The 141,655-nt window shown below is 44.7% G+C and overlaps 7 protein-coding genes, 2 non-coding genes and 1 pseudogene across 14 annotated transcripts in view; 3 read left to right on the forward strand and 7 right to left on the reverse strand.

Annotated features, from left to right (window-relative positions):
- Nucleotides 1-4,640: 4,640 nt before the first annotated feature.
- Nucleotides 4,641-5,606, reverse strand: Tas2r60 (taste 2 receptor member 60). Its single transcript, XM_021165863.3, has one exon. It carries the CDS (start codon nt 5,604-5,606, stop codon nt 4,641-4,643), a length of 966 nt encoding a protein of 321 aa, XP_021021522.2.
- A 4,031-nt stretch (nt 5,607-9,637) lies between these two features.
- On the reverse strand, nt 9,638-10,925 carry LOC110297113 (taste receptor type 2 member 143). Its single transcript, XM_021165897.2, has one exon. It carries the CDS (start codon nt 10,676-10,678, stop codon nt 9,797-9,799), a length of 882 nt encoding a protein of 293 aa, XP_021021556.1. The 5' UTR covers nt 10,679-10,925; the 3' UTR covers nt 9,638-9,796.
- A 14,922-nt stretch (nt 10,926-25,847) lies between these two features.
- On the reverse strand, nt 25,848-37,319 carry LOC110296590 (large ribosomal subunit protein uL22m pseudogene; annotated as a pseudogene). The gene is made up of 7 exons (XR_015047650.1): nt 37,115-37,319; nt 32,304-32,405; nt 32,038-32,164; nt 30,978-31,321; nt 29,603-29,797; nt 28,289-28,461; nt 25,848-27,485 (listed from the first exon to the last, which is right to left on the reverse strand). The product of XR_015047650.1 is annotated as a large ribosomal subunit protein uL22m pseudogene (transcript).
- A 694-nt stretch (nt 37,320-38,013) lies between these two features.
- On the forward strand, nt 38,014-52,923 carry Epha1 (EPH receptor A1). Its single transcript, XM_021165857.3, has 18 exons — nt 38,014-38,158; nt 39,042-39,109; nt 43,500-43,781; nt 45,167-45,569; nt 45,768-45,923; nt 46,222-46,566; nt 46,678-46,805; nt 47,032-47,182; nt 47,442-47,538; nt 47,735-47,793; nt 48,541-48,666; nt 49,436-49,621; nt 49,747-49,808; nt 49,910-50,116; nt 50,248-50,397; nt 50,664-50,857; nt 52,304-52,459; nt 52,554-52,923. Exons 1-18 carry the CDS (start codon nt 38,074-38,076, stop codon nt 52,630-52,632), a joined length of 2,934 nt encoding a protein of 977 aa, XP_021021516.1. The 5' UTR covers nt 38,014-38,073; the 3' UTR covers nt 52,633-52,923.
- An 80-nt stretch (nt 52,924-53,003) lies between these two features.
- Zyx (zyxin) lies at nt 53,004-61,838 on the reverse strand. Of its 3 annotated transcripts, none has more exons than XM_029478505.2 (10): nt 61,777-61,838; nt 61,007-61,226; nt 60,337-60,539; nt 60,123-60,215; nt 59,516-60,010; nt 55,341-55,461; nt 55,047-55,216; nt 54,768-54,946; nt 53,940-54,060; nt 53,004-53,548 (listed from the first exon to the last, which is right to left on the reverse strand). In XM_029478505.2, the coding sequence occupies exons 2-10, from the start codon at nt 61,212-61,214 to the stop codon at nt 53,444-53,446; spliced, it is 1,695 nt and encodes a 564-aa protein (XP_029334365.1). In that variant the 5' UTR covers nt 61,215-61,226; nt 61,777-61,838; the 3' UTR covers nt 53,004-53,443. The 3 variants fall into 3 exon arrangements, with proteins under 3 accessions (XP_029334365.1, XP_021021517.1, XP_021021518.1); XM_021165858.2 differs by lacking the exon at nt 61,777-61,838 and adding an exon at nt 61,364-61,448; XM_021165859.2 differs by lacking the exons at nt 60,123-60,215; nt 61,777-61,838 and adding an exon at nt 61,364-61,472.
- Nucleotides 61,839-72,604: 10,766 nt separating this feature from the next.
- On the forward strand, nt 72,605-72,711 carry LOC115031469 (U6 spliceosomal RNA). The gene has a single exon (XR_003837089.2). It is a non-coding gene; the product is annotated as a U6 spliceosomal RNA (small nuclear RNA).
- A 13,620-nt stretch (nt 72,712-86,331) lies between these two features.
- Nucleotides 86,332-95,449, forward strand: Fam131b (family with sequence similarity 131 member B). Of its 2 annotated transcripts, XM_021164713.3 has the most exons (7): nt 86,333-86,519; nt 88,999-89,108; nt 89,388-89,423; nt 89,671-89,764; nt 90,031-90,228; nt 92,398-92,541; nt 92,761-95,449. In XM_021164713.3, exons 1-7 carry the CDS (start codon nt 86,492-86,494, stop codon nt 93,231-93,233), a joined length of 1,083 nt encoding a protein of 360 aa, XP_021020372.1. In that variant the 5' UTR covers nt 86,333-86,491; the 3' UTR covers nt 93,234-95,449. The 2 variants fall into 2 exon arrangements, with proteins under 2 accessions (XP_021020373.1, XP_021020372.1); XM_021164714.3 differs by lacking the exon at nt 89,388-89,423 and having other exon boundaries at nt 86,332-86,519.
- A 1,663-nt stretch (nt 95,450-97,112) lies between these two features.
- On the reverse strand, nt 97,113-124,749 carry Clcn1 (chloride voltage-gated channel 1). Its single transcript, XM_021164712.3, has 23 exons — nt 124,485-124,749; nt 121,202-121,322; nt 120,673-120,804; nt 119,946-120,074; nt 119,645-119,778; nt 118,411-118,488; nt 117,265-117,343; nt 112,525-112,650; nt 112,145-112,229; nt 111,845-111,946; nt 111,446-111,530; nt 111,057-111,206; nt 106,301-106,370; nt 106,034-106,144; nt 104,317-104,530; nt 103,952-104,085; nt 101,293-101,525; nt 100,730-100,877; nt 100,393-100,472; nt 100,145-100,183; nt 98,225-98,329; nt 98,059-98,145; nt 97,113-97,563 (listed from the first exon to the last, which is right to left on the reverse strand). The coding sequence occupies exons 1-23, from the start codon at nt 124,662-124,664 to the stop codon at nt 97,192-97,194; spliced, it is 2,994 nt and encodes a 997-aa protein (XP_021020371.1). The 5' UTR covers nt 124,665-124,749; the 3' UTR covers nt 97,113-97,191.
- A 4,197-nt stretch (nt 124,750-128,946) lies between these two features.
- The window catches only part of Casp2 (caspase 2), a 17,888-nt gene continuing 5,179 nt past the window's right edge, over nt 128,947-141,655 (reverse strand). Inside the window, exons 7-11 of one of the 2 annotated variants that reach the window (XM_021164657.3) lie at nt 137,594-137,722; nt 134,654-134,744; nt 131,521-131,670; nt 131,254-131,363; nt 128,947-131,097 (exon numbers count right to left, since the gene is read on the reverse strand). In XM_021164657.3, coding sequence (XP_021020316.1) covers nt 130,966-131,097; nt 131,254-131,363; nt 131,521-131,670; nt 134,654-134,744; nt 137,594-137,722 — 612 coding nt within the window. In that variant the 3' untranslated portion in view covers nt 128,947-130,965. Of the gene's footprint in view, nt 131,098-131,253; nt 131,364-131,520; nt 131,671-134,504; nt 134,570-134,653; nt 134,745-137,593; nt 137,723-141,655 lie in introns of those variants that run through there. The other variant, XM_029478822.2, reaches the window with a different exon arrangement.
- On the reverse strand, nt 135,908-135,995 carry LOC115031439 (small nucleolar RNA SNORD88). The gene has a single exon (XR_003837064.1). It is a non-coding gene; the product is annotated as a small nucleolar RNA SNORD88 (small nucleolar RNA).

A 141,655-nucleotide genomic window follows, 5' to 3' on the forward strand; every position in this document is an offset into this window, starting at 1 on the left:
CTAAAGGAACTTGTCTCTGTGGGGAGGTCATTTGGATTCCGGAATTCTCTTAGCTAATGATGTGAAAACTAAAAGGATCAAAGAAAGGTTTTTTTTAGGCCCTTTGCAGAAGTCTGGGTCAGTAACAAAGGCAAGAACTGGCTTCTCATGTAGATGTGATATGAAGTACCTAATACCCCTATAGTGCACCGTTGCTTAGCAACACACTAATGTATAATAAAGAAGGATGGAATGACATCAGAAAATGGTACATTCACTCTCACCTCTACATTTATTATTCCTCATAGTACATATTTCAAATAGAAAATTAAACAAAGGTTTAGAAAGCAAGCCAGTGACTTAGTAAAAGGGTTATAGTTTAAACCTAGGCATTGAGTCACAGACAGCCCACATATAAATGTGCAAGCAAATGTATGTGTGTCATACCTAGTTTTCAGGTGCGGTGGTCCATCTATTTAAGGCAACAAGTGCTTATAAGCACTGCAGAGGACACATGCAAAAGCATGAATCACCCATTCCTTCAAGAAGTTAATATCTCCTAGAGAGAATACAGCAAACAAGTAACAGAAATAGATAGAATTCAGGTCACAACTGGAGAATACCAACTTAGGTATCCTCAAAAGTGAGAAAGATCAAACCGTGGGGAGCATCCAAAAAGGCTTCAGTTGAGGCAGAAGCATGTGGGCCACCGTTTAAAAGTCAAAAAAAAAAAAAAAGGCAAAATGTTGAATACAATTCTGACAGGCACATGTGATAGTGAACACATGCCAGCATCAGAGAGGAAACTTCAGGTTCAATCGTCGTAATGACAATCCAAATTCATTGAAACATAGGGTTCTCCTGGAAGCTGCTATCAGACTGTTGAGGTACTTGAATGTCAAATTCAAAGGTCTGTGTTTTGTCTGATAGGTACAAAGATATGGTTAGGTATTCTTGAAATAGACCAGAGCTATGCCTTCCAGAGATTGGTTTGGCAATGGTAGTCATCTTAGTTCAATTAGTGTTGCAATAATAGAATGCCTGAGGCTAGATTGTTTTCTTTCATAATTGATAATTTATTGGTCATATTGAGAAATATTTCAATTCAAACATAATTATCAACACAGATACTGGAAACAATCTAAGAAGCCATTATTGTATTATTTCTTTTTAATCAATGTTTCTTAACAATTTCCAGTTTCCAATATAAAAACAATTCAGCATTTGGAAGTAAAGACAAGAGGTAACCTTCAGCCCCATAATAGGTCTGCCTGGCTGAGCTACATGAGACCGTACCTCAAAAAAGCATATAGGATTCTGGAGCGATGGCTCAATGGTTTAGATCCCTTGCTGCTCTTGAAGAGGACCCATATTTGGTTCCCAGAACCTACATGGCAACTCACAATTGTTGGCAACTCCAGTTCTCTAAGGGTCTCATGCCATCTTTTGGCTCCTGCAGGCACTGCACACACATGGTACACACATACATGAAGTAAAACACTCCAACACATAAATAAACATAAATAAATCTTTTTAAAGTGTGTGTGTGAAGAAATTTTTAATATAATTAATATCTTAAATACTGATGATCTATTTAAGACCACCAAGTAGAAATTTAATAATAATAATATATATATGTATATATATATATTGCTATGGAGCTAGTAGGAAAACAACAAATGAGTGTGTGTGTGTGTGTGTGTGTGTGTGTGTGTGTGTGTGTGTGTGTGTGTGTTTTCACATGTGTATGAGTTCACAGAAGATGGAGGGGGTGTCAGGTGTTCCACTCTATCACTCTCCACCTTACTCTCTTGAAACAATGTCTCTCAGTGAACCTTGGCTTAAGATGGCTGCCAGCAAGCCCTTTTCTAGCCCTACAGGATACTGGGGCCATAGGCACAGAGGTGGCCACACCCAAATTCTTATGTAGATGCTGAGGATTTGAACTCAGCTCTTCATGCCCTTGAAGCAAGTACTCTTTTCTGGTGAGCCATCTCCCCAACTGGTCCTTTTCCCTTTTGCTTGCATTTTTGTTTTTAAGGCTTAATCATTTCCCACTTCAGGAATTGGTTTCACTGATCACCTCATCAGTTTCACCTTGGGCTCATTTTCCATTACTCCATTCTTTAATGAATGGTTTTACCTTTTTTCTTTTGAAATCTTCACACATGAGTGTCTTACTTAGAGTTGCTATTGCTGTTATGGAATACCATGACCTAAAGCAACTAGAGGAAGAAAGAGTTTATCTTGCTTACAGTTGCATATCTCTGATTTGGCATGAAGGAAGTCAGGACAGGAATTCAAGCAGGGGTGGAACCTGGAGGCAGGAGCTGATGGAAGAAGAGTGCTGCTTACTGGCTTGCTCCTCATGGCTTACTCAGCCTGCTTTCTTATTGAACCTAGGACCACAAACCCAGGACTGGAACCATTCACAATAGGTTGGGCCCTTTCACTAATTAAGAAAATGCCCTATAGACCTGGTTACAACCAGATATTATGGAGGTATTTTCTCAATTGAGGTTCCCTCCTCTCAGATGACTCTAGTTTCTCTCAAACCAACATAAAACTAAACAGGGCTATGAATAATGCAATTACTTTACTCCTGTCCCTTCATCTTCTACCTCCAATTCTACCCTTGTCCCCAATCCCAAATTCCTGATCTTTTCACACCACATATTTATATATTAAACTTACAGTCCATGCAGTTTTGTTCATATGCATACATGTCCGGGGCTGACATCTTGGGATTACACAACCTTTATGGAGTTCATCCCTGGAGACAACTGAGTGTCCCTCTCTCAGTACTAATTAACCACTTGTAGTTCTTCACCTAGGAATGGAACAATGTGTAATTTCCCCTGTCCACACCAGCATGTCAACAATGCTGTCCTTATGCTGGTTTTATGCATATAGCAAATGGGGAATGAAAAGTCAGAAGCCTGACTTTCCCCATTAATTAATGTGGTAGCATAATAAAGGCACCAGGATAATGGAGAGAGCTAGCAGTGAAACAAGAAAAGGACATAGAAGAGAGGAGGAAGAAAGAAAGGTAGCTTTCTTATGTATGAAGTGCTTGTGAAGTGTCAGGCGATAATGTACAGCAAGTGGGAGAAAATACAGGTTTGGACTTTGGTAATTCCCTGCCTGGGGCAAACATGATGTTGTGTGAGTGGTGACAGCTGGAAGGAGAGGGATTGGATTGGATTTCAGAAGATAAAGGGCCTGGATAATAACAAGTTAACCATATTTACAATCTTTTTTTAACCCTTTACAAAGACTACTTAGAACTTTTGTTTAAAAAAAAAAAGTCAAATTTCTTAAGAAACCATTTGCTATCAAAAGAGTCATATACCAAAAACTACAGGAGAGTGAAGGCTGAGATAATATAAAATGAATAGGCAAACTGTGTCCTTACAGAAACACACTTCAAAGTGAGTATCAGAGGCACTCCATGAAAGACCACAGAGGATGCACAGCAAGTGGCTGATTGGCAGATGGCCAGTCATGGGGAAGTTATGGGAAGGGATGGTTTTGTTTTTCAGAAAGGAAATGTTAGAAGGAAGAGTTTTTGTTGAAGAGAAGTGTAATAAGGAAGAACTGGCTGAAACTTTGTGTGTTGTCTTAGTTGAAGGACTGGAAAGGGGAAATGTGGCTAGGTGCACAAATGTCAGTCTGAAAAACCCAAAAGCAGGGGTTTATCTTCTAATGCAGAGGAGCTGAGAGGAGCAGTCACAAACAGAAAGTAATGCTGTGTGAGCGATGTTAACGAGACCTGAAATTGAGAGATGTCTGTTTGAACTGCTCAAAGGATAACTGAGCAGGATAGCGAAGACTTGAAAGGAATTAAAAGCAAAGATGCAATGTGCAGTTCCTCATCAAACCAAGAGCCATTCTGCTCTTAAACATATGTTTCAGAACAATATAGGAGATCTTTCCCATATCAAAAGCTTCAGTACATTTCTGTATCAACAAAAAGGAAGGTAAATATGACCCACAACCTTGACATTTACAGAAAAGACTCACAAACCAGGCCGTTGTAGAGAATTTCAACAATAAACAGATCCAAGTGCCTGGACTTTCAGATGGGTCTCAGAAAGTCATTTGAGAATATAAGCATTCAGGATTGCACATACTGCTGTACCCAAATACAAACTACACCGAGGTCTGTCTATTGAATTCAAATCAGGGAGTGTCTTAGCTTTGTCTCTGAAGACAGAAATAAACCTCCATGGCAAATGGCTAAAGTTCTGTAAAGTAGTAAAAAGGAAAGGGTGGTCTACAGGATGCATCCAGAGGCAAAAGGAAGTTCCAAGCATCTTCTCCAGTCTCACTCAGCACAGGAAATATCCTGTGGTGTGCCGGGGTCTCTTCACCCAGTTCCCAGCCAATATTTTTAATATCCAAGAGATACATATATTACAGGGAATGCCATAGCTTTCAGGACCTTTGGTGACATCAAGTCTCACAGATAACATGGTGACACTAGCTCATTTTCAGAATCTTGGAGCCCACCTTGAATCCTATGCACTAACATTATTCATATATCATGTAATAAAGTGGGAATAGATATCAAATGTAACAACAAAAGAAAAAAAGAAAGAAATTGTGTCCTTTGCTCTCATGCCTTCTGTTCCACTGCCATTCAGGTTGCCCCATATGCTTCAGCAGCAGCCCCTCTTTATCACCACTCTCAAAACAGGATTGCTGAAGAGTATAACAATGGGATGTATCACTGTGCACAGATGAATCACCACCTGCCACATCCAGTACCTGAATTCCTGATACGGTGTGTTGCTCGCAGAACTGAGTACCAGTGTCAGAAAACAGGAGATGAAAAGGACGATGAAGGAGAGAAGAGGAAGAAGAGCCTTGAAGTGGGCCTGTGCCCAGACATCCCGAAGTTCTGAAAGGGCCAAGAAAGTCTTCTTCATGTGTCTTACCAAAGATACGAGGAGCAAACTCATGAAGATGCTGAAGACAACAGTGGGAATTGTCCACATAATTATCTTTATAGAAAAGAAGTAGAATTTCTCAAGTGAGTGTCTTAAGCTATTCCCAGTGACATTCCAAGCTTGATGGCCACTCCTTGCATGGTTCTGATATATCATATAATTGCCTATGAAACATAGGATACTAGTTAAGCTCGACATCCCCACAGCACTGAGCAGCATCCAGGGTACCCACCCAGGCAACCTGTACTTTAGCCAGACAAAGACAGGATGGGTTAAGGTTGCAATTTTCACACAATAGAAGAAACCTAGCAAAGAACAGAGCCAGATGGTTGCAGCAGTCAAGAAGTCCCACATTAAATTTAGGAGCTGTATTACAGGGTTGTATGGGAAGCTTGTTGGATTCAGGAAAACATAAATATTCTTACTTATCACCACACATTGGAGACAGAAGCGAGAGGCTGCTAGACTGATCAGTAACTTATTATGAGCTGACAGTGTTCTCCGGAGCAACCATTTCATGCCCAGTGCTATAATGATAAATCCATTGCCTACCACTGCCACCAGGCACAAAAGGACTAAAATGATAAATAAAGTGACGACTGTCTTATCAGTAGTCTGACATCCGAGAACTGTATGGCCTGTGCTCATTTCTCCTGTGGACATGATGGGTCCCATGAAGGGTGGTTTGTTGCTCTAAGAAGTCTCTCCAATGTGTTTGTCTCTCCACAAGCTCTAAGTAGAGAAGTAAAGCCAGAGTGAGAATGCAGGCTCTCTAAGAAGGACAAAAAGGTTTCTTCTCTTCAGAACAGATGCAAATATTGCCAAGGCTAAGTTTCCAAAGTCTCCCCCTTCGTGCCTGTGAATTTGCCTGCTCTCTTTCCTATCCCCTACCCATTGTCAACATCCATGTGAATAATGTATCAGGCCCTTGCATATGGTGTCTCTTACATAGGCAGTTATGCTTCTCTAAACTGATACTTAAGACCACACACCTGGGGCTGCTTGGTAATAAAATCTACAGGGCATGCATCCTACTGAATATTGGAGCTCATGTCCATGATGGGGGTAAGAGGTGATTGTTAGGTTCTAGACATTGTTCTAGATATCCTCAAACTATTTAGTTCTTACAGCAACCCTATGAAAGAGGTACAATAAGAACATCCCTTTGACAGCGAGACAGACTCAGACCCAAACCCCTCCTGGGAAAGTTTAGCTCAATGTTTAGTCAGTTGAGGATTCGGCATAACAGAATAGAGCAGAAGAGGCAATTACAGAGAATGAAGCAGGGAATTTCTAACAAAAATATCGACGATATTTGGTTAGCAGTGAGTTTCGTAATGGCATCTCACCAAGATAGCTAGAAACCAATGGGATAAGCAGTGAGAGCCCTGGCCAAGAGTCAGGCTTTAACCCAATCCCCACTCCTTGCTGTAAGAATTTGAGCATGCCAGGGAGCTCATCCGTTTCTTTATGCCCACCTCTATAATATGAAAAGGATTTGTTCTAATGCACAGACTTTCCTTGAAGTCTGGATTTGGCTGCATGAAGAAATCAGATGAATTGAATAGATAAAAGAAACAAGTTTTCTTTTATCTCAAGTTACAGATTAAGACCCATATCTAAATCACACCTAAGTCACAGCAGCAAAGCAAGAGCTGCACTAGTGCCAAGACCAACCTCTCTCACCAAGTTAGCAACGTAATTTACACTTCTATCTGCTTCAACCTTAGCAACTATGGATCCCAGCTAGATCGCTCTTTCTTTAAAGTCATGGGGCTCGTTAAATGGCACAGTGGCTCAAAGTACCTGCCAACAAGTCTGAAGACCTGAGTTCCTTCCCTGGAAACCACACAAAGGTGGAAGAAAAGAACCAACTCCACAGTTGCCCTCGGGCTTCTACATGAACATGATTTTCAGAGCATGCATACACACACACACATACACACACACAAGGAAATTATTAAAATTTTAAAAGCAATTACTATGATTCGAAAAATGGCTCAGTAAGTGCTTGCCACACAAGTATGAGAGTCTTAGTTTATCTCCCAACAATCATGGAAAAATCCAAGCATGACTGACAATCTGTAACCTCAGTGCTGACCACCAGCCTGGGTGTGGGGGGCGGGGTGGTATCAGATAAGCTTCAAGTTCCTTCGTTGTGTCCTAGTTTCTTTGGCTAGGTTTCGACCATTTTCTATTCAAACTTAGAGAAATGAGGCAAATTGGGTCTTTGAACTCTGGAATTTGGGGAGTCACAAACCTCACAGTATGGAAAACTTCTATCCCTTCCTTCTACCTCCTAGACCATCGATGCCTCATAAGATTAAGGATGTATAATTAACCTCAATTGATTTAACAACTCTTTGAAAGCCTCCTTTTAGATAATGCTATGAAAAGCACTGGGCTAGAACAGGGAATTAGTTGCTGTCAAAGTGCTTTCACACAGAAACCATAAACCACAAACATTTACTGTGCATATATTATGTGTAAATTAAATTCATTAAAAAAGATGAGTAATCACCTTTATTTAAATACATAATTGTTTTATGGTGTGTTTTTAATATTTACTTTTTTTCACATATAGGAGTGTTTTGCATAAATGTGCATATATGTGCCATGTGCATGTCTGCTGCCCAGAAAGGTCAGAAGAGAGCATCAGATCCCTTGGAAGTGGAGTTTCAGATGGTTGTGAGCTACTGTGTGGGTGCTAGGAACCGAACCTGGGTCCTCTACAAGAGCAGTATGTGTCCTCTTCTGCCTCAAAATCTCTGGTGATTTTCATCACTGCTTGGATTTGTGGCACTTTGCTTTCTCCTATTTAAATTTAGCTTTCAGGTTGATACAAAACTGATAGTTTCATTTTTTCATAGTTTTTATAAGTGTAAATATAAAAATAGTTTGATAAGAATCTAGAATAGCTGTTCTGGCTAGAAATGATCAACTCTGCACTGAACAGATTAAAAGAGAAAACAGTGTCCTGCTTGCTGTTTTTTAAATGATATGTAATGTCCTGTTCATCCCAAGAATGCTTAAACAGCTCCAGAGGGGTTAGTGACACAATTTAGTAAAGAAAGGTACTTGCTGTCAAGCCTAACGACCTGAGTCCCATCTCCAAGACCCATATGGAGGAAGAGAAAATCTTTCTGAAAGCTGTCTTCTGAAATCCTGCTGTGTCATGTGGCATCTCTCCCAACACACGTAGTTCAGCAATATTAGCACGAATAAAGTACAGTGTTATGTATTATAAGAGTAAGGCAATAGCAAGGGAAGTAAAAACACAATTATCTATATCAGAAAGATGGATTTGCGGTTGAAGAGAGCTTAGTGCTTGCTATTCTTTCAGGGAACCTGAGTTTGGTTCCTAGCACCCCCCGTGAGTGTGTGCATGCGCACACATGCGAGCGTGTGTACGCGCACGCGCACACACACACACACATACACACAGTAATTTTAAAAGAAATGCACTTACAGTAGGTATGGCCAGATATCTCTGCTATTATTTGTGTACAGATAAATGCTTGCAACCAGAAAGAAGGCAATCACCAGAGCCCAACCATGCTGGCACCACACATTCTATCCTTGAGAAATAATCACATAGTCTATGATATTCTGATACAGAGCCTAAACCAATGAAGACACAGACAGCCATATGCATATTTATTAAATATATTCATGCCCTGCTTCATCATTGTGTTATGTACATAGTAAAACACACAAAAATAGTAATTTAAGATAAAAATTAATGGACATTAAAATTGCCACATTTTTCTTTGCACTCCCAGTATGTCACTTTTCACAAGTTCCAGTCTGAAGAAGGCAAACCTGAGCAACAGCATCCAGGAAATACCCCTAAGCAAGCACAAACAGGAGGACTGAGATTCTCAAAGTTAACAGTTGCCATGTACTTTAGCTCTTGCTTATAATCAATGTTCTCAGAAGGCTGAGGCAGGAAGATTCTGACCAGCTTGAGCTTCAAAGGAAGTCACTTCAAATACCCGAGATACAGTTCCATCTTAAAGTCCTCATCTAGCAAGGGAAATACCCTGGGCTGGATGGCCAGCACAAGCACAAAACAAAACAAGATCTAAGAATTTCCTTTGCTTTCCATCTGTCTTCATTGACCAAAACCTAAAAATCTTTTCACATCATGTAATGCAACTCCATCGGACATGAAGTTGTGGAGGGGACCTACAGTAGCACAAGCTCTTCCTGCCCTCAGGCTCCTAGATCAGTCTGAAGTGGGCCTTGTGGTGGAATCAGCTTTAGTCAGGGTACACATTATAAAGGTGGTGAAGATGGGTTAAAAGAAAGAAAGAAAGAAAGAAAGAAAGAAAGAAAGAAAGAAAGAAAGAAAGAAAGAAAGGAAGGAAGGAAGGAAGGAAGGAAGGAAGGAAGGAAGGAAGAAAGAAAGAAAAGGGAGGAAAAGGAGAAAGGTAGAAGAAAGCTACTGAAAAGAGTCAGGACTTAGCTGAGGGGGACAGCTGGGGTCACAAGGTCTGCAGGAATCCTTGCCCCGAAAACAACTGATAATGGTCACGTGTCTTCAAAAGTGGAGTACAGACACAAATGAGCCTTGAAGAATATGATTTGGGTTGCCTTCATAGAGAGTCACTGGAGCCTCCAAGGAACAAAGGCCTTTGGCTAAGAAATGCCTTGGTGATTTGGAACTCAAACCAGGAACTAACATAAATGAAGGGGACAACAGGAACACAGAAAGTTAGAAGAAGAACATGTGGTACATGGAAGAGATTAAAGAGGAGTAAGAAAATGAGCTGATCTGTGGCAGCACTGATACTGATCACTTGCAAGCAGAGACACCTTTGGTCCAAGGCCTTCGAAGCTCATGATCAGGCAGCCTACATATCCTAAAACCTCATCTTCAGGGCCTTTCTCAGCTTGGGGTTGCTAAACACCAGGATGATGGAGTTCAAAAAGATGCCTGTGTAGATGAGGACCTCTCTGGCCCAATAGTAACTCTGCAGACTTTTCCTTTTTGTGCTAGAAATTACCAGGGCCAAGAAAAAAAAGATATAGAAGATGAAGAAGAAGGTAAGGGATTTCAGAGCCATGGTATGTGCCTGAGTATGGAGATCCCAAGACCCAGGCCTGTCGCCCCTCATCTTCTCCACATGCTGGTACAGTGAGAACATGAGCACGATAACAGACACTAGAAACAGGAAGAAAGGAGTGAACCACATGAGCACTGAGTGAGACAGGTAATAGTACCGATAGAAGTCCAGTGACATGTGACCAAAAGTGCAGTTTCCATGGAAACCCTGGGAGATGGTCATCTGATTGGCCATGATGTTCCCGGTGGCTGAAATGACAGCTGACAGGCCACCTATGATGAGAGATACCACCAGCAGCCTGGGAACTAACTGGGAAATCCTCCACTTGAGCCAAAAGAGGACAGGGTGGGAGAAAGAGGAGATCTTCACACAGTAGAAGATGGCAAGCCAGGCAGTAAGCCAAAAAATGAGAGTGTTAGTGAAATCCCAGAGGGTGCCAATAAGGTTCGCTTGGTAACAAAAATCAAAGGAGGCCAAGAGGTTGGCCAGGATGGCTATCCCATGCAAGCAGAACCGGGAGGAAGCAAGAGAGGCCACAATCATGTCAGCTGCCGGCAGTGTCCGGTTCCTCATCCACTCTCTGCCCAGCACAATCATCATGAAGCCATTCTGCAACATAGAGGCCAATGACACCAGGTAAAAGATGATAATGAAGATCAATGTGGGTGTGGAGGGCATCTTGTTGAGGGTGGATCTGTTCAGACAGGCTCCAGAGCGCTGAGACACTTGCTACAGGGGAAAACAGAATCTCCAGCCAAACCACTCTTGGGATCAAAAACAGTGAAACTCTCACCCGGCATTCATGCATAAGCCCACCTAGCAGCAAAACTCCAGTACCTGAGATGTGAATGATCATAATTAGTCCCTCTAGACATGTAAATCACTCCCAGTTCAATGACTCCTGTCCCAATTTGCATAACCTGTATTTGCCTACTCTTCCACAGCCAGGTGCAGGCAAATGCTGGCAGGAGACACTATGGAGTGCTTGGAGAGACCCCTAATTTGAAGAGTGTTTCTCCTTCTCTCTCCCTCTCTTTCTTTACAATATTTTCATTTATTCTTTAGTACACACACACATACATGTATGTATGTATGTATGTATGTATGTATGTATGTGTGTGTATGTATGTATAACCGTAAATCCCCCTTCCACTCCTTCAGCACCCACATATACATCCTCCCCTCTTCATAGCTCCTGGTTTTAGTAGCCTGTTGCATCCAATTGGCATTGCCTGAATATACCTGGATGTAGGACCATCCAACCAAGTACAGGCTATCTATACACATACACACACACACACACACACACACACACACACACACACATACATACTTATACACATTCACACACACACATACACACATTAAGAACAATGATTCCGCCGGGCGTGGTGGCGCACGCCTTTAATCCCAGCACTCGGGAGGCAGAGGCAGGCGGATTTCTGAGTTCGAGGCCAGTCTGGTCTACAAAGTGAGTTCCAGGACAGCCAGAGCTACACAGAGAAACCCTGTCTGGAAAAAAAAAAAAAAAGAACAATGATTCTTCATCCCCCAACATCTTTCAGATAAAAACAGCCCCTCAGTAAAGAGTGGGGTTTCAGAACCACCACCCCCAATCCATGTTGAAATGTTGAATGGCTTTTTATTTTGAGAACTTCATGCATGGGTTCAATGTGTTTTGATCATATTATGATATGGCTCCTGATAACCAGGGAAAAGAAAAGAAGAAAATAGCCACAAGAGCCAAGCAATATCCTTGAATACACATAAGTTTGACCACATCTCTCCTGCAACCCAATCCTTGCTTAATAAGCCTTCCCAGAGACCTTGATGGAAGGACAGAGATACAGCCATGTGATTTAGACTCTGGCAGGATACTCATGTGAGACCTTGCTACATCTCCCAAGTGCCCCTCCCTTCCTCCACATCCAGGCTATTGTTAGAACCCTACCAAAAGGTTATAAAATAACCAATGGAGTTACGTTACCAACTTAATGGAGGCAAGTAAAAAATCATTGTATTCATCAATCAGTTTTGTTACAAACAAGACTTCATCTGAGCCTGCATATTAAAGCTGTTTTCCTGAAGAGCCCTTAGTATCCTGCCTCTTCACTCAAAAACCTGGACAATATCCACTCCCTTCCTACAACTCCCTCAGAACACTCTCAACATGTCTCCATGCATACACACAGCTTCATATCTTCAGACTTTTTAGTTTGCTTGCTTGCCTGCCTGCCTGCTTGCTTGCTTGCTATAGCTAAATTCAATTAGCACTTCTCATATGGACATGGAGATATGGGTATGGGGCCTTCCACTACTACAACAACAACCTACCAATGGTCACATCTCTGAAGAAAAATGACTCTCCAATTAGCTTCTCAGCTAAGGGTGGGGTTTTATGACCCCCGTTTAGCCGTGCTGAAATTTTGAGTACCTTGAAGGTTTTGTGCATGGGTAACCACAGCTGCAATGACTTCATCCGTGCAATGGCCCATCCATCATGTGTGTCTCACAGTAGCCCTCTACACCCAGCCCTTATATTCTTTCTATCACTTCCTCCATGAGGGTCTCTCTGAGCTGTGGGTCCTGGAGGCGGATGTAAATGCCCAGTTTAGAGCAAGCCTCACACAATCACTTATTCTCAGCCCTTTAGCGTTATGGTTTCTGCATTAATTATAACCACTTCAAAAAGAAACTTCTTTGACCAATGTCAAGAGCAGCACAAATTTCTGAGTATAAAAGCACAAATATTTAGAAAGCAATCTGGTATTCCCTGATAGAGTCTATTTCTTCCCCAGCCATGGACTTTTGGCCAGGTTTACAGAAGCAGGCAAGAAATCCCTACTGCATAACAAGTCTCAAATCCAGTCAGAAAACAGTTGGTTAGTCCTATAAGAGGCATATCTCTAATACGCTAGTAGCCACATCTTGACTGGCAAACACATTGCTTCAGTATGTTATTTCCTTCTAAAGTATTTCCTTTTTTTTTGATTTTTAATATTTTTATTACATATTTTCCTCAATTACATTTCCAATGTTATCCCAAAAGTCCCCCATAGCGCCCCCCACTTCCCTACCCACCCATTCCCATTCTTTTGGCCCTGGCATTCCCCTATATTGGGGCATATAAAGTTTGCAAGTCCAATGGGCCTCTCTTTCCATTGATGGCCGACTAGGCCATCTTTCGATACATATGCAGCTAGAGACAAGAGCTCCGGGGTTCTGGTTAGTACATCATGTTGTTCCAACAATAGGGTTGCAGATCCCTTTAGCTCCTTGGGTACTTTCTCTAGCTTCTCCATTGGGAGCCCTGTGATACATCCAATAGCTGACTGTGAACATCCACTCCTGTGTTTGCTAGGCCCCGGCATCGTCTCACAAGAGACAGCTATATTTGGGTCCTTTCAGCAAAATCTTGCTAGTGTATGCAATGGTGTCAGCGTTTAGAAGCTGATTAAGTATTTCCTTTTTTAAAGATTTATTTATTTTATTTATATGAATACAGTGTAGCTGTCTTCAAACACACCAGAAGAGGGTTGTGAGCCACCATATGGTGGATGGGAATTGAACTCAGGACCTCTGCAAGAGTAGTCAGGGCTCTTAACCACTGAGACATCCCTCCAGCCCCATCTAAAAGATCTTTAAAGATGTGCTATTCATATTTCCTTCTGTAAAACAGAACCTACCCTGGGACCTTCATATTCTGAGTAAATATTTCATTAAATGCCACTTAGATACTATATTAAGACTTAACCCCAGTAGCATAGGGGGTATGAGCAAAGCTTAGACCATCTCCCTACCTACTGGCCTTTCAAGCTTCATCAGACTCAACAGCAGTTTCTAGCTAAAATATGAACTTCCCCCATGTACTATGTTCAGATATGCTATCTATTCACACCTTAGCTTTGACGTTTTGAAAAATAAAATATATTTGTTCCTGAAATGGCTCTGAGGAAATGAGAGAACAGATAAGCAGCAAGGGGGAAGAACAGGTGACAGAAAAGGAGAAGTGACCCCAGAGTGTACCTTACAGTAGGAACTGAGAAACCAAACTCCATCAGGACGAGCTCAAGACAAATCTCGGCCCAAAAGAAGCTTCCTTACATGAAGGGAGCTCCGCTGTACAACAATGCCTAAGATCATAATAACTAGCCTGCCAGAAGGCTGGACATTCACAGGTGATTTATGTCACACACATCACATCTTGCCTTCACCACTAACCACACAAAGTAAGTCTGTCCAGATCAGCCAGCCCAGCTCAGGGAGTAGCGAAAGGATCTGACCAAATGAAAATGGAAAGAACCTATGCACATGAACAGTGGGAGAAACACCATGGAAAAGGGGGAAGAGGAATGAAGATGAAGCATAAGGTGGAAATGCTGGGACAAAGTTAAAATTCCCTCTAGAGATGCCCGTAATCCTAAACTCAGGCTCACAGAAAATGACCTCGCTGCTGACTTTATAGGATACTCCTCCCCACTTCAGTCAAGATGTCACAGGCAAGAGATCTACATATGAAATATTAAAGAGAGATGAAAACAGGTATAAGCATTTACAGATTTAGAGTGGAAACTATAGGGAAAAGACACACTGAAGAACAGCAGTCGATTGGAGAATTGCTTTGTCTTTTAGTAAATTTGCAAATGGTTATTGAAGAAACAATAAGCCAAATGGATTGCCTCTGCAGGCAGTTCAGAGTCTAGGCCGAGCGAACGCCTTGCAGGCTTTCCTCTGCTTCTCCTTGAAGAAAGCAGCAGTGAGCAGTCTGTGAGCATTTCACAATGTTTTGGCTCTTCTCAAAATTCCTGGGCCAGAGGCCAACTTCCTGATGTCATCATCAAGCAAGTTGAGGCCATGACACACACACGCCCTGTTGTAACCATGTGTAACCAAGTGTACATTGTGTGCTCACAGGCATCTCCCAGCTACTTATTCTACCACCAAAGCGCATCCCTAGCCAGAAGCAGTCCCTTCTCCCCGACTTTACCTTCTCTTCGGTTGACAACTACACAATTTCATGTCTCAATTCCCTTCCACAAGAGAACTGAATTCAGATCCAGGATGTAGCTCAGTTGGTAGAATGCTTGCTGTACATGCTGAAGTCAGTCCTTAGCAGCTGCACAAGGTGGTACAGGCCTGCAATCCCAACACGTGGGAACTGGAGGCAAGAGGATCAATGTATGTAATGAATTTGAGGCCAGCCTGGGCTACAGAGTTAGTCTCAGAAAAACAAAGAGGAAGAAGAGGAGAAAGAGGATTAAGAGGATTCCCCAAACATCTGTTCTGTGTCACAGTGGTTCGTCTGACATGTCTCAGAGATCCAACACATTCACAGTCTACCAGCAAATGGCAGTATAAGCAGACCCATCAGCTTAGCTGTTTTCTCAACAGTTCTTCAAATATAGAATAGTAATCAAAACAGCAAATCTTCTCATAAAACTTTAGGTGCCATTTCTCCTAAAGGTGTTTGGTGCCTCCAGATGAGCTAATAGCTTCTTTTCTGTGATACAACTGGTTATGTTGTTTTTCAGGATGATGCCTGGGTCCTCTATGAGAGGGCTAGTGTCAAATAAGTCCCAATAGCATCTCGGGTTCCAGATGGAAAATTTTGCAAGGAACTGCTCATATTTCCTTCATTTCAATTCTCTACACTAATACATGGTTTCTGTTGGTTCGTTTCTGTTCATTAATTCTTCAGTTTGTTTTGCTTTTTTCATATCACTTGTAAACCACTGTGTCACCTTTGAGACAAAAATGTGCTACATCTGACAAGCTCTCTTTGTAGTGAGTGAATAAACACTTCCATATTCTTACATGATTTCTGCAGGTAGCTGTACCTGAAGAAGGTGGACAGAGAAAGAAATAGTCTTTTAATATCTAAGCCACATATATATTTTAGGCCAAACCACACATAAAGTTAAGAATTGTTTTCCTTAAAAAATGTTCTGAATATCTTTGACTGGTCCTGCAAACTTCTCATCACTCTCTTTAGGTAAATAATGTAAGGCTGTAATGTTGATTATGATAAAAATGACACTATAAAATAGAATTTTAGCTCTCTGAGAATGAACTTGAAAAATTCCCATAAGCTCACTCACCAAAATACACATCTGAGTGTGGGCCTTCGGGTTCTAATCCCACCTCTCAAGAGGAAGGAGGATTTCAAGTGCAAAGCCCGCTTATCCTATTTATATAAGATTCTCTCTCAAAAAAAGAATGGGGTCAGAGAAATGACTCAGAGGTTAAAGTGGTTAGTGCGCTTGCAGAGGAACAGAAGTCGATCCCCTGCATGTTAGTAGCTCTCAACTGCCCAGAAGTCCAGCTCCAGGGAATCTGACATTCTCTCTCCTGGCCTCTGAGAGCACCAACACATATGTTGATATCAAAATACAAGGACACACACATAAAAATAAATCGTTAGAAAAGCAAAAGAAAGCAGGTTTTATATATCAAAAGTCCTAACATACCACACACAAAAACAAAATATCTAGAGATGGTTAATATTGCTAATGTTCAAATTAATCTCTACACTTTCCTTTCCGCTGAAAAACAGGACTTTCCGGTTCATTTTACAATGATTAGATTATCTTGTAAGGAGATTCTTCATACACTTTTATTTTAATCATTAAAATGGTGCCTTCGCACTTTCTTTTTAATGTTTTTTAGTGTTTTTAACTCAGTATACATTGAAGGTGAGTGTTTGCACACTAAGTAGATCAAAGGTATTTGAAACTGAAATCACAGTCAGTTGTAAGCTGCCCAACATGGGTAATGGGAAGCAAACTCGGGTCCTCTGCAAGGCAAGGGCAGTATAGAATCTTAACCAATGCCGGGCAGTGGTGGCGCACGCCTTTAATCCCAGCGCGTGGGAGGCAGAGGCAGGATTTCTGAGTTCAAGGCCAGCCTGGATTACAAAGTGAGTTCCAGAACAGCCAGGTCTACACAGAGAAACCCTGTCTCAAATAAACATAAAACAAAACAAACAAACAAAAAAGAATCTTAACCAATGAGCCATTTCCCTAGCCCTCTTTCTCACTTTCTTACGCCATTTGAATAACCAGGAACAATACCATAAAGCCTTACAGGAATAACTCAATGCTCCTTTCTTAATGTCATAAAATTCATTAGCATGTTATGTATATGGGAGCAATGGTCAGAGCCTCTGACTCAGTGGTTTGCAGACTATATTTCTAGGATGTTCTTATTGGCCACAACTAAGAAGAAATAGAGAAAGAAAAACTTGGAGTTCTCATCCAACAGAGCTGATCTCTTGATAATTATTTTATATCCTGAGTTTCCACAGGAGATTGTAAAATCAGGACTTCACTCCACTGCAGAGAACAAAGCCAAAATGATTATCCTTGACCAAAACTCAACCCATTGGACAAAGACAGATAGAACCTGAGAGCTTTGGTGTTCATTCATTCATTTCTCAAAACTCTTCTAAAATAGCAGCACAGAGGTTGTTATAAGTTATTTAAAAGCACCAATTCATAATAACAAAGAGACTGGAAAACAAAATGCATGGAGAGCTGAAAGGTAGATGGACAAGCAGTCAAAGACATGGCCTCTTTGTGAGATCTGAAGTCTTCATGAGCAGCAGAAAGGGTCAGGAGTGAACCTGAACTTGGAGAAAATACACTGGCTGCCACTGGAGGAAAGTGTAGAGTCAGCGTAGGATGAGAATTGCACCAGCTGGGTTCAGAAGCAAAGCATTGGCCTGGCATGCAGAAGGCCCAAGGTTCGACCCTCAAGGTGGCAGGAAAGGAAGAAGGGAAAGAGTGCAGAGGAAAGAACTCTAATTCCCAGATCATTTCCCCCATTTTACATAACTGGGGCTACCACCCGTCCCTCACCCTAGGAAAAGATTTAAGTGTGTTCTCTGCAGAGGGTAAAGAGGTTCTCTGAGAGGCACTGTCATAGTAAAAACAAGAGAACATACTTAAAACAGTGCAGTTAGATGAACAAATCTGTTTCCCTCACTGAAGGAAAATTGGTGCTAACCTTGCTTAGTGCAAGGGTAAATTATTCCTGACTTACAAGGTTAAACCCACTATTTTTCTGACATCACATCTATGTAAAAGCTATGCAAATTTGGTTAAAATCCCACTTTGGATTTTGTGTGTTAAGCTTTTCCCAGGCTAGTGATATGCAGTTAAAATCCTGGGCAGTTCCTAGACAACAATTCAGTCTCCAGGGGATCATCCAATCCTCTGCAGTTTGCTGGGCTGTCAACTGTGCTACTCCTGGGGTTAGATGTTTTAATCAAACTTTTTCACTAACAGTTTTCAGCTGACAATGACTTTCCTGGGATGTGGCCAAATGTAGGTCAAGGAGCAACCTTACAGACAAATTCTCAAAGAAAGAAGTTCATACAAGGTAAATACACCAGATGCAATCAGTCAGCTGTGCTGATAAATGAAATCAGTGTGGTTGCTAGAAAATGGATGCAAGTGAAAATCATTTCCGAGAAATAGCCTCAGAATGATAAATACTGCATGATTTCTCTCATACAAAGATTCTAGACTCGTGTGGTGTGTGTGTGTGTGTGTGTGTGTGTGTGTGTGTGTGTGTGTGTGCACATACAGATCCAAATAAAAGTAGCAAAAAAAAAAAAAAAAAAAAGGAAAGATCTTGAAGAGATCTTGAGGGAGAATAGAGGAGAGGATGGGGAAGAAACAGAGAGCTGAAGTACAAGAGACATGAAGGCAGAAAGGGAACAACTGGGAAGGAAAGGGAAAATGGAGAAGGACAGAAGGGAAAGAAAAAGGTCAAAAATACATAATATACTGACATGCAAATTATATATATACACATATATGTGTGTGTGTGTGTGTGTGTATTTTCATATATGTATGAAAATACTCTGACAAAATCCATTGTGCTTTATGGTAAGGTAAAAATTAAAATCAAGGAAAAGTTTATTCTGCATCCACTTTTCCTGAGAGCCACTAGAGAACACGTTCTCCAATGTTAGAGGATCTCCTGAGGCAAAGGAAAACATGGGTAAGCAACACATGTTCTAAGATGGAGAAGGGACAAGGAACACCATGGGGATGAGAAAGAAGGAAAGGTTAACTAGGAAGGAGGGAGGGAAGGAGGGAGGGAGGGAGGGAGGGAGGGAGGGAGGGAGGGAGGGAGGGAGGGAGGGAGGGAGGCGGCTGTTGAGCATGACAAGTCCAAGCTGGAGCAGACCAAGAGGTTCTGGGAGGATGATCCCAGGAAAATAAAATTCTCTTGTTGCTGCTTATTCTAGTTTTGTTTTGTTTTGTTTTGTTTTCCTGTTGCTGTGATGAAACACTCTGACCAAAAGTAACTTAAGGAAGGAAAGGGTTTATTTCAGTGCACATTTTGAGTTCCTTGCCAAGGGACATCAGAGCAGGAACTCAAGCTGAAACCATGAATAAGCACTCCTGACTGGCTTGTTCTCCTCTCCTCACACTCAGCCCTTCTCCTTATAAAACCCAGAACCACCATCCCACAGGTAGCAATGCTCACAACGGGAAAGGCCCTCCCATATCACTAGATAGCCAAGCAATTCCCTGCAGACATGGCCACAGGCCACTCTGATCTGAGAAATAGCTCAGTTGAGACTTTCTTCCCCTTGTCTCTTATTCTGTCAAGTTGACAATAAAAACTAACCAGAACACTAGTGCATACAAAATTGTTGAGAAAGATTTACACCAGTGACACGGGTTTAAGGGTGAAATACAAACAAGCAACTGTTAAGCTGGAAGAAAACTGTGTACAGAAAGGGAGAAGCAGTCTTAGTTTAAACCATAATCAATATAGAGAGCATTTCCACTGTCAGAGCTAAATGTTGCATACATATTTTAAAAACATTAGAACTATAGTAAATAGTGGGATTTAGGAAGAGTGGACCAGGACTGGAGGTGAGAAAAAAAACCTAGAGTTTCATTTTCAACAGTGGAAAGCATGCTCATAACTGAAAAATCGAAAATAGCACGAGTGTATAATTTGCATACACAAAAATGCACACCCGCACATGTACATACATACACACATACACACACACATACACACACATGCATGTTCACAAGCATGTATGTGCACACACAGGTTAAAAGACGTCAAAATGGCTTCCTCTTAAAAGGGGAAAGGGGAAGATGATGAGAGCAAGAATCAAGGTTCTCAGAGGGTCTTTTGTTTTGTTTTTTCTTTCTTTTCTTTTCTTTTCTTTCTTTTTTTTTTTTTGTTTGTTTGTTTGTTTTGTTTTGTTTTCAAAATAGATCTGGTACAAATATCTGACTCCTTAGAACAGATGCAAATGTAGTTTTGACAAAATCTCAGGGAGAAAATAAAAAAAGGCAGCAACTGGAGTGAGGGCTACACATACACACACACACACACACACACACACACACAAGCCAAATTATGTTCTTATGATGCTTACCAATGGTGACACCTCCTAAAAGTAAAAATTCATTATCTTTTTTCAATTAACTTTTGGACTTTGTCCTCCACGAACAAGAATCAAACTCACCTAACTCTCCTAATTTCATTAAAATCTTCCAAGTATATGTGTTTCTTAGTCATTTGGAGGAAGAAAGGGGTAGAAATCAATATGAGTCACATCTGCTGGAATTACTCACTCTTCTTGCTTATGTTGAAAATCATAATCCAAAATTTCCATCTCCCCATTGTAATTCTCCTCTGACTTTTGTTTTCTGCCCTCTGTGCTCTGCCTTGCCCCTCCTCCCATCCTGAACAGCCATCATCTCTCTTCCTGCAGGTACAGGTCTGTCTGAGGGGAGTGTTGGTGGTAGCAGGTGAAGAAATGTCTTCTTGGGGTGGGGCCAAACATGATGGCCTACATACCAGTCTGAGGCAGTGCTGGCAACTGGAGGGAAAAAAAAGCAAGTTATGAAGCACCCACTATTTCCCCCAAACAATGTGGAAACTCCCACAATTTCCCTTGAACACAGTGGAGGGGGGAAAAAAAGACCCGCAAGTGCAGCTTCCCCTGACAATCTTTACAGAAAATCCCAGTCTCTGTGTTCATCTGCATGAGCTAAAAAGAGAGAATCCAGTGTGGCTAACAGGACAACTTAGAGAGAGACGGCCACTGGCTGCACAGACACCAGGTACGTTCTGTCTGAGCCAACAGTAGACAAGCTTTGTGTGCTGAGGGAGGTGGGCTGGAAGGTAAGATCAGTTCCTCCCACCATACCAGACAAACAAAAATAAGGGTAGAACAAAATAAAAAAAAATTAATCACAAGGTATTTAAGTAGGCCTAGAAAAGAAATGTGATCTCAAATTGACTAACCTGTTTTGAAAGCCTATCTGGCTGGCACTATGTTTAGATCATTTGCAATCATCTTTTCTTTGTGTAATCATATTTAAAAGTGCCATATGTGGTCCCACTGTTGCTTTTTATTATTAGATACATAGTCTGTGGTTCTACTTTGTCCTTAGAAAAATATAGGGAAGGTTCTGCAACTCCACCTTTGCCCTGAATTGAGCATCCTAAAAGCACAGGGCTTCCTGTATTCCCTGCTGTCTATCCTGGCCAAAGCAAACAGGCTTTATCGTGTTGCCATGTTTTAGTGACTAACTCCATTTTGCTTTTCTGAACTGAGACTGCCATTCTGAGTCACTAACAACTGTTTTCTCACCTTCTCTCTTCTCCTGTTCCTCATAATATTTCTTATTTACCACCAGGTGGCAATGAATAAATACGCCCAGGCAGGCAAACATTAGAAGCAGTCTAAGAAAATAACATACCATTCCAAAGAAAGGTGCAAAATAAAAATGCTCATCTTGACAGTCTCAGAATAAACTTAACTTAGAGATGGTTTGGAGTGAAGGAGCATGGAGCTCAGATTCTGATCTGCCTTCAGTTTGGTATCCGTTGCTTTCTCAGGCTAATCAGAGAGGCCTCTTCCTCAGACCACTGCAATAGGAACATGAGACAAGGTCATGAGCATGCAGGAACATATCGGAGGCAGTTTTCAGCTATAACACAGTTGGTAGCAGGCTTCCCATGGCTTGCATGGTGCTCTAAACTCTATCTCCAACACTAAATAATCTGGATGACAGTGTGCACCTATGAGCCAAGCACAGGGAAGGTGGAAAGAAGAAAATCAGAAGTTCAAGGTCAGCCTCCGCTATATAGAAAACTGTAGATGTGCCTGTGATAGGTGAACCCCTGTCTTAAATACTCCAAGTATATAAACAAAGGGCTGTGCTTTGTGTATCACTAAGCTCTGTACAACCACTGGCAAGACAGACCACACACACACACACACACAGGTTGTGGATCCAAAACAAGAATCAGAAAGCAAGCTGAGAATGCTCTCTATGGTTTTATGGTTTTCCTTTTTCTGAAGGGAAATTCTCCCACCGCATTCCTATACCAGTGTACTTTTAAAACTTTCTTGTTAGTTTTAAATTTTATTTTGTCTGTATATGTATGGGATGGCAGGATACTATGACACATGGATGGACGTCAGAGACAACTTGTCAGTTCTTTCCTCCCACCACATGGGTCCCAGGGATTGAACTCGGGTCATTAGGTTTGGCAGCAAGCACCTGTATCCAGCGAGTTATCTCACTGCTTTCCTGGGTTAAAGAAGAAAGGATTGCTATGTTTTAATATATAATAAATGTCCAGTCTTTTAACCACATCTCTTCAATCCTGCTTCTCCCTTCCAGAACACTCAGAGGTTCCACTTTCATCTCTGGTACCCTAAAAGGCTCCCCCTTCACAGCATCACATTCAAAGCCCAAGACCAAACCTCAAAGCTTCCTGCTAGCTGTAACTCCAGGATTCTGACTCTGTCTTTTCTCATTACTGTCTAGGAACCTTGATTTTTTTCCTTTTCATCAGCCTTTCTGGGAAGAAAAAAAATATCCGCCTATCATTCTCCCTTTGCTCTGCTGTAGCAGAAGGTCTGAGACAAAGTAATTTGCAAAGTACTGAAATGTTTTTTCTAACAGTGCTGGAGGCTAGGATGCAGGAAAAGGGTGCTGCCACCTGAAAGAGCTTTTCCTACCCTATCATCCTACGGCAGAAGGTAGATGGGCAAGAGTGGACAAACGGGCATAGCCCACCATTACAGCAAGTGCACTATTACAGAAACGCCAATAATATGTTGACGAAGGCTGAGCCTTTATGACCTAATCACTTTTCAAAAGTCCTGTCTTCCAGTGCTAATGCACTACAGAGTAGGGCTCCCATACATGGACTTTGGGCACACATCCAAAGTAGTATTGTCTCTCCAAGAAATGCCTCCAGCCATCTGCAATCTTCAATATGCACAATCAAGTTACCTTACTCATCAAAGGCAGCCTAAAAACATTAGCTTCTGCCTATCTCGTTCCCATTCTGAACTTAACATTTATCCAAGTCATCATGTACCCTCCAAAGGGGTGTCCCACGTGGATTAAACCTCTCTATAAGAATTCATGTACTAAATTATAGAAGATGAGTTGGAATACCTGAGGGGATCATTCTTACTAGAGTAGGGCGAGCTCTTTGAACATATTATTGTGTCTCCATACGGAGAAGAGCAGACTCAAAAAAGCTGAAGCTAGGGTTCTGGATTTTTCCAGGTAAAACGAGATTTTGGAGTCACACAGAGGAGAAAGGGAAGTGTAACAAAGGAACCTTACTCTGAAGACATTAGATCCCATGCTCTAATTTAAGTGTGAGTCCCTTGGTTAAAATGGCATACACCACACCTTTCCTGAGGACTCTCCTGCCATATACTCCTTGATGCTTCCTTTCAAACCAAAGTTTAAGGGCAAGGAAAACAATAAATGTCATTATTAAAGCACTTCTGCTAAATGAGGACAGTACTACCTCCTTAGAAATTCATAGGAAATGTGTCTAGGTGTTTCTAGGTCATCAACTGGGGAAGGGATTGCTACTGACAGATATTCACTCATTGGTTGGGGCCATGATGTGACTGTCCCACACAACAATAAAATCCCCCACACCCAGCAATGACATTGAGTTTCCCCACCAGACATCTGTGTGGGCGAAAAATATCTGAGCTAAGAATTTAACTACACTAAATATAAATACAAAGTAATTTTTGCAGTGCTCTAAGATGTAATAATTTTTCCAGGAATAGAACAACCAAATAAATTCACAAGTTTTAAAAATTTGTTTGCTTCGAATCTTTCCCATGAGTTCTTGATCATCTGAGCAAAGTCAAGAATTGGTGACAACTTATACACAGTGTTTAAATTTAGCAACATACAACCTAAACCTGCCTATATTTGGATCCAAACCCTGCATATAGGGGCAAGCAACTGTGTGTTCCATTATGCCACCTTTATGCACTCATGACAAGTGATCAAAACGTTTACTATAAACACATTTTCTTTATATTTTTATGTTGCAATGGAAACTTTTTTTTGTTTTTAATCATACTTTTAAAATACCGTATTGTTTGTTAATTAAATTCCATATTGTATAGTAGCCATACCCTAAGATTTTCCTTGGAAAAAGGTGGTGTGACAAGTAAGGTCATATATTTGATTTAAAAAAAAAAAAAAGCTTAATTTAGCTCACAGTTTGGAGTTCCAAAGCCCAACATCAGAAGGCCTGGCTGTTCCAACCTCATGAGAGTAGCAACTAGGGGCAGAAATACCTAGACAGGCTCTAGGAGAAAAGGTCAAGACAGGAAAGGACTGACTCATTGGGTCCTAGAATCCCTTTTCAAGATACAACTGCAGTGACTTTAAAACTTTCTGCCGGAGCCCAGCTCCCAAAGTTTCCAAACCTTCTAGCATGCACTACCCAGGGGACCAGTCCTTACCACATGGGCCTTTGGAGAGCCATGCCATGTTCACACCCGAGGAGAGGCACTGGTTAGTGGAGACGATTACTTGGCCTCTGTTGATTTCAAAATCTTCATCTATCAAATGAGCAGCCAATGAGGGGTTGGAGAGATGGCTCAGTTGTTAAGAGCACTGGATGCTCTTCCAGAGGACCTGGGACTCTCAGCACCCACATGGCAGCTTATACCATCCATAACTCCAGTACCAGGGGATTTGATGCCCTCTTCCGAACTTCCTGGGCACTGCATACATATGGTACACATATATACATGCAGGTTACACACACACACACACACACACACACACACACACACACACACTGTATCTCCTGAGGAAAGAAGAGTGACTCAGAGGTTAAGAGTGCTTACTGCACTTGCAAAGGACCCAGGTTCAGTTCTCAGCACCCCCCATCAGGTGACTGACAAACACCCTGTCTCTTCAGTTTCAGAAGACCCCTTGCCCTTTGACTTCTGCAGGCACTACATGCATATAAACCTCATACAGGCACAGACATAAAAAAAAAAAAACATATTCATAAAACTAAATGGGAAAATCTTCAAAAGAAATTAAAATTTGTCTTCTGTGGGAAAACTGGTCTCAGTGGTCATTTAAAGAATCAGTTTTCCAAAGGTGATGAAGAAAGAGAACATCTTTCTAGTAGATGGCTCTTCTCCTTCCTGTGAGCAGCAGGAGGTTGGTGATGAGGGAAAGTCTAGGGCAGGAAGCAGCAGCTGAGATCAGCAACAGCTGTGGGAGAGGCTTGGGCAGCTGTGTGGGGGCCTGCAAGCCCATAAGGGAAGGGCTGGGCCTGGAGACCCACACAACAAGCTGATATGGTGCACAAAGTCTAGTGCCATTGTTATCTCTCATCTGTCCCCCAGGCTGCACACAATTTGATCTTTTAAGTATAAGACATCTTCCTTCACACTGGGCAATGTAAGTGGATTACCTGCCTTGCCCAGGGGGGAGCCCTTGCTTTTCTGGTGTCTGTAACATTGGCAACAGGCCCTTGAGCTTCTGATGGAGATGCTGTTCTTCTGCTCCATCTTCTCAAGACTACTGATTCAGACACCTACATTTGTGTGTCAATCGTTTCTACCTTAATAAACAAGGATATGTGTGAATTTTTCTTTTCTTTCTTTTAAAATCACTTGTTTTTACTTTTTAAAATAAACATAAGCTATATACACCGTGGAGCCAGGATGACCGGCACAAATCTCATAGAGTATGGATGATGGTCCGGCTGCGAAGCTGCTGAATATAGTCCTTGGCGTGGTCAACTGCTGTCTTGGGTGCTTCAGGTGGGGGTGGGGGTCCTTCCACCAGCTTTACAAAATAGTGGCAATAGACCTCCATGATGCCAAAGCGACCTCGGCCATGGTAACGGATGCGCTTCAGGCACTGGCCTTGGCCTGAAGGAGACTCAGCTATGTGTAAGTTGGATCTGAATTCCACATCATGGTCTCTCACTGCCATGTCTTGTGCTTCTAAGAGAACCTCTTTAATGATCTGAGCCCCCTTTTTTATCATTGAACTCTAGCTGCGCCAAAGCCTGATCAATGGACATGCCTCGTATCATCTTTGCCAGGTACCACATCTTGTCCTTGCTGTATTTTATTTGTCTCCGAGGTTCGCCAGGCAGTTGAGGTGGGTAAACAATCTTATTCTTCTTCTCCCATTTTCGAGAAATGTCAAGAGAAGCACTCGTGTGGATGCATGGCGGGGGTAAAACCTGCAGTGTCTACATTGCCCAGATCCTCAGGTTAGGTACCCGCAGTGCACCCAACTCTCGCAGTAGTCGAATTTTTCTGAAATAACTTTATTCATTCTACTACTGGTCTTACAGCTTTTCCCATATTAGTATATTAGTTAGTCTTCGCTAGCTCTTTAATAGTGGCACAGAATGCCTTGTAACTATTTGGGGACTCTGAGATGACCATGGAGAGTTCTTGCTGGGCTCATCTGACTCAGAATTCTCCTGAAAACTATATGCACATTGCAGTTTGAACCCATAGCAACTGTAGGAACTCATGTGGTTCTCTCATTTATTCACTCTTTCACATTTATTTTGCGTGTATGAATGTTTCGTGTGTGTGTGTGTGTGTGTGTGTGTGTGTGTGTGTGTGTGTGTGTGTGTGAGGTCCAGGGAGTTGAGAAGAAGGTGTCAAATGCCCTGGAGCTGGATATGTGTATTGTGAGTGACCATGTGGGTCCTTGGAACAGAACCTAACTGCAGTAGCCAACAGGTACTATTAAGGTGCTGAGAGCCAGCCACCTCTCCGGACCCAGAGGACACGTTCAATGGACATCAATCACACCCTGCCACAGCTTCGATGGGAAGACCGGCCCATGTGACTTAGCTACCTTCATTTTCTCCAGACCTGAATGCTCATTCCCTGACATCCAATGTTCTTCACTATTCTCTTATGTTGTGAATACTCTGAATCCATGGATTCCCAAGGAACCTGGTCACCGCTACCAAGATACTCACAAAAATCATATCCCTATTGTCCACACAGACAAGCAAGAGCCAAACCAAGCAACTGATATTCCAAGTTCTCATTTCAGAAGGTCCCTTTGTTTTGACCAGATGCAGAACCTTGAGCCAGTTACATGGCCTTTGCTGAATATTCATCATCCATCAGATGAGCAAATGAGGGAATCATGACTTCCTGTAAGATGAAACTGCAATGAATGAAGTGAACCAGAATGATTATGGTTCAGATGTGTTTGGCTAAAGAGCTGTATCAGTGCTGTGTCAGGACCTCCTAGCAGTATGCAGCTGTAGCTCCTTTTCTAACTCCCACACAGTGGCATGTACTTTAGAAGCTAGCTCAGTAGCTCACCTTCTGTCCCGTTGCCTTGTCTCAGAAATCTTCCATGGGAAAATGAGATTATTCTGAAATTGTGATGGATCACCAGTTGGGTCTGAGAGCCAACCAGATAGCATTCTCTAGTGATCTTAATGTTAGCGAGCCTTTAGAGCAGAACATGAAATCCTGCCCCAGAATTCCGGTTAGATCTTCTATCCGAAGCTAAGAGAACTCAAAAGATTTGCCCACAGACTCGCAGCTAGTAATGGATGAGATCAAAGGCCAAAATTAGTAGGGAACATTTGTTTGCTTTGAATGCATGTGAATGTCCTTGGATCTCAGTATTATAATCTCAACTCTTCAAGGACCAAAAGAACCCGGACACACACACGACACAAGACCTATGCTTATATTTTGCTCTGCGACAACTGGGTGGTTTGTAAAGAATTGTGACAAAAAGTTAAAATAGTTATGATAATAACAAGGTGTGCCATTTTTCCACAAGGGATTTTGTCATTGTTTTGAGTTGTTTTCAGTTCTCAAACTTGCACAACGACAGCATGGGAAGAATTTCAAGCTGCAAAGTTAATAAGAGAAGGCAAAATCAATTATCTTAAGAAGATGAAAGGCAAGTAAAGAACGGGTAGACTTACGTGCCTCACCTGCACAAATGGAACCTTTGGGTGGAGGCCTAGATCCACAGCAAAGCCAGCAGCAAGGCTCACACCGAGGGAACAAACCAGAAAGATGCAAGGAATCACAGAGAGTACCCTTCACTTCCATTCCAGCTGGTGCTGGAAAATTCAAAGCTCAAATCACAGAGCAGAAGCACAGGCTGCAGTCCCGAGACACAGTCAAAGAACAAAAGGAAAGGGAAAAATGTCAGAGTTTGGCTGAAATTTCTCCTTGCTCAGTCCTGCTACCAGGTAACAAGCGGTAGGGAAAACCTCAGGTCACACTGCTCTTTCTTTTTCTTTTCTTTTTTCTTTTTTCTCTTTTTTTTTTAAGATTTAATTATTTCAAAAAAAAAGCACATGGTGGTGCACGCCTTTAATCCCAGCACTTGGGAGGCAGAGGCAGGTGGAGTTCTGAGTTCCAGGCCAGCCTGGTCTACAAAGTGGGTTCCAGGACAGCCAGGGCTACACAGAGAAACCCTGTCTCGAAGAAAAAAAAAAAGATTTAATTATTTATTATAGGAGTATACTGTAGGTGTCTTCAGACACTCAAGAAGTGGGAGTCAGATCTCATTACAGCTTTCTTACTTTCACATTCAGATGCATTTTAAAAATAAAGCACCGCAACTGTTAGTATGATGCTAGGAAATTGTTAACATCCCTCACCTCCACTTCTAGCCAGCCAACATGTCCTATGACACACTTCCCCAACAACCGAAATATGAGCCATTGTTATTTCTTTCCTGAACTATTTACTCTGGCCAGCCTCTGCTCGCTACCTCCTCTTCCTTGACTCAGACACTAAGACTAAGAACGTACATCTAAACAAATGGCTTCTGCGTACAGAATTATTGATGATTCTGATTTACAGAGTACGATGTTCTGACTGCACAAGTCAGTCCCGAGGCCAGCTCTAGCCCACTCTGTTGAATTTCTCTCCCCTTCTCCTTACTGACCTCAGCCTAGCCCACCACACCACACTGCACAACAGTTCTTGGGCAGATGTCTCTCTCCTGGCGTGTGCTTATCAAGCTTTGCCTGCCCAGGCCTGAAGTAGCGTCTGCATCCAACTGACTTGTCTCCAGTCCCAGCATGCCCCACTGACAACCTGCTTCAAGGATTCTCCTTTCCAGTTCTGCTCAGGCCACAGATCTCCTCGTGTGCCGCAGCCTCCTGCCTAGCCCTTGGCAAGGCAACTGTCCCTCCTGATAGCAGATAGAGCCCACTCTTGGACACTCTGGTCAAAACCCACTCTAGTCTACATCATAGACAACTCCTCAAATAATACATTTTTTCTCTTACCTGTTCTATCTCCTAGTATTTCTTTCCAGATGAAAACTGTGTCCTGCTACTTACTAAGGTGCTACCTATCTTCTTCTTCTCCTCCTGACAAGTAGCAGTGAAGCCAGATGTGCAGGGCTTTCTATTTTCCTGTTAGCCGCTGTGTCTCCAACACTTAGAGCAAGGTCCAGTCTACCAGAGGAGTTCAGTGCGTTTCTGTTGAATGAATAGTTACAATGCCAGGGTGAACATAAAAATCACCTTTTCCATACATATCCTGCCAACACACTTCCCACACTCCCTCTGCCCCTTTTTTCTGTCTCTAACAAGTGGCCTTTCGTATGAGTGCAGCGATTGACCACAGACGTAGCAGGATCATAGAAATGTATGGAACCCATCTGAAAAAGGCTCTCAGACTCCGGGAGGTTAGTTCAGGGTCTCCCACCCTTTCCACCAAACCCGGTAGCTTTAAAAGTAAACAACAAAAACTAAGTACTTCAAGCACCTAGGACTTCAGGGTTTAGACCTTCCTTTTACTTTATTATACTGGAATTCCAAACAAGGAGGGAAGAGAGGGAATGACAAAAGAAAAAGGAAGGAGGAACGGAAATCAGTAAGAAAGAAAAGGAAGTGGGGGCATGTGGAGGAAGAAAAGGAACACTACATTTTTGTAAGTCGATGCCTGGCTCAGAGGTTAGTTAGCATGAGAATACTGCAACCTTGTAAACCACTCTCTCCTGAGGAAAATGGAGCACAAACAGCCTACTGTGTTGGCCCTTTTATCTCAGCAGGCACTTCCTCAACCACTAGCTCTCTGCTTTTGTATTTGAAGCCACCAGTTCAACAGTTAAGCCACTTCGCAAAAAACTCCTTTCCTTCCTGGCCTGGTTGGAAGGCCTTTCTTACTGAGATGAGGAAATCAAGAAATCTTTCTGCCTCACAGCCTACCCATCTTTTAAATCATATGTGAAATAATATGTGAAAGTCCTACCACTAACGCAGTCCATTGAAAAGAAGTGTTTACCTGGTATTATCTGATTTTTGTAAACAAATTTCAATGGCTGGAATACCTGGAGTGCTAAAGAGCAGCTGCAGTTACCAACCTTGATCACTAGGTGGCTCTCAGACTGTATGGCCTGGTTTGGGGAGGAAGGGATAGATTTAGAAAGTTGTACATTGGTTTCTTACCAGCAGTTGTTATTGTCTTTATTTGCTAATATGTATGCATGAGTGTGTCTATAGAATAGTAACTTTGAAACTGTATGTAGAATATATGTAATTTATAGTATGTATAGTAGTAACTTTATAATAGCATTTGGAATATATAATGTAAAATGCATCTGTATAAAATGTGTTTATAATATATAGTATATATAACAGTAATTTATAACAATACCTTTCTAAGGGAATTAGAAGAAATGTGTGACCATTTGAATGAGATGTCCCTCATAAGTCTCAGACATTTGAATAGATGCTCCTCAGTGGGTGGCTATGTGGGACGGATTATCCGTGCAGCCTAGGAAGGACTTCACCAGAGCAAACTTGAGACTTCAAAGGATTCGCACCAGTTCAAGTTCACTCTCTGCTTCCCGTCTGCTATCCAAGATGGGAGCTCTCAGCTGCTACCCCAGCTAGCCGTGATCTGCCATGGCGGACTCCAAGCTTCCGGAACTTTAACTCCAAAATAAAATCGCTTCTTCTGTAAGTTGCCTTACTCACACCACAGCAAAAGAAAGGTAACTAAGATAAAATTTTAAGTTATCTGTTAGAATTATTTGATTAAAAACTTCTTCTGATCAAAAATTGAAAGACATTCAATCTATGCTCAAATGAAAGGTCTCATACTTCTAAGTCCTTTTCAATTTGGGGGTTAGGGGACTGGTTTTTGTTTTTCAGACAGAGTCTCCCTGTTTAGCCTTTGCTGTCCTGGAAATCACTGTGTAGGCAAGGCTGGCCCAGAACTCAGGGTGGCTTATGCCAATTTTCTTCCTGGCTCTCTGTAGAAGTAAATTCCCTAGAGATTCCAGCCTAGACTGGCAACACATTCTAGAAGTAAACTCTGCTAGCCTGAAAGACATAGTTGGCAGCTTATTTTAGCCCTCTCCCCTCCCATGCTTGATAAACTAAAAATCAACTTTAAACAAGAATCAGTTTGCCATTCTCCTTTCCTCTCCCAAGATCTAACTAGTAAACTTTTGACAATGACCAAGATCTCACTGTGTTCCTAGGGGGTTGTGTTCAGCACTTGCCTCGGCCTGCCCTTATTAAATTTTTAACATGCCTGGGTTCACTAAGACATCTGCTCTCTTCCTTTTCCTCCCACCCACTACCTGCTTGGGTGTTACTAAAAACCACACGTTAATTCTTCAGGTTGGCATTGCTGCCTTCTCAGGCTGTCATGCAAACAAGACAGGGTAGGAAAGCAGGGTTTCTCACAAAGCGTCCACAAGTATTACCACAAGGAATCTGGATCATGGCTTCTTCACAGTACTGACTTGCCCACTCTCACACTCCGATGAGGCAGAAATGAATTGAAATACTAAAGTGGTTGTGCAGCGATGTTTTTTAACTTTGTTGTGAGATCTGATAAGAATGGGGATAAGAAGGTATTTAGCTAAAGGCTCCTCTCTAAATACACACTTGGATGTGAGGCGGAACTCCAAGCTAATTCCCACAGAGTGCCTGCCCACCCCCCCTTCCAGCAGCCCCAGAATCAGCTCACCTCCCTTTTGTAGCTTCTTATACTCATTTTCCAACCTCTTTCATATAACGTGCACGCTAAGCAAGCAACACCAGCTCACAGCTTCTCCACTCCCTTTTGCTCCTAGGATAAACAGAATGCTTTAGAGAATTTTAATACTTCAGAGATATACAGGGAGCCGACAGTGTAACTAAACTCAGAGAGAAATACAGTATACCCTCGAAGCATCAACATGGTAGGTACTATTTCCCGAATGCTTTCTTAATGTAGGTGGATTGAATGGTTTCTCTTCGTTTCTCTTTTATTTTTAGCATTGTCTGTTCTCATCTTGAGCTGAGCTTCAGCCCAATATCCTGTTTAACCTAGAGACTAATTTTAATTTGTTTTGGCAGATTTCAGCATTGATCATTTCAAACCTTCTTTACAAATATCCCTGGTCATACATATGAAGTGCCTGTATCTTTAAGTCACATACTGATTACAGGAGCTTCCGTTCCCATATTTCATCATATTTTCTTTGCCTTATCTATGACCAATATTATTGCCACCTTTCTTCGCTTCTTTTTCTTTTCCTCCTTCTCCTCCTCCTCTCCCCTCTCCTTTTTTCTCTTACTGTAACAAAATACCCAAGGTTGTGTGATTTGTGAAGAAGAGGAGGTGATTTAGGTTCTGAAGCTGGAGAAGTCAAAAGCATAGAGTGAGTATTTTAGCAAAAGACATCTGCTAGGGGCCTTTTGATTGCATCACAACACGACAAGACAGAGCCGGGGTAAAAACTTGAGTGTCTTCTTCATTGTGTAAAGCCTTCTTAAGACTACCTAGGTGCAGCCGGGCGTGGTGGCGCACGCCTTTAATCCCAGCACTCAGGAGGCAGAGGCAGGTGGATTTCTGAATTTGAGGCCAGCCTGGTCTACAGAGTGAGTTCCAGGACAGCCAAGGCTATACAGAGAAACCCTGCCTCGAAAAAACAAAACAAACAAAAAAAGACCTACCCTGGTGATGGCATCTAATCCAAGTTGCTTCCCAAAGGCCTGATCCCCAAGTATATGAACCGGGGATTAAATTCTCAATTCATAAAGCTTGGGGGGGGGCGGCACGAACACATTCATATCATAGCATCACCACCCCCCTCATTTTGTACAGGTGCAAAGCTGAGGCTAAGGAAACATGTGGTTTGCATAATATCAAACAAGTGATTAGGTAAACCTCCTAAGACACCTCAGAGAAACTTCTTCAAACTGTCACTCTCTCAGAACAGACCAGGTTCTGATATGACGACTCAGGTACCTGAACAATCTGAGTGTCTCCTTCCTAGCAAAATGGTGCGGATCGAGAGAAAAACATCTGGGGTGAAGAGAATGGCCACAGGCTGCCTCGGTATATGCTAATCAATCAGTGACTTGTAAAGTTAGCCAAACCTTAATGGAAGTTCCTCTCAGTGGGATTAAACCTGCTTAGAAGGCACACGGACAAGCAGGATAAACAATGGGAGTCACCCAGTGTGGCAATTCAAGGGTAGAACACTTAACCACCGTAGAACAAGAGTCCTTTAAAAATAAGACGTTCTTCATACAATGAATAAGAGTGAATCATACACTTGTAGAAGAAATCAACATGGAACCACGTGACTAAATCTCACACCTGCAATATGAACCAAAGACCTCAAATGCCAAGAAGTTCATTCCAGGTGACTCCATTTTATAAAACGCAAAATTAGGAAAACATATTTGATTAGACTTTACATTATGATACAGTTTCTTTGACTGCATAGGGATGGAGGAATGAGCCAAAGGGGTGACCCTGACATCTTTGCTTCTGAAAACCCTGAGTTAGGGACCCTAGCCAAAGGGTCCTACAGAACTGAGTTCAATCCTGGTTCTACAACTGAGTGACTTTAACAAGTGACTTCCCCTGTCAATGTCTGGATTTTTCCATCTATAAAATGGACTAATAACACACTGCTCAAAGGGTTGGTGTGAGAAGAGACATAATATATGTAAAGTGCCCAGGAGCATGCGTAGGTGCTGTAATAAACGGTAGCTATTATTATCCCCGCCCCTGTGCCTGATAGTAAACCAGGATCAGAGGGGAGATAGGTAAGCACACAGCTGAGAAGGGAAGGGGAAGACCAGACCAGGCTATGATCAAAGATGTACAGAATCCACTCCAACGCTGCACAGCTATGAGCTAGGTTTCCTTCCCACAGCCCACACAATCTCCTAAATCTTGCTTCTGCGAGTGTGGGCCCGCCCCTTGTAACTAGCAAAGCTGTTCTGGTCCCATCTACATGAGCCCTTGTTAGGAGACCTGACACTGATCTGATAAGTTAATTTGTACTAATGCTCTCAGTGTGGTTACTAGCCACCTTATGGGCCACCCTTCTAGGGATCTAAGTTGGGTTTTAACCAGAGCTTTTTGGATGTACAAGGCCTTGACCTAAGTTGGGTGTAACTTAACCTTATTCTGGGAAAGGAACTAGTCAGGGAAAAGAGGAGACACTATAACCAAAGCAGTGTGAAGTCCAGGGTTACAGGAATAAGCAAGAGTTCAGGGGAAGCCCCAGCTGCAGAGACTACAGCTCTCCTTCCTGACTGCTGAGTTAAGAAGGAACCAGACAACTTCAACTAGGGAGGAGCAGAGTCCGAGTGGGAGGACCTCAGATCAGAGGCCTTGGCTGCTAGGGAAGCAGAGTGGAGAAGAAGTTTTCAGTTGTCACTTAGAATTGTTAAGTAATGTCTTAGGACATCCACACAGAGGATGATGCTTAGCAACCAGGGCCAACATTTGACACATGTGTAGTGGAGAGGCATCGTGGTAACATCCTGCTAAAAAGGAAAAGCCAGACCCCAGAGACTAATGAAATTCTGGAAAAGGACACGCTTATCTATGCTGACAGATGCCTGGGGCCAGAAGTTCGATTGTTTAAAGCGGCACAGGGAAAGATTTCTAAGTAATAGGAGCAGTTTGTATCTGGATTGAAGTGGCTGGAATGAGGGCATATGCATTTGTCAGAGCCCACTGAACGGTTTACTCAGAATGGGTGCAGTTTATCCCTTGTCCATCCTCAATAAAGTTAATTTTTAAAGGGAAAAAAAAGAATGATATGTTAGTCACAAAGGTTGTTGAGTTCAGGAGTAAGGTAAGAGGCCCCAAGGGAGAACATCACAAGCCCCAGACCCGATTGTTCCTCTAGAAAATTAACATTCGCTCAGGGAGGTAAGGAAGGGCTTTCTCCCATCTGATTGTCTTTCCTGATTTATGAGATGGGCTTGATTAATCTCATTTTTATAGTCAAGGAAACCAAAGCACAGAACAATCAAGGGAACTGGCCTAAGTTTTCTGACTCAGAGTCCTGATGCCTTTCCATTAGCCAGGTAAGGCCCTGGAAATAGCCTCAGAGATAATGTTGCTTCAGTGAAACCCAAGCCTAGAGAGTGTAAATATCTTGATGGGGTCACACTGCTATCTAAAGACAGAGTCCAAAATTGAAAGTGACTCCTGTGTGTAACACGCATCAGAAAGAAATGTCACACTGAGGTCACCCTGAATGAAGGTAAAGGACTCAGGAGCCATATGGATGCAGCTTGGGGAGGAAAGGATGGGATGAAGGGATGCCATTAGGCAGGAACCTGGGGTAAGAACTGAAGCAGAGGTCGTAAAAGTACACTGTTTCCTGGCTTGCATCCCGAGGTTTACTCAGTGTGCTTTCTGATACTCCCTAGGACCACCTGCCCAGGAATGGCACTGCCCACAGTGCACTGGGTCCTCCTACACTAGTCTTTAATCTTGGCAATACCTTCACAGACTTCCCCACAGGCCAATCTGACAGAGGCAATACTTCAACTGAGTTTTCCTGTTCCCAGATAACTATAGCTTGTGCCGAGTTGACAAGACAAAACAAACAAAAACAAACAAACAATGCACACCAGTATAGAAAGTTTACCCTAAAACAAAAGCAAGGCTCCTTTCCAGAGCTCAACACTCCAGCTTCCACTGCATGACATAATTCCCTCATCTCCTTGGGTCCCAAGGGTCTTCTAACTTTAACAAACCCCACGAACGAGCACATGCATTACCTCATCAGAGTCTGGCTTATTTCCTAGCAGTGATTGTCCAATACTGCTCCATCCCCCCTTCTGTTGGCTTTGTACCCTTTATCCATTCCTCCCTGCTGAAATCACAACGCTCTGCCTGGAGAGCAGGCATGGGCCTTCTCCTTGCCAGATGCCGAACATCAAGAAAAGATATCCCTAGTGCAAAGTAGTATGTGTCCACTGTGCCCTAACCCCTGCCCTCAGTTTAAATGCATATCTGTGTAGAGGAGTGGGGAGAGAGAGAGAGATAGACAGTTAGACAGACAGACAAGTATAAAATTGTATGGAGACATGGAGAGAATTTTGAGAGGAGCTACAAAAAAATAGTAGATGATTTTTAACTTAGAGTATTTTACAGAGTGGGGAAAGAAGAGTTCTATTCAACATTTAGTTCTTCCCATTGAACATGGTTTTTCCAATGACTATTATATAATACATTTACTTATTTATGTCAACGAGAGTAGGTCAAGAAATTAGGGATCATATTTATCTACCAATACTTGTATCTTTTTTAAAAAAATGGAAAATAAGAAGCATTAATTCTAATAGTATCTACGATCTACCACTTCCCCTCCAGTACAATGACCACAATATGCAACAATTTAAATGATAAAAAGATATGTGTGAGTCACATTAATGGGATGAAGCCAGAAAAGGATGAAAAAGAGGGGCCCCAGGGACTGGAGCCATGAGTGGCTTCATAGCTCACACACCTTTTTGGGGTTCCGCCCTGCTTACCTTATAGTCATCTGTGTGCTGACTTCAGCTCCCCCTATCCCCTAGCCCTCTTCAGACAAGTAATTTGTTTAGGATAAGTACTTTACTGTCTCTGAGTTTAAAACACATACATAGTGAAGGCTGAACAGACATCTATTAAGTAGGATGGGAGGCAGTCCCAAAGAGAGAGCCCAGAGCTGCCACCACTTCACTAAAACTGTACTGGAAATGCTCCCCAGATCTCCGTGTCTGCTCCATGGGTAGAAGGCAAAGTTCAAACTCCTCCTCCTGTTTACCAAAACCTTCCCGGTTCTGGTCCACACCTGTCTTTCTGCCCTGGCTCCCAAGACAAATGCTGTGCCCCAGCAGTCAAACTGGTCCATGCACCACTCCCTGAGCGCACCTTGAGGCTCCCTGCCTGCAGGCCTTTCTCAATCTCAATCTTTCTCTGCCACTAAACACCCTAGTCACGCCAGCTTCCCCCCTGAGGACTACTCCTGACTTTGTTAAGGATCGTACCAATTTGCATGGTTGTCATCGAAGCCGAACAGGATGAAGGAGTGTCTCCCACTCCTAAATTTCCAAGTGAGCATGACAAGTCTCGAGTTCACAGAAAAGAAAGGAAGTAAAACGGAGATCTTTTTTAAGTCAAGGGGAATTGGATTGAAAGCTGGATCAAAACTGGGTTGGGTTTAGGATACATTTAAGAATGTCTGTCTAGTCAATTCCTAGCAACACCCACTAGGCGGCGCCTTCAGTCTCATTCCAACCAAGACGCCTCCAGGTTTTAAAGTTTATTACCTGTCTAACAAGTTTCCTTCCTGTCCTCCTGTCCCTTTAAGAAGGTGAACCAGGTGAGGCTGAGGCCCCGCCCCTCATCTGGCCCCGCCCTCCGCCCCCGCCTAGCCGGCCCGGATCGCCCAGTCCCTCGCGACCTGGCCCAGCCGTAGGGGCCGTGGTCCCAGGTCCCGGCCGGCGCCATGGAGCGGCGCTGGCCCCTGGGGCTTGCATTGCTGCTGCTGCTGCTCTGCGCCCCGCTGCCCCCGGGGGCGCGCGCCGAGGAAGGTACCGACCCCCGCCCTCTCCCTTTCCCGGCTGACTGGCAGCAGCCTACAAGAGCCGGCATTCCTGAGGAGGCCCTCTTCCCCGCGCCCCACTACTTCTCCCTGGCTTCTCCCTAGTAGCGGGGAGATCGATTGGCCAGGCCGATCTTTGGTCTTTAACCCCAGACTCCTGCCCACGGGATCAGTCACCCCTACCCTGTTGGCCAGCACTATTTGCTGCGGTTGGAGAGGGAGTTCCTGACCACAGCCAGGAAGCTGCATTCCTACTGCAGCATCATGGGACCCTCCATATGCCCATCCTTGACTTTGCAGCACTCAGAAGTCTGAGGCGGAAAGCCTCCTTCTGCCAGCCTAACCGGAGCACAAATAATCCTCCAGTGGTGGAAGGATTAGAACTTTCGGGATTGCTAGGTGTAGGGGTCCAATCTTCCACCTAAAGTTTTGCACACCCTCTGTCCATGCCCCTCCCACTTCCCAAAATCATAGCTTCGCCTAACGCCCCACCTCCTCTACCCTCGCTTACCAGAGCAGGCTACTGACAACTGGAGTCAAAATCCAGCAGGATCCCCCTGCCAGGGTCCCACTCAGGACTACAAAGGCTTTAGCTTCCCTGACGTCCGCCCACGGCATCCTTGCAGTTGTTCTCCAGGGCTCCGTGGGTGCCACGTCTGGGGTTGCTCTTCCAACGCTTGCTGTCCTGACTCTGGTTCAGGCACCAGTCCCCCAGCCCTTGCCCCACTCTGCCTTTCTTCTCTGCCTCAGGATGTCACACTGTTAGGAAGACGTTTTGGGCAGCCTCGGACTGGGGAGTCGCAGAATACCCAGTGTAGGGAGTTGGGTACCACCACCCCAGGGATGACATCGTTCTTTTCTCCCCCATTCAGTCACTCTAATGGACACAAGCACAGCACAAGGAGAGCTGGGCTGGCTTCTGGATCCCCCAGAGACTGGGGTAAGTATTTGAAGGACCTGGGAAAGTTCAAGTTTTAAGGCCAGTGGGAAATGGGGTGGAGAGGTGGGTGGAGGAACAGAAAAGAGCAGGAAAAACTGGAAGTGTCTCCTCAAAGAGGGGGAGGGGAGCTGAGTCAGAGGCTCCTGAATGGTACTCCTGGGGAGCTGGGGGGTGTCAAACTCCACTCAGTGGGACTATTGCTACTCCCTCACTCTCCTACCATAGGGTTGGGGGGGGGGTGGGTGGGAAATGAGCTCTCGACTCCCAGGAAGAGCATGCCTATGCTAAGGAAGGCTGGATGAGAGCTGAGACACCTGGAAAGCATGCCCCAGTCTCAGCTCCGTTCCTTACAGTGGAGTTATGTGGATGGGTTTCTGAACATTAGAGAACTCCATAAAAGGGTAAATGATGGATGGATTTTTTTTTCTTTCTGAAGAGGAGAGCCAAAACTTTCATCAAAGTCTTCAAAGGTATTTTGACTCCCTCAAACTTAAAAGCTGCTCCCCTCCATGGGCCCTGCACACTCTCCATCCCTCCCAGACAGGCTCCACAAACACCATGGATTCCAGCTGTTTGAGAAAGAAAAAAAAGAACAGCTCCAAGTTGCTAACTTCCTTAGGTGTGGTGTCACTGAGACCCAGTGAGCAGAGGTGGACAGTTAATGTGTCCTACAGACTGTATTCAGACCCAAAGTCCAGAGACACCCTTGCTGCAACACACTAGAGCTGTCCTGAGAACCCCAGAACGGTACCTCTAGGATTGGAGACTTACTACTGATCCTGGACCTATTCTCTGGCTTCCTTCCTCCAATACCCAAGACATGTGCTGCTGCTGTTTCTGGGAGTAGGGTTATTGTCTTCTTTCTCTCTTGGACTGGAGGGTCCAGGCTCCCCTTTGAGCTCTTCCACAGAGTGGCCTATAATTAGAGTTAATAGACTAAACCATAATGTATCCTCCAGGAGGGGCCATTTGGAAAATCCCAGATTAGGCCAGCTTTAATAGGTGCCTCATCTCATAAACCAGCTAATCACCCACAACGAAGGCAGCAGGACCATCTGCTGGCTTCCACTGGCTCTTCCTTAAGCTCCACCAGCCCCACCCAAATAACTCGTCCCTAACTGAGCCCCAATGGAAGCAAGGCCCTTTTTCCTGTCTGGTGCTAGAAGGGCAGTGCACCCCCTGCAGCTGTACTCCCAGTCTCTTTCATGTCCCTTCCCTCTTCTAAAACAGATTTAAGTCCTTGGAGCCAAGCTCCCAGAATACACCCTTATGCTGGAGTAGCAACCAGCAGCGACTGAGTGTCAAGTGAAAGGACCCTCAGTGCTGTTTCTGGCCCCAGAGATGTCCCCATCTGTCACTGCTGGAGCTGGAAGAGGCAGTCACAGCTGGGAACATCTGTTTCCCTCGGCTCCAGCTGCAGCCTTGGCAGTCTGGCTAGTGCTCTGCCGCACAATACCACAACCGCCCTGTCCACCTGCCTGGGCCCTATGCTGGCCTCTTAGGCTTCCAGCAAAGTTTCCCCTCAGTAGGCTCCAAGGTGTCCCTTCATTCCAGCATTGTGGCCTTTGGACACCCCTCTTGATCTTTGAACTCTATGACATAATACAGAATTATGTGCATCAAAATGGCCCCGCCCTACCAATTCTTAATTAGTGATACTGGTTTTTTGTTTTGTTTTGTTTTTTTTAAGTCATGAGGGCCCACTCACTGGACTCGAATAAAATCTCAGAATGAACTTTCTTAGGGCCTCAGTCTCTTCTCCATCTAGTGATGGGGCGGCATCCCAAATATAGTAAACTATTTTGTGAAATCTGTGGGCTTTCATAACTATATCTGGCCAAGAAAACACTTAAGTAAAAGATGAAGTACGGTATCTGTTCCACCAACAGATAATCAGAACATCGACAGTAATTAAACCCTGGAATGATGACAAGGAACCCAGGCCAATGGAACAGAGTAGAAAGTCCAAACACAGAATCCACATGTCCGATACTCTCATGTGGATGACCATGGAATTTCTAGTCAATGTGAGAAGTATTGCTGGGGACAGCAGTACTTCCTACCCTCCCCCTAAGCAAGGCTGTGAAAGTGACAACCGATGATGAATGAACAGGAGAAACACTATTTTAATTACCTTCATTCACACAGGATGAAGTCCAGGAAAGTTCAGAGGGTTGAAGCTTGTGTATTACCCTGAGCTTTAGAAAGGAGTGGGGGTGGGGAGGTGGTGACAGGCCCAAGTGTGAAATGAACAAAGGCTGTCCTGCTGTGCCCAGTTTAAAAGTCTCTGGGGTTAAAGAAGTTTTCAGTGAGCAGCCTTCTTCCTGGCAGTGTTAGCTCACTAATTTAAATCCCTTCCAAAGAGTTAAGTTTCTTTTACCAAAGGGCAGCTTGTATGAGCTAATCTATAGTTTTTCCTAGTGATCAGCTCAAACAATGCCACATAAATATATTGGGGGTGTTCACTGACCCCCCAAAAGAACTGATTGGTCACCATACTGCCAACTGGATGTCTGTAAGTTTTGTGACAGAATGAAAGGGAGAACTCCTCTCCTTATTCTATGAGCACATACAAAAAAATAAATTCTAATAAGAATAAAGTTTCAACCAAAATAAACAACAACAACAAAAAGAACCTACAAAAATTTCAAGCCAAAAGATAAAAAGAATTTTATGATCTCAACCAAAACACACGGCCCAAAACTCATGGTGTTATTATGCACAAAATAAAAATGTGTTTTCACATAAAAGATGCCACTAGCAAAAATATGGCATGGCTGGAAACATTTGAAGCACACTTATCAAGCAAATAATTAGTATATATATATATATATATATATATATACTAATTATTTAATTATATATATATTTTTTTTTTAAACTCACCCAAGTGAATAATGTTAGTCAGTAAGCATATAGCTGATGAAGAAAAAAGAAACATACAGCATCCCCCTTCAAAGAAATGTGACTTTGGAGGGCAATGAAGCTGCCTTGGCCATGGAACTGGCAAAATACAAAATGAACATTAATATCTCTTCTAATGAGCTTTTTAGAAAATGAACTCTCTTGCACTTGTTTCAGAAGTGTAAACTGATAAAACCTTTGGAGATCTATCTATTGATTCAGCAATTCTTGGAAATCTTACATTCATCAGTGTGCTTTCCTAAAATAAAATGAAAGGAAAAAAAAGCTAGAAACTAACTAGCCAACAACAGGTAAATGGTTAATGATTATGGTGCATCCATATGCTCAGATGCTGTTGATACACTGCAACAAGAGACAGGTCTGAATGTGTTCTTTTTTTTGTTTTTGTTTTTGTTTTTGTTTTTTTAAGATTTATTTAGTTTTATTTATATGAGTACATTGTAGCTGTCTTCAGACACACCAGAAGAAGGTATCAGATCCTATTACAGATGGTTGTGAGCCACCATGTGGTTGCTGGGAATTGAACTCAGGATCTTTGGAAGAACAGTCAATGCTCTTAACCGCTGAGCCATCTCTCTAGCCCCCTGAATGTATTCTATAGGCCTAGTTCCAGGACATTATTTGTTAAAACAAAAGAGGTTACAGAATAACCCTTGTATGATATTTATTCTAAACAATTTTAAGGACATTAAAATATTAGAATATTTCTCAGAAGGCTTTGAAAGTGGTCTAGACAGCTTATTTCAAACCATTAAGAATGGCTACCTCTCAGAATAAAGGTGGAAAGATGGGGAGACCTAACCTTTGTCAGTGGATTCCTAAACCTGCTAGATGTGAAGTTTAAGAGCATAAATTCTGCACATGGAGTTCCTGGCTTTGTACTCCAACTCTGTCTCAGATATTGGGCAAGCCAGTTCACACTGGCTCTATATCAGTGGCCTGTGGCAAGTTATGGTAATGCCAGCCATTATGACTACTACATTTAAAAATTCTTTCAATGTGGAAAAAAAAGTCAAGATGGTACCTGGGAGCCCCACTAACTGTTGGGACTTTGGTGGTGGCTATATGTAGAAGGAATATTGGAGAGGGTAAGACCCCCTGTATACAGTTCTTTTCTGGTCCCTGTCCTCCAAGGGCAGAGGCTTTAGTATTTGAAAAAAATAAGGCTCTACACAAACCAGGGGTATGGCTTTTGAGTGAGCTTTGCCTTAGTGGGTACCTGACAGTTCTGCTGACTAAATAGGTCAAAATTCCTACCCATGCTCTTGTATTTGAAACAGATGAAATTAAGGGACCAACCAGGGCTGCCTAGGATCTTAAGGGGTTGCTATCTTATCTGCCCCAAGTCCAAATAATGCCCCAGTCCTGGGGCCGGAAGGTCCAGTGTGGTCCATTAACCTGGTAGCTCTGACTCCAGCTCCCTCTTCATCAGCTCTGGTCACTGAACCTGATTCTCTTCTTGCAGTGGAGTGAGGTGCAACAAATGCTAAACGGGACACCCCTGTACATGTACCAAGACTGCCCAATACAGGAAAGTGGGGACACTGACCACTGGCTTCGCTCCAATTGGATCTACCGCGGAGAGGAAGCTTCACGCATCTACGTGGAACTGCAGTTCACCGTGCGGGACTGTAAGAGTTTCCCAGGGGGAGCTGGGCCTCTGGGATGCAAAGAGACCTTCAACCTTTTCTACATGGAGAGTGACCAGGATGTGGGCATTCAGCTCCGACGGCCTTTGTTCCAAAAGGTGCTGCCTCCCCTTCATGTCATCCCTTCTCTGATATAGATCCTTACCTTGGTCCTCACCATGATCCAGCTTAGCCAAGGAGAAACAGAAGAAGCTGGAAGCAAGTGCGAATGTAGAATAAGAAGGCAGGACCAGACACCAGTCCGGAAAGGCTGTACTGAGTACCACTGGCTGGGCCCTGGCTCTAAGGGCATCATTTAACCTAACCTCTCTGAACATTAGTTACCTCGTCATATAATAACCTTATTACTTGCATCCATTGACATCGCTCGATGCTGTTGTTGAAAGGGGAAGGATAGTGTGGAGATTTTCAGACATTTCTCCTCAGTGCTCATGATTTTCATGTGACATGCCCCCAAGAGTATTGCCAGAACTACACAGGACAGTTCCTGGCTGCCAATCACCAGTCCGTTCATTCCTAGCGTGGAAACATACTAGAACACAGACCAGCCTGGAGCTTATTATTATAGGATGCGCTCTAATTTCTTTCCAAAGAGCGAAGGTTGTAAAGTTTGTTATTGGTAATAAATTAGTTATGACACACTCTGTAACTGATCACCTCACTGGCACCAGGCTTGGAAACACCTCCCAGTGATGGAAATTTTATGGCCCGTAGCTGAACTCATTCCGCTGTCTGAGTTCCAAACCTAGCTCCATCATGTCATAGCTATACTAACTGTTAGAAGAGCTGGTATGCTGTAGCCTTAGTTTCCTTTCTGTAAGGTAAAATGGTAAGACATCCTGTCTCATAGGGTTATTGCACGAGCTTTAAAACATGTCTATAAAATGCTCACCTGGGGACCCTGGACATCATGAGCTCTCCCATCATGGCTGGGTGTTCCTTACCCACAATGTGTTTCAGATTTCAGGACTTGGAATATTTATATAGACATATCTTAGGAATGGGACCTAATTCCATTTTTTAAAAGATTTATTTATTTTATGTATATGAGTACATTGTCGTTATCTTGAGACACACCAGGAAAGGGCATCAGATCCCATTATAGATTGTTGTGAGCCACCATGTGGTTGCTGTGAATTGAACTCAGGACCTCTGGAAGAGCAGCCAGTGCTTTTAAGCACTGAGCCATCTTTCCAGCTCCTGGAACCTAGTCCTAATTATGAAATTCATTTATGTTTTATACATGTAGCTTGAAGGAATTTTATACAATTTTTTTAGTTTGATTCCTTTTTTTTTACTGTGATTAATCTCATGAGATCATATAAAGAGGTTCCCAGTGTGGCAGGCTATAGGAATTGTCAGGTTTGGAAACTCTTTATGTTTTTAGATTTTTGGATTAGAGGTAGCCATCCTATATTAAATCAAGAGTTATTTATTATACAGGATGAAGCATGGCTTAACATCATTCCTTCTTCTCCCCTAGGTAACAACTGTGGCAGCAGACCAGAGCTTCACCATCAGAGACCTGGCATCTGGCTCTGTAAAGCTGAATGTAGAACGCTGCTTGTTGGGCCACCTCACCCGCCGTGGCCTCTACTTAGCTTTCCACAACCCGGGTTCCTGTGTGGCGCTAGTGTCTGTAAGGGTGTTCTACCAGCGCTGTGCTGAAACTGTGCATGGCTTGGCCCACTTCCCTGACACTCTCCCTGGACCTGGAGGGTTGGTTGAAGTAGCTGGAACCTGCCTCTCCCATGCACAGATCAGCTTGGGGTCCTCAGGTACACCACGAATGCACTGCAGCCCTGATGGGGAGTGGCTGGTGCCTGTGGGTCAGTGCCAGTGCGAGCCTGGCTATGAAGAAAGCAGTGGAAATGTGGGATGCACTGGTAAGAAACGGGGAAGCGAGAAATCCCAGGGACCACCTGACTGGGTCTTCCAGGTCACCAAACAAGGCTTCCATGATTTTTAACTTGAGTGGGATGTCTGTGGGAGTCGGGGACAGGGGTAAAATGGGGGGGCTAAAGGTTTTGTTCATCATGTAAAAACAGAACAACCAAAAACATGGGCCTGCCTTCTCTCTCCAGCCTGTCCTACTGGTTTCTATCGAATGGACATGAATACACTCCGTTGTCTCAAGTGCCCCCAACATAGCATAGCAGAGTCTGAGGGGTCTACCATCTGTACCTGTGAGAATGGACATTATCGAGCCTCTGGGGAGGGCCCCCAGGTAGCGTGCACACGTAAGTCTTGCAGTTGGGGCCTGGCGATCTGGTAACAGGTGCTAGACCCTCCTTGGGACCAGAATTTCCAGAGCTTACCAAGTAATGGAGACCCAGGTAGTCAGACACTGATTATAGCTACTCCCTGCCCTCTGTTCTCTCTAGAATGCAGAGGCATGTTACATTCTACTTCCTCTTTGGTAGAAGTTTAATCTCTCATGAGGGCTTTGGGAGACATAATTGGGATGATACAAGCAGGGGTCAGTGGCTTGGGTGAGAGGAAATGGACACCTATTTGATAACTCCTCTTCTCCCACAGGTCCCCCATCTGCTCCCCAAAATCTGAGCTTCTCTGCATCAGGGACTCAACTCTCCCTGCGCTGGGAGCCCCCCAGAGATACAGGGGGACGCCATGATATCAGATACAGCGTGGAATGCTTGCAGTGTCGGGGCATTACACAGGATGGGGGTCCCTGCCAACCCTGTGGAAAAGGTGTGCACTTTTCCCCGGCTGCTTCCGGGCTCACCGAATCTACCGTGCAAGTGCAAGGCCTCGAGCCTTACGCCAACTACACATTTACCGTCAAATCCCAAAACAGAGTGTCGGGACTGGATAGTTCCAGCCCTAGCAGCGCCTCCCTCAATATCAACATGGGGCACGCAGGTGAGGCACCTAAGACCATAGGGCTGAGTGATGGGCAGGAAGCAGTGGAGGTACAGCTGACGTTATTCCTTCTTACCTTCTGAACTCAACCTTGTCGTTCTGGGTGTCCAGAGTCACTCTCTGGCCTGTCACTGAAGCTGGTGAAGAAAGAACCGAGGCAGCTGGAGCTGACTTGGGCAGGGTCCCGACCCCGAAATCCTGGAGGGAATCTGAGCTATGAGCTGCACGTACTGAATCAGGTCAGAAAACACTTGCAGACACCATTCAGTGTTTGGGGTATAGCCTAGCCTTTCCTAACTTGGGGTATAGGATGGAGGGAAATATCCAAAACAAACTTTCTCAGGATAAACATAATCCTGCAAAGGATTCTGACCTGACAGCCCACCCTATCCAAGCCCTTCCATATCTATCTTCTCTACCAAGCCTGGCTCACCACAGCCTCATTAATGCAAGTCCTACCCACAGGACGAAGAATGGCACCAGATGGTGTTGGAACCCAGGGTCTTGCTGACAAAACTTCAACCAGATACCACATACATTGTCAGAGTGCGAACACTGACCCCACTGGGGCCTGGCCCTTTCTCCCCTGACCATGAGTTTCGGACAAGCCCACCAGGTAAGTTACCTATCTTTTGTCCCACCCGAATATACACAATTGTTATCTCCTGGAGATAGTTCAGGTCCTATTTTTAAGTGACCCTTGCTCTTCTCTGTATTTATGCACGTAATGGGCCCATTCAGTAATCTCTGTTAAGGGAAACATGGACCCAATGTCCACTTAAAAACTGGTTGTGGGTATACTTGGGACCCTACCTTTTAGCCATTATAACCTCTAATGGCTGTGAGCCCTCAGCCTTCTGAACTCTGACACCCAGTTTCCAGAAGCCTGACCGGAGGAGAGATTGTGGCCGTCATCTTTGGATTGCTGCTTGGAATAGCTCTGCTGATCGGGATTTATGTCTTCCGTTCAAGGTGCTGGCTCTGTCTTCCCCATCCATTCATCTGGGATTCCTTTGCCTTGTTAGGCTGTACCCCCCTAATGATTCTCCTGTACCCTAAAACCAAAGTTTAGACATGCCTTACACCCAGCTCTCATGTCTGCGGCAAATTCAGCCAGAGCTCATTGGAGTTTCCCTGAGTCCCTGAAAAAGTTGCCCTACTTCCACAGGAGAGGCCAGCGGCAGAGACAGCAGAGGCAGCGTGAACGCACCACCAACGTCGATCGAGGTGAGCCAGGAGTGTGAAGGAGTGGGGAGAGATTGTGTGTGTGTGTGTGTGTGTGTGACACCCAGATCAGCTCTAGGAATGTGGGTGCAGTATATTGTCCCTAAGGATCTTGTGTTTTGCCACCTAATTAATTTTGGTTAATTAACTCTGCCCTGATAGCTGTCAGCAGCTCTGATGCAATTATCTACTAGCTCTTGGTACCAGTGCAGTTACCCTGGGCTCTGGACCATGTTCTCCATCCTGGTGGCCAGGTCTACGGGCTAAGACCAGGCAGGAAGAGGTTGAAGTCCTCTAAGACGTGCAGGCTTCCTGCTTGTCACCTCATTAGTTGTCTCTGCCAGAGGGAGCATTTGCTGTCTATCTGAATAGCTGGCACTGAAGGGAGGCTTCATCTGGGAGTGAATGAGCTGTAAGTGACTTGGACAGCATGGGGCCAGAAGCTAGGTCACAAGTCATAGGAAGATCGGGTAACTCAGAGCAGGGAATTTACTGCAGGATCTGAATTCTGGCCACTGCTGGACCCTGAACAGTAGGACAGAAAAGTATAGAAAATAGACCACAAAAAGGCTGGGGTCCATGTGGAGGCTTTATTGCTAAGAATAGAGATTTTCTCTGCTTGAGCTAAAGCCAGGCTCACCTTAGAGAGCAAAGAAGTACAGGGAACGGGCTCAGCTGTCTGCCCTTCTTCCTAGCCCCCCATGCTCTGATCATTGTGCTACAGTGGCTGAGCCCTCTTGTCCCCCACAGAGGACAAGCTGTGGCTAAAACCCTATGTGGACCTCCAGGCCTATGAGGACCCTGCACAGGGAGCCTTAGACTTTGCCCAGGAACTGGACCCAGCCTGGCTGATTGTGGACACTGTCATAGGAGAAGGTAAGCCCTGCTGTGACCCCAACTAGTCCTCTCTGTGTGGTAGGTAGCACATGACTGCTACCAGGTTCCTTTCTTCGAGCCTTGAGTTCCCACATGGGCCCATGCCTGCTCTATCCTGTATCCTTGAATTTCTATGCCCTGGAGCAGCCTCTGCCTCCTACACACTTTGCTCTGTGGTTATGGGGTTTCTGATAAAGAATGTTAAACACACCATCCCTACCCATAGAAGTGTCACCATGCCAAGGTGCAGGTTGTTCTCGGAGGATTCCCAAAGCCGGAGAGATTCAGAGCCTCTCTAAGTTTAGAGCATTCTACCCCATCAGGGGCCCAGTGTCCTTGGGCTGCCTCAATCCCCTGGGTCACCAAGGAAAATAGATCTCAACAGAGAACAAAGCTTGGCAGTGTCCTTGTCAGTGGTGCGACTGAGCCAGCAAGAGCTGTGACCAGGGAGCTCACTCACAGGGAACAGGCAGGCCTCCTGTTCCTTGGGCACTAGCCCTGGACCAACTTATCCTTCATAAACACAGTATGTAGTTACTGAATACTTACTTAACATAAGCCAAGGAGCATGCTAGCCATGGAAGACAGTATTGGTTAGATTGCAGAGCTTCATGCTGGTTCCAGAATGTCCCTTCTCTGGAAGGGCAACCTGAGCTCTGTCCTTCCTCACATTTCCAATGAGGAGAAACTGGAGGACTGGAGGTGACACCACTTGATCATGGGATAGTCCAACTTCATCAAGCTGCAACCTTATTTTTCTCTCATCTAGGGGAGTTTGGGGAAGTGTATCGGGGAGCCCTGAGACTCCCTAGCCAAGATTGCAAGACTGTGGCCATTAAGACCTTGAAAGACACATCCCCAGATGGCTACTGGTGGAATTTCCTTCGAGAGGCAACTATCATGGGCCAGTTCAACCACCCACACATTCTACGCCTAGAAGGTGTCATCACAAAAAGTATGTGCAGTGGTCTCCAAGAACTGGAGTGAAATGTGTGGGAGGGGTAAGAGCAGTGGGGGAGAGGAGTAGGCTGCCGATGGAGAAAACCTGGGTCTGAGTGTGATGCATGTGCTGTGTCCCAGGAAAGCCCATCATGATCATCACAGAATTTATGGAAAATGGAGCCCTGGATGCCTTTCTGAAGGTGAGACCGGCAGAGGATCAGTTCTAGAGGGGTCACATGATGGAGCCTCGTGTCTTGCAGGAGACTTCATCTTCTGATGTATGCATTCCCCCTACTTACAGGAACGGGAGGACCAGCTAGCTCCTGGTCAGCTAGTGGCTATGCTACTGGGCATAGCATCAGGCATGAACTGCCTCAGTGGCCACAATTATGTCCATAGAGACCTGGCTGCCAGGAACATCTTGGTGAATCAGAACCTGTGCTGCAAGGTGTCTGACTTTGGCTTGACCCGCCTCCTGGATGACTTTGATGGCACCTATGAAACCCAGGTTAGAGCCCCATCCACACTCATATGAATGCTTCATCATTTGCTGACCCACGGACAAGCATGAGATTCCCTTTCCAGTTTTGTACTAGTCCACACTCTGAAACACCACTCTCCTGTGCAATGCCTTCTTAGGGAGGAAAGATCCCCATCCGATGGACAGCCCCAGAAGCTATTGCCCATCGGATCTTCACCACAGCCAGTGATGTGTGGAGCTTTGGGATTGTAATGTGGGAGGTGTTGAGTTTTGGCGACAAACCCTATGGGGAGATGAGCAATCAAGAGGTAAACCTGGACTATTTCCCCATGCCATCCCCAATACAACTCCTGTCTCTTCTAACCCCACCCCACCCCCTCACACCCACAATCTTTTCCTATGAGTATTTCAACTCCAACCTTTGGCAATATTTCCTGTGCTCCCTTCTCTGTTACTTCTTTGCAATCCTGGTCAGGGCTGCTTACAGGTGACATCTCAATCATCTACTAGAAAGTGGCTTTCTTGTAGATCTATCTAACTTCCTACCTGGACATCTCTCTGTCTCTTGCTACAGGTAATGAAAAGCATTGAAGATGGGTACCGGTTGCCCCCTCCTGTGGACTGTCCTGCCCCTCTCTATGAACTCATGAAGAACTGCTGGGCTTACGATCGTGCCCGTCGACCCCACTTCCTCCAGCTGCAGGCACATCTGGAACAGTTGCTTACTGACCCCCATTCCCTAAGGACAATTGCCAACTTTGACCCTAGGTAAATATGTTCAAGAAGGAAGGGAGTTTGGAGGTCAAATCTGGAAAAATAAGATGGACATTCCATCCTATCCACTGAGTGTTGGGCTCCGGGGAGCTCTGGACAGAATCCAGCATGAGACAGCACCCAGTCCATGCCTTGTGGGGAAGCTCAGGCTAATGGAGGTGGTAACCTGATGAAAGGTAAGAAGCAGAGAGCACATGATTCAAGGAGTCAGACCTAGATTAACCACCTCTCACTGTATTCCTCCTGGAACCTTCAGAGTCACTCTTGCTTGTCACCCCCACTATGTTAATTAATGACTGGGACCCCACCTCTGGTGTTCCTGTGACCATCTAAAATTTGGGATATTTTCCTCCCCCCACATATATATTCTCGAACATGAAGGAAAGATGCACAGATGTCACACATCTTGGAGGACCTACTAGTACAAGCTTTTTGCTGCAGCCTGGAACCTACTCCTGAGAGCGTAGGTAGCTAGATTGGGGTAGGAACAGGAAGGAGTCTGAGGAGGCCTCTGACTACATGGCCAGTATGCCAGGGCTGAGGAACGACAGATCAGACAGGACAGAACAATGGCAGCATCCAGGTCAGAGGCTGCACTCCTGAGAACGGGAGGGAGGCAGCCAAGGTCAGGACAAAGGACCAGCCCTGCTGAGAAGGGAGCACTTTGTGAGAACAAGAGATGGTGACCAGTTTCCCAAAACTGTTATTTGTTCAAAACCATGGCCAGAATTTAGAGAATGAAGTGGAAGGAGGGAGTCAAGCTGGGGAGCCAGGCAAGGCTGGACTTGAAGTGCTTTATCGGGTAAGGCAGCACGGTGTACTGGCCCGTTTATCAAACCCACCATATATAACCTTGTTTCTGGAAGAAACTGTTTTCCATGTTCCAACTTTTGAGACTATCTTTTGGAGCACAACTCCCTCGGACGCTGGAGACTATGTGTGCTAATCTTTCTGGAATGCTGGATATTTTTTCCCCCAGCAGATTTACTTTGCTAATGGTTTTTGGCTCTGGCTGGCTTTTCTACAGGAACACTCATTGTATTGTGGTTATCAGAGTGTAAGAATAACAGTCAGGGTCGAATATGGCAAGTGAGGGCTGCTCCTAGGTAGCCATCTTAGGAGAAGGGAGCACCTTGCCGTTGGCCCCTTCTGATTTATCTCAGTCAAGAAGCATTCATGACTAAAGGGTTTACTTCACTAGGGATGGCCAGGGCAACCACACTCTCTAGAGCTATCCATGGAACAGGTCAGTCTGCTGCCTGCCTGCCACTTTGAGCATACCAGGAAAACAGGCCAGGAAGTCAGCTCAGGTAACAGCCAGTTTATGTGCAGCCTAGATGAGCTGTAAGCATCTGACTCCGTGCTGTCTGCAATGTGGTGGCACAGACCAACCAGCTCCTCTACTTATGGGGTACAAACAGGATACCCTGTTTCCCACAGGGTGACCTTACGCCTGCCCAGCCTGAGCGGCTCTGATGGGATCCCTTATCGAAGTGTCTCTGAGTGGCTTGAATCCATACGCATGAAGCGCTACATCCTGCACTTCCGTTCGGCTGGGCTGGACACCATGGAGTGTGTGCTGGAGCTGACGGCTGAGTGAGAACTCCGGGGCCAGGCAGCACCAGCACGGGCATGGGAGGGTGGCTGAGGTCTGAGCCTCTAGACTCACAGCTTCCTTTCCTTTCCACAGGGACCTTACGCAGATGGGAATCACGTTGCCAGGGCACCAGAAACGAATTCTCTGCAGTATTCAAGGATTTAAGGACTGAGCATCCACTGAAAAGATGCTCCAGCCCTCTGCCTGCCTTCATTAGCAAGGACGGGGCTATAGTCAACTCCCTGGGCCTTTCCTCAGCCTACGAAATGTAGGCTATTGGTGCTGCTCCTGCCCAGTCAATCAGAACTCTGCCTTTGGACCAAGGAGCCTTTGTTTATAAAGGGGGTGGATGGGTACAAGTGAAGGGGACTGTGGGTGGGTTCTGGGGGAGGGTTTAATATATACACTTACATATGCATTATCTATTTTTGTAAATAAACAAGAGTTGAGTTTTCATCTCTTCCCTTGATGTTTTTCCCCGTTGATTCCCTCTATTTCAACTCCAATTGTTCATTTATTATCAAAAAATCAAGTACTGGCAACTCTGGAAAATGAGGTTTTATAATCTTAGCTGTGGCCACAACCTAGCAGCACAGAGCACGGTGGGTGTCCAGGCTGCGGAAGCCACGCTCCTGGAGGGTTAGGGCCTCTACCCTCAGCAAGCACATTGCATAGGCTGTTCAGGCCAGCCAAGGGCATTGGTGCAGCAGTGAAAGCAGCAGCACTATATGTGACCCTTGGGTTGGGGACCTCAGAATGATGGGTGATCCCTGCAGAAGAGGCAAGGGTTGGAGCCCAGGGCTGGGCCTCAGCACCAGGAGGGAGCCTCAATATTTGTAGGCCATGCTGAGGCCCTGGATCAGGGCACTTGAGACACGGGAGGGGATTGGAATGCAGGGAGGGTGGAGGCAAGGACTTGGCCTCAGTGTGGGTGGTCCACGGTGGGGGACGGACCTGTGGTCTGGAAGGAGGTCCATCTCAACTCAGGTCTGGGCTCTAGCGGAATGGCACTTCCGACAAAGGACGTGACCATCCAGAGGGAAACAGCCGTTGTCATCTGCCTCAATGGACAGAGGTTTCCCACAGTCCTGGAAAGGAGGAAAGGCGTAAGGAACACTGGCCAGGAAGGTTCCTGCTTCACCCGCTACTGTGCTGCAGCTGTACCTGAGGCAGGAAGACCAAGTGTGTCATAGGCTTAGAGCTGAAAGTCTGATGTCCTTCCCGATCATGCTACCTTCCCTGCTCCTTTCCAGACCTCGGAGTCTGCAGGGAACCTCCCGCTACCATCCCACTACAGGCTTGAAGCCTATCCCGTCCTATCCCAACTCCATTCTGACTCATTCCAGTGCATGTGTGCACATAATATATACATATACTCAAAAACCCAGGCAAGCCCACAACTCTTCCTACCCGTTGGCAAATCCCTTAGTTTATCCAAGGTTCAGAGAGATCTCTGCTAGACAGAAAGGAACCACTGACCTCACACTTGTAACACTTCATATGAAAGTTCTTATCCAGCGCCACTACTCGCACAGTCTCGTCTCGGCCAGGCTCAGGCATGATTGGCTCCGAGCAGACAGAGCACCTTGGAGCGTATTGCCTAAAAGGGTCAGAAAGCAGATCCAGAAGGTTTGGGTACCTCAGGCTTTTAGCCCTTAGGAGGGCACAGGATAAGGAGGCACAGGTTGTGTGGCCACAGGGAACACCTGCTTATTCCACATATATGGGTGGAGCAAGTTCATGAGAAAGGCCAAAGGAGCAAGTGGCATACACACACACACAGCAGGCCCTTATCAAGAGGAATTTCCTGCCTTTCTACTCACACAATACTTCATCTCCCACACCCCTGTCACAGGTGTTCGCTCCCACACCCTTACCCCACCCATCTACAGTTTACCAGTAACCCTCAAGTGGGACACAAGATACCTGCATGTGCACATCTCCAGCCTAACCCCAGAGAATGAAGAGGAATCCTAGTCACCGCCACAAAATCCCCCAGACACACCGTCCACCATGGCAACAGACTATTTCGTTCTAGGAAAAAGCTAGCACTCCAAGTAGCTGCGCTCCAAAGGAACTTTGAGGACTCAGCCTACATGTGAACCTAGCCACTCCAGGACCAACTGCTGAACACAAGGCACATCCCAAGAAGCCCAATGGACCAAAGGATAACGTGGAAGCAGTCTAAGACCACAACTGTGGCCAGCAACCAAGATCTATGGTCTGTGGCTGACCTACAGCCAGGTGGGAGCCTGGTTACAAGACCAAACATGGATGGAACAGAAAACAGACAGGACAGATCCTCACTTGTGATAGTCAGGGACACAGTGGGGCTGATTGGCCTGGTCCACAATGAAGGAGGTGCCCTCCAGGGGACAGGCGCAGACCACACAGGTGAAGCACTGTGGGTGGTAGGCTTTGCCAGTGGCCCTCAGCATGCGGTCTGTGATGGGCTGCCCACAGGTGTTGCACTTCTCCAAAGTGTCCTGGGAGACAATCAGCAGGTTATGAGGGCATCAGAGTACCCAAGTATCTTCCAAGATTCATCCAGCCCCACCCCAACGGGAAGCCCCAAAACAGACTTACGGTGTAGCAGCCCTCACAATATGGTGCTCCCTCCAGGCTATAGAACTGCTGTCCCTGCAGCTGCTGCTGACACTGATGGCAAGTGAAGCAGGTGATGTGGAACAGTTGTCCCAGTGCACGAACCGCAGGCTGTGCACGGGCCAGTGGCTGATTGCATTTGCCACAGGACTCTGGGAAGACCAAAATATTGCATCTCAACCAGAAGGCCAGAAGCTCAAAAGAGCTTCTGTAAGCTCATGGCCAGCTAACATACCAACAGGTGAGGTGTCCCCAAAGGGTGGGTGCTGGACTTACCATTCAGTGCCACGCTCTGCCTCTGAGGGTGTTCCATGTCCTGCATCAGCTGCTGGGTCAGCTGCTCCAACTCCTCTACCTCCTTCAGGGTCAAGGGGCCTGGGCCTCCAGGAGAGCGTACCTAAAGAAAACCACCAATGATGCACTTTTCATGTTCTCTAAATCCTTCTAGACAGACCTACTGACCCCTTCTTACACCTAAGACTCAGCTTCTACCTCCTTCCCTTGATGCCTGGTCTTAAATTCCTCTCTCCCCGACTCCCTTTTCTGACCCCTAGCACCACACAGAGGGGCAGGACTACCCTTAGCCTACCTTTCCCACAGTAGGACATCTTCATTCATATAGTACAAACCCTTGCACCCCAAACATTCAGTCAGGGCAGAACAACTAAGCAATGGAAAACACACGTACAGCAGCTCAGATCAGAAAAGCACCCAATATACCAGGTCACAACACCAACTTCAGAAAGCATGTTCAGACAGCCCCCTCCTCCCATCAGAAATGGCACACACACACACACCTGTCCTGCCTGAGTAATCTATCAGCGTGAGGATGTAACACAGACAGAAAGCATAGATTGACCCCTCAAAAGCTGTGTGTAGGAGCCCAGACCTCAGCTTTTCAAACAGACACCTTGATCTAAGTGAGGAGTTTCTAGTCTACCAGATCCGAGTCCTTCCCTAGTTAAATCTCCAGGGAGAGCAGAAGGCCAGTTCCTAAGCCAGCCCACTCCTTCTATGTAGAAGACCTTGAGGGCTGAAGACTGTAGAGAGGAGAATATCCATCCATTAAGGGCAAGTACTTGAGAGATTATATGACCTGCACCAGCGTGTCTGGGTGAGTCTAAACTACTGCAGGATTACATGCACTCTGGACACTGTGGCCTGAATCATCTTCTAATGTCTTCACCTCTCCTCCTCCTGGAGCCCTTCACTATCTCCTCTCCACAAATCTCCTCCTTCCCTCCATCCCTAGAACTGTACTCAGAGCTCTGCTTCCCAAGGAAAGCACAAAAGTCACACTGCCCCAGACCTTGGTCACCTTCCCTAAGCCTGACTCCTGCAGTCTCCTATTCCTCACTAACAGGCGTCCTTGAATGCAAGCTTCACCTCTGTCTTCTTCCCTGCACTCTGAGGACAGGGAAACAGACTCAGCTCATCCTTGCTCTCTAGTAAATGCTACTATAAATGGCCGTTCCCATCTTTGAAAGGATAAACTACTCAACCGCACGTCTCCCTGTGGGTACCCGTGTCCTTCCTGCAGGACACTATCAGCTGCTGCCTTCTCTGCCAGCCAGCAGCAATGTCACTGTTCAACTCCCTTGGCTTCAAAATGCCCTTCTTCCATATCTTCCACCTCAGGACATCTTGGACCTCTGCTTATCAGCAGTTTGGTCCCAAGATCTTCCCCAACTATCCCCACCTCTCCTTTCACCACCCACACTTGAGTCTTTAGTGATCCAGGGTCTGCCCTTGTGCCTTGTCAACCAAGTCCCTAGACTGGCTTAGTCACTAGCTTTTTCAACAAAGGCCTCTTCTACCACCCTGGGCTATCTGGCCCAATCTCTAACCCTGGGCCACAGCACTGCCTGTTTCCTGTTTTGCCTCCACACTGCACAAAGTGGGTAGAGAGACCGCTGAACACTGCAGAGCTCCCAAAACACTGCAGCACCTGCCACACCCTCCCACCCTCCAGCTCCAGCTTCTCTGGTATTTGAATCTGCCAGATACCCAGTTGCCTTCCCCACAGCAGCTGTTCCAAACCTTTTCCATCTCTCTGAGCCCCCAACAGCTTCGCCCCCTCCCTCACACTCACCAATGACCTCACCGCCTAAATTCCTGGCAGCTAGCCAGTTTAACTTCCCTCATCCTTCTTTCTCTCCAATCAAACACTGTGTGTCACCCTGTCCTTCCTCCCTCCAGTGCCTCCGGGATCAATTGCTGCTCTCAGAGATCTCTGCCCTCTTCCCAACTGGCTTCTGCCTCCTGATTGAAATGTATACTTGGATTCTCTTCCCCTAAGCTGAAGCTTGTAAAACACACACACACACACACACACACACAGAGAGAGAGAGAGAAAGAGAGAGAGAGAGAGAGAGAGAGAGAGAGAGAGAGAGAGTTACACTATAGTCTGATTTGAACTCATAGCAATCCGAGAGAGAGAGAGAGAGAGAGAGAGACTCACACTATAGTCTGACTTGAACTCATAGCAATCCTCCTGCCTCAACTTTTCATGTTTTGTATCTTACAGGTCAACATACTCAACTTCACTGCCAAATGTTGAGAAAAGGCTACACTACCAACTTCCATATTTCCACTGACTATTCACTCAACTTTGTCACAGCCAAATGGCGCAAATAGTCCCAAGGCCATCTACGAAGTCCTAAGAGTCAAACTCTGCTTATCTGAGTCCTGTTCCCTAAACCTACAATGAAGATCCCCAAGGTCACGTCATCCACTTCTAAGAATCCCAGCCTGGGATCTTCCTCCATCCTCTTTGCACAGCACAAGATGGCCCAAGGTCCCTGAGGCTCTTCACTTCCTGCTATGGAATTCTTGGAACACTTGTCAGCTGCCTCATGGTATGGATGGCTGTGCACACAGCTCTAGCTTGAGGCCTGCCCTTGCATTACGGTCCTATGTTAGCTGAATGACAGTTTCAGCTGAAAGCAAGTGCTCCTGAAGCCTGTTGCTCAACAAGCTGACATAGGGACCCCTCCTCTTCCCGTTCAAACCAGTTCCCCTTCTGCACTTCTCTATTCTGTCTGCAATACTTTACTCCTCAGCACACGCTGAGCCTCCCCGGCACTTGTGTCCTCCCCAGCTGCTTATCAGTCGCTGCTTCCTTTAGGCTCTTCCTTTGGAACAGCTATCATCCACGGATCGCATTTCTCACTGCAACTAATACTACTGTGGCCCAGGAGTGAACTCATCTGCATCACAGATCTCTCTACCTCTAATGTGCATCTCAGCTGCAAAAGCTTTGAAGTATGACTTTCACCAGTCCTCCTGGCCAAACCACACACAACCGAGAAACCATCAGTGATTCTCCAATATGCATACACACCTTATTGGAGAGTTTGCTCCCTAGTATGCCTACCAATCTCCACCAATCTCAAGTACAGCACAAAGTCTGTCCCATAGGAGCCTTGTGCTTTCTGTTCTCCTAATAGCCCTCATAAATACCCTAAAATTTTGCGCAAGCTCTTCCCACCTAATGCTATTCTCAATCCTTTCTGGATTCTCAAGTCCTCAAGTCATTGAAGGCTGACCAACCTCAAGAAGCTGTTCCTAAGTTGCCAGTCCCCATGTTGGGTCATAGTTTCAAATCCCTGTAACTCATAGATTCTGAGCTATACTTATTCCTTACTTATTCCTTCAGTGTGTCGGAGCACAGACAGTTACAGTTACCAGTAAGATAACCAGAAGATCCCTTCAACTCAGAAGATCTCTTTCCCTGAACTAACAGGCAACAACTGTACGGTCTGTTTCTATTTTGAGCTTTTATGTGCTAGACTAAGAAGATAAGCTGACTTGCTCTTCACCATTGTTTGGGATGAGTAGCTATTTCAAAGTCAGGTGGGGAGGTGGGAAGGCTCGAAGTTCACCCAATTTTACTAGAGTCTTAATGACTTGTGAGAAACAGGCTAGACATTCTACCTTAGACCTGTGACTTCAGAAGACTGAACCTGTTGGAGAGGTCTCTTGTGCTCACGGGCCCAGCCTCCAGAACACAGAGCAGTGCCTGGCAGTCAGCTGAGGCTGGCCCAGGAAGTGTTTACCAGTGCTGACTATACTTTTATCTCTAGATGGGCCCTCAGGCGATGAAAGTGCTCAGAAAACCCAGGAGCCTAGGGATTAAGTCAAGGCCCAAGAATGGGAAAAACTAAGGTTGGGCTAGTGATCTCATTCTCCCCTTCAACACTCTAAGGCAGAGGCAGAAGGGAAAGTTGTATCCTCTTACTGCTAAGCCCTAGCTGCTCTACCGATTGATCCAGGCCCCAGGTAGCCCCAGATTTCCTCCAGAACTTTCTCTATGGCCTGCCAGATAACCCTACACTTCCCCCACCGCCACACCCACTTTGGCTCCTCCGGTTCTCTACCCCACCCTCTTGCCCTTTTACTCTGCAGTCCAACTCCATCCAGCCCCTGGCCTCAGCCTGTGGCTTCCTCACCTGGTTTTGGTTTTGAGCTGGTGGAGGCTGTGGGTGCTGCTTCTCTTGAACTAGGGGCTTCTCCTTCTGCTGAGCATAGGTGAAGCTAGGGGGCTGAGGGGAGCCTGTGCCCACAGAAGAAGGAGCATCCAGAGGCACCATTTTTTGATTGGGCTGTGGCCCAGGTCCACTTGGAGCACCAGGGCTGAACTTGGAAACCACGGGAGTAAATTTAGGAGCCACTGGAGCAAACTTAGGTGCTGGAGTTGGTGCCTGAGAAAGGGGACCCCGGGGCTGTGTATTAGCAGAAGACACAGGCTGGGGTTGGACATGGGGCTTGGCCTGAGGCTGGACATGGAGCTGGACCTGAGGCTTAGCCTGCGGCTGAGGTGGTGGCTGGGAGCTAGAAGGGGTCTTCCAAGGAGGCAAGGGTGCTGTGCCCCCAGGGGCAGGCTTGGTACTAGGCTTGGGAACAAATGGAGTGGCAACTGGTGGGGGTACATATGCGGATGATACCTGCAAAGAGAAGCAGAGGGGAGAGAAATGCACTTAGACAAGGTTGTCATCTCTTCCTTGTGTCCCCTCCTCTCCTTCTAGGCCCAGACTTTCCTACTGTCCTGCCCCTTACCCGGGCTTTGAAGGGATCGTTCTTGGTCATGTCGTCCAGCAGGGAGGACAGAGAGTCAATCTCCAGGTCAATACTGCTCACTTTCTCCCTGGGCTGGAGGGTCAAGGGTCAGAGCACCCATCCCAGTCTTCCCTTGTCACCCCACTCCTCTCCAGCCCATGGAGGTGTCCCCCAACCCATCTCCAGCAAAGCTGCCCTTCCAAGCCCTCCCTACCTGCGGTGGGAGCTGGGTAGGGGCCTCAGGCCCTCCCTCCTCCTCCAGTGGAGGTGGAGGAGAGGGGAAGATGTCCTCCTCCAGAGGAGCAGGGGGGAATGGTTCCTCGATCATCGGGGGAGGTGGAGGTGGGAAGGCACCTCCCAGGGCACCCTCTGAGTCGTCGCCCTCCCCAATAAGGGGAGGAGGGGGCAAAGGAAAGTCTGGGTAGGAAGGAGAGAGAAGGCTATCAGTACCGACCCTCCTTCCTCCTCTCCTCAGCCGACTGTTTTAACCCCCTAATCCAAGAACTCTTTCCTGCATCCCAAGAGTGTGTGCAGACCATAACGAGGGGCTCAGGATGCCCTGGGCGAAGCAGGTCGAGTGAGAACGAGCCAGGTTGAAGAACCGTGCAGCTCCCGTTACACTTCAGAGAACGGATCCAGAGGGGAAGATTCCTGGCCCACATTCCCGCCTCCTACCCCCAGGCGGGAGACTTGGAACAGTCCCAAGGGTCCTGGCTCCCAGCCAGGAGCTCCAAGATGAGGTAAGAACATCTGCTCAGGACAGGGTAGCCACCCAGCGCCCAGCCTCCGCAACAGCCTTTTCAGACAACCCCAAATTCCCCAAATCACCGACCCCCACCCCTGGCGCCCGAGAAAGATCGGGGCCCCCAATCCCAGCCGCATACCTTCCGGGGGTGGTGGTGGGATCTCGCCCACCCGACCCATCTGCGCTCTCTGGGCCCCGGCTGCTACAGGAGGCTCGCTGTCCCCAGGCCGGAAAGGATTCACTTTGGGCTTCGGGGCCACAACCGGGGCGAACTTCTTCTGCGGGGCGTAAAACGCGGGGGCCGAGACGGAGACCGAGATCGCGGGAGGCGGGCGGGGGGCCGCCATGGCCAGGCCGGGCTGCAGGGGGTGGGGTCGTCAGGTTACGCAGAGCGTTGTCGGACTGACACTCCTCGGTTTAAGCGCCCCTCGGTGACCCCACCCGCGCCTCCCCGCGTCCCCTTCCCGGGGCGGCGGAGCTTCTCCCCGCTCCTCACCGCGCGCAGGAGCGTGAGAGCCGCGTCTCGGATGACCGCCTCGGCGCCGAGTCCGCGGACTCTGCGTCCCGGTCCGGAGCCGCTTCTAGCCAAGCGGGGAGGGACGTCGCGCACGGGAAGGGAGGGAGGGGGCGGGGAGAGAGCGGCGCCCAGACCATACAAGGAGCGGCCCGGAGAGGGGGCGGGGAGAGACCGGGGAGGGAGGACCCGGCAGGAAACTCCCCCAGGAAGGGGCCCAGGTCCTGCCCCGGGCTCCAGGCTCTGCAAAGGTCCGCCTGCGGCCTCCCTACTCACCACCGCCCCCGCCGGGCACAGACCACCCTTCCCCAGCACAGGCCTCTGATGTCATTTCCTGACCTGCCACCTACCCCCCTCCCTCCTCCCGACCGGCGAGTGCTGGAGAACTGACTCACTGTCCGCACTCCAGACTGAGCAGGCTGGCTAGTATCCCAGCGGTCCCGAAGCAGCTCAGTCCCGCACCCCGGGCCTGCCTGCCATTGACCGACCCCGCCCCTCCCTGCAGCTTCAGCTCCGCGTCCCACGTGTCCTGTGGTCAGTCCCGGAACGCAGGACTGGGATGGGACGGTACTCCTGGGTGGGCGGGGGATGGTGAAGGGACGTTGGCCCTGTGGGCACTTGGCTCCCAGGCCGGGCTTCTGTAACCCACTAGTGTGTGAGCAGGAGCCTAAGCGCTCTAGGGGAATGCTAACTTCCTGAGCTAGGCAGCCTCTTAAGGCTTCTAGGAATTCGCTTAGCCCTAGACCCGCCTTGCAATTGTATTGCCCCGGGGACAGAGTCCAGTGCTTTGAGTCCAGGAATGGAGGTACAAGGCGAGTCAGGGCGAGTGGTCAGACAACCTAGGAAGACCCAAATAGCCCCCGGGGACTAGTCCTTGAGGATCCCTTCAAAGCCTTTCCCAGTCCCTCAAGAGTCTTTGGGTTGTCAGCACGCCCCAGGACAAAGCTCGGTGGAGCCCCCCACTGGTCCTACCAGATTCCTCAGCCTGAGACTGTGCCCCAGGCTACATGAAAGAGATATGACTAAGCTGGTGTCTGCTTTTCTTACTTTCTTAATCTTGCATCTTTCCCTTCTCTTCTTCTTCTTCTTCTTCTTCTTCTTCTTCTTCTTCTTCTTCTTCTTCTTCTTCTTCTTCTTCTTCTTCTTCTTCTTCTTCTTCTTCTTCTTCTTCTTCTTCTTCTTTTTTTTTTTAAACAACACACGGAAACTTCGTCCAAATTATAGAGTTACGAGTTAGAGCCTTTAGTCCAATACCCAACCCTCGGTGCTTCCTTTGGTTTCACCCTGTCATCCCTGGCTGAGGCTCCAAACCTTGGCGCTCCCTATCTGCTGCACCCTACTGTCCAGTATGGTTGGTCAGTATATGTCCTTGAACTAAGCTTTAGGGGCAATGCAAACTAACCCCATGAACTTAGGATGTGAAACTGGGGAGTTATCTGAAAAGACAGCCCCAGGGGTTGCACTCAGGTCAGAGTTAATTAACCCTGTTGGCAAAGATGGAGAAACTCGTGAGGCCAGGGAGCCGGGTTTCCAACTCAGCAGACAAGATTTTTCATTCATTCGGTTTCATTGCCTCTATTGTAAAAGGGATGGCATTTAGTTCGTTTGCCTGCTGCCTTATGTGAAGAAATAAATAACATGCCATGCCTGAAAATTCTATATAGTTCTCAGTATTACTTCCAAGTTCCAGCCTGGAAAACAACAGAAATTTCCAGCCAGTTAACCTAGGCAGTAGCTTTCTCTCACATGCTCCCTTCTAGCTTGCCAGGCAGGTTTACTGTGTCTTAGGAGATTCAATGCCCTCTCCTGCTGTCAACCTTAAGTCTTGAGTCATATCTATGACTATACATTCATCATCTTTCCAGGCCCCGCTAGTCTCTCTTTTCTCTGTCATCTTAACGTTTCCATCACCAGTGTTTTGCATTTCATGTGTGACCATACATGACACAAAGTGCTCAGGTAGACACACCCTAACATGCACGAGCGGGTCCTAGGCCTGTTCTTATGAAGATCTGTTAGAAATCTGATACTGGATTTACTCTGTGTGTCGGAGATTGTTTCTTGGGCTTTTCAGACCAAAGGTCATCACCATCCTTCCTAATATGCCTGTGTGGGGAAATGGAATTTCCAGATAACTTTATAAGAGTAAAAGCCACCTACCCTCTAAAAGCCTCTTTAAGGAACATCGAAAAATAGTGTTTGTTTAATTGTTGGCAGCTGAACCTATTTATAAATCAAGAATAGGAGAGTGTGTAGGCAGACTCAATTTCACAGACAACTAAGAGCATTCAAGATGCAGAATATTAGAGCTAAGAGTTTTAAGCCAGCCGTTCTAAATACAACTTAGAAACAAAACAGAATTTCCGAAAGGGTCAGAATGACTGGCCCAGGATTTCTCAGGTGGAGGTTAGAGTCAATGCTATTAAAATGCAGACAGCAAGAAGAATTTACCCTAATGATTCTTGGTGGGTTTTCCTAAGCAAGCATTTCTATTTGATGTTCTTGGGTAGTATGAGTGATGTGTAGAAAGCCAATCAATGTCTCCACTTCAAGCATATAGTAAACCTGGGAGAGGAAGCCAGAAAATGGCCAAGTAACTGACCTTGGTTACTAAAATATCCTTACTCACTTCCCAGGCTTTATATCCATTAGATATGAGAAGTCCCCCCTCCTAAAGGTATACAGTACAAAGTGTGACATTCCAAGCATTCATGGAAAAAACAGCATAGTGACCAAAGAAAGAACTGCAAAGCAGAGATACTATGAGAAGTCTTATCAATATGCTGGCTATAAGCAGACAAAAGAGTAACGATATGACGCACTACCATAAGCATCAGCATACTGCTAAAACATTAACAATGACTGCAATAATTGCTCACACTCAGGCTAGGTACAGCTCAATGGTACAGTGCCTGCCTAGCATGCATGACACCTTGGGCTTGATCTCCAGCAGCACACCTATGTGCACACATACATGTATGCTCCAAGGCCCATATGTGAGCATAATCTCAGGCATATGTGCACACACAGACATACAGACAGAGATAATGCATTGACATTGTTGGTTGTTACACAATTCTAGACTGTAGGAATATATTACTTCCATTTAATATTCACAATAAACCTATAAGGCTTTGTGTATATAAATGTAAATATATCTGTGTGTGTATATATATATATATATATATATATGTATATACATGTGTGAGTGTGTGTGTGTGTGTGTGTGTGTGAGTGTTTATGTATTATAAGTATATGGCTGCTAAGGAAACTAAAGCTAACTAGATGTTGGATTCTCAACTCCTAAACTACATAATTTTTTGTAAGACAGTATGTTGGTTAGTTTTTTTGACAATTTGACACAGCTAAAGTCATCTTGGAAAAAGGAACCTCAAATGCCTCCATCAAATTGCTTTCTAGGCAAATTTGTAAGACATCTTCTTGATTGAGTGAGTGAGTGATTGAATTATTGTTTTTTTTTGAGACAGGGTTTCTCTGTGTAGTCCTGTCTTTCCTGGAACTCGCTCTATAGATGAGGCTGGCCTTGAACTCAGAGTTCTGCCTGCCTCTGCATCCCTTGTGCTGGGATTAAAGGCATGTGCCAGAACTTCCCTGCCATCTTCTTGATTTATGATGGATGTGGGAGAGGGCCTTGCTCACTGGGGGCCGTGTCATCATTGGACAGGTGGTCGTGGGGTGTCCATAAAAGCAAGCTGAGCTAGCCATGAGGAGCAAGCCAATAAGCAATATTCTATGGTCTCTGCTTAAGTTCTTTCCTCCATATCTTGAATGCTTGCCTGGCTTCCCTCAATGATGGACTGTAACCTGGAATGTATAATACAAATAAACCTCTCCTTCCTGTCAGCATTAGGTTCTGTCTATCCATGTATGTACTTGTGCACATGAACATGCATTCTGCACCTATACATTGTTTATGTTTCCATGTTGCCAGAAAATTTCCTAAGATTGTTAATGTCAGTTGTTAGCTTTGGGGACTAGAATCAGGAATAGTAGCCAGGCTATGGTGGCCCATACCTTCCTTTCTATCTTTTCTTTATTTTTTTTTTAGTTAGATATTTTCTTTATTTACATTTCAAATGTTATCCCCTTTCTTGGTTTCCCCTCCGAAACCCCCCTATCCCATCTCTCCTCCCACTGCTCAACCCCCCCCACACACACACACACATACACTCCCAATTCCCTATCCTGGCATTCCCCCACACTGGGGCATAGAGCCTTCTCAGGACCAAGGGCCTCTCCTCCCATTGATGTCCAACAAGGCCATCCCTAGAAGAGGCAGGCTGAATTTCTGTGAGTTTGAGGCAAATCTGGTCTACAGAGTAAATTTCAGGACAGCCAAGTATATACAGAGAAACCCTGTCTCAAACAAACAAACAGACAGACATACAGACACAAACACAAAACAAAAACAACCAGGGATAGGAAAAGGCTTTTATCAGTTGTATTTTCCCATGAACATGGTCTGCTTTTATAATCTAAGAAATAAGAGGCCAGAGAAGTGAAACCCTGTTCTGCCTCTGCTTTTGCAGAGTATTCCCCTTGCACTGAGTGCTGCATACATGTGACTTACAGTTTCCTACTTGCAGTCAAATGTGTTGGTCCCTGGTCTCACTGGCACTTGCTTGTCAGTACAAAAGACTCTTGGACTTGAGAATGTTGGCGGGAATGGGGATGAGATGAAGGTGAAGCTTTGTGACAAATGCTCCAGCCAACAGCTTCCTGCTATGTCCAGCTGCACACACCCCGACCCCATGGAAGGGTAGAACAGATAATTACAATGCCACTGGGCCTCTGTTCTTCCAGGTCAACCCAAATAACTGATGGATGTCATAACCTCCTCTTTTATCCACTTTCTCTTCCCCTTCCCCAACCTCAAGTCTACCCATATTTTCTCATAACTTCCATATTCTAGACACCCTAACTCCTTGCTCTCAGAAGGAAAAATAACATTATGTTGGGGTTTTTTGGGTTTTGTTTGTAAAATCACCTACTCCACACTGCATTCCTAGTAAGGAGACATAACAACAATAGCTGGGTGGCCTTCTCAGCTTTCACCTCTGTTATGATCCCATCAAGTCTGAAGTAGCAATGAAAGGACTATGGGGCCAAGCCTGCCGAGGTCAGAGGAACAGTAACAGGTAGGAGACCTTCATTCACCCTTGGTGCTGGGCCAGATGGGAACCCAAAAGCATTGCAAGCATCAGCTCACAAATGTGGGGGCCAGGCAAGGCAGATGGTCAAATGGCAAAGAGTCAGCAATCATAGGAGCTGTGAAGGGCAGACAGGAAAAGAGGCCCAGGGCACCCACAGCAACACAGGCAGATTGCTGGCACAGAGGCTACCGGTAGTGGGGCATCTGCTGCTTCCGTCTTCTGTACCCAAAGGAAGCCAGAACCAGAGAGCCTGGCCTAGAAGCTGCAGCATTTGTCACTGAAAATAGCTATGTCATTACAGGCAGTAAACATTTCAGGAGTTGGGAATGAGTACAGATAGATAACCTATCTTGTTGGAGATGAGAAGTACTTACTTGGAACTGCTTCCCACTTCCACCCCCTTTCAATAGGGTGGGTTGAATGTCAGAAACCCACCCAAGGGGTAGATTTAACACAGGAAGTGGGCTGCTCGTGTGTTAACCAGCAGAGCTTGCTTATGCCACCTGTTTGGTTGCTATTTACCTCAACAACCAAGGGTAGGAGCTATGTGGCAAATGGCTGCTGTGTCAGAAAGAGGGAAAGGAATTTACCCAGAACAGCAGGTGCCAAGATCGTCAACTTGCTCAGGCAAACCACTGACGATCTGGTATAGGAGCATGAGCTATGATCCTTGTGCCACCCCAAAATTTCCCAGTTCCAACTCAGTTGCTGCAGTTGGCTTAGTAGCAGCCCAACACAGAGCCTATCACAAATCTAGAGCCATACATCATCCATTTACTGACTGACACAGAGTCTCAGAACCACTAGAATCCAGAGTAGATGGAGAATCCAGAGTAGATGGCCAATTCTATATTTGAAAACAGCTTCAGGATCTTCATAACATCCCAACTTGTTCAAGTATTTATTCAACAGTATTTGGCATGTACTACATGCAGGACATTCTGTGGTGGTATATAGGAACAAAGTTGTTTCTCAGCCTTTGTACAATAATGAGTGAAGGCAGATGTGTTCCTGGCCCTCATAGATAGTCAGCACCCTTAGGGGATCTACTAGGGGAAATGTTCATCAAATAAAACCAACATGCAGCTGTTCCAGAGACTTGAAAGACCATAGAATTAGGGCATGTATTACCTGAGCCCGAGAGCTCAAGAATGGTTTTTCTGATATGAAATCAGCAAGATGGGCATGTTAACTGGAAGGAGCAACTCCTGCAAGACTGTGACAGCTGAGGATGTAACCCATGCTGGGACCCCAGAGAAGCAAGCCCACAGGACATCTGAAGATGAGTAGCAGTGCAGGCTGAAGAAAGGCTGGATGAGGGGACCTCCAGAGCTTGAAGAAGAGCTATGGCTTCATCTTAAGGGCAATGTGGAGCTTCTGCAGATTTTACATTACATAGAATGGCATAACAAGAGTTCTGAACTTTATAAATGCCTCAGCAGGACAGTGTGGTAATAGCAGGATCATGTGTGTGATGGTTTGAGTAGGTATGGCCCCCATAGACTCGTGTGTTTGAATGCTTGGCCTATAGGGAGTGGCACTATTAGGAGATATGGCCTTGCTGGAAGAATTGTGCCACTGTGGGGGAGAGCATTGAGGTCTCACATGCTCAAGAGTTCTCTTCCTGCTGCCTACAGATCAAGATGCAGAACTCTCAGCTCCTTCTCCAGCATCATGTCTGCCTGCACACTGCCATGTTTCCTACCATGTTGGTAATGGACTAAACCTCTGAAACTGAAAGCCACCAGTCCCTATAACTAATTTTCCTTCACCAACCCATACCACCTAAAGGTCCCACTACCACAGAATAGTGCACCCAGCTGTCAGCCTTACCTTTGTTATATGATCTTTGACATTTGTTTATACCATTCAAACAATACTGCAAATGCATGCGAATTTGAGAGCACTTAGGATGCTGGGCCTTGAGAGATACCACCATTTGGTGACTAGGTAGAAGAACAGTGTGTCCCTTCCTCAGACTCAAGTATGACCTCCATTTCCCCAGTTTCCCATGTCCTCTAGCAGAGGAGAATAAAGGAGACTCTCTCCTCTCTACCTTCCTGTGCTCACAGCCTTCCCTTTGTTCTCTGGCTGGAAAACATCAGAGTGCATCTCATTAAGTTCCCTAATACCATGTGTGGCAATCCCTTAAGAAGCCCTGCTCTTCAGTTCACCTTACATCTTACTTTCTTGCTCAACTCCTGAACCTTCCTGTTGGATCTGGAACTCACAGGCGATTCTTAGCAGAAAGGATTCTCTCCCTTTCTGCTCTAAGCTGCATCTGCCTGGACACACCTCCTCTGAAGCCCTGTCAAATAGCTGCAATGTTTTTCTATCACAGCCTTTGTGCCACTAGCACTGACCATGGAACAAACGTCTCTTTGGATCCTCACTGCCATGTCTAGACAATTCCCTTTTGTTCCTCCCTAATATCCCCCAGCTTTGAACATCATGTCATCAAACTGTGAACTACTTACTGCACGTACTTGTACAATCCTTTTTCATCCTGGACCATCACTAGAGGATTGCTATGTTCTAGTTCACTTTCAGTTGTTCCAAAATGCCTCTACTATGGGTGTTCAGACATTTAATGCTCTTGTAGACGACTCTTTCCTGGCTTTGTTCCTTTCATAGCTTTACCTATCACCACCACTTTCCCCACAAAATATAATAAAAATGTGATCATACACATCCATACTGAGACACTATTTTTATTACTATACTTTCAGGACCTTTTGTTTGTTACTTCTGTGGGGGTGTCTCACCTTCATGTACGTTTGTGTACTGCTTATATGCCTGGTGCCCAAGGAAGCCAGAAGAGGGTGTTAGATTCCGTGGAACTGGAGTTACAGACTTTATGAACTGCCTCTGTGTACTAGAAATCAAATTCATATCCTCTAAAAGAGCAGCAAGTGCTCTTAACATCTGAGTCATCTCTTCACCCCCACAATATACTTTCTTCAAATAGTATGTTTAAAATCCTACCATTTCAATGGACAGCCTACATTTTAAATTTTATTAGTGAAATATGTCTTCTTGGTGCTAACTCATGAGAATTCAGTGTAATTGACACTATAGCCCATTTTTTAAAATATTATATGTCCTTTGTTAATTACATATATGAATTCAATGTATTTCAGTCATATGCACTTTTTACACCTCTTTCTACCTCTTTCTGGACACCTTCAAACCATGTGTCTCTTTTGCCCCTTCCTCCTTTTTCTTCTCCTTTCCCTCCTTCAGTTTACAACCCACTGAGTACAGTCAATACTGCCCATATGTCAAAGAGTGTAGTAACATCCCCTAGCTCATGGGCTACACTGCTATGGAGAACTGAGTCAGTCCCCTCAGCAGCCATTACCTGCCCTGAGTCAGCAGCCATTGCCTGCCCAAAGCTCCTAGTTAGGAAAAGGGTTTTGTGATCCTCTCCCCAATAGTACATCAATTGAGAACTGAAATGGAAATTTCTGGTTTCTTTGTAAACTCACTTGTGTCACGTGATGTTTTTCTAGAAGCTGTCTTGTGTGAGAGGACGTTTTGCTGAACCAGACATTTGACAGGGCATGTGATGTTTGGAAGGAGTATAAGTAGAACTCTACATCCAGTGAAAGGATGTTCTTGCATTGCCCGACTTCATAGAAAGAAACTGGTATTCCAGCTGATTCTTGCCAATTCTGCTGACTCATGCTGATTCGGTGAAGCCTTGCAGTGTCTGCTGGATTGAGCTGCTGCTACTGACATGTGTTTCGTGTTTGCTATTGGACTTGGACTGGACTGCGGCTTCTGATTTGTGTTGGTGTTTGCCATTGGATTGGACTGCTGGTCCTGACAATAAAGAATGGAAACCCTCCAAAGAACTACTTCTAAACAGGTCCACAAAAACCTATAAACTTTCTTTTGATCAATGGGCTAGAAGAGAGGTTGAAGCATTGAAGAACCCTGAATAAAAGAGTTTTAGGAAAACCTAAGCCAGGGGCTAGAGAGATGGCTCAGCAGTTAAGAGCACTGAGTGTTCTTCCAAAGGTCCTGAGTTCAATTCCCAGCAACCACATAGTGGCTCACAACCATATGTAATGGGATCTGATGTTCTCTTCTGATGTGTCTGAAGAGAGCGACAGTATATATACATAAAATAAATAAATCTGAAAAAAAGAGAAAAACCTAAGCTTTACAGAAACAAGTCTCATTTTTTTTGTCTGTTCATTATTGACACATTTCAAGTAGCCTTGTCACAGCACAGTTCCAAATAAGTAGCCATTACTTCACTCTGAAATTCTAAGCTTCTCTTCATCCTACCACTTTCTTTTATATTCTAGTCACTCCTCTTCTTTTACTTTAACTCAGATAATTCTTGGAACCCATGGCAAACAATCCCACTTTCCATTGTCATGCTTCTGTATCAGTTTCAATTCCTTAGACAACTAATAAAGTTACTCTCTTAAATTGGCTCCCAGTTCCTTTATGCCTCTCTCTTCCTCTTTGGTACTTGCAAAACCTAATCATAGGCTAGCCTTCACTCTATTACCATGCCTACACCCATGCATTTCAGCCGGGTTGGAGAAAATGCACAGGCCTTCTGGCTAGGCCTTCTGTCATGAATTTGAAAATTCATGACAATATACTTCAAGTACTCCTTGGCAATTAATTCTGTTTCCTCATAAGCACTCCAGTCTCTAGGAAGACTTCTAGACTTCATCTTTACTCATTGTTCTTCAGCCTCATTGTCTTAGAGTTTTACTGCTGTGAACAGACACCATGACCGAAACAACTCTTATAAGGACAACATTTAATTGGGGCTGGCTTACAGGTTCAGAGGTTCAGTCCATTACCACCAAGGTGGGAGCACAGCAGCATCTAGGTAGGCATGCAGCCTGGGGCTGGGAATGCTGAAAGTTCTACCTCTTGTTCTGAAGGCAGCTAGGAGAAGACTGGCTCCCATGTGGTTAGGAAGAAGGTCCTTTTTTTTTTTTAATGATTTATTTATTTAATGTTATTAGTACACTAATTAGTAGCTGTCTTCAGACACATCAGAAGAGGGCATCAGATCCCATTCCACATGGTTGTGAGTCACCATGTGGTTGCTGGGAATTGAACTCAGGACCTCTGGAAAAGCAGTCAGTGCTCTTAACCGCTGAGCCATCTCTCTAGCCCCAGAAGAAGGTCTTAAAGCCCACGATCATAGCCACACATTTCCTCCAACAAGGCTATACCTTCAAATAGTGCCACTCCTTGAGCCAAGCATATTCAAACTACCACACTTATACAACTGATAGCCTTCCTTCTGGTTTCACTGAGGAAATCAAACTAATTGAAGGATCTTCCCCAGCCACACCCTCTCCCACATATCTGTCAAAAGTATTCCTTGACCTCATCTATTCATTCTGTTCCAACAACGTAGACAAGAAACACTCCTACCTTGGAGCCTTGCACTTGACATTTCTTATGCCAAGTTTTTTCTTCCACAAAGCTAGGCATGGTAGGACATGCCAGTAATCTCATATCATATGGTTTGTCCTAGGTACACATAAAGGTCACCCTAGATAGGCACTGACATGGAAAAAAAATCCATCTAGATGATCCATCACTGGCAGCTCTCTTGGTGAACCAGTAAGTTTATGGGGCTTTGCTTAACTCAAAGGTAGCTTGTATCACTTAAAAGCCCAACGCTGGCATAGGTGATAGCTCACAAAAAGTTGTTCCCCAGAGTCCCAACCTCCCAACTATATATACTCAAGCATTTCTCCTCCAAGACTACTTCCACAGAACAGGAGAGAGTGGTGATCAGAATCCTAGAAGAGGCCTTTATGACTATCCTTACCCTATTCCTTTTGTGACGGAATGATACCATTACCATAGACCTAGTTGTCACTGTATTGTTCTATTATCTTGTAGCCATACTTACATGCTAAGGTATTCTGTAGGTTAATATAATATTCTTCATGATAGCTGATGATCATGTCACACCCACAGGAAACAGCTCTATTATAGCATCCTAGCAAAGACACCTCTCAAAAATAATCCAAACTAGAACAAACGAAAAACAAAACAACTGCTGACTTTGGCAGCACATATTCCAAAATTGGAACGATACAGAGAAGATTGGCATGGCCCCTGTGCAAGGACAGCACGCAAATACATGAAGCGTTCCATATTTTTTATAAAAACAAAACAAAACAAAATAAAAACACAGTGTTCTTCGGTTGTATTACTTTCACATTGCTGTGACATATTACCTAACAGAAGAAAGGAGAGGAGCAATTTATTTTGACTCAGTGAGTTAGAGCATCTCAGTGAGGAATACATGCAAAGGGCCTAGTCTGGAGCAACGAGAATATTCAACAGCTACTTGTCTCATGGTACCAACCAGGAAGTTGAGAGGGCTGGGTTCAGAAATGAGGCTTGGGCTACAATACTCAGAGCCACCCTGCTGATCCATGTCCTCAAGGTGGCTCACAGTTCCTTTCCAAGTTCCAGGTATCCCAATTTGTCCCTCCAACTAGTGATCAAATATTCAAACATTCAAAATGCCTTCAGGAGCATTTTATTTTCAAGCCATAGCATCTACTCCCACCCCCAAAGGTTCACGGCCATTTTTTGTTTGTTTGTTTGTTTGTTTGTTTCAAGACAGGGTTTCTCTGTGTAGCCCTGGATATCCTGGAACTCACTCTGTAGACCAGGCTGGCCTTGAACTCAGAAATCTGCCTGCCTCTGCCTCCCAAATGCTGGGATTAAAGACATTCACCACCACGCCTGTCCCACGGCCATCTTAAAATGCAGAACGTATCCAATCTGACTTCAAAATTCCCCATGGTATTAATAGTGTCAGCATCATTCAAAAGTTAAGAAGTGCAGGTCTGATCACAGCTATCAAGTAAGCCACGATGGGTGGATACAAATACATCCAAGAGCTGTAGTGGAAGAAGCAGTCAGATGTGCTGCACCTTTTCCCGAGGGTCCACAGCTGGCAGCTCTCTGTGTTGCACGGGGATTCCCATACCTCACAGTCAGATAAGGCAGGAAGGCTGGGATCCAAGGTCTGCAAGTGTATGTCATATATAGGATCCATGTCCTCTGTAGTGGCTGCATATGCCCAGTTCCTAAGGATGCAACGTATAAATTCTTCAAGATTATCTTCATTAACTCATTCTGTAAAGCTATCAAGAATTCTTGTCATCCAGTGCATCACCAAATCAGTCCATAAGCACTAGAAGATATGTGGGCTGCCATCTGCAGGCTGCAAGAGCCTTGGCCTTAGACAAGGTCACAAACTCCACCACATTATTGGTGACTGTCACTGTGCAGACAGGAGAAGGCAATACTCTCTGGCTCTACCATCTAATACACATAATGCTTTTAAAATCCATAACTGGTGAACTGTTAGAGAACCCTCCTATTAAGATTGAAGTCCCCCATGTCTGAATGGCTTGCTAAGCTTGGAACAAAATGGAGGACTCCTTTTTTCTTGGGGCTTCCCCCCTTCAAACCAGTTCCAAATTAGTATGAACCATATGGCTAGGATCATCACAGCAATAAACCCATTCTTGCTGCCAATTTCCCACCTTAGTTACTTTTGCTTTACTATGAACAAATACTTAACAGGAGCAACTTAATAGAGGAAGAATTTATTTTGGAGCCATGATCAGGGGCTTAAAGTTCATCATGATTGGGAAGTCATGGCAGAGTGCTCTGTCTATAGTAACTGAATGTTCAACAGCTGTTTGTGGGGCCAGGGAGCAGAGGGAATGTGCAGTAGATGAAGGCTTGGATATAGCCTGTGAATACCTTCCTAAAGAGACCCATATTCTCTAGGATGGTCCCACCTCCTAAAGGTTCCACAACTTCCCCAAAATACCACCATCTAAGGAGTACGTGTTCAAGCCGGGCGTGGTGGCACACACCTTTAATCCCAGCACTCGGGAGGCAGAGGCAGGCGGATTTCTGAGTTCAAGGCCAGCCTGGTCTACAAAGTGAGTTCCAGGACAGCCAGGGCTATACAGAGAAACCCTGTCTCAAAAAAAAAAAAAAAAAAAAAAAAAAAAGAAAGAAAGAAAAGAAAAGAAAAAAAAGGAGTACGTGTTGAGATACTCAACCTTCTTAATACCTGGACCTTTTAATACAGTTCATTTTCATTGCTACTTTATAACTGTAAAAGAATTATTCTTGTGGCTACTTCATAACTGTAATTTTGCTACTGTTGGAAGTCACAATGTAAATATCTGTGTTTTCTGATGGTCTTAGACAACCACTGGGAAAGGAGCATTCGACCACCGAAGGGATGGTAACCCACAGGTGGATCCACTGCAGAAGGCAATCATTTTATATTTGAACCACAGGTATCTACATGGCTTATGGCACCATTTCCTTTATTTTCTTTCTCATGCTGTCTTCCAAATGGACCACTTCATGGCCACCCTGTTCAGAACTATACTTACCGATTCTTCATTTTCCTCACCTTTACCTTTAATGCACTCATCATCTTGAATATATCACTCAGCCTTTTTCTTTAACACTAATATACACAAGCATATAATTTAGTGGGGTTTATTTTGTTTTTGACACATAGTCTCACTGTGTAGTCTTGTCTGGCCTGACCCTCACAATGTAGACTATGATAGCTCTGGGTTCTGAGAAATCTGCCTCAGCCCACTGTGTGCTCCAACAAATCTTGTCTAGTTATTTTGGTTTTGTTGTTTTATTGTGTTCCTCTCTCTGATTTTTAAAAAAGATTTATTTATTTATTTTATATATGTGAGTACACTGTAGCTGTACATATGGTTGCGAGACTTCATGTGGTTGTTGGGGATTGAATTTTTAGGACCTGTGCTTGCTCTGGTCAACTCCCACTCACTCAGTCCCTGCTTGCTCTGGCCTAAAGATTTATTTATTATTATACATAAGTACACTGTACAGACATACCAGAAGAGGGCGTCAGATCTCATTATGGGTGGTTATGAGCCACCATGTGGTTGCTGGGATTTGAACTCAGGACCTTCGGAAGAGCAGTCAGTGCTCTTACCTGCTGAGCTATCTCACCAGCCCTCCCTGACAGCTTTTGACTTGACTTTAAACCCCAAGAGAGCACTCCTTTTAGCCTCTAGCAGCTGGAGCAGTCCTGTCACATAGTAGGTGCTCCACAAACACTTGCAACTTGGAATTAAGAAGTAGAAAGAAAAGGAAAACGGCAATCCAGGGAAAAATAAGAATAGGGTGAAACGTTAGGAGATATGCAGTGTTATGGAATGTTTCTCATGAATGACCATAGCAGGGTTGAGAGGAACAAAATCTGCCCACATAGACTGCATGTGAGCTGCCTAAGTACAGTGAAGAAACAGACAGGATGGGCTGAAGACTGAAAGAAGGCAAGAAAAAGGAGAAGACAAGGTAAGTGCCAGTGGCTTTTGCAGTAACATGACAGTGAAGGACATTAGAGAGATACAGGGAAGGAGACTGACATTACAGCTCCCACCTTAGAACAGGAAGATGCCTCCAGTCTCTGCTCCCAGCTGTTTCCAGTTGCCATAAGAGGAGTCAACCTTGGCAGACAAAATGGGTCAGGCTGACATACCTGAGTCTGCCCCCAGAACCTACATGATAGAAGGGAAGAATCTACCCCAAGAGTTATGCTCTGACTTCCACATGCACACTGTGTCAAAATAAATAAACAAGTGTGAAAGAAAATTCTAAGGTAGTACTGGGCAAATGACTCCGTGATTGAGAGTAAATACTTCTCTTGAGCAGGACCTGAGCTTTGTGCCAGCAGCCATACAGGGCAGCTAACTTAACTCCAGGTCCAGGGAATCTGACACCCTCTTCCAGCCTACAGAAGAAATTTACACTCAGGTACATAGACATACAGACACATAGGCATACACATAATTAAAAATCAGAATAATCTTTAAAAGACAACCTTTGCTACTGCTAGCTCATGTGTGTGCATGCATATAAACATACCTACTCCCCTCCCACCCATGTTTAAATGAAGTATATAAAAATGTTAATAATACAAGACACAGAAAATAATGATATATTTTTGTCTTACTAATCTGTATTTAATTTTTTTTCCTACAATGAATGCATTTGTTTGTGGAACTTTCATTAAGTTAGAGAGAAGCACATATTACCTGAAATTAAGTTTTCAGCTTCCTTTGAATTTTCTCATCTGGGTGGAGACACTCACAGACAGATTAATTGTAACTGACTCACCTAGTGAACAGCCTGCAAGTGGTCCCACACCCCAGAGGGCAAAGACTATCCTATCAGCTTAATACGACAAAACTTTAACTAAACAATGACCAGAACACCTCCCCCAACACTACACACCCATTCATAAGCATACAGAACAGAAGAACAGTGAGTTCTCTAGAAATCTTAAGTATTGTACACACACACACACACACACACACACACACACACACACATATATATAGTGTGTGTATGTATATATAAAATTTAAACTTTATTGTACTAAAGCATACACAATGGGATCTGCTCTCTAATAACATTATTATTATTATTATTATTATTAGTAGTAGTAGTAGTAGTAGTAGTAGTAGTAGTAATATTATATTTTTCGAGACAGGGTTTCTCTGTGTAGCCCTGGTTGTATTGGAACTCACTCTATAGATCAGGCTGGCCTTGAACTCAGGAATCTGCCTGCCTCTGCCTCCGATGTGCTGGGATTAAAGGCGTGTGCCACCAACGCCCAGCTTAATAACATTATTTTAAATAATTATTTTAAAAAAAGATAAAGCCTAGATTTATTTCAATAGTATTTAATGTCACAATTAAAAAGATCATAAGCCAGGAATGGTAGTGCATGGCTTTAATCCCAACATTTTAGAGGCAGAGGCAGGTGGATCTCTGAGTTCCAGGACAGCCAGGAATACACAGAAAAACATTATCTCAAACAAACAAACAAACAAACAAAAACAAAAAAAATCATGTATAAACAATCCAACAGAATTACCTGGGAGACATGCAGTAGGAGAAAGAATGGCAGCCTAAGAATTAGTGAACCTGCACGCTGTACTTTGGTTGGCTAGTTTTCTCATTGCACGAACTTTTGTTTGTCTGAAGCAGGGTAACCTTGAGCCTCGGATAGCCTCAAATGCACTGGGTAGCTCAGGCTGACCTTAAATTCATGATTCTCCAGTCTCATTTTTTGGTGGCCAGAATTAGAGGTGTGTACCACTACACCCAGCCTTCATTCTTTCTTTTGTTTGTGTTTTTTTTTGTATGGATATTTTGCCTACATATATGTCTGTGTGCTATTTTCGTGCAGTGCCTGGGGAGGCCAGAGGATGGCCCAAAGACATGTAACTAGAGATACAGATAGTTGTGAACCATCATGTGGGTGCTAGGAATCAAACCTAGGTCTTCTGGAAGAACAACAAGAGCTGTTAACTGCTGAACCATCTCTCCAGCCCTTGTTTTCTCAAAACCTTTCTGAGGAGTTTCGGCTGGCCTGGAACTTGCCATATAGTCCAAGCTGGCCTCAAATTCACAGTAAGCCTCCCGAGTCAGTCTCCTAAATACTAGAATTATAGGCATTCACCACCATGCTTGGCTTTCACTGTTTTGATTTTTTTGTTTTTTAATTGTCAAAAATAAAGGCCTGTGCAACCCTTCCCGGGACTCAGCGGGTTTGCTTAACATAGGAAGGGAGCTTAGGGAACCGCATGGATCTGTCATGTAAGTAATAGTTTCCGCCAAGTGGATTTTGCAGCAGATCTTCACCCAATCAAGAATGTGAAGAAGGATCTGACCTGCGATTATACCTTAAAAAGGGGGGGGGGGATGCTGGCATTGGTTACCTGGCAATAGTGAATAGAGACAGGTAATATAGAATTCTATTCAGCAGGCTTATCAGCACCAGGCAGGGGTATCTCCCCCAGAGGAGCCCATAGAAAGATGAGGGCTCAGGGTGCCCCAGAGGAGATAGCAAGACTCCAGAGCATAACAGAATATTTGTTGCTCCCTTCTCAAACTGCTAAATCTGCCATGTCGAGAAACTTGGTTTCCAGTTCTAGGATCTATTTGTCCTCCATGAAAGATGGGGTATGAAACTGTCAGCAGGGTCAATGAGGCTAAAGTAAGTAGCTATATAAATGTCTGCACAACATACCAACTCCTTTTCTTTCTCTTGGTTTTATTACAGTTGACTGGTTCCTAGACTTCAGAAAATTTCATCTGGTCCTATTCTCTGAGCTCTACAAATTCCTCACCTCTGACTTCTGGTTTCTTAGCTGCTGAGGCCTGCTTCCTACCTTTCTGCCTGGTCTGCTCCGGCTTTTGACTTGGGCCTAATGACAGCATCTCAATGTCCTATATGACCTTTGGGATCTGATAGGATGCAGCAAGAGAGCACTAGATCGTTGGAGAGAGAAAGCTAGCTCCGCTCATCCGAGACCCCTTGGACTGGCCTTACTCCTTGGGGGTTTTATAGTGTCTTAGTCTACTTTCTGTTCTATCCCATGAGGATGCCCCCTCATCCTCATTACAGCTGGTACATGGAATCACATAGCAAAAGTTCATGTGCTACAAAGAAGGGAGGGAAAGACTGAGATGGGTCCAAGGCTTTCTAACTACCCATTCTTCCAACACTGATTCCAGTCCTGAGAGCCCTAATTCTCCCAGTAGAAGGGCTCCAATCTTCTGAGGAGAGGTCCCTCAATGATTTAATTTTCTCCCACTATCTCCACCCTTTAAAGGATCCACCAGCTTTCCATACTGTTATAGTAGGAAAAGAACTTCCCACACATGATTCTTTAGGGAACAAACTATATCCAAGCTAGAGTGGATGGAACATTCAAATCAGAAGTAATTCTCTGCTGAACTTTCACACAGATCTGCTTAATAAACAGCCAGGTGCATCCACCCCCTTGGTGACCTGAAGCACAGCTCCTGTGAGTATCTTCTGGAAGCAGCTGTCTGTGCATCCATCCCCTTGGTGACCTGAAGCATAGCTCCTGTGAGTGTCTCCTGGAAGCAGCTGTCTGTGCACCAGCACGTGGTAGACAAGGTTACAGGATCCTATGCTACGTGGATTGGTGGTGCTGGTTTGCCCATGGTATCTGTTAGTTTTCTCTTAGCTAAGACAAAATACCTGAAGAAACAGCTGAAGGAAGGTTTGTGTGCACAGTCCACCATGACAGGGAAGGCATGACTACAGAAATATGGGGAAGCTGGTTAAACTTCTCAGGAAGTGGATAATGATGGATGCTGGTGCTTCAGATTGCTTTCTTGTTCATCCAATCCAGTACCACAGGTCATGGGATGGTACCACTCTCTCAGTGCACATCTTCTCTTTTCCGTTAACTATTTCTGGAAAGATCCTCAGAGACAGTCCCAGAAGTATGCCTTTTATTTAATTCTAAATATAGTCAAGCTGACAATAGAGATTAACCATCACACCCATGAAGGAGACTTTTGCACGTAGGAGATATGTGGCTGGGAACAGCATCAAAGACAACACTTACCATCCTGAACCATGCCCATAAGCTTCTTTATCTGATTATGTATGGCAATGATCCTAGCTTAGAGTTGCAAAGGTGTCAGATTGCAGAAGATTAGCAAGCTGTGTTGGCCTAAAGAGTTATGCCTTCTTCACTGTCTAGCAGATCTGAGATTGGTCAGTATAGGCCTTTCTACCTCTCCTGCCAACAGAAGGCAGAAAGCATCTGCTGTGGCTCTTGGCATTTGATAGACTAGCTTGGAGCTACCCTTCTGGCCTCAGCAACCTGCACAGTGTAGGACCCTCCACCAGCACAGGGGCTGGGAACCTCATCTATTGATTGTTCTGAGAACCTCTGAGAGCCGGAGCACAGTGAAGAAAGCTCCATGCATGACCATGAAGGCGGAGGATTACCAGAACCTCAAGGCCAGCCTGAATGAGATAATAAATTTCAGGGCATCCTGGGCTGTAGCAAGAAGCCGTATATCATTCCTTCCCCCAAAAGAAAAACCTCAATTATATTAAACAAACAAACAAACAAACAAACAAACAAACATATCATTTTTGCTAGTTTTCAGACTGTAATTTCTACTCAGACAAGGTTTACCTATGTATTATCCCCACCCCTAGTACCTTAAGCAAGCAGGCCTATGAGCAGCTGCCTATGAGTTGTCCTAAAGCTGACTTAGCAAGGGGATTTTCTGAACCTCTTCCTTGATGGCCCAAGGTACAGACTCTTTTCATAGATGTTAAATGGGATGTGAGTTATGAGTATCATATGACAGCATCTGAGACCTCTTGCTGCAAGCCTTCCTAAGGAGAGCTGATTGTTTTTCTATTTCAGAAATTAGGACTGTAAGCAGATGCATCCCTTCTTAGCTTATGAGCTCACCTTAATTAAAGACAGTCAGGAGGGAAAGAATGGTTATCCACTAAAATTCCCTTAACTGAGTAATACTGCTTTTATTTATTTTAACTGAACCCCCCTCATACAATATATTTTACCATGTTTTTTTCCTTTCTCTAATTTCCACTCAGATTTTCCCCCACCTCCCTACCCACTCAATTTTTTTTTAATTTAAATTCTTTGTCTTTTATTGTGCGGATTATAATTACCTTCCCTTTCCTTCCTCTAAGTCCTCCCATATACCCATCCTTGTTCTCTTTCAAACTCATGACCTCTGTTTTCATTAATTGGTGTTATAGGCAATATATATAAGCATATACATGCATGTTCCTATATATAACCTGCTCAGTCTCCATAATGTTATGTGTAATACTTTCTATTTATTCATAGACACTAATTATTTAAAAGAAATGAAGAATCACATATCCAAAGTTCTTTCTTTCCTACAATACTAGGATGGATTTAACCTGTGGTTTCTTGTCTTCTAGGTGTGTACTCTTGAAGACAAGAAAGCCAGTTGAAGGGTTTGGGAAGATATTTTAAAGAATAAACTACCTGCTGTGAAACAAGAGGACCTCAGTTCAAATCCCCAGCTCCCACATAAAATCTGGGTGTGGTGGTGTGCATTTGTAACCCTAGCATGGGGGGGAGGGTGGATTGTGAAGGGATGGAGGCGATTAGTTCTCCTGAAGTCTCTGGCCAGTCTACCCAATCAATGAGCACCTATTTCATTGAGAGAGCTGGCCTCAAAAGATAAGACTGAGGAGTAGGAGAGATGGCTCAGTGGTTAAGAGCACTACTGCTCTTTCAGAAGCCTTTGGTTTAATTCCCAGTACCCACATAGTGACTCATGAGTGTCTAACACCAGTTCCAGGGGATCTGACACCCTCTTCTGGTCCCTACAGGCACCAGGGAAGCAGAGTGCACACAAGCAAAAAACTCCTACATGTAAAACAAAATAAACATTAAAGAAAAGATGAGGCAGAAAGCTATAGACACCCCACATTGACTCTTGTCCTTTGGACACATGCACATGGAACATACAAATAGGTCTATCTATCTATCTATCTATCTATCTATCTATCTATCTATCTATCTATCTCCCAACTTTGAGGTTTCCTCTTAGGGGTTCTGAATATGTAGACAGAACAGTCTTTCCCAGGTGCAAAGTGATATTTGTGTATTACATTTTCCTATGCCCTGACACAGCATATAAGCTTGTCTTCCACTTTCTAGAAAGGATGCCATGATCTGCTAGCATTGGCCCATTCACCACTACACCACCCCTGCTCCTCCCCACCACCTTCCCACCCCTGGCTAGGGTGAAGGAGCAGTACTGACTCTCCCTGTGTGAATCTCTGCCCACCTCCTTACCTGCTCAGGGAACTAATCTTGCCTGTTCTTGGACTTTGAATGTCTCTTTCTCTGGATTTTCTTAGCTCTTTAATTTAACCTGATGCCCAATTGAAACAAAAGACACAGATCATTAAGCTTCAGGGCTCTGGACTCTGTTTGTTGAGAAATACCCAAGGTTGGGCAGTGAGGCAGGGAGGGTATGTGTACAGGGGGAGCTATTTATCCTCTGAGTTTCAGTGCTCTTTCAGCACACACTCAGTGAAAGGAGGCTTCAAGTATTTTTTTTTTTTTTCTGGTTTTTCGAGGCAGGGTTTCTCTGTATAGCCCTGGCTGTCCTGGAACTCACTTTGTAGACCAGGCTGGCCTTGAACTCAGAAATCCGCCTGCCTCTGCCTCCCAAGTGCTGGGATTAAAGGTCAAGTATTTTTAAATGCCTGGTTCCCCAATATAATAATAAAATTGCCTTATTTATTTATTTATTTATTTATTTTTAAATAGGGTTTCGTTTTTTTTTTAATTTATTTTATGCTCACTGGTGTTCTACCTCCATGGTAGTCTGTGTGAAAGTGTCAGATCTCCTGAAACTGAAATTACAGACAGCTATAAATTCTGATGTGGGTGCTGGGGATTGAACCCAGGTCCTTTGGAAGAGCAGCCGGTGCTCTTAAGCACTGAGCCATTTCTCCAGTCCTAGATAGGATTTCTTATAGCCCAGATAACCTTGAACTTGCCATATAGCCAAGGCTAACCTTGAATTCCTGGTCCTCTTGTCTTCACCTTCCAGTGAAATGGGATTACACGCCTTTGCTGCCATATATAGCATCAAATATTGCAAAAGAGTGGCCACAAAGAACTCAAGAACTAGAGGATTCAAGAACTGTGTGTGGAATCATGGACACACAGCAGTTATGAACAACTAGAAAAGACTTTCAGCATCCCATCAATGATAGGGAAAGGTAATACAAGGCCCTTCCTGAAGAGCTGCTGGCTGAAAATTGCTATTAGACTGGGGGGAAGGGATCATTTTCTTCAATGGTATAGGCACTGGGGATCTCGGGAGATAAAGGAGTTCACAGGGAAAGTAGTAATAGAGTATAATGGTAGTTAAATGTAATCACAGTATATGTTCAAAACCCTCTCAAAATAAAATAAAATAAATACTATCATTGCCTTAACCAAAACAAAACCCAGGGCTTCATGCACGCCAGCCAAGTGTTCTACCACAGAGTCACATCCCTGACCGTGCTGCTTCTCAATAAAATCATTAAATAACAAATGTAAGAAGCAAATATAATTTTAAGTATACTTTTTAATGATTTCAAAAGAGTAGTGATGTAAAAGAATATCATAGAAAAAGATCTCCAATGACTGTTTTGTAATGCAAGCATCTGTGATTCTGACCGCTGATGAGGATACATTGGTGATGTAACACTATTGTGGTTTTCTGCTTACATGTGTCGCTCAAGTAAAGGAAATTTTTCAGTTACCTGCTAGTGAATATACATGTAGGTTTTTTTTCCCCATACAAAGTTAATGGATTTTTTTTATTCTGCCCATAGATCCTAAGAGTCTGCATAGTACACAGTACTGCCACTGACCCGTGGTTGTGTTCTTCCATCCAAGAGGTACCCCCAAGGGGCCACAGGCATCAGTAGGAACAAGAGAAGTGATGATATGGTTTCACCTTGGGATTCTGTCCCAAAGGGAACCAGTTAGGAAGTGCCACATGGGGGCACTCTGCCAGAGCCTTGTATTCTAAAACTTCAAATATGAGCCAATCGATATTAGGATTTTGCTGAGGGTCAAACTGTAAGTCTGTTTGGGGTGGAGTTGTGTAAAACATAAGTATTTCTCAGGAAATTCCATCAGTTACTTGGATAGAAAAAAAAAACTGATGGAAGGCAGGAAGGATATGTATTGTTTTAAACACAAACTAAAAACTAATCATTTTACTTTATAGCCCTGCTCTGACTTCCCATGGACTGCAGGCTGTAAGATAAGCTCTTTCCTGCCCAAGTTGCTTTCAGTCATGGTGTTTATCACAGCAGTAGATAGCAAACTAGAACTGCGGTTGTTGCTGGGAACTGAACCTAGGGCCTTGAATATTCTAGGCAAGTGCTCACCCAGGCCTTTTGTAAAATTTCCTTTTGAGATTAAGAGTCTCATAAAGTTAGCAGTGTTGTTCTTGAACTCTCTACATAACCCAGCCATGATTGAACTCAATCTTTCTGCTCTGCCTCCTGAACAATTTATGTTAATCAGATAACAAGTGTAAAAGCAGATGCAATTTTAAATTATATATATATAAGATCCATACTGTCAAATTGTCTTCCAGGAAGTTTGCTTTGGTTATGAAAAGTGGAACTCATTAGCCTTGCCTCAAAAGATCCAGAGAATGGGACAGGATGCCCCATGTGCTGAGAAGTAACTGTCATTGCAGGGACCAGAAGGCAGCTGGCCAGAACAAATCCCCAGATCTTCTAAATCCACCTCCCAGATCTGCAGTTAGTGTCAGTTCCTGATAGAGTTTGCAAGTGGCCCTTCAAATCCAGGACTTGGATTTAATCCTTGAATTCATATGGTAATGTTATTTGGATACAAGGTCTTAGAGCAATAGTAAGGATTAGTGAAGGTCACAGAGGTTGGCACTAGAGGTTTTATGAAAGAGGCTGAAGCTAATATATTCCTCCTGTCTCACCATATCATCCCCTCGAAGTGTTACAATGCATCAAAGCCCTTAGGACACTTGCAGCAGTTGCAAACACTAAGTTCTTGGCCTTTCCAGCCTCCAAACTTCTAGTCTTTATAAACTTCCTAGTCTCAGGAATTTTGTTATAGTACCAAAATGAGCAAAAATATCTATCCCCTCCCATATCTTCATCTGGTATTTCATCAGATGCAATTCCTCAATCATAATCTAAATGTCACAAAATTACACGTGTAAGGCATGCCCCTTTTCTCTGCCTCAAACCCACAAGGCCTCCTGCCCCTCTTCCTCTCTAATCCCAGGAAAGAGACAAAAACCTATAGAAAGCAAGCTGGCCCAGAATTAGTGTTTGCTTTTTGTTGTTACCATTGTTGTCAATGGTACCACCCAGACCCGCTTGCCCAAGGTTTGCAGATACTGCTTCGACTAAGAGGAAATGGCCTCCTTGTCTTTCCTAGTGTGTCTTTTAGACTCTTCTTGCCAGTTGTAATAGTGCTCGCTGATTCTCCCAACTCAGATCTCCCTTTCCTTTCCCGTGGGGCCCTTGGTGTAGTGCTGACCCTTCTCGGCAGGGGGCAGTATTCTCCCTTTGCTGCTTCCGGACATCCACATAAAGCTCAGAAAAGTTAAATCTGATTTAAAGCCATGTCTTGTGGCCGGTTTCCGATCCTGATATTTTCATTTCCCTACAGCTGCAATAGAATTATTCCCATTCTCCTCCCATCCGGACCCAAGCCTAGAGCTAGATTACTTGCACCAGCCCCACACCCATCCCAGTACAGCTAGAGGACAGGAAAGCATCTCGCAGCATCCACTGGCAAAGACTTCACGATCTGTTTGGGTGGGCAAAGCAACGCACGTGAAACGCCGGGCAACCAGAACAGCATCCAATCCCGATTCGTGCGTCCCAGATGCAGCATCAGGAAGAAAACAAATGTTTGCGGAATTTGGTACCCAAGGCCAAGCAGGGTGTTCTCTCATCTCCGCCCCACTTTCTCTCTCGGCCTTCTCACCCCCAGCCCTCAAAGTCCATCAAGCATATCCTAAGGGTGGGCCCTGGCTTCCTGACCGAGCTCCTGAGACACAAGCGGGTTATTATCCACACTCTCCATCAGCATCTCCCGGGAGAACTCAGCGGGGATGGCGAGGAGCTCAGGGGCGGGGGTTGCGAAGGACAGGCGGAGGGACGTGGCCGCAGCGCGGCGAGGGGCGCGGGGAGCGCGGTGCCCGGTCGGGGGCAGGGCGGGGAGGCTCTGCGCGCAGCCAATCCCCGAGCAGCCCCCTCCCCGGCCGCCGAGAGCCAAGCGGGGCGGGGGAGCCAGGCGGTGGCGGCGGCGGTAGCGGCGGCGACGGAGGCTGCCGTGGGGAGGGATGGAGAGGGGAGGGGGGAGCGGAGCCGAGCGGAGACAGCCGCGGCGCTGCAGAGCGGCTGGGGCGGCGGCGCGGCTCCCGGTGCTCCCCCCGGCGAGCGCCCCGAGTCGGTGAGGGCCGGGACCCGGCGGCCCCCGGAGCCATGGGCTGCATCGGCTCGCGGACTGTGGGTGGGTACCGCAGCCGGGCGCGGGTCAGGGGCGAGCTCGCCCCGGGGCGCTCCTCCGGCCCCCTCCCCCATCCCCATCCTTGCCCCTGGGGACCTCCCTCCGCGCCCGCCCGGCCTTGCCCCGCGCCTTTACTTTCCCTCCATCTGCTAAGGTCCCTCTATCCCTGTGCCCTCGAGCCTCCAGGGCTTCCATCCCTCTCAGCTCATAGCCTTCTCTCCATCGCCCTCCCGCAGGCGCGGTCCTTCCTTGGTAGCCTCTCCACAGCATCCTTCGCGGCTCCGTCGCTGTTCCCTACTCCCGATGGCCCCATCCCTCCACCTTCAGGCCATTCGCGTCTACTCTGCTGTAGCCAGAGCCTCCCCGAGCCCTTCTTTCGGGAGCAGCCCCTCTTATCAGAACCTCCTCTCCAGCCTCATCCCTGACTTTCTTCCGCACGCCCCCTCCCATCTTCACCCTCTTCTCCATATGGCTTGTGTGTTTTGCCCCCAACCATTTCCCTCTTGGTAGCCTTTTCCCGTCGCTCCTGCCTCCCCCGATTTGCTTTGTTCACGTGCATTTTCCCTCTGGGGCGGGGGCGGGAAGAGCGTGTGCCACCGGGAGGGAACGGGTTCCACGCTTGGAGGGAATGAGCTTGGGCCGGGGTGCTCCGGAAGAGCCGTGGACTCAGGGAATAGGTGGAGGTTTACCTCCCCAAGAGAGGTCGGGAATCCGCTTCCCAGAAGGGTGGGGTCCGCCTAGGAACCCTGGGACCCGCCTGCACCTGTCAGCGGGGGCAGGCGGGGCAGGGCCGGCTTTTTATTTACCTTTGGCAGGGGGAGGGAAGAAAGGCGCTTCCTTAATGGTCCTCTCCTTCCAGCCCCTGCCTTACTACCGCCCCCTACCCCCACCCTACGCATCCATTCCACTTTAGGACTGAACACATTAGTACAGTCCTCTCCCAAACCCCCCAATTTTCCCCTTCCTAACTCCCAATTTCTCCCGCCTACACGCCCTAGTGACCTCAGGCTGAGAGAATAATTCGTATTATTATTACAAACAAACTCACTCTCCGGAAGCCTGATTTCTGAGACCCGGTTTATTTCCATGGAGACCCTCCTCTGCTTTCACCTCTTTCCCTGTTCTCCTCCCCTCCATCTCCCTGCCCCCTAAGGCTCTGACTCAGCTCCCCCTCTTCCTCAAAGGCCACCCCCTCCCTCCCCTCGCTCCCACTCTTCTCCAAGAAAGCTTGCTCTGCCTGCCCCATTACTGCTAGGTCCAGATGTCTTTCTGACCTAGCCACAGGTCCTGGTCCTGTCTCATCGTTTCACAAGATCCCAAGAGAGAGCATAACAACTTTGGATGTGTGGCAGCCCAGCCCTACCTGTCAGTCCCTGGGACCGCCATCCCCTTTGTTTGTCGCCAGTACTATTGCTGCATGCTGGATGCTTCTTCCTGCCCAAGACCTAGTCAGTGCACTTCTTTCCAAAAAAAAAAAAAAAAAAAAAAAAAAAAAAAAAGGACCTAGGGACCTATGATCCTAAACCCCAAAAGCAAAAGTTCATGTACGCAAGGGCGGATGGCTGCCACTCGATTCTTGAATATCTCTGTAGATTCTTGAATCTCTCTGTAAATACTTAAGGAATTCTTCTCCAAGAGTTACAGAGGATACTTCCTTGCACTTAGGTCAGGAGTCTCCCTCCTGGTTCCCGACTTTTCCACCAGTTCTCAGTGTCCTGTCCACCTCTGCCATTGTTTTCTGTCTTCTCACCTTAAATTTCTCTTCTTTTAGCTCTGAAATTATGAAGTCCTCTTGTTTCTTGTTACTATCTCTATTTCCTGAATCTATTTCCTGTCCCCCAAGAGAATTGGGCTCAAAGCATCCATCTCATCTTGGAGCCCTTTGGCTCTCGGGGAAACAGTCCTAAGTTTTCACCTCCGAGCTGCCTCTATCCCCAGTATCTTCCTGTCAACCAAGTTCCCGATGCTTAGGAAGGCCTTGAGGGAGGGGGAAGCCACATTCCTCTCATCCCTCAAATATCAAAGCCAGCTGCTGAGTAGAGTAGGTTCCCCTAGAAAGCTGTGTCCTTGTTTTTAGGGCAGTAATTGATGAGCAGTCTGGATCCAATAAAGACAATCTCAACAATTGCTCAGCACAGAATGGAGAATGGTTTTCCTGATACAGCTCGGTCTTTGACTCCCTCCCTCTCTGTGTAAACAACACCAGAAGAGGCCAGGAAGCATTTTTTCCCCTAAGTATGCTATTCCCCACTGAGCTGAAAATGAGTGTTTCATTTCACTTATTATTTCTCTCTCCAGAAATTTGGGAATGGTAGACATAGAAGGAAATGGATAGTCAGAAGGCATGACATTGGGAGACATGGAGGTGTTGGAGGTGGAGGAGGAGGGGCTGGACCCAAGGGTGTGGCCTCTGCCTTTTATGGAAAGGGAACCAGCAGAGAGCCAGGGAAATGAAGGTAAGAAACTAATCTGGCTGCTTTAGGGAACGAAGTGATTGCCGTGGACTGGAAAGGCCTCAAGGATGTCGATCAGATCAACATGGACAGCACCAGCTCACTGCATGGCAGCAGTCTCCATCGGCCTTCTACAGAGGTAAGGCTGATGCTTCCGAAGCCCACCCACTATAACAACCTCCCCCAAGCTCCTAGCTGCTTCACCCATTTCATCATCCCATAAAGCCCCAAGGGGGGAGTCCTCCTCATAAATCTCCCTGCTTCCCTAAAACACACACCAAAGGCTCCACACTGAGGTCTTTCTCAGCCTCTGGAAGGTCTGCTTCTCTATGCACATCTGGAAGTTCCTCAGAGGAAGGCAGGATTATTTGCGTTACTAGAGGTGCCCAGATACCATCCCCTCTCCTCTCTCCTACAGCAAACACGAACAGATTTCTCCTGGGACGGCATCAATGTGAGTGCAGCAACCCCTAGCCCTTCTCAATCTACCTTGACCTTTCTTTTCTTTTGTTCTGGGACCTTCTATAGATAGGCTATTCTGCTGATCCCCCAGTATGTACCAGGTATATACTCCCTTGGTTTTCTTTGTCAATTGCTGCCTTGGGTATCCACCTTCCTGGGAGCCAGAAACTCTATTCTGTATGTAAGGCACCCCAAGCCTTCTTATTCCTCTGCCTATTCTCTTACCTTCCCTGTCCTAGCTTTCCATGGAGGACACCACTTCCATCCTTCCGAAGCTTAAGCGAAACTCTAATGCCTATGGCATTGGGGCCCTGGCCAAGTCATCATTCTCAGGTGAGACTCCAAACCTGGAACTGGGACTGCTGGCAGGTTCCTCTTTGTTCCCCCTTTTCCTTAAGCCTGATGGGGTTCATGTCCACAACTCTGAATCACCTGGTTTTATGTCAAGCCTCTCCAATCCTGAGTATCACCCACAGGCTACTAGGGGATATTTTCCCTAGTGCATGGAATCCCATGGGTCCTGGGGTAGGGAATGACTGCAGAACCTGCTAAGTATTGTGTGATATTCTAAAGGCTATGGGTATTGTCTGACTTCATAGGGATCTCGAGGAGCATGAAGGACCATGTGACAAAACCTACCGCCATGGGCCAAGGCCGGGTGGCCCACATGATTGAGTGGCAGGGCTGGGGGAAGGCTCCAACAATTCAGCCACAACATAGCCATGAGGCTGTGCGCAGGGATACAGATGCTTACTCTGACCTCAGTGATGGCGAGAAGGAGGCACGTTTCCTAGCAGGTACTTCTACCCCAATATCTCAAGTCTTCGGATGATAGTTTGCTGTTGTTTGGATGGTCAGAGACTGACCCCTCTAATCTGCTCCCTGGTGGCAAAATTGTCTTTCTCTTTCTGCATGTGGACCATAGGCACACATTTTTCTACCAGCCTTGATTTCAAGCATTTTTTTTTTCTCTTGGTTTTTTCTTTTTGGGCTGGCTAATTCGGATAAATGCCCTCCAATATATTTTTATTATAGCCCTAGAAAATGGGACTCTGATGAAATTTGTAAGGCCATGTGTCCCAGATGTTTTCTTTTCTCTGGTATGGTACTGTCTTCCCCCAGGCCTCTCTTAGTATAGAAGACAAACACGGGGGCCTTGGGCTTCAAATAACTCTACTTGTATTTGTTTCTAAAAATGAAAGAGGCCTGGAGAGTTTCTTGAGGCCATGCTCGTCAACATTGGATTTCATGAATTGACTTACGGTACTCATTACTGTGACAGCTAATGCATGATTAAGAGAATGGCCCTGGAGACAGTGGTTTGGTTCCAGGGAAGTGAAATAGGTCTGATGACAAGTATGTGGTGTGCATACAAAAGTGAATTGATAATGTCAGCAAGTATCAAGAAGATACCCAAGAAGAGGGGTAAGTCTGAAGAGAGGGGAAGGATTTAGTGTTGCTGGTGTGGGTGGTGGATGGCAGAGGAAGTCTGAGTGGGGCTGGGTGATAGATGTGGAGGACAGAGAGGGAGGACAAGGTGATAGCAACGAGAGCTTCAGCTTATTCATGGCTCTGACTAGAACAGGGATCTGCAATACTCGCATCCTCACATCCTCACCGTTAGGCCCTCCCTTCTTCTAGTCTCTTGATATAGCCCCTTCTACGACTGGGCACCCACATTTACCTGATGCTCCCTTGGGGAGCCTTCGATGATCTTGAATGTCCTAGACCACCTAAAACTAGGTTCAACTTCTTCTTTTTTAAAAAATCATTTTATTTAAGTTCTTATATTTGCCTGCATAAGTTTATGTGCTTCACATGTGTGCAAGAGGACTTAGAGGCTGTTGGATTCCCCTGAAACTGGAGTTATAGGCTGAGTTGCCTGGTGTGGGTCCTCAGAACCAAACTCAGGCCCTGTGCCAGAGCAGTTAACTCTTTACTCATAAGCCATCTCTCCTGTTCAAATTCTAAAACCTCCAAAGACAAACTTCTGAAACATTTGCATTTAATCCCCCCAGGTTATTTCACCAGAAAAGCCCTCCTTTCCCCAGCTAGGAATCCTAAGTAAGAACCATGGTCTAGCCTTATTTCAGAGTAATAGAGTAGTCACTGGCTACTTCATATTAAGAATGTAAGACTATGCCGGGTCCTAGCAAACACAGAAGTGGATGATCACAGTCAGCTATTAGATGGATCACACGGCCCCTAATGGAGGAGCTAGAGAAATTACCCAAGGAGCTAAAGAGATCTGCAACCCTATAGGTGGAACAACATTATGAACTAACCAGTACCCCGGAGCTCTTGTCTCTAGCTGCATATATATCAAAAGATGGCCTAGTCGGCCATCACTGCAAAGAGAGGCCCATTGGACTTGCAAACTTTATATGCCCCAGTACAGGGGTACCCCAGGGCCAAAAAGGGGGAGTGGGTGGGTAGGGGATTGGGGGGGTGGGTATGGGGGACTTTTGGGATAGCATTGAAAATGTAAACGAGGAAAATACCTAATACAAAATAAATTTAAAAAAAAAGAATGTAAGACATCTCTTTAATAATGTTTATATTGAAAAACCAAAAGAAGTTTATGTTCATTATATGTTGAAAGAGAATCATATATATTATATTTAAATTAGATTTATTAAAACTTACTTGTTTGTGCTAACTTTTCTTAAATGATTTCATACATGGTTTGTATTTTACTTCCACTGAACCATGCAGCAATGGGTTTCTCCATACCCTTTGCATGGGTCTAAGGGTTATTAGAGGACTCTTTTCTTTGTTTGATTTGGCTTTTTGAGACAGGGTCTCACTGTGTAGCCCAGGTTATCCTGGAACTTGCTTTATACTCCAGACTGGCTTCAAACTCAAAGATCCACTTGCCTCTGCCTCTTGAGTGCTGGGGTTAAAGGCAATGAGCCAGCATGCTGGGCTGAGGACTCTAAATAAAATTACATCTTTTTTTCTCATAGGTGTCATGGAACAGTTTGCTATTTCTGAGGCTACACTTATGGCTTGGTCTTCCATGGATGGTGAAGACATGAGTGTCAATTCTACCCAGGAGCCACTGGACTGCAACTACAGTGACAACTACCAGGAGCTGATGGAAAGTCAGGGTGAGAAATGGTTCTAGAGTCAAGCCCTGGGGCCTAAGAGGCTTCTCAGCTATGTAGACCCCTTCTACCCTTCCCTGGTTTTTAGGACTTTTCCATTTGTCTCAGCTTCTCCAGTGCCCCTGCATTAGTGTCATAACAACAGGACCGTTCTGTGAGCTCCCCTTACTGCCCATGATGGGTGTTCTGTGGCTCCTCCAAGCCTGCTCCTTCTGTTTACAGATGCACTAGCTCAAGCCCCAATGGATGGATGGCCTCACTCCTACGTGTCACAGGGGATGTACTGTCTGGGGTCATCTGACGCCTGGGAAGCAAGTGATCAGTCCCTCATTGCATCTCCAGCTACCGGATCCTATCTTGGCCCTGCATTTGATGACTCACAGCCGAGCCTACATGACATGGGGCCTTCCCAACCTGCTTCAGGATACTCTGCTCAGGAGCCTCCACCTTTGTTGGGGGTAGACACTGACTGGGCATCAGAGGTTGGTGGGGTGGAACTGGCCAGGGGACCTGTAGAGGAAGAGAAGAGACCACTGGCCCCTGAGGAGGAAGAAGATGCAGGATGCCGGGATCTGGAGTCACTTTCCCCACGAGAGGACCCAGAGATGTCCACTGCTCTCAGCCGGAAGGTGTCTGATGTCACATCCTCAGGTGTGCAGTCCTTTGATGAGGAGGAGGGGGATGCCAACAACTAGCTTCTTCCCACACTCTGACCTGAGGGGCATGGCTGCAACCCATACCCTCCCAAGCTCCAGCAGCACAGATGAAACCCGGGCAGAAGACAGCAGGGAACTGGGAGCTTCCAGTCCTCACCAGGCCGCTAGCCTAGCCGCCCTGGAAAGTGAAGGACCAGCAGGGGTTTTTATCTGGGCTTGCACTCCAGAAACCCCATTCCAGGAACTGAGACCCAGGCAATTAGGTGGCAGGGTGGTGGGAGATGAGCCATGGATATGGCTCTTGGGTCCATGCCCAGGTTCGTCGCGCTGAACACTGAATCTCAGTTTTTACACCCCCGATTTCGTCTTCCAGGAGCCTTGGCTGTGCTGTCCGAATGCCTCTTTTCTCCATTTCACTCTGCTTTCCTGGTTCTGTTCTCTCTGCCCATGGCACCAGTGCATCCCTACTGTGGGAAGCAGGCCTCAGGGGCTGTTGGACTTGGCGTGGCTGGTACAGCAGACTACCTGCCTGAAGGAGTGGCCTGAAGGGTCCTTCTGTGTTTAGCATAGACAGTGGGCCCAGCTCAGGCAATCTTGGCTTTTGAGATCAGGAGGCAAAAGTGAGGTAGACATGGAGCTGGGATTGACAGGGGTCATTGTATGGTTCTTTGTCCCAAGGCCTACTCAGAGACAAGAGGGTCACCAATGAGACAAAGAATAAACACAGCCGCTTGAATGTCCTGTGGCTGGAAGGGGGACCTTAAGCCCACTGGGGTTGGCTACTCCAGGTCTGGCTTCTCTTTCTGCCTTCTTTCATCTGGCACCCAGCCCCAAGGAGGGGAAGCGTCTCAAATTGTTGACCTAGGATGCAGTGTCCCCATCAGTGGGGAAGCATGAGGGCTGGGGCCCCCTCTACCTTCCCAAATTCTCTGGAGCTGTTTACACTTTTCTCTTTGCCTTTTCTACATTTTTATAACTTCTTGGGGACTCAGGGTTGAGCAGAGTGGAGTGGGGAGTCTGGTGCTGTCACTGCCTTGGCTGGACTGGGTGGCTGGCTGAGGGCCAGGGTGGACACTGGCTGCTTCTGCTTTTTGTCAGCTGTCCCCAGGGGTCCTCAATCCAGTGTTCCTTATAGGAGTGGTTGTGGTGATACCTAAGCTTGCCTGTCCATACCTCCTTTTCCTTTTATTTGGTGTGGACCATGGGGACAGAGAACAGCAGCAAGTCAGTGCCATATTGCTATGAGGGTGCTGCAGCAGCCACAGCTCCAATCTGGCCTTTGGCATAAGCAGAGTTTTGATAGGAGATGCCCAAGCTTGTCACCGTGTTTTTCTCCTTCCTCCTGTCTATCCATGGCTCCAGTCCCAAGGCCTTGTGTCACACTATAATGTCAGGGGTCCGAAACTACTCCCTTACCCATCAAAATGATGAGGCTCACCGTTAGAGTGATTCTGTTCATCTGTGATGCTGTCCTGTACCACATTCATACACTGCACTATAACCAGAGTAGGTGTCCCTCATCCTTCAGGGGAGGGGAAACATTGGATCTTATGGTCTCTTAGTGTAGGAACATGGGAATAAACCAGGAGAGCCAAAGTAGGTGAACAGTCACTTAGCTCATCTAATGCTGCCTGAATGGGAGAAGAAGATACCTCGTGTTTGCTAATGTGTTGTGGTTTAGCTTATCAGGACCTCATTTCTAGGACGAGGAAGGGCTAGCCTGCCAACCCTGGCAACTGCCCCTAACCCCTGGCCTCCTGTCCTAGTCCCCTGGGAGTTTGCATGTTGAAGCTAATCTATTCCCAGGGTCTCTTTGCCTTGTCTACCCTGCTCTATCAACACATTTGTCTCATCTCACTGCCCCCATATTCTTCCCCCAGGTGACCGTGGACAGCGAGTCCAGTGAGAGGTTTATTCATCTCGGTTCCCTTTGCTCAGGGCCCTGGAAAGTTAGGAAGAGTAAACTAAAGCAGCTTTCTTTCCCCCTTCCATTCCTCAAGGAAGCCAAATGGTCCCCATTGAAAGACTACAAAAGACCTGAAGAAACCTAGTAGGGTTTGTACCTGAGCAGGGGCTTGGTTTCCCCAGGCTGCTGGCATACTGCCACAGAGGCAGGTGAGGCCCACCCCACTCTGAAGAGAGAAGATGCAAGGAGCTGGCCCAGGACCATTTTGAACTCTTTTTTAGAGGGAGGGACCACCTCTCTGGTGCTGGGGCAGGGTGCATGGGGGTTTGCTTCTAGCCTACTTTAAGGGGAGGGGTGGGGCATGTGCAGGAAGAGGCTGTTAGGGGTGGGTGGGAAGGGTTGCTTTTTCTTTGGGTTTAAAGGCTGTGCAGCACGTTTTACAGCAGCTGGGGAGCAGGGCTGTTTTTTATATTCTTGTGAATGAGACTGCTCTTGCTGAATGATTTTTTAAGGGGTGGGGTACACTTTCATTTTCAATTGACTTTATTAAATGAAAATCCAAACCTTCCATTCCTTCCCTTCCATTGCCTCCCCCAGCCCACACACCTCCCTTCTTTTCCTTGTGTTAAGAAGGGAATCGTGAAGGACAAGTTCTTACCCTTGTCCATATATATCCCACACTCTGTCTTCCAGGTCTGAGAAATACCCATTTTTATGGTCAGTCTTAGCATGTTTTCTTAATGTGAAACTCTCACCCCAGGCCCAGGAAGGAGTCTATGACATATATTACAGAGAGAATTCTATATAAATATATATAAGTATTATAGATTATATACACATGGGCATGGGCTTGGAAGCCCCCTGCTAATCCTCCTACCTAGGCCTCAATGTCTTAGCCTGGGTTGGTGGAAGAAGCCCATGTTTGAGAAGGCCAGAGGCTGTGTGGAACAACACTAAACAGAATGTGGTGGCATCCTCTGACTATGAGTGTCTTATTTGGGGGACAGAAGAAACCTGGGAATGGGGGGAGGGCCAGAACTGGGAGAATATATGAGGACTCAACTACAGAGATAAAAGTATATAGTGAGGGGCAGAAAGAGCCCACAAATGGAGCAGAGAGTCTGAATGCCCACAGCACCTGGCATATGGTTCTAGGTTAAGCAGGCTAATGCCATACAGCACGGCTATCAAGCTCTTTGCTGGTTTGGAAGGAAAACTCCTCTAAGAGTGGAGTAAACTAAAGCTTGCCAAGTCAAGGGTACAAGGAGCTATTATAAAGGACTGAAATCTGCATTCCCCATTGCTGCATGAGAGCCTTGGTGTGCTTTGGGGGGAGCTCTAGAAAGAGTGGCCCCAAGGCAGAGATGACTCTTGGCAGGCTAAGTTAGCCATTCCAGTGGGCAGAAGGAAATAAGCATGTTCTAGGTGTAACATAGAACTAGGCAGAGAGCCAGGGATAAGGACTAGAGCTTTCTGCTGCAGGGCTCTGACACCTGCCTCTCCATACAGAGTTTTCCTCAACCTCTTTCCAGGGAATTGCACTTGGGTCCTTGGAAACAAGGGTTGGCTCTTTCAGCCCTGATATGGGCTTGGCCTAGAAACAGACAATGGCAGCACTGATAGGACAGATTTTGGAGAGCACACAGGACTGGCAGACTTGGGGACACATTTTAGGGTGGTCAATCCACATGGCAATTTTGTGGTCCCACATTCCCTTCCAATGTGACACTTGCAGATTCATCCAATCTGGGCTTCCACTCACCTACTCTGCATGGAAAATGAATATAGACAGGCAGGGCCAGGATGGTGACTGAACAAACCTGGGAACTGTGGGGCTTTAGAGTGATAGGGACTGAACCTGCACAGCAGGAAAACACAGAGTCCTTTAACCATGGAAATGGGGGTGGGGGGAAGGTCTGATGGACCCAAATTCTTCCCTGCCCAAGATCAAGTTCTCCTTAAGATCATCACCATCACCTTTCACAGTGGTGGTAGGAACAAGATGAAGTGGAGGCCTCCCCATATCACATACAAGTCCACTCTCTGACATGGGCCCTATGGTTTTTAAGAAGAAAGCGTGGAGGGGGTTGTTCACAGGATCATCTCGTCTTCATCTTCCTCATCAGTGGACCGCAGACTGGGGCCATGCAAGATGTCAGCCAGCTCCTCCTCAGGCTCTAGGCTCCCCACCATCTCCAGTTCCTCCAGCTCACCCTCCGCTCTGGCTGGGGCCAGGCAGGAAGGGACCTCTGGAGATGGTGGTGGGACAGGAGTCTCTGGCATGGTAGGAACGATGACTTCTCTTCCAGGAGCCCCATCTCCACCCTCAGGTGCATTCCAGCCCTCGGCAGGAGGGGGTGGCCCCCCAGGAGTCTTCCGAATTGAAGTTGTATTCCGGAAGCTGGCAAGTGGAGGGCGAAGCTGCACCCCAGATTTGGTGTGGCCCTCAATAGCTTTCTGTAGCTGAGGAGGAAGAGGAGAGGTAAAGAGATAGACAGTAGGAAAAAGAAAAAGAGATGGAGGACAATGAGAGACAGTACAAGAAATAGACAAACCAGGAGGAAACAGAAATAGAAACAGTAAGAAAGGGAGACACAGACGGACAGGGAACAGTCATAGCAGAAGACACAACGACAAAGCTATCCCTGACAAAGCAGTTCCCCTAAGAAAGCACCCTCCCCACCGCCCCCCCCCCAGGAAGCTTCTCCTAGTGCTCGATGAATATCCCTCTCATAGTCCCGCATCCCTCCCCATAGCTCACACCTAAAGCCCATTCCTCAAGTCAGGCCCCTGCGAGAAGAACGCATGGGCGCCCTTCTGAGCTGGAGAACTATGTGACCACGACATGCCTTGCAGTCTTCTGGAGGAACATTTGCTTTCTATGTTCCCCACCCATGTCCCCTTGTCCTGGATCCATTCCTCCCTCTCTCTGCTCAAGTGGGGCCTATTCATCCTTACCTCTTCTAGTGCCAAAACACCTCTGAGCTTCCCCATGCTGGTCACATAGGCAAGATGGAGGCCAAGAAGTGAGAAGAGTGTATGAGTCTGATGGGGAAAGAAAGCCCAGGTCAGCATGGCCCCACTTCTGCCTTCCCAAAGCCCAGAGCAGTCAGCAAGAGCTTGCCTTGTGCAGGGTTGTCTGCTCCACCAGCTGGAAGGGAGACTGGTCGATGCAGCAGCAATCAAAGCACACAGGCTGGCTCAGCTGCTCCCGCTCCCAGGCCTCAATCTGTTGACAGAGTTTCACAGAGACCCCTTCAACTCGGCATTGTCCCTCAGGAGCCATCGTAGACACCACTGATCAATAGTGTTCTTTTTCTTCTGAGAGGACCACAGATTCCTTCTCCTCTATTATCTGGCCTCAGACTCTACCCTTCACCTTCAGGTACCCAGAAAGTGGCTCCTCCTGTAGTCTGCTGAGTTCTCTAAACCCGGATCTCTAAACCTTCCAACCTTCATTACCTTCATTTTCATCTTCCCAACCTTCATTCTGTCTTATTGACACTCCCAATCAGACATGTTTTCCTGTCTAATAATTCATACCATACCTTTGACAATTTGTGAGTCTTTGCTTTTCAGAAATGGCACTGTTTATACTCAGCCTGATATTGGCACTTGCCTTTCCTCTGCCTACTGGATGAACACTCATTGAGTGCTAAGTGATATCAACAGGTGAAGTTCAAAGAAGCTAGCAGTTGTCCCTTAGGTGTAAAGCAGAGTGAATATTTGTTGAATCTGAGCAGACTCTCTGTACCACTTGGTATGTAGTTGACTTGAACTGTCTGTTTTGCTTGGTTTTGTTTTGTTGGTCTGTTAACCAAATCACTAAGACACAAATACAGCTAAGCCATTCTCTCCAGCATTATAAGTGAATCTAAGATGTTCTTTAGTCCTATTTTCTAGGTTATGTCACTTCAACTCTCTGTTTGTCAAATCTGCACTCATCCTTAGGAGAATATCAGTAAAGGTTGTCCTTGCATTTAGTATGGAGGCAACAGTGAGCCTCCCTCCATGTGTCATGCCCTGTGGAAATTTCTGGACACAGCCATGTATACTTTAAACTCCTATGGTCCTGACTCCTATCGTCATGTGTAGCCTAACTGACTTTTAGCATGAGCAGACACTATCCAAAGGGGTACAAAGAGGATGGGGCTGGTGGACTTACATAGGACCTGTTTTCTTGCTCCAAGATCATCCCAGGACTCCTCAGCTTTGATTGTTTTTGCCTTTCCCCAGTAATAGTGACACCATTTTCAGAGAACATTTGCCAATAACTTCATCTGTGCTGGGCATAATTCGAATTGCTGTTCAGTTTTAGCTCATAGAATCCTCATAACAATTTTCTCTCTATCTACATTTTGCAGATGAAGTACAGATGCACTGTGCTAAGTCTGCCAAGCGCTCCATAGGCAGCCATTAGGGGACTCTAGTGTTTGTGTGCTGACCATATCCCAGAGACAACTCCAGCTTCAGTTCCAGGGGAAGAGCATGCTGCTGCTGGGTCTTATCCAAAGTTCAGCACCAGTTAGAAGCCAAGGCTCTCTCTATGTTACATTTAAATCATAGCTGGGACATCAGGTGAATTTTTTTTCACATAAAATTCTTTGTGTAATTTCTGTATTGGCTCAATATATTTTTTGTCAAAATCAACATCCTGATGTTGTTAAGGTTATCATCTCTCAAAATATACTAAATGATTACTTTTATTGAATTATTCCTCAATAATGTCTCTTCGTTGTGTGTTTGAGAAAGATATACACTAGAAATATATAATCAGTGTACTTGTACCAGGATGCATTTTATTTCTAACAGGTATCAAATAGCCAAATTCATGACTACCTGGTATTCAATCTTCTTGGTACAGTAAGAAGTGTTAGTGCACACCTTAAATCCTGGCATTTGGGAGGCAGAGGAAGACAGATAGATACCTGCTAATTCCAGGCCAGCAAGGGCTACACAGTAAGACCCTGTCTGAAAAATAAAACAAAAAAAGCAATACCTTCATTGGATGAAACAATCCATTTCAGGCTGTGGATTTTCTTACCTCTTCAGGTGACATGTTATCTACTAAATCTGTTGAATCCTAGGGAAGAAAGATACAAGGCCAAGTTCTTCCCTTCTCTTCTCAGGTTAGTTATGCTTCTCAGAAACTATGTCCTCCTGGGTAGGTAACAGCCACCTTTTCAAACCATCATCGTGATTGGACCTCTGCCCTTCTAACTAAGGACTTGAGTTTCTCATTCCTAAAAGACCAATTTCTGACCATCCTTGTTTCTCTAAACACATCTTTACCTGTGTTATTTTCTTCTTTTTGGAGTGAGCTTTGCCCAGCAAGCAGTGCAGCAGGCGCTGGAAAGTGGATGATCTTTGATCTGAAAGGAGTAGTAAGAAGATGGAGGAAGTGGCCAGGGGTTTCCAGTGGCCCCTGATACTGTGCCATTGAAGAACTGCACTTCCTTAATGCTGTACCTCAAGGGATTCCTCTTTTCTACCTCTTTCCCAGCTCTCCAGGACAGCATTATGGAATCAGCTCTTGAAACTGCCTAGCCTCACATCTCCTTACAAGAGAAGCTCTTAGGGAAAGGTGAGTCCCGGATGTAATTCCCAAGACATGTTGAGAGGTCTTTACCTGCAGAGACTGAGGCTTCAGGTGGCTGTTTATGGCTCGGCAGTGGCCCATTAGGTTCTTCAGGGTATGATGGAGCAATAGGAAACTGGGAAGGTGGAGGAGGAGGGGAAGGAGGGGAAGGAGGGGGAGGAGCTGGAGTCAGTGAAAGCTAAAGAAGAAGAAGAAGAAGAAGAAGAAGAAGAAGAAGAAGAAGAAGAAGAAGAAGAAGAAGAAGAAGAAGAAGAAGAAGAAATAAAATAAGCAAAACTTCTTAGCTTCAGAGAAGTCCCACATCACATGATACCTTGCTACCTTTACTAGTGGGTGCCCTAGAGATATAACTGTACCCCCTTTCTTCCACTTCCCAAATCCCCCTTTTTCCTTTTCAAAACACTGGTCTCTTTTGCAATGGACCTTATATTGTCACTTTCTCACTTGTTGGTATTTTCCTTCCCCCTTCCTTTTTTCCAGCACTTGTCATAGCAAAGCCCAGCCCAGCCCAGCCCAGCCAAGGCAATGTCCCTGGCGACACCTACTGGCATTTCCCCCTCTGTCAGCCTCCCTTCCCCTTTTGTCTTAGTCACCTCTATCTTCCTGGAGAGGTCCTCATCTTCATCCTCATCCACGAAGGCAAAGGACTCAGGTCGACCACCAGGATGCCAGTCCCCAGCCAGCTGAGCCTTGCCGTTATAAGGCAGCTCTGATAACTTTCGAGCCATGTCCTGGGCAGCCTTCAACCTTCGCTCTGCACACAGGTGGCGCTGCAGGAGGGACTGCAGTTCTGAGCGTTCCACAGAGCCCAGTAGGATCATTGAATCTGGGGGACAACCATGTTTCCCTGAGGGCCTGCTCCACACCTACACGGCTAGCAAGTCAGGTGAAGTAGAAGCTCAGAATCCTTTCTTACTGCAATTTTTACCTTTTCTTACTAAAAACTCATCTTAAACTCCTCCAGTGTGGCCTCACTTGATCCCTGTAACTCTACACATTTAGCACTTACAGACCCAATTGGCAGCACACTAATTGGTGCTAATCTGTACTTATCTGTACACTGCCCTAATATAGTGTTTGCAAATATGTAAGCTATTAAAATAGGCTGATCTACTCTATCTAAATGTAATGAGACTTGAGAGGCAGTTGTAGCAATCTGAGACTCAATCACACTCTGAAAGAAGTCTACAAGCAACGCTAGCATTGAGTCTTCTATATTAGAAGATTCATCACTTAAAGCACCTACAGCCTGATAGAATATAAGCAAAATGTTCACTTTCCATGAGCCTTTCATGTGTTTATATAAATTCTGCTACAGTGCTGAACATTTTCAGCAACTTAACTACCATAGCACTGCACCAAGAGCACCTACTTAGATCTCAGATACACCGTATACTGTTACATCTTTGCTATCATTATGAAAATCTTGTACCCCACTGCCTCCACCCTTGCTCTAAGGAAGAGCCATGGCTTCAGAAGCTCCTTAGAAGGTTTCTGAGCTTAGGGAAATGCCTGCACTAGTGCAGCTTGAGAAATTTGAATACTCTGAATATCTGAAATAAAAAACAAACATTGTTTCTGGCTCCAAACAGTTCCTCATATCTATTTTCTAATTTACAGACTAGGGAAATGAGGGCTGAAGGTCCAGCTAATAATTAGAACTATGAAAATATAGAGATTATGCTATCTACATTCAAAGACCACCCAATCTAATGAGAAAGACAAACTACAGTGAGAAGTGATACACACCAGAGTGAAATTGGTGGGCAGGAAGAACAGTGAATAGAAGGAAATGTGAAATCAACAGTTACCAAAGCCATTTACTCCTCCATGAGGAAGAGTTTTCACTGTTCTTTAGGTTGGCCATTAAAGAAATGACAGAATTTAACTAAGTATGTGAAGAGCAGACTTACAGTTGACCCACATTGTTTATGAAGTCTCTATTTGTGAACTCACTTACTCACTAGAACCTATGTCCATGATTACACTGCTAGAGAGGTCTTGGCTGTAATTCACAGCCATGTACAGAGCAACAACAAAGTGAACGGCGTGAATCTCATGTTCCCAGCTGAGGCCGAACAAACAGCACTCAGCCTTCCTGTTTCAGCTCGAGGAAACAAAGGTTCTGTGAGCAGCCAATCTAAGCCACAGTGTTTCCCCAGTCTCTGCTCTGTGTGGTGATTCTGCTGTCTAAAGTGTCCCCCACATGCACTGCTGCAGCGCTGTCTACTGTTTCTGAGCACACGAAGGGAAGGCTATGCTTTGCCTTACTGAGAAAATATGTTAGATGAGTTTTATCTGGGTAAGATTACAGTGCTGTTGGCCACAAGTTCAAGGTTAATAAATGACAAGATATCTATTAAATAAGGTAGCTTAAAAGAGAGATAGAAAACACAGCTATATATTGATTGCTTGGCAAAAATGCTGTGACCAGAGTCAAAAGACTTAGCTTTAAATTTTCCAGATATTTAAGGAAGAGCCATGGCTTCTGAAGCCATGGCTCTTCCTTAGAGCAAGGGTGGAGCCAGTGGGGTACAAGATTTTCATAATGATAGCAAAGATGTAACAGTATACGGTGTATCTGTATTTGGAATATTCTTCTGCAAACTGTTCACTAATTCTAAGCCCAAGGAGACTTTAAAATTCACGGCTGCTATGAATACAGGCAATAATAGGATTGCCCATTCTTACTTCCTTAATTGGATTTTAACTGCCTTTGTGTGCCTGTGCTATGGCTGTGCGTGTGTTTATGTGTTTTTCTAGAAGAAGAACATCTTCCTCAGTAAGTACAAACTGAGCTTCCCTTAGCGGCTGGATAGCTCTGAGTTCAAGTCCATACCTGCAATGGTGAAGCTTACTGTCAGCTCACCTGGATTCTGAATCACCTAGGAGAATGGTGAGGCACACTTCTGGGTGTGTCTATGAGGACACTGCTAGAGATTAACTAAGGGAGGAAGATCCACTCTGAATATAGGTGGCATGATCCCATAGCTTTGCATCCCAGGAAGACCAGAAGCACAAAATGGGGTGGGGTGCATCTTGGCCTGCCATGATGTGTGCTGCTCTGTCCCACTATCTCGTCTCTACCAAAACGGACTGAACTTGAAACCATAAGCTGAAATAAACATTTCTTCCCTTCATCTATTTACATTAGGTGTTTTAATATCAGCGTTAGAAAGTTACTAAGGTGACTGTACAACCTGCTAGTCACCAGCTGGGTAGTCTTAGTTGGCATCCTTACTTTCCACTTACCTTTGGAGTCAACCAATGGTAAAGTCTTGACTGTGGTGGTCTGGAGTAGGTTTCTCAGTTCCCCATATGTACAAGAAGCCGAAACGAACTTCACGTCACGTACCATGATGTCCTCAACAAAAATTGTAAATTTGCTAAGGAGGGAGAAAGCATCCTGGGTCAGCCCACTCTTGGCCTATGCTGGCCCTTCCTTCTTCCCACAAGGTCTGCCATGTTTCCTTTCTCCTGTAGTATTTACTAAGTGTGTGGAAACATGAAAAGAATGAAGAAACAGTGCTTCCCAACACTGATACTAGACTCACTCTTCATTTCAGGACCCCCCACATCCCACCATATCTAAACTAATTCCAGCCAATGGCCCTGACCTGAGCTGGTTCCAACCAAGGTCTGGCAAATAGGGAAGCTTCTTGACCTGGATGATGCTGTCATAGAGGGAGGGCTGCAGACTCTGAGCCACCATGTTGGCCAAGATAACAGCCACCATCATGGGCAGGATGTGAGCAATCTGACCGGTTAATTCGAAGCAAATGACGGCTGTAGAGACTGTGTGGGAGACAGCCCCTGTCAAAGCTGCTGCTCCTGGAATGACAGGAATGTATTAATGGGTTGGAGCTGTCTTTCTTGACATGGAGAATAAATGAGGGTACAATGGGAATGACACAGAATAGGAGACGGACCTTGGTCAGTGTCAACAATTCTTGGATTACTACTTTTGAAGAGTAAGGGCTAGAAAGCTTGCCTGTTCAAAAATTACCCCTTTGATCTAATTTATGCATAACATTCAGTAAGTCACAAAATCTGTGCATATCATTTCATTCATAATGTGAACAGAGTGACAGCTTACCCATTCTTTGCTTTTCCACTGAACATAATAAAAGACCCAGTGATAGCATCTTACTTTGAGCATCTGGTGTCAATGCCAACAGTTTATGAATGAATAGTGTGAAAATTCAAGAATCATGCTGTAGACATAAAGCAATGGCATTGTCTTTATTGATCAGGATCCACAGATTCCAATCCTGTGTCTACTGTATTAACAAAGCATACTTCCCTGGGATACCGTGCTCTCATCCACTGATTATAAAGATCATTAAATATCTTCTAAAATTCTTATACATCTAAATCATTATGATTCTATACAGTAGAATCAATCTTATGTATTTTAAATTGTTTTCTTATCAACTCACTAGTCACTCATACTTTAACTTTATTTCTTATTCAAACATGAGAACATGGCCAGCCTGGTCTACTTAGTGAGTTTCAGGATAGTCAGGGTTAGTTAAAGAGATACTGTCTCAGAAACAATGACAATGACAACAACAACCCCTAAAAGCTAGTAAACCCTAAAGCTAATAAAACCTAAAAAAAAACCCTAAAGCTAATAAAATGATGAAACTATCCTGTGGGAAAATAGGAGAAGGCTTATGTGACCATATAAGAATAAAAGGTCATGGAGTATAATATTGGAATGTATGATCCTCGTAGGTGACGCATAGTTCAGAACATCAACTACATAGTGTGTGTACTGGGAAGTATACATTATGGAAGAAGAGAGACATTTGAGAGGCATGAAGAGAACAGAAGATGCCTATTGATATTGGAAGCTTTATAAATGGACTAGGATCAGGCAGTAGAGTGCCTCACAAGTATAGGTCTACCTCACAAGTCATCTTAGAAGTCCCCGGTTCCTGTCTCCCAGCTCTCACTCCTGCCTTCTTAGTCTCTAGTAACATTAGCACAGCTCAATTTGGATGGACTTGGGACCATCACCTGCATTATTGGTTCAATAATTATCAGAAAAGAAAAAGCCTACTAAAAATGCAAAGACAATGCAGGTTATCCCCTTCCTATTTTCTTATTTGATTCCTATGTCCATTTTCCACAGGAGGGAGGACTAAGGCTTATAAAAGAGAAACCATGAGAGGCAGAGCCAAGATCCAGTTGTTTGAACAAAACCTGAATTAATTAGTGTTGTATTTAAATTATTTTGCTGTACACTGACAGAAGATGTGTTTGCAGACTTTGATTATAAGGATTCAGGGTATTCGATACCTGGCTACAGGGGTTAGGAATATGTCTCACCAATTACTGCATAGCCCCCAGGTAAGATCTTATAGATGATGTCATCAAATAAGATACCCTCAGGGAACAGCATGGCCATGATCTCTCCTACCAGCCTTCCAAATGCAGCTCCTAGAAGGAAGATAAAGAAGAAAAATACTAAGATAAATGTCTTTGTCTCTATGCTTTCAGCATATTATTTGCTTAGGCATTAAGAGTACAAACATCCTAGGTCTCCCCGCCAGCCACCCAGATTGTAGCTATCAGGATGATGCCATCAACCCTTACCTAGAACAAAAACAGGCATGAAGCCTCCACAGGGTATGGGCATAGTGGTGGCCACAATGGACATCCAAAACTAGGGAGAAAAAGAAAGATTACAGTACTCTTTCCAAAGTTTCCTCCATGCCTCTCTCTGCTCTTTACCCTCCTCCCTCCTGCTTCAAGAGTCATAACAGAAATGTCCTGAGATGGTTAACCCTTTTGGAAGCCTGCTTGTCTGTCACCATTCTCCAGAGCCTGAAAAACTTGGTGCTTTCACGCTGAGAGATCAACAAAGACATCAGGATAAGAAAGTTCCTCCAGATGGCTGACACAAATCCTTCCAACTTTGAGTGACTGTATTTTCTTTTTGGCAAACTAGAACAAGGGAGCCCCTGAAGATCCCTCTTTCACTGTTCCAAAATGACCCTCACCCAGTGAGCCCTGTCAGCCCAGAGAGTTTATCTCTGTGGAGTAGGCTAAGATGCTACGCTGGAAGATGTTCTTACCTTCTCAGCTTATATTTTTATAAATGGGCCCCAAATCAATGCAGCAGGTACCTTAAAGTCTACTGAACTTCTGTCAGATTAATTTAGCTTTGATTTGACCATTACAAAGTCACAGAGAAAAGCAAGGATCACAGGGATCCTGAAGAGAAGACTGCTCGGCTTGAGCCTTTGTCTCTGAAATCAAACCACCTTAAACAAGGATCAAAATTATATCTGGATCCTGGGGACATACAGTGATAGAGTGTATTCTTAGAATCTGCACGGCCTTGTGTTCAATGCCCAGTACTGAAAAAAAAAAATCACTGATATGTCTTGGCTGTACCACAGGGGCAAACTGAGAACCTGATTAGTCTTTCAATATAACAGAAAAGATATCCAAGATCAACTTTGCAAGGCATCATTCCAACAGAAATTGGGGCAATTATAGCAAAAGCTGTATGTACATTCTGAGGCGAAGAATGCAGAAGAATTCAGAAATAGAGCAGAACAGGAATAATGGCTAAATATTAAAATATCCAAAAAATAAGAAAAGCTGAGACGTAGTATTGAAAGTCCTTCCTATGTAAGTTAATAAATCTCAGAAAAGGATTCCAAAGTAATTAGGTACAAGATGAAAACAGCTAAAAACCTAGCAAGCTGTAAAGATTAAAGTATTTGGAAGTATGGTACATGAATAAAAAGTAAATTTTATGAACTTTAGAAAGCATTGCTTCAAGCCAAGGCTGAACCCAAGAGGCAATGATGAGGGCTCAGAGAGAATTTTACTCCAGAAGTGTGGGATGAAGCAAACTCTCTAGTTCGTGAGACTATGATCACCAGACTGGCTGAGAACTGCAGTTAAATGTGCAAATGAAGAGGATGCAGACTGCTGACTTCTTGCGGGAAGAGCGTGAGCCTTATTTCTGCCTCCTCTGCAGTGGCCCCGGGCTCCATAAATGTAGACAGGAAGTAAAGAAAGACAATATATTGATGGAGTGATATTCATGCAAAACAGTAAAGGTTTCTCAAAGCATAATATTTTCTCAAACATTTTAAAGTCATGTTCATCCAGAGAACTTGTTAAAAATGTAGCTGAGTCGACGCCTCTGGAGGCAGGATTCCCATGCACTTGTGGCTTACGCTTCCTAAGTGGTGACAGTTAGCACATCAAGAATCCTTGCACTCTCACGTATTCTTGGGAATCAGAACATGGTAGTCAGAAGGGATTCTGTAGGCTCGGATTATCTGAAAGCTCCAATGATGCAGATGGTGGGCAATGGGTAGGCAGGATTTTGCAGCATAAAGCAGATTATCTTCCCAGGGAAGTGTAAATCCAGACCTGGGGGTGCTGAAGCTATCAACTCCCATGGCACAAAGAGGGTGACTGAGATTAGCAAACTTTTTTTAGCTATTGGTACATGAAGGAAAAAAACCAAGAGTCATGTGGCACATAAGCAACTTAAGATTTTAAAGATCCAGTTCTAAAGAAATGAGAAACTAGAAACCTGTTATCACTGACTACATTATATTTAGACCCATCACAAGGAGAACTAATATAAAAACCAGGCAAAAAGGCTCCCATTGGGCCTCAGGCGATGCTAAAACTCAACAATAACAGGCAATGAATGATACCATTCATCAGAGATGTTAGAATTATATTCACGTTCATGGAAAATCTCTTCATGTACAGCATGATGACACTTCGCACACCTTGAGACCGGGACAGGTAGGGAAGTAGGACATCCCTTTCACCAACATTAAGAAGCAGCTGAGCCGAGAATGTAAGCTCCCTTCCTGACACTGCCAAAAGGCCACATGGACATGGACTAGATTTCAAATCTAATTGGAAAAAGTAGTACTAGTCCCTGCTTTGGACTGATAACAATTTGAATGTCTCATAAGCTTCTATTTGGAAATTCATCTCTGTTGTGATATCAAGAGGATGAGGACCTAATCTAGCGGTGATGCTCTGAAGTGGAGGCTTCGGAAATTTGTTAGGATTAGACATGGCACTGGGATGAATCATTAGTGATGACTTCATGGCAGCTTTCTGAGGAGAACAGACAGATGAACCCAAACACACGTGCTTCTTATTGTTTGCCTCACAGCTTAGGATTCTGTTAACAAGAGCACCATTGCTGGTATGACTCTGCAAGCTTAGATGTCCAGAACTGTGAGCCAAAAATTACTCTTTCCCTTATAAAGCAGCCTACCTCAGATATTTAATTAGAATAAGGAAAAAACAGTCAGGTATAAGGACTTCCTTATTTTAATTTGGCTACATGTTCTATTTTTCACATTTGACAAAAATAAGGGGACTGTTGTGAGTGCAGTGATTAGGCAATGACAATACTGGGAAGCAGTGACTGGGGAAACGGAGTTTGTAGCAAGGAATACTTTTATAATTAGAAGTACTAAAGAATATTGTAGATCTTCTATAAACTGTTGAGCTTGAAATATAGCCCAGAACGTGTTTCTTTTTCTTATACACTTACAATATGAATGTTCTCTAGGATATAATTCAGTGAGAAGTTAATTATAGTGACATACAGATGAATCCTTCCATATCATCCAAGTGGGGATCTGAAAATAAGCTTGATGTTGGGGAGATATGGGGAGATATATAACTTGAAATCTGGGGATGCAGATAAGGTAAGCAGTGAGAGTTAAAAGATATTTTATTTTTAGAAAACTTTTCAAAATCTTGGCATTTTACCAGTCTACAGGACCCCAAAGGTGGCATACTGCTTAGACCAAGCCATACCATTCTAGAATAGATTCTGAAATACTATTAAATCATGGACTGGGCTCCTGCAGAAGGGACTGTAGATTCAACAGTCAGTGCAGAGTTATTGGGTTGGGGTTCATGCTAATATCTCAGCAGGAAAGGACACGTTTAAGGCTAGCTTGCATTACAAAATAAGACCTAACTTTACTCCCAGTAAAGTAAGTCCAACCAGTATAGAAAGCCAGAACTTATAAATTAGAGAAGATGAGAATTATAAATGAAAGTCTAGACATCAAATCGTTAATATGATTCTTGGAATATTTTCAGGAAAAATTAGCATTCGTTTTGAATAAAGAAACATAAAGGGTATAATAGTGTCCAAAATATGGATTAAGTTAGTTCACTGTTAATGAATGAACTGGAAAGGAAGAAATCCACAGCAAACCCTGGGAGCCTAAGCTTGTGATCTGAGACTTGCTGTGGGAAGCAGCTGGCATCTTTAATAATAATATCATTGAAAGATATATTAACAAGCAACAGCACAAAGCTAGGAAATATAAAATTAGCCAAACACCAATGGCCAAGAGTTATGTATTTGGCACGTGGTATTTCATAGCATTTATTGAATAAGTGAGGTCACTGTCTTATAGGAACAATACCAATATAACTTAGTGATTCATATTTCATAAAGTATCATAAAAGAGCAAGGTATTGAAAAGCTTGAGAATTTAGGCTGGACAGAGATACCTATAAGAGTCCCAGTAGCCACAGGAAATACTGGCTTGCTTATTTGAGGCATGTTATTAGTAAAAAAGAACACCAAAAGGAAACCTCGGACAATCACCAACTATGCAGGTTTAGTAATAAAACTATGCAGGCTTAGTAATAAAAACCATCTTTGTACAAGGTAATGATGTGAAGCTGCTACATTTATAACTTGTGATAGACAGATCTAAAAGGTAAGGATGTAGCGGTATCAGCTTTCATTTCCTAATTAAAGTTAGAGAAACTGGTCTCGCCTAGAAAAAACCCTTACACTCTCATTGCCTGAATAGAGAATAATTACATTTCTAAAAATTATTTATAGTCTTAGTAAGGTTGATTTAGTATTTCATCACCTTCAAAATTCTAGAAAAGAGATGATAGAGATTTGTGTGCAAATCACCTGGAATTGAATAACAAATCTGTGGAGATTAAATATCTAATTATCTTAACACGTGGGAGGAATTTGGTTAATTGGCCTGGGGTTTTTACACAGTTATCTATATTGCTAAACTCTGTCTTGCTCAAATTTACTTGACTGCTCTGATGCCTTAAAAAGATAACAAGGGGAACTATTAAAAGGGTTATTATAATTATGGCAAACATCACTAGAATGCCATGAATGGAGCAATTAAACTACATCCTAGTTCATTTTGATAGACAGGCAACTTGTGTTGTGGTTTCTTCCTGATTTCTGTCCAGGTTGGACACAGAGAAGTTGAAGTTCTGTCCCTCCTGTATAAGGCCTGGGCTCTTCTCCTGTACACAGACAGAAGCTGAGAGGGGCTGTAGTCGGGCAGAATACCTTCATAACGAAGAAGAGAAGGATGATGATGACCACGTTGACCTGGGGGTGAATCCACACAGCTGACTGGCCCAAGCTTTGGGGGTCACCTATGTGCTTTACCCATGTGTTGTTGTCAAAGAGGGTACTGATAGCTTCACGGGGCATCAGCTGTGAGGAAGAAGCAGAGCAGGCAGGTTTTCCACGAATGTATCATATGTCCTGTGTTAGAGAATGTATCCCCAGCCTGGTTAGTCCAGAACTCTTTTTGTTCTTTTCTCTGAGAGAAAGTCTACCCTTGGGCAAAACTATGCAAGCTCCAAGTTCGAGCAGTTGCCCCGCTCCTGGTTTAGATCCAGAGCCACAGGTATGAGTTAACCCCCTGCTTTTAGATAACCCCTAGAGCTGACCTCTCCAGCCATGAATTGACCCATTCCTGGTGGAAATGTGAGCGAGGCGATGACAAAGGTAACAATTCCAGGATATAGCAGGCGGCTGAAAAAGGAAAAAGGGTTAGCTCTATCCCCCGCTTAGCTAGCCCACAGTGCAGCTACACTCAGCTTCCAAGCTGTTGTTTCCCATAGTCTTCTATTCATTTCAGCAAAGCATACTCTCTTGGTCAAGAAAATGATCACGTGGTAAGAGCCTGCACAGCTAGCCCCTACCCACAGTATCAGGGCTTCCCATAGTTGTAAGCAGCAATGCTACCTAAAGGCATTCATTCACCTAAAGGAGGAACTAACTGCTGGGGGGGGGGTGGGGAGAATCAGAAGCTAAGTGTGCAGGGCAAGTGAAGGGCAATGACTCACTGCTTAGCAAGAAACTGGCTGAGACACTTGTGCTTTCGGACACCGAGCATGACTTGGCGATGCAGATAAACGAAAACAGCTCCCAAGAACCCGCAGCAAATCCTAAGGGTGCAAGTCACAGGGCTGGAAGCTCCGACCCAGACTCTGGAGGGAAGCAAGCCAGCAGCTTCCCCTTCTCTCACTACTCAGCTGCCTCATGGTTAATCCATACTTTCACTTATGCTCTCCCCAGCTTCTTCCTGGTCCATAGTCATACCCCAACCTCTGCTCCCCACAGCCAGAAAGAGTGGTCCCACTAACCCAATGACAGCAAAAGCTGGGAGTTCCTTCAGGTCAAAGGGGAAATCCATTCGGAAATTCGTTCTGAACAGAGCAGTGATGGTGACTGTAGGATGAAAAGGCAGCATTAGTGTGGGAGCTCCCAGAGAGCCGCAGGGAGAGGAAGACAAGTGTCAAGGTATCTTCCCTTCCTCAACCCCAACCTCTTCTCTTCCATCCAATTTTCCTACTAGCATCTCGCCATGCGTATACTCTCAAACCATGATCTAGTTTTCTCCCTAGACCCTGAGCCTTGGTCTTCCTTCCCAGACAACACCATGCATTCTTTATTTAAAGTGCTCCAGAGCTACACTTTACCACCACCCCTATTTCATACCACCTCCACCAAGACCTCCCGTTACCAGCATCCTTGTTCCACACGGCCAACACACGGAACACAAAGGCACTGAATGTGGCTGCAAAGAATCCTCGCCAGTAATTCCGAACAGCAAAGTAGGTAGAGGTGACCTCGATGCTAAATAGCACTCCTATGGGGCAGGAAAACAAGTCAGGTGCAGACACCCCATACCTCCCACTGCTGGGATCTCAGGAGCTGCACCTGAGTTGTGAGTCTGCGAAGCACCAGTGGAAGTGACATTTTCTTGTTCCTTACTACAGTCACATTCTTGTCTATGGAGGCTTTTTCCACCCCCAGTCCAGGAATGTGGACCAATGAGGTACAGAGAAGGTGGGAAATGGATAGGCTTTTAATCCCTGAACTTCAAGCTCAAGTATCTTTGTACTTAAATTATAGGACTGAGTGGGGTTCACAACTGTCAAATATCCATGGGATTTATGGAAAGGCGAAACAGTTCTGCAAATTAAACATGAAGAAGCTTCCAGAGGAGGTGGTCAGCATTGTTGCCAAAGAGGCTTCAGGGTTTGCATATTGCTTGACAACCCTTTTCATCTCCCTATTGCTCCTTCTACCCAAGGGCAAATTTATGAGAAATAAGAAAGACAGGATTGGGCATTCTGCACATCGACAGGATTCAATATTTGAGAAAAAGAAAGCAGAGGAATGTTTCTAACAGTGATGGCAATACAAAAGGAGGCTCACAAGGTCTAAAGCCAGGACAGCCAGGGTGAGAAGGTAAACCATTATGCTTAGCAAGGTGAGTGAGGTAAATAGGAATGGCAGCTAGTAGTCACTAGTTCTTGTTCTGAGGGGAGAGGCTCAAGCTTAAAACGAGGAGGGCAAATGTAGCATAGACAAGGTGCTGAGCCAAAGGCAGCAACACCAGCGAGGTCAGAAAAGCACCATTTCCAACAACAAAGGGAAGCTTTAGGAAATCTGTAAGCTTTAGGATAAGGGAGTTGATCTTTGATTAGGTCATCAATGATCTGACCTAAACCTTAGCTAAGCCTCTTCTGTATCAAACAGGAGGTCAGAGAACTGAGATGGAGCTGAGGACCAGCCCAATAGGAAAAACAAAACATAAACAGGGCAGACTTTGTCCTTTCTCATGGTGTACTTTGTTGGTCTGCTCAGGGCTGGCCATTCCCTCTGTATTCAGACAGCAGCTCACTTGATAGGAATTTTCTTCTCCTCATGCTGTATTCAAAAGTCACATCTCCCAAATTCCTCATGACCATCACCATTTCTTTTGCAGGGGACGGTGACTAGCCACACTGACTCTAAGGAGATAGTGGCTTAGGGTTATTTTCACCTGGGGCCAAAGCTGTGTTTTGGTAGAGGATTTCTCTGTTATCTCCTTCTCTAGAAAGCCACACCCATTCTCCTTGTCAAGTAGAAAGCATGCGTTCTCATCCTCCTCTCGTGGCATTTTGGATTATTGTGTTTTCCACTTTCAGATGTGGCTATTTGTTCACACTACTAAGTTTTCTGGGATTGGATGTTCCTTGGAAACTAAGCCCTGGCATAGTGGTGAGAACCCATTTGGAGTTCAATGCCTATACTGGAGTAGAGAGGAGAAGAGAAGACATGGAGGAGGAAAGACCACAGTGAGGGAATTTCAAAGGATGGAGCTGAGTAATGAAGAGTTATGCCTGCCACTCTTCCTGTCCTGCTCTTAAATCCCAAGGGCAGAAGTCCATGCTATGAATCACGTTGTCATAATAAAAGTAAAACCAGCTTTGTTCTGCCTGAGTGCAATTATTCAACTTACATTTTACAACCATTTTCCCCCCATGATGGAGACCCAGGAGACTTTTCTGTAGCAGTTCTGTCACAGTGTGATTGGGAATGAGAGCTAACTTTCATGTTAGCCCAAGACAAACATAAAATATGCTGCTAAAAGAAAACAGAGCTTTAGAAACATGAGCAGCAGTTAGAAACTCTGGTGCCTTAGATCTGGAACATTGCGCTATTCTTCTGCTGTTTTCTCTCTGGTCCCCATGCCACGTCTCTGTCCAGTTAAGCCACTGCTCCTGGTCTCCATCTCCTGCTAGTCACGAACTCCATTTCTTTCCTAACTAATGCCTGTGGCATCAGCAATGGATACTAATTAGATTCAACTTAGTTCCTGGATTATAGATTCATCGACAGTTTTATATTTGGCCATGCCATAGGAACGTTAAACTCAATATCCTCTAAGTAAAATTTGTTCACTCCCCCCCAGATCCAGTTTACTTCCTGTGTCCTCTCTCAAGGTCACTGATATCCGTATCTATTGCATGGCAAGCACTGCGAGCCTGGATGCTGGCATAGAACTCTCTCTCCTATCTTCACAAAATATTGGCCAAGAGGGAGCATCAATAGGACTTGAGCCCACTGGAGTTTCTCAGCCCTTCCTCTATCTCCTTTGCTGCCCAGTTATGCCTGTCATCGTGTACAATCAGGATGAGGACAATGGTCTTCTTGTTAATCTTAGATCAATCCCATTAATCCACAGCCAACTCTATCCTGCACATTTGTGCCAAAGGGATTGGATAGGCAGGCTGAGCTAACCATGTTACTTCCTTGTTTTAAATCCTTCCATGGTTTCAATTCTTCCATGACAATACTTCACAAAGTCAGTCTCATGAGATAATACAAGTCCCATGACATGGTCTCTACAAAGAAGGCTTGATTAGAAATACTGTTTGCAGCCACCCTGGGTACTCAAAAGGCATTCTGACAGCTCAGATGTTCTCATTACCTTTCCAGTTCACTTGTTGTTGTTGTTTTTTTTTAAAACTACTTATTTATCCCTTTTACTCTCCCATTTTTCTAACCAACTGGAACTCAGAGTCACTTTTCACCTGTTACACCCATTAACACTGGGAAGAACTGCGCTCTGAGAAACATATTTGGGCAAATCCTACCCTAGAGAATAAACCGTGTATTACTCTGCATGGCTTCTGCAGAGCTTCGTGATGCAGGCCCATTTATCTGCTCTGACTCACTTCCTACTATACTTTGCATTCTCCCCAGCACTACTTCTTGCTGTAGCAGCAGATATTGACTTTGGATGCTGTCCATTCTGTTCAGGGTTTCCTTTTCGCCTTTTAGGCTTCTACCAAACAATGTCTCTGTCATAAAGTTTCACAGGCTCCTCCAGGCTGCCTCGGAGGTTCGCTGCACTTTGCCTAGGAAGCCACATGGTCACTAAACTGTCTGCAATGATCTGTGTGCCTGTCTCCCTGAGCTCCTTGAGCGTGCAGGGCCAACCCACTACCTGGCACACAATGGGAGCGAAAGGGCTTTGGTCGTTTCAGTCGGATGATGAATTAGATTACTTTGATCACTACAAGGGATTAGGAGCTGCCTATGTTGTGAGTAAAATCTCAACATTATATTTTTCTCTCTCAGTTATTCTATATTCACAAAAAAGAATCAAGTGCTGCCACCTGCATATAGGTTTGTCATTTGCTGCATAAAGCAAAAAGCCTGAGCACAGCTCCTTCATTCACAAGTGCTTAGCAGTTTTGTGTGCCAAGAGCAATGTCTTACCATAACTTTCCTCAGGTAAGTCCCAAGACCAGAAAGAACCTCATAAACTGCAGTGTCAGGAAGAGAATGCAGATTCCCTTCACTTTAAAACACTTCTGACAACCAAAACAACCATAAATTCTTCTTTTATTTGTAAGACTAAGGGGTAAATAAACACAGCATGTATGTAATTATAGGTGTGAATGTCTAATGTGCAAAAACTCAAACACACAGACCATCCACTGACAGGGGCTAATGACTTTAATGACTGGAGCTGACAACAGAAGTGTAAACAGGATGCCAGTGGTGAACACACTTCCTGGATGCCCTCATGCTGTGTGCTTCCACCATGTGAGAACGAGGCATATAGAATATGCTTTCATTAATTTTGAACTCTCACCATACATCACTTCTGAGTTAAGCTATTTTAGATACCTAGAAAACTCCTCTAAGAATGCAGTTTCATCATCAAAGAGGTTTCTAGCAACTGGTTGTTTAAGAAGCACATGCCCTTCTATAACTGCATTTCTTCAATTATTGACATGGAATTTCACCATCAGTGACTTCAATGAATGAGCCATACAACCCCTGCCCTGCTAACATAGCTACAACTCAGCTTTGATAAGGGAATAAACAGGCCTGCTTTTTGTGACAGGTCCTATCGCTACTAACCTATGATAATATCACTGTTTTTCTTATATGGATAGAAAGAGTTTAACCCACTTTTAGGTTGCTGGCATATAAAAAATAACCCACTCTAAAGCTCCCATAAGCATTTTCCATTCTAAAGCTCATCATTAATCTATACACAGTCTACTGAAATCCCGGTGTCTTTAATAAAACAAAAGAGGTAAGTTTTCCCTTGGAGAAGGAAGTACACAGATTCTCCTGTTACAGAAAAGTATGTGTAAAGTAAAAGTCTTGGCAATGCAAAAGGCTTTAGCATAAGTAGAAACTAAGAGAGCTGCTGTGTTTCTAATACCTGACTCTGCATGTGCTGCTAACATGCCCCTGCTCCAGTCACTGGTCTTTCTATGATGCTCTACTGAACTGCACTCATACTATTAGGTAGGAATTCATGTAAAATGGTTAGAAGAAGGCAAAATGCAGGTGCTACCTAAGAGCGGGTGGCAGCTCTTGTTATAGTGGAAATGGTTAAATGCAGCACTTGGCGAAGCTGACAAGAACAAGCTGGTCGGCTCATGCTCTGGGGATAGGGCAGACTTACCTCCAAGTGGTGTTCCAAAACAGCAACCGACCCCCACGGCACAGCCCACTGTCAGGATGTCAGTGTAATAGTATGGCTGCTACTAGGGAGAGACAGACACACAGACAGACAGACAGGAAGGAGGAGAAGAGCAGAGGCAGAGAGATGGGAGGAGAATAAGCATAGATGGGAAACAAAAGAGAATGAGAGACCTATATCACAGGAATGAACATGGTCCCATCAACCCTGTGATTCCCAGGCTAGGAGAAACTCAATGAGTTTGGCAATCAGGAAGTGACTTTATGAGCTCAAGGCCAACAATCCAAAACACATCAAGAAAAATGTTAACTAAATAGATGCCCAGCAAATGAACAAATAGTGATGAAACAAAGAAGGGCTGAGAAGTAGTAGCAAGAGGTGGCAAGACTTCACTCCAACAGAAAACCAGGAGATGAGAGCAGCCATTGTCAAAAGGGTACTCAGCTCTTGGGTAGAAACATATGGGTCCCTGGAGCCCGGGTGTGGCAATCCAGTCACTCCCTGGTTGCCCACCCGTAAGTCCCTTCAGTGAGCATGGCTCCTCAACCCCAAAGCCACAGCAGACACCAACCACCCCTCCAAATCTGGCTCAGGCAACCAAGGTAGGGAGGAAGTGAAACTTGCCTCCATCAGGGGCTGCAAAGTAGCATCCCACGCCCACTGCACAGGCTGGCACCAGGAGATCAAGCTGCCCAGGCACGGTCTGCAACAGAGAAGCACGACGGGCAAGGCAGGTGGCGGAGGGGGACAGACAGGTGGTATGTAAACCAGGTGGATGGGTGTCAGGAACCACAGAAGAATGGGGGCAGCACAGGAGGAAACATGGAAAGGAATTGACACAGTTCATGTGGGTAGGAAGATAACATGGGGCAGGCCTGGCTCAGTCACCAAAGGGAGACACAGATCAGGAAGGGATAGACACTAGGAAGACAGACAGAAGCTGGGCAGAGGGGATGATATGGCTAGGATCAGCAGGCAGGGCCATGGAAAACTGGAGCATAGGTTAGTAAGATTCCGCCTTCAGCACCAAGGCCAGCCCAGAGCAGGCAACCCTCCCCTGCTCTCTGCACACGCGAGGGCTTCCTTCTACCAACTGGTCCTTGTTGTGCTGTACTGCCTCACCCTTACCTCATAGACACCAGAGAACATGGACATAAACTTGCTGAGGACAGCAGCACAGATGCTGGCGATGTGAACAAAGGGACCCTGGGAGAGAAGAGGAGAGACGGGGCTCAGGGATGGAGGAGAAACACAGAGATGCCATTGAACCACAATTTCCTGCTCCAGGCCCTGGGCTAGTTGCTAGAAATGGAGAAGCCAGACAAAAGTTCTGCCTTAAAGGAGTCTCATTCGAGGAAGGAAGAGATGAAAAATCAGTGTGCTATCATAGCAGACAATGCCACAGCCTAGGAAGCAAACAAATAGAAGTAAGGCAAAAGAGGCAAGGTGGGGACTAGGAGAAGGTGGCTGTCTCTTGCCAGTCACCACCCAAGTTAGTCCCTTGAGTGATAATGACATGAGTGAGGCTCATGGGTGTCAGAGTGAGAGTGTTCTAGGGAACAGATATTCCAGGTGTCCTGAGTGGGACCAGCATGGAATGGCAGAAAAATGGAGAAAAGCCTTATAATCCAAGCACAGGGATGAAGGCAGACTGTGGGGCTGGCCAGCTCTTGGGAGGAGTGGAGATCTTATATTAGGTGATATGGAGAGCTCTTGTGGCTTTCTTGACTAGAGGTCAGAAGCATCAAATTCTGTTTTGAAAGATGCTTTGTCTACTGTGCACAATGGTGATTAGGGGGCAGGGCAAGTGTGTTCACAGGGGTGAAACTGAAGGAACCTAGAAGGAGGAAGTCTCACTCTAGATCTGTTTTCTCATGCCAAAATAATGGGAAGCCCAAGGACTGTGTTAATTTTGAGGCTAGCCTGGGCAACATAAAAGTTCCAGGTTAGCCTGAGCTACAAAATGAGATGATTTCAAACAAGCAAATAACCAAACACAAATTAAAAAATAAGTAATAAATAAATGAATAATAAATAAAACAAGGAGACTGGTTCAGATTATGTAGAGGATAGACGTTTTCTATAGACATTTGGTTGTCATAACTTGGGTCTGCTACTGGTATCTACAGTTAGAAGTCAGGGATAATGCTAGCATCTCACAGGTCAGAGCACACCCCTCTTCCCAGCAGTTTTCCAGTCCCAGACCTTAGTTTGCCCAGTTGTGGGGCTGTCGTAAAGTTTCACAGCTCTAGTAGTTGTGTCACCAAACCCAGGGTGAGAAACTTCCCCCTTGTTACTGCCCTTTGGCCATAGCCGAGTTCAGACAGCTCTACCATCCATTCCTTCGGCTGTGCACGCTTACCTCTTTCCCCACAGGGATGCCACTGCCCAGTCCAGCTGTCAAGGCCACCACCTTGGCTACAAAGGCCTTGAGTGTGAGGTATTCCTTCAAGACAACACCACGAAGAATTGTCTTCATCTCAGGGATTCCAGAGCCTAAAAGGGTTAAAAACAGATGAGGTACCTACAAGGTCATGCTAGAGGTTAAATGGAAGAGGAAAGCAGAGATGGGAAAGAAGAAAACCAGGTTGAGGAGGACGGGGCAGGTCAGAGTGGGAGGTCTGTAAAAAACCAGACTGCATCATCTTATACAAAGTACTCACCCACAGCCTGGGGAGAGATGAGTTGGCAAAAGAGGGCACTGAAGAGGATGAGGATAAGTGGGAAGGTGACCCAGGCCAGGTACTGTAGAGGAAGGCTGGGCTGCATCTGGGCATAGGTCCACTTGTAGGCTGCAGGAACACAGACTCTGAATCAGTTAAAATTGAAGGAAGGTTGACAGTGAGGTGATCTCACCACTACCCCCACATTCACACCACCAGATTTTATGCCAACTTGCTCTCATGCCCTGGGCATCTTGTTTGCCTGGCCCCAGGGCATTCCTTTCACTGTACAGGTAGAAACTCTGAGCTGAGGGAGGTGGCTATCTGTCCAAGTTCCCTCTGGCAGAGGTAGCTAGTGGCTGTGGTGCAAGTCAGAGTTGAGTATGAAGATGTTGTAGCACTTGGCTAGAGGCCATAGGGTAACCACTGACAACAGAAGGGAACCCTAAGACTTAGAAATTTCAGTGATGAGACTGAAGAATCCTGGGATAGCCGCAGAGGCCAGTAACCCTGTTAGAGGGGTATTCACAGCTGGCATGGGGGCTGGCAGGAAAAGCCTGGGTGGTGTTAGGGTTCTCAATAAGTTTAGTTTTATCTGGAGTCAGAGTCATACTTGATCATTCATACAACATGCTCAGCCCAAACACACCTAGTCTACTCTAGGCAAGAACTCCGCGATAGTTTCCATATGGAAAAGGTAGAGGGCAGCAGTCCAGAGAGAACCTACCCTGAAGGCTCTTGGCACTAACATAGTCCATGCACCAGCTGACTAGAGCCATCAGTAGGCCCAGGAGCACAAGAAAGATCCAATCTTCCCCAAGCTTCCTTCTCAGCACACGTCCCAGACGATGGACACAGTCTAGGGAGAAGTAAAGGGAAAGAAGGAAGAAAGCAGCTCTCTAGCCATTTTTTTTGGGGACCAGGCTGAGGAATGGAGGTAGGAGTCAGCTCTGTATTGGTCACTGGACATCTCTTTATGTCTCTGCCAGTTACTGCCCCTATCATTCCAGAAAGCACTACAACCCTACTCCTGTAATGTTCTGTAATGTCCTTGTAAATACAATGTTTATGTAAACTCTTGTTTCTTATGGCTGGGAAAAAAAGCCAAACAAAATATATCTCTATGTGTGCATGTGTGTGTGAACACGCACACACACACACATATGTGTTGGGAGATGTGTAATGGGGCATCTAGGTTATTCTCTCAATCCCTGTATCTCCTATTCCAGATTCCTTTATTCCTCAGTCCCCATCACCTTGACATTTAGAATAGTGGTCCTCATCCAAGCTGTCCATGGTAGAACTGGAGCCCATCTTCTTGGGCATTCCCCCGTCCTGTGCCTTATATGAATATTGTTCTTTGTGATGGCCATATATCTGAATGAATAAAGAACTGTCAGTGTCTTATCTTGTTGAAGAGTCAAAAAGAATACAGAAGGCATTACATAGACTCAGATTTACAGAGAACAGGAGAGCTGTTTTGAATCCTGGGCATTGAAGGTTGCATACAGAGTACTTTATGGTCTTCCCCTCTCTCAACACTCTTCTGTCCATTCACACATTTCTGTTTTCCATTGATTTTCCATGCCTGCTTCTGTTTCACCATTTCTCCCAATCCAGACATGTCTTGGTCCACAGTAGCTTTTTTTTTCAAGAAACTTATCTTCTACTTGGAAGTAGAGGTACTGAGACCTGTGTGGAAATTACTCATCCATACCAGACAGGCATTTTCTGTATTACCCTGTGTCCTACATGTCTCTGTATTTCCCTGTCACCTTTGCATTGACTTACCATCTCAGGATCCCAACTAAGACAAAGAGGGCCACAGTAACCTAGCTAATTATATGTTTTATAACTATATAGTAATATAACTATATAGTAAATATAGTTATATATTTATAGTGCTAGATGGTGTCTGCATGTGTTTTGCCTTCGTATGCTTGTCTGCTTTGAGACACTCCGCTTCCTTATTAAAGTTGTACAAAGCCCATCCATCTCACATTCCAGAGCTTATAGACACAAACAGGAACTGGGCTCAAGAATGCAAGTTAATTTACTTCCCAATGTGAGGTAACTGGGTCCTACAAACAAGTGAAGAGGGTGGATCTATCCTTATGTTAGCATTTGTGTCTGTGAAGGATGTAGAAGAATGCTAATGATGGCCCAACACACTCTATACTAACTCATCCTCCAGGGCCAGGGTCAGCCCAGGCCATGATTCTGGGACAGCCTGGGTAGAAGAGATCTTATTTCACAATATGAGTAGCAGTTTGATGTTTCTGTCTTGAGCAGGCACATACTAACTATCTTGCTCCTGTGGAAATCATTTCTCTTCAAACTCTACCAGTAACCCAGAGATAGAAAATACTCCTAGCTGTGCATGGTGGTGTATAACTTTAGTCCTAGCACTCAGGAGGCAGAGGCTGGCAGATCTCTGTGAATCTGAAGCCAACATGGTCTACATAGAGAGTTCCAAGCCAGCTAGAGAAACAGCTTACTAGAGATCCATTCTCAAACACAAACAAACAAAGCCAGAAAATATTTCCCTTGAAGATCAACTCTTGGGGTTCTCTTAGCACTCTGACTTGTAGACTGGGAGAAATGAGGAAACAGCGTGCTTGGTCCCTTCGAACAAACACTCAAGCAGGGAGAACACTGTTAATAGCCAGATGTATTCTGCTAGCCCAGCAGTAACCAGCACATTATGACAGGTTTAGGGAGGGAGAAATCAAAGCCCAAATGTACAAGTGATGAAATGTCTGCAAAGTGTCGTGAGTCCTCTAGTTCGAATGTCAGAATTGAGGTGGGAAGGGGAGACAAAACTACTTTGACAAAATGCTTTGAGAGTCTCTACCTATAAAACTGAGGTAGGGATTGGGGACAGAACCATCTTGACAAAATGCTGATGACTGCTGTATCCTGGGAGCTCTACACCACTCTAGTTTCTGTGTAAGGATAGTATTTCCCTCCTAAACATTAGACGAAAGGAAAACACATTACAAACCTGCTTGCCTTCAAGGTGGGTTAGAATCTGGATGAACTCTACTCCCAAACTAAACTTGCTATTCTTCCTTTGGCCAAGTGTCCTGTCACCAGAAAGTGCTCTAATTAGCTGGGCAGTGGTACATACCTTTATTCCCAGCACTCTGGAGGCAAAGCCAGGTGGATCTCTGTGAGCTCTAGGTCAACCTGACTGACTGAGCTAGTTCCAGGACAGGCAAGGAAACACAGAGAAGCCCTGTCTTGAAAAACCAAGAGAAAATAAAAGAAAAAGTGTTCTGATAGCACCTTTGCTCACATGGTCATCCAGCCTTCTCCAGAAATGACCAGCACTGGGGTGAGGATGAGCTGTCTCTGACATTTATATCCTGCTCAACACATCTCCCTCCCCACTGTGTACCTACCCGTAGCAACTGCTCAGAGATCCTCATGACCCTTGTGCTGACACCATCTACACAGCCCACCTCCAGGTTCTGAGCCTGACACCCTGTCAGCAAAACTTCTAAGTCTGATCTCTATCTCAGACTCCTTCTGTTCTCTTCCATTCTGCATTCTCTGCAGCTAAGAGGTACATTCACTTATGTTAATAGTGGCCTGTAAAATTCCCAAGGCAACTTCCTTATCTTGTGCCCACACCTATTTCTGTTCTAGTTGCCCATATACCACTGATCCCCAAGCTCTGGAGAGTAATTACCTTTGGGCATAGCTCTGTACTTTCTTTAGTGTCTTATGTTTCACAAAAAGCTTTGTTTTACAAGTAAGTGTGTGTGTGTGTGTGTCTAGGTCAGAGAACAGTCTGCAGGAGTAGATTTTTTTTTCCTTCCATTACATGGGGCCCAGGGATCAAACTTAAGTTGTTAGGCTTAGAGGCAAACAGTTTTACTTACTGAATCATTTTGTTGGCCCTTTTTAACAATTACACCCCCCCCCCAAGCAAGCAAACAAACAAAACACACAGATCTCAAGCTAGGCCAATGCTGCACCAGAATTCTACCTCCAAGTCCTTAAAAACTGGATCCCATTTCTGTTTATTGATACTGGTCATTGATCGTTGATAAATCATTCACTTTGTTTCCTCTGCTTGTCCCAATGCCTTTCTTCTGTCTTTTGTGAAAGTGTGTTTATCTGTGTGTGTTTGCACACACGCGCACATGTACATGCATTCTACAGGGGATTGTGTAGAGAAAGCCTATGTTGCCTGCATGTGGGTGAAGGTAGAGGAGGTCCTTATAGCATTTGAAGCTCTTACAGAAACCACTCTGGTTATGTAAGAACATAAGCTTGCACTCTTCCTTTAAGTGTGGCTTTGCTGGTTCTCCACATGGTTTGAATATTCTGTTAGTAAAGGCTATGCAAAAGTGCGTGCAACTCTTCAACAAACACACTAAGCTCAGATCTTTAAAAGGCTTTCATATACTGAGTATATTTACCATTTAGTTTTCAAAATAAATTGTGTACCCCCTTCTCACATAACAATCAATTTTCACTAATCCTTGGCCCCAGACAACCGCTGCTCCCCTTCCCTCCCCAGGACATTACCTGTGTAGGGTGGGCATTGTGCCTGGGACCCTTGTCCTTTCGGGGACGGTGCTGAAGGCCCCCATTCTCTGAGGGCAGTCCATAGCTGGTACAATGTTCAAAGGGCATGTACTGGTACTGAGGGGCACTGCCCCACCAGCTCTGTTCCCCTCCATGCCGCTGGGACTGGGACCGCTCCATGTGTCCTCCCCCCAAGCCCCAGCCAGGCCTTGGCCTGCTTGCTCCTAGTCTCCCCCAAGTAGCTCCTTAAGCCTCTGCTTTTGACTGTCCCCAAGGCGTCTGGGGCAACATGCCCACCTCTAGCTATTTATAGCTGTCTCTCCATCACATGACACCCCCCCCCCCCGCCACATCTGATCCTTCTGGGGTCGAAGCAGGTGTGAGTGGAGTGTGGGGGTGGGGGATAGGATGAGAACCTGTGGGACAGTCCAACAGGGAATTCCCTCTGCCAGCCAGCAGCACTGTTCCGTTCCTACAAGGCTCACAGCTCCAGGTTACTAGTCCCTTTATAAATATCACCAGGACCAGAATGAAAAATTTCCTAGTGAAATTTCTAGGCTGGGGTAGAGCTGAGCCTTCCCTGCAGAGCTCATGGAAAGTGAGGGGAGAGAGTGCTGAATGAAGCTACTCAGTGTTTTGGGAACATCAGACAGGCAACTCACCTGGGAGAGTAGCTGATGCCTCTCCATGTTGGGCTGGTTTCAGCTCAGTATTTTTTAACAATTCAGTCCTCATCTGGACTTTTCCGTGGCCAGCTTTCCACATGCACGGAATTCCCAGTTTTCTCCTCCAGTTCTCTGTCTTTGAGTCTGCCAAAGGTGGCTAAAACCACTCCAGTGCCTTCCCCTCGATCCCACCCTTACTACCACTGGGTGTGCAATGTCTCTCATTTCCTAGACATAAGTGTTAGCCCCACCAGCAGCTCAGATCAATAGAGAGGGACTGAGCTCTCAACTGGACTGTGGTGCCCATGACAGCTCTTATCGGGGCAGATTAGATAACAGGTGGGAAGGGGAAGTAGGCTGGAGTCAAGGAACAGGTGATAGGAGCCCAAGAAACAGAAGATGGACAAATAATTCCCTCTTTTCTAGTCAAGAAATGAAATTTGATGAAGGACAAAAGTACTCTGTCAGGCATTGTGTTTTTTCCATCAGGGTCTCTTTTTTCTAAGACAATATTTCCCTATCCACTCATTATAGAAGAAATGGAGGCAAACTGAATTTTGGATCCACCAAGATGAGTCTCTCCTTTAAGTCCAAGTTCGGGAACTGAAAGGTATGTGTACCAACACACTGCCATGGTCCTTATGGAAAACACTCAGTTAGAAACAGTTACCATCTGACACAGCAGTCCTACTTAGGCTTGTATAAAGAGAGGAAAACAAACCACCATCTCTCAGATATCTGTGCTCTTTTTTCACTGAAGCATATTCATAACAGCCAAGATACAAAACCACCTTTGTGGCTGTCAATAGGTGAAGGTATAAAGGAAGTTTATACACATGACTCAGCGACAAAAAAAAAAAAAAAAAAAAGACACCTTTCTAAGGCAGTGTTAAGTAAGATGTCAGACATATTCAGATACTGCGCATGCTGTTTATATGCAGAATCTAAAGTAGTCAAACACATACAGAATTGAAGGCATGGGCTGAGATGAGTGGGCTTTGGGAGTCCTGGGAAGATGCTGGTCATGGGCACACATTAGTTACATAGCTCTGAGTTTTAGAGAGCCAGTGTACATGGTGGCTACAGTTAACAATACCACAATGAGTACCTAAAATCAGTTAAGGGTAGGTTTCCCGTGACGCCACACATACACATGTGAGCTGATGGTTCAGAATCTGGATCCTGGGATCATGTTACAATGCATACACATGCTAGTACATCAGATTGTATACTTTTAATTTTTATACCATTTCTAATTATCAATTATATACCAGTAGCTTTATTAAAGCTGAAAATAGTAAAACCACTCTTTCTACAATCAATCCTGAGACTTCAGGGTTTACAATCCACCCACAAAGATTATAAATGTGGGACAGGAGCAGGAGTAAGGGTCAGATGAAGATAACAGAAAACAGAGATCAAGGGATTCCTCATAAAGAACAAAGACTATTCTTGGAGATCTTCAGAGTAAGATATTTTTCCGTTTTGTAGACTGTGGTTCTCTGAAGATAACTACTTTCTTAGGAGACTTTCAGAAACAACTATCAGATGTGATTGCTGCTTCCAAAGTATTCCTGATCCCTAAAACAGAGTAGTGTAGTCATGGACTAAGATTTGAAAGCAGAGACTAGCAGGGACTACAATGAGCTCACAGATATCATGCCAAGATGAGTACCCAGTGCAATGATAATACGCAGATTCTCAAAGCAAGAGCATGGACATAATATAAAAAATTAATTCTAGACTGCAGGACTTAAGAGTTAAATGTTATGTTCAAAATTTTAAGTAGTTTAAATCCCATGGGCTTTCATTCACAAGAGAACAAAATGTAAACTGTGCCTATCCCTTACTATGATACCTGGTTGCGCTCAGTACTTAGGTTCTGATTTGGAGTGCCCCAAGATGGGCTGTGGGTAGTCCTGCAGAGGTCCTAAACTTGGATGCAAATTCATAAGCAAGCATGTATGTGTATTCTTTGAAAGTTTTAAATCATCTCCTGTGTTTCATGATACTAAGATTAAAGGGCGTATTATACAGGAAGATGGGGAATATATGTAGTTGTGTATGAGATTATCTTTTAGTATGAAAAAGAGATTTTCCTTTCAGCTTATGTTTACTTTCCAATTCCAACCTCTGCTAGTTTGGCCTCCCCAGTGCATAGGGCAATAAATCTGCCCAGAACTTTGCAGTACTGGGAACTAACAACAGGGTCTTGCACATGCTAGTCAAGCATCCTATCACTGAGCTATATTCTCACTCAGATATCACTGTGTGTGTGCATGAAACAGGTAGTTCATTACAGGCAAATGACGCAATGACTCAAGGGCAGATAAGGCAATGCCCACAAGGGTCACACCCTGACCATCACTCTTTAAGGCCTTCTAGTTTTCTTCCAGTTTTCTTTAAATCTGTTTCTAGCTTTCTGAATATTTTCCTGGCGTCATCACTTTTTACCACACAATGACTTTTTAAGACACAAACTCTTTCCTTACCTTTAGGTATGGGTAAATGGAGACTTAGCTACTTTAGCCAGTGTCTCAGTGATAATGACATCACTAAAGGCAGCTCTTATCATAAAATCAGATCTATGTGATCTTACATGATATGATCTCAATACTGCATTTCTTCCTTATTTTGATAGCTCAAAGTGTCTGAGCTTCATTGTCTCTTCTGGGGGAAAAAAAAAAAAAGAGGGCAAGTGTCTCCCTATGAGACTCCAGGGAAGACCGAATGGAAGGCTCCCAGCTCTGGGCAATACTCCATCAGCTGTAGCTGTGTGTCTTCCTCCTCTTTAGCCCCCTCCCCCCTTTCCCTTCTTATAGCTTTGCTCTAGTGAACAGTGGTTTTATTTCTTCCTGTTTTCCGTTCCTATTTGAGAAAACAGGATGGGGAAGGGCAGCAGAGGACGGCCCCCACCTCAGGGAGGGGGATAATTTTAGAAGAGAATCCCCTGGCAGAGGTAAGTGGGGGAAGGGAAGAGAGCTGTGAAATTCAACCTGACACCCTTATTCAAGGGCGGGTGGGAAGGACATGGACTTAGGCTTGGGCAGGCTCTGCTCTGTAATTCTCCAAAATACCACACCTCCAGTGTCCTTGCTATCTTGAAAAAGGGTACCTATGTCCACTTACCTTCTAGAATTTTGTATCCACCCTCAAGCTGCATGTTGTGTTACTGTAGTGCTTTGGGCAGTCTCCCCAGTCCCTAAGCTTCTTTGCTCCCAACACTCACTCCCCCCACCTGCACTCCCTCTATCTGGAGGCATGCTTCTTGACTCTGCTGGTTGCCAGTCACTTGTCATCCCTCAGCAGCTTTCCGCAGCTCTTTACTTTCCAATGCTCCAACAGAATTTCCTGGTTCTCATCAAACCTCCCTAGCCCACAACTTGAATATCTTCTTTTCGGTGGAGTGTCCAAGTTTTCCCCAGCTTAGAGTTCATTGCTAGCATCTCTTCATGGCCAACCTGGAATTTGCTAAATATTTGTCTACTTTGAAAAATCTTTAATTTGGGCTGAATGAAAAATGGAATCCCAGTGCCCTCCCCACTTCTACATCCTCTTTCTAGCTCTACCTGCTGTTTCAGCCCCTGTCCCATAACCTAACATGCAGAACAACTACTTGTTCCTGTATCTCTTTTGAATATTAGAAATCCCAGGTTATGCCAACGAAGATAGGTCCATAACCTGGGCATACTGAAAGACGGTGGTAGCAAAATAGGAGGATCTCACCATGCCTTGTGAGGGGGCAGAAATGATGCAGTGTAAGGGGCAAAGCTTCCACAAAAACACCAAGCACAAAATCAGTAATAAGTATCAACATTTATTTGGCACCTGATGGCAATACAAAATCTTGGCAGTGGGAAGTGTGAAGATTCTACCACTTATGCATCCTATACTGACCCAAAAGGCAGAATTTGGCAGCAAGTCTTCAAACCACTTGGTTCATACAACAAACATTAGTTGAGCACCTCAACTACCATAGGCCTCAAATTTGCTGGGCACCATGGAAATGTGAAAGAAGTTGTCTCACACGTGATATGTAGAAAAATGTAAAAAAACAACAACAAAACAGTGGATAAAAATAAAACACCTGGAAAAAAAACCCATAAGAGTACAAATACTAATTGAACTGTACACTATAATATCAATTTAGAAACTGCAAAAGGTAGGCTCTAACTAAGGTTAGCTGCTGGTCTCCTTCCTTTACTCAGGAAACATTCATGAAGACCTAGTAAGTGCCAGTTACTGGATATCAGTAAGTAAGAAGCACAGTTCCCGTTCTCTTGGAGCATTCAGCCTCAGAGGGAACAAGTGAAACAAGCAAAAGTGCCATTACAGCCTGCAGTAAGCACAACAGAGACCAACATGATGCCGTCATAAGGAGGCACAGAAGACAGCATGGGCAGCATGGTCAAGAGGCCTCCGCCAGACTCAAAAATCAGAGACTAGCCAAAGGAGAGTTCAGAACACCTGCAAGACTGAGTTGAAGACCTAAGAGGGGCTGGAACATAGTGAGAAATCGCCATTTAATGAGATCCAAAGGGAAGGTATGAGCCAGATCTCGTAAGCTGGGTAAGAATTTGCATTTTAGATGAAGTGTAACAGGAAGCTAGTGTTCTAAGCAAGGGAATGACATCACCAGATATTTTAAAAACCAAACTACTCTGTTACATGGAGAATAAACTGGAAGAGAGGAAAAAAATGGAAATGCAGAAGGTTTTCAAGAATAAGCAAGTTTCATAAGAGCAGAGACAAGTGCTTCTAGGTTATATCACATATGGTACTATCCCCACTAAAACACAGACAAACAATGAGAAGGGAGGCGCTGCCGCAGAAAACCAAAGAAGCCTTATGCTGAGGCAGAAGGCAGAAACAATAAGCAACTACAGTACAGCTTAAGTGGCAAGAAACATCCTACAAAGGACGACTTCACAGAAGCAGTGAATGGGGTGAAGGTAAAGAGGGGAACCAGTACAAAGCAAGAGAGACCCTGGAGGCCAGCCGTCAAGTACAGTTTAAGTGTATGCAGAAACCACAGTAAGGAAGGAGAGACATCCTGATGACAGGCGATAGTATGAGACACAGCACACTCACCTGTCACTGCATTTTTATGTATATATGCCCGATGAGGTTCATTCAGTGACAGTTCACACAAAGCATGACCCGGGAAATTTCTATGACTTCCAGTGTCATGGCATGCAGACCCTAGGCTCTGTTCAAAGGCTGGGTGCACTGAACACAAAGGAACCAGTGGAAAGGCTGAGGGTCCGTCCTTCACCTAGGGCCTGAACTCCAGGGTATGCATAGAAACTTCACAAGTAGTAGGGTCTCATCTGCCCCTTCATGACAGATGAAAACACCTACATTAAATTGGGACATCTTCCAAATCTCCACTGTGGAAAAAATGAGGTTGTAGATATGGAAAAAAAAGGAGATGATCTGAGACTACTTAACTGATTTAGACAAAAAAAAAGCTATGATCCAAGTACTCCTAAGATGCTTTGGGAACAAAAATATCACAAACATTGAGAAATCCAAATGCCCTCTTCCCACAATAATACTGTGTTCACAATGTCATTTTCTAGGCTGTAGCCAAAATGCTTCTGGCAACACATCCATTCAGAGCTGGCTCTACAGGTAGAGAACACCACACCGGAGGAGCCATCCTTATGTTTCACAACCAAAGACTGACAGGAAACAAGCCTGGGAGAATCTCACATCCCTGAGAGGGTAGACAGAACAAAAACCATTCTGAAGAGAAGTCTCCATTGTGTCCCCAGTGGTCCAGTGGCCTCCAACAGCATGAATAGCAGGCGGCATCACGTGGGTGGGTAGCCTGGGAACAGGTAGAGCTGCCGGCACAGAGTACTACAGTACTCAGACATCTCCTTGCATCGGTGGAATTCTGTGCCAGGGGCATAGCCTTCACGCTCCTTGATAAGGGCATTCACCTGGGAAGGCAGAACCAATGGTCCAAAGTCTGAGATCACTTGGTGCTTCCATGTACGGGCCAACCAGAAGGGTAGATGAAAAAAGTGTGCAAGGCAAGAAGGCAACAGTATGGATGGAGACGCAAAGGCTTGTGGAGGCAGCTGGAGCGGACTTACCTTAACAAGCATGTCGGCCACGTGCATGTCACAAGCTCTTTCGGAGAACACCTGAGTGAGGGCCTCAATGTACCAGGAACCCCGTTTGGTGTTCCGCATGGCAGCATTACCTATAACCAGAGGTGTGAAGGTCATGGGCAAGCTTCACAAAGTCAGACTTCTACTCCCTTTTCTACCCTCTCTAGTATGAAGTAGACTTCAGTATGAAGACAAAACAAAACAAAACAAACCCCACATCCAGGACAGTATAACCTTTTGCATCCTTACCTTTAAGGCAAGCATAGCCACATATCATGTCTGAGCGAGTAGGCAGTCTCATCTTCATCAACTCCTCTTTGCCAGCATCACTCTCCTCACATCCAGGGGATTGTGTGTGGTTCTTTCCATCTTGCTGGTCGACCCCTCTATCTGTCTCATCTGCAAAAAGACCAACAGAAGAGATGAAAATGTTACTTTCTCCCATCTTTTATAGATCTGTCAAAGTCCCTACAATTGCGACTGAAAAGCCATTTTTAGCTGTTGCCTCCAACCTGTAGCTATAAAATTAAAAAAAAAAATTAAAAAGTTATTACTTTCTAAACACGCATCATTGCTGGAGGGGTAACTTCTAAAGGCCAGGCCCATGTAGCTATATTCCTATTCTGCATTAAGTGCAAATGCAGTTAGGAAGAGTCCCATTAACTTGTTCAGTTAGCACAATGTACAGAAATTACACTCCCTCCCCCTGTATTAGACAATAAAATAGTGATATTTAGTCCTAGAAGAAAAAAAAAGTCTGCTTACTATTCATATTCTACATTAAAATTACAACCTTAAACTATGATATCAGTTTTAAAAAATGAGAGTAAGTGTGATCAGAGGTTCTCACAGTGTTTTTCAAACTTCTAAAACTTTTCTTACTTGCTTATTAAGTTTGTAAGACAAACTTGATAAGCATCTGAGACTTAGAGAAGTTCAAAAATGGAAGCACTTAAAATTAGAAAAACAAATTGAGAATTTTCTCCTAAAAAATGAACAAGCTGCTGTTTATTTTAGAGTTAGGAAGGAGTTATGTTTGTAGAAGGGATCAGAGTGAAGATGAAGAGGTCAGCACACCAAACCCAAGATCACCTTTTCACAGGACATCCTGCATGCAAGACAAACCAAAGCTTGAAGAATTTTGGGAAAAGAACCAAGATTCACTGACTCAATTTTTTCCCCCCCCCAGACAGGGTTTCTCTGTCCTGGAACTCACTTTGTAGACCAGGCTGGCCTCAAACTCAGAAATCCGCCTGCCTTGGCCTCCCAAGTGCTGGGATCAAAGGCATGCGGCACCACGCCTGGCAAATTTTTTTTTCTTAAAGTATTGTCCCTGTACCTACCAGGCACTGTCTCTTACTAAGATCTAGGGGCACACTGAATTAAAAACTATGTTCTTATTGAGCTTATCCTTCTAGCTTGGGAGTCAATCATTGTATTTTGGAAAGACTGGCAAATTCGAACTTTCAGAGAAGCCTCAGCTTCATGTCATACTTTAATGGGCCTGATTTTAGACACTGGATAAGTACAACAAAAGTTACTCCAGAAAAAAAGTAATTTCTTCCTCCAACCCCAGCACTACATACACTTCTGAGGTAGGAAGAAAATGGTCTGCATTGTTGTTACTGCCATCTAGACCAGGCTAAGGATGTCCTTTAAGCGATGGAGAGCTTTACCTCTTGCCTTCAAGTTTCAGGCATATTAATCAATAAACATTCTCCACCTTTTCTTCACAATTGCTTTCTACATCACTGGCCCATTTTTAGACATACAATTCCTCTATTCACTCAAAACTTCTAAGTGCTACTGTATGTGTACAGCAGTGCTCTGGGCCTAGAGAAACATCTATGAATGAAAAATGCTTGCCCTCCCTCACATGCTCTCTTCTTAGCACAGCTCCCCTTCTACAGTAATGTTCCTGGAAAAATGCACCATATTAATTTCATAGTTAAGCTCACAAAGTATTATCCGTTAAAGCTCAAAATCTCAGCTATGACTAAAGGTGTGTAATGAGCTAGATTAACAGCTTATGATCAGCCACATCTCACTACATCACTTATAGACATGCTTAGCCTTTTATATTTGAGCACTGCAAATATATAGTTGGGGTGGGTGGATAATACTAAATGGTGGCACACTGTACACTTAGAAGATAAATTTTATAATGTTGTGTTTGTCATATGTTCTATCCCTTTTCTGGGAAAGACTCTCTTCACACCTGTATAAAGCATGTATCCACGGTTTAAGTGAAGTCTTTCTGCAGCCACAAAAGCCTTGTCAAATGAGCCTCAGATAAGATGACTTCATTACTGCCTACTCTTCCTTGTACAGTTGCTATCACACAAATTTCATCCTGGCATGAGATTTAAACTCAAGATGCTCCACACACACTTGCTTTAATTTCCCTAGTAATCCATATACTAGCTAGACATTTCCTTCTGCTTCTGTGATGGAATTTACAGTCATTGCAAGACTTTAAAATACACTCTGCAGTGATACACAGGGGAACATTAGGGACCTGCATGTTTGGATAATACAAACTTTAACCCAGTGAGGATGCTGACCAGGTTGTAGCAGCCATGGTTGGCTTTCTTTCCACATTTACCCTGAAAGCTCTTAGGTGCAAATTTTGATAATCATCACAACAGCTTAAAGAAGTTGACTACACACAGTTTATGAGAAGGAAATAAAGTAGAGGGATGTGATGTGACTTCTCTAACTTTACATAATTATTAAGCAGTAGAGTCACAATCTGATTCCAAATTTAGATTCTTAATTACTACTCTTTTCCTCTAGACGAGAAGGAGGCCTATGTGTCTTCTGAGCCATGTTACACGGGCCTGGCTCTTAAAGGGGTAGAAGACACTGCATGCAACAAAGAGGATCGAAGCAGCTCAGGAGAGTCCGAGGCAGACGTGAGGTCTGTACTGTTCTCCTGCATGCTCCAAGAATGGTAAAGAAAGGAGGCAAGCGCATGGGAGCGTGAACACGGCACAGAGAGAAAATGGAAGGGTAAGAGAAGGAAGATTTGGAAGAGTCAAGCAGAAATCCTTAACTGGAATGAAAAACAGTAAAAAGTACATTGCAGTTAATAAGCAGAGAAGAGCCAAGTTCTTAGGAAAAGGGCACACACTGATAAGAGATTCCTGACAGCCATGGAGGTGTACAGAGCTGGTCAGACTGAGAGCCATGGGCTGCCCAAGTCCTAGCACACCCCATGCATTGGGAGACACTTACAGAGCAAGAGAGGCGGTGGCAGCAGTGAACAGAAGGAGGTGCCCAAGGGATCCAATAGCACCTGAGAGGAGCAAATAGGAAAGTGAGAGCTGGTGGAGGCTGCCCAGGAGCCACCACCCAGGTGCTGGTTTGCCAGGGCACTCACCTCCACGACATGCTTGGATGAAGAACATTTTTGGCTTGTTCTGTAGACTTGGACAGTTAGCATTGTCAAAAAGTCGAAAAACCTCTTGGAGCTACCAGAAACAAATAAGGGAGAGGGGAAGTTAGGTAGCCAGTGAGACCTCTTGAAGTCTAACACATACAAATTCAACTGTCATCTGAAAGGTAGCTGATCTTGTCAACTTGACTAGATTTACAATTTCTTAGGAGATACACTTTAGTTTATTTTTGAGGGTACTGAATTTCCAGAAAGAATTAACTGAGGAGGAAAGACCTGGAACCCAGACTGAAAGGGTTGGGGCAAAGAAAGCCAGACATGCCAGCATCTCTTCTTTTATGCTACACAATTTACCCAAATACAAGAAGCCTATCACTCCTGTCTCCACTGGAGAGCTGGCTTCATGCCACGGGGGCTTATACTGTCAAACAGGGAGCCAAAACAAACTGTTTCTCCCTTAAGTTGCTTCTTGTTAAGAATTTTTGGTCTCAGTCCAAGAAAACCAATACTGAAAATTTATGCCAGATTGGGGTCAATACAGCGATAACCTTCCCACATGGTTCATAGGCCGTTGGAACTAGTTTGTTGGAGGAATATGGGAGAATTAGAACCTGCAGGCTACAAAGCCCAGAATGCCGTAAGCAGGGCTTCGGGGGCAATTTTAGTGGGATTTCAAGACACCTAAGTGGTTTTTTTTTTTTTTGTTTTTGGTTTTTCGAGATAGGGTTTCTCTGTATAGCCCTGGCTGTCCTGGAACTCACTTTGTAGACCAGGCTGTCCTCGAACTCAGAAATCCGCCTGCCTCTGCCTCCCAAGTGCTGGGATCAAAGCCGTGCGCCACTACACCATGCGCCACCACAGCCGGCTGACACCCAAGTGTTAATTAAGAAAAATGAAGACACAGGCCAGGCTCAATAGATCCCAGAACAGATCAAGAACTTTAATGAGAACTCAGCTTGTGTCCCACTTTGGTGAGGAATTGGATGCAATCGTCTATATTCTGAAAACTTGAGGTTGAATTTAAATAATGGACTAATTTATTTAGCAGAGTATATTTTACCATAACATTCAGGCTGTGTGACATGGGTCACCATAGTGACCCATTGCTCACTAAACTTACCCACCATGGATAGTGAGCGAAGTGTATAGCATAAAGATATAAAAATGCACTTTCATGAAGAAAGGCCCTTGAGCATGGTTAAAATGAAGGACAGGGTAGAAATTCTTTATTATTTACCAGAACGCCTCAGACTCTCAGGTGTCAAAGGCTCTAGGAAACTTGTCCTTAAGGATGACTAGAGCCCAGTGCCAGACATCATGGGAGAGAGTTCTATCACAGTCATTAAGGCAAAAATTGAACTCTACATTGGACAATAGGAAAGAGGGAAACTAGGGGAAAAGATCCCAATCAAGAGTTACAGGGTTGAGGTTCAAATTTCCACAAAACAGAGTACCTGAAAAATAATCTTTAGGTGTATCCTAAAAAATAATAACAGAGTACCTGAAAAAATAATCTTTAGGTCAGCTAAAGCCAGAGGCTACTGTAACCAGGCTACATCTCAAGCTGGCAGCAGAGAAGGAGGTAGAATCAGAGACTTACACCAAGGTTCCAGAAAGCCAAGAGGCCAGGCAATGTGTAGCCTCAGTAAGGCTGGATACCTGTATAGAACTCCTGAGTGGGTAAAACAGAAAGTGACTGCTAAGATGTAAGCAAAGACATCATATATGGAGAAACCAGATACATGGGACCCTAGATACGGAAAGCTGTTGGCACCAAGTGAAGCAAAGAGGCCACATAAGCCACACGTGAAGCTGCAAGGAGCAAGATTTTCATGTTAGCTGGAGCAAACGCTGCAATGAGGAAACCCAGATGCTGAGCTGGGTTTGTCATTCACCAAGGGGGCTTCAGGGCAGCTTCTGTCCGCTTCATTTGCCCCATTCCTTACTTTTTGGAACAGAAATGTGTACTCTGCCAATGTATATTGAGTGTAACTGGTTCTCTGCTACAAGTTTTACCGCCAGTCTCACAATACTTTAAATTTATACTTTTGATAAGTGTTGAAACAGCTAAAACTTAGAAGATTCTTAGAAATATATTTTTCACTATGAGATGCCCATTAAGTCTTAAAGAGAACCAGAGACAGGCTATGGTTTAAAGGTGATCTGTTCGGGTGTCTTATTTAAAATCAAATGCACAATGAATCTGAAATGCCCCTGTGCTTGTTTTATTGTGTGGCTTCACTTCAGCCTTAGTTATGAACATGTAACATGTGTACTTGGCACTGTGTGTTCCAGTAAAGCAGGCTTAAATACTTAGCTTAGATTCCTATAGTGTCTTTATTGGACACAGAGTTTTGTCTTTAGAGAAGCATAATGGTCTAGTTATAGAAAACACACTTTTAATATTTTTCTATCAGCATTTGTTAGCACAGACATATAAGATTGGAATTTTTGGACTGTACTGTTAGAGAAAGTTTGGTCTTAAAAATTGCTTTTTGAATTGCTTGATTGAGTTTCATAAAAAAATTATTGAATGGATTTTGGTTTGGGATTGGGATTGCTTTTCCAACAACTTCTGAAACAGTCCAAAACATACATCTGCCATTTTGTGCTATGTATTCATCTTAATCAGTGTTCTTAGCATTGATTATAAAAAAAAATTAACTACCTCTGAAAACCAATGAAGATATTCTATGTCCAGCAGTATCAACACTTCAGATGACATGGCCTAACAAAACACCTTAAGTCCCCACTGCCACAACGGACTGTATGCCTTCAAGCCGTAAGCCAAAGTAAATCTTCCTTTCAGAAGCTTCATGTCAGGCATTTGGTCAGCAAGGAAAAAGTAGGTAATATAGACGTACAGATAGATAGGACACAGAACGGCCCATTTTCAACGGTCAGCTTCCACAAAATTATACACACCTGAAGCAGTTTGCCATCTACACCGTAGATGCCACCTTCCACACCATGTGAGAGGAGTGCCACTACGCAGGAGTCTGTGACCCGGTGTGCAGGTAACTGTGCAAAATTCTGAAGTTTCTCTTGCATTTCCTAGAAGACAGAGACACCTGCTAGTATTGTTCACTATAGCCAGCATCAACCTCTGATGCTTGAATTAATCTCTGCCTTGCTTCAAAAACCCAACCTACTGGAAGATAAAGGTATTTTCCTCCATTTTCCTGTGATCAGTGGTAACACATAAACTCTCTGAAAGGCTAAAGAAAACTATACATTCACAAGAAAAATGCAAATGACTTCAGATATCAAACTCTGAATATGGAGTCCCGAGTTCATTGAAATGATTAAGAACTCCTGTATTAAAGTGAGTTCCCAAAGAAGCCACATGGTGTGTGTGGGGACAGCTCAGTAGGTAAAGTGTACTTGAGTAACACTGGGTGAGCACAGGACCTTGACTATAATGCTAACACCTGGAAGGCAGAGACAGAGGAATTCCTAGAGCAAGCTGGCTCGATAGCTACACTAATCACACTGGCAAGCTCTGGGTTCAACTGGGAGACCTTGCTTCAACAAGTAAGGTAGAAAGCAAAGTCCTAACATCAACCCTAGGGACTCTACATACACACATGTATGCGCGCTCCCTCGTGTGCACATACATACATACATACACATCCCTCCCCAGACACATGTCAACACACATAAATACATGTTAACAAAACAAACAAACATGAAGTTACCCTAAGTGTGCCAACTATGACTCATTCCCAAGCCCTCAGCCCATTTATACATAAGGAGACAGCACTTTCTCAGCTATAAGAGCATAAACTGCTCTGACACAGGATCAAGTCTCAAGACTGGAGAACAGCAGGACTTATCTAGTATCTGTTTGATTCTAAGTGTGCCACAATGATGTCTGCACAAGATCCACTGCTCAGAAGCAGCTGTAATGATCTTCCATATAGGGAAGACTTTACATATGGCTCTGAGATCAGATCCATTTAGTTGGGAAACCCAGTTCATATATTACAACAAAAGAATTTAACTTCCCCTCTAACGTCCACTTTTCTCTTTATGAGAAAATAATTACAAGTAAATTGTCTCTTAGTTTGTGACAGTTAAGTGGGATATTGCAAAGAAAGAATTTAATCACTGTAAATCACATACTTCAAAGATCCTCCATTATTATTATAATAAACATGTCTGATAGAGTAATAATTTCAGTATTGGGTCAAAGAAATTTATTATTGTTCAACCTGGGGTACAACTTAAGAATTTTATCTTCCGGGGGCTGGTGAGATGGCTCAGTGGGTAAGAGCACCTGACTGCTCTTCCGAAGGTCCAGAGTTCAAATCCCAGCAACCACATGGTGGCTCACAACCATCCGTAACGAGATCTAGCGCCCTCTTCTGGAGTGTCTGAAGACAGCTACAGTGTACTTACATATAATAAATAAATAAATCTTTAAAAAAAAAAAAGAATTTTATCTTCATTGATTAACTATACAGATACTAGCAACTTCAGAATTTGGTTTTTTGAAAGAAAACTACATAGTATCCATTATACTTTTTAAACCTAGGTCCTCCCTCTGCAACTGACGAGGTCCAGTTCAAGCCTTCCTTCTTACTTGCAGTACAGAGAGAAAGAAAAGAACCCATCATTATGTTAGTTCATCTTATTACAAATTTTAAAGAAATAAAATGAAGATGAATTTGCTCTAGGCAGAACAGTCACAGCACACAAGACTCACATTTACCATCCTCTCCTCTCTCAACAGGCTGCTCACTTGTCAATGTTCTGGAGCTTTTAAAGGTGTCTTCTCCCAAAGCAGTGACTGCGGCAGCACTCAGAACTTGTCAGTACATGAAAAGCTGAGCTTCAGCACATTACTGAAGCTCAGCTTCAGTAATAAACCCTCCCCCTAATTCTGACATTTTAAAACTTATTTGTTCTTTGGTTTTTTTGTTTGTTTGTTTGTTTGGAGACAGGGACAAACTACATAGCTCAGGCTAACCCAGAACTTATTATAAAACCCATACTGGCCTTGAACTTGAAGAATCAAGTGCTTCTTCTGCCTTAGTCTCCTAAGCTAGTATAGGATCACCAACACTCATGACTATACCTGGCCTGTTTAGATACTTCTGCTTGTATACCCTTATAATAACTGGAAATGGTGAAACTGGTTTTGGTGAGAAAGGAGAGATAGTTTTTGGGTAAGCAGAAGCAACCTATAACATAGTATTTGTTAATAAATACTATGAACTTATTTGAAGAGAATGAATAGCTGTGAGTATTCTAGAGACAGTTAAAAGTTAATTTTGCTTGAAGAATGGAATAAAAATTAACACACACACACACACACACACACACACACACCCCTGGCCATGTTAAACTTGAAGCTTATTATATCAGTAAAAAGGAGGAGTATTAAGCTGAGAGAACATACATACTTTGTCACTGAATAAAGAGAAATCATTTAACAAATGTAGATTACTTATTTGGGTGGATTTTTTTTCCACACATGACATAGCTTAAAATAGGAGCTGCAGATTGATTGATTGATTGATTGATTATAAAAGTATAGTATTTATATAAATAGCAGTGTTTATAGCTCTTGGGTATTCTTTAGCTGGGGACTGGAGGCTATATGAATGGTATATCATCTACAGATAAATGCAAAGCTGTATAGACAGCTACATTTTCCAGGGATGACCCACAGAATGTCCTTACAGTCTCCCAGTTGTCTGTAACCCAAATGCAAATTAAAAACATCAGCATGTGGTGAGGATAAGATTTACCACCTTAGAACACATCTCTACTTCCAAATGTGCTCAACTATGATTCAGGAGTCAAGTTACCTCTCAAGGTAGATACAATGCATATTTGATGACAGACAGTGAATACATAACCAAGTGGTAAGAACACTAGTTAGTGTTCTCTTCAGCACCAGTGGGGGAAAAATCTCTATAATTAGTTATACTATTTTTTTACTTCAAGGGAATTACTAGTCAAAACGAATAATAATGATACAAATAATAATGATACAAAGGAGGATCTTAGATTTCTTGGTTGTGTTTCTGTTTGCCACATACTATATGTTAAAAAAGTAGTCTTTTTAGATAAGTCCAACAGGAAAAGAGAATTCTGCACATTCCCAATGTAGCAAAGTCCGGTATTCACAGCAAACACCTGGCTTAGGACATGTCCATCTTACCTATACACTGCTCCCTCTGCTTAGGCTGCCTCTGTGAGTTCCACCCACTGCACTCACTCTTCTGACCTCATCTACTCAAGTTATTTATACTCTCAGCTCTTGTAAGAATAGAAGCTCCAGCTCTATTTAGCAATATAGGGGGATGATGAACTAATGTTAAAAGCTCCCCCCACATCTATCCTTGAATTCTGAACCACATTAAATTAAATGTGTGTGTGTGTTTTAACAGTCCTGAAATTACAAGGTGCTCAAAATTTAGTTTCACTGCAACCCACGTGACAGTACAACTTGAGAGTGAGAATTCAGTAGTCCTTGACTCTGCCTTAAATACAGCCTAAATGGAAATGGCCTAAAGGATTCATCAAGTTTCCTGAATGTTTCAGAAACAAAACAAAATAAAATGAAAACCAGAAGTATTCCACTACATTAGTGAAACAGAATGGAATCCTTTATCAGGCATCTAAGATTCACTGTCAACAACATACATTTAGAAAACCATAACATAATAGTTTCCTAGAAAAATATAAGGAAGACAGACCATACCTTTGGAAACCAAACATAGCACAAAGCTTGTTAGGTGACTCTCCAATTCCCTCAACAGTTACTGAGGAGGACAAGCTAAATACTTCAATCCCCTTGATGATGGAAAAGTTTGGTCTTGCTATGCCTCCCCCTCTTTCCTTGGAGGAGATTAAATTCAAGGTTTTGCATATACTATGACAATGTTCTAACCACCGAGCCACAACTTCAACCCCGGCCATGGCTTTGAAGCAAGAACGGACGGATTTTAAATGGGCAATTATGGGCAAGCTGGG

Source organism: Mus caroli, unplaced genomic scaffold, assembly GCF_978045245.1.
Source record: "Mus caroli unplaced genomic scaffold, Mus_caroli_1 scaffold_7, whole genome shotgun sequence".
Classification (NCBI taxonomy): domain Eukaryota; kingdom Metazoa; phylum Chordata; class Mammalia; order Rodentia; family Muridae; genus Mus; species Mus caroli.

Bases quoted from the DNA above. Each gene is read 5' to 3' on its own strand.
- Tas2r60 (XM_021165863.3), bottom strand. From the start codon at position 5,606: ATGGGACCCATCATGTCCACAGGAGAAATGAGCACAGGCCATACAGTT.
- LOC110297113 (XM_021165897.2), bottom strand. From the start codon at position 10,678: ATGCCCTCCACACCCACATTGATCTTCATTATCATCTTTTACCTGGTG.
- Epha1 (XM_021165857.3), top strand. From the start codon at position 38,074: ATGGAGCGGCGCTGGCCCCTGGGGCTTGCATTGCTGCTGCTGCTGCTC. The intron at 43,782-45,166 runs GTGCTGCCTCCC...CTTCTCCCCTAG, and splicing joins GACGGCCTTTGTTCCAAAAG to GTAACAACTGTGGCAGCAGA. The intron at 52,460-52,553 runs GTGAGAACTCCG...TCCTTTCCACAG, and splicing joins GTGCTGGAGCTGACGGCTGA to GGACCTTACGCAGATGGGAA.
- Zyx (XM_029478505.2), bottom strand. From the start codon at position 61,214: ATGGCGGCCCCCCGCCCGCCTCCCGCGATCTCGGTCTCCGTCTCGGCC. The intron at 60,540-61,006 runs GTATGCGGCTGG...CTTCCTACCCAG, and splicing joins CCCACCACCACCCCCGGAAG to ACTTTCCTTTGCCCCCTCCT. The intron at 60,216-60,336 runs GTAGGGAGGGCT...TTGACCCTCCAG, and splicing joins CTACCCAGCTCCCACCGCAG to CCCAGGGAGAAAGTGAGCAG.
- Fam131b (XM_021164713.3), top strand. From the start codon at position 86,492: ATGGGCTGCATCGGCTCGCGGACTGTGG. The intron at 89,109-89,387 runs GTAAGGCTGATG...TCTCTCCTACAG, and splicing joins TCCATCGGCCTTCTACAGAG to CAAACACGAACAGATTTCTC. The intron at 89,424-89,670 runs GTGAGTGCAGCA...TCCCTGTCCTAG, and splicing joins TCTCCTGGGACGGCATCAAT to CTTTCCATGGAGGACACCAC.
- Clcn1 (XM_021164712.3), bottom strand. From the start codon at position 124,664: ATGGAGCGGTCCCAGTCCCAGCGGCATGGAGGGGAACAGAGCTGGTGG. The intron at 104,531-106,033 runs GTGAGACATATT...CTGTCATTCCAG, and splicing joins TGGGGGCTATGCAGTAATTG to GAGCAGCAGCTTTGACAGGG. The intron at 97,564-98,058 runs GTAAGGATGAAT...CTTCCTCCTCAG, and splicing joins GTGTTTTGGCACTAGAAGAG to CTACAGAAAGCTATTGAGGG.